Source organism: Brienomyrus brachyistius, chromosome 6 (genome assembly GCF_023856365.1).
Source record: "Brienomyrus brachyistius isolate T26 chromosome 6, BBRACH_0.4, whole genome shotgun sequence".
Taxonomy (NCBI): domain Eukaryota; kingdom Metazoa; phylum Chordata; class Actinopteri; order Osteoglossiformes; family Mormyridae; genus Brienomyrus; species Brienomyrus brachyistius.
Window position 1 is genome coordinate 10,249,700 of NC_064538.1, and position 139,547 is coordinate 10,389,246.

General features: G+C 42.7%; 13 protein-coding genes and 1 long non-coding RNA gene across 27 annotated transcripts; 6 read left to right on the plus strand and 8 right to left on the minus strand.

Moving 5' to 3' along the window:
* Positions 1-1,696: 1,696 nt before the first annotated feature.
* On the minus strand, positions 1,697-32,020 carry LOC125745464 (ankyrin repeat and BTB/POZ domain-containing protein 2-like). Its single transcript, XM_049018364.1, has 18 exons — positions 31,453-32,020; positions 25,752-26,659; positions 16,107-16,247; positions 15,546-15,741; positions 14,462-14,614; positions 12,915-13,080; positions 11,832-11,921; positions 11,140-11,241; positions 9,643-9,730; positions 9,266-9,401; positions 8,855-9,060; positions 8,051-8,229; positions 7,834-7,939; positions 6,646-6,748; positions 6,271-6,352; positions 5,975-6,043; positions 4,253-4,366; positions 1,697-3,884 (listed from the first exon to the last, which is right to left on the minus strand). Exons 2-18 carry the CDS (start codon positions 26,635-26,637, stop codon positions 3,684-3,686), a joined length of 3,018 nt encoding a protein of 1,005 aa, XP_048874321.1. The 5' UTR covers positions 26,638-26,659; positions 31,453-32,020; the 3' UTR covers positions 1,697-3,683.
* Positions 32,021-34,674: 2,654 nt separating this feature from the next.
* Positions 34,675-41,032, minus strand: si:ch211-102c2.4 (uncharacterized protein LOC568178 homolog). The gene is made up of 4 exons (XM_049018380.1): positions 40,921-41,032; positions 37,945-38,232; positions 37,411-37,505; positions 34,675-37,016 (listed from the first exon to the last, which is right to left on the minus strand). The coding sequence occupies exons 1-4, from the start codon at positions 40,958-40,960 to the stop codon at positions 36,939-36,941; spliced, it is 501 nt and encodes a 166-aa protein (XP_048874337.1). The 5' UTR covers positions 40,961-41,032; the 3' UTR covers positions 34,675-36,938.
* A 10,130-nt stretch (positions 41,033-51,162) lies between these two features.
* LOC125745467 (tyrosine-protein phosphatase non-receptor type 7-like) lies at positions 51,163-64,804 on the minus strand. Of its 3 annotated transcripts, none has more exons than XM_049018367.1 (11): positions 64,538-64,804; positions 59,770-60,216; positions 59,481-59,664; positions 59,296-59,353; positions 55,499-55,525; positions 55,342-55,421; positions 54,077-54,214; positions 53,499-53,609; positions 52,962-53,116; positions 52,235-52,348; positions 51,163-52,038 (listed from the first exon to the last, which is right to left on the minus strand). In XM_049018367.1, exons 2-11 carry the CDS (start codon positions 60,210-60,212, stop codon positions 51,867-51,869), a joined length of 1,482 nt encoding a protein of 493 aa, XP_048874324.1. In that variant the 5' UTR covers positions 60,213-60,216; positions 64,538-64,804; the 3' UTR covers positions 51,163-51,866. The 3 variants fall into 3 exon arrangements, 2 of the variants coding, with proteins under 2 accessions (XP_048874324.1, XP_048874323.1); XM_049018366.1 differs by lacking the exon at positions 64,538-64,804 and adding an exon at positions 64,186-64,507; XR_007398683.1 differs by lacking the exon at positions 64,538-64,804 and adding an exon at positions 64,186-64,509 and having other exon boundaries at positions 51,900-52,038; positions 52,235-52,343.
* A 5,811-nt stretch (positions 64,805-70,615) lies between these two features.
* Positions 70,616-74,145, plus strand: LOC125745465 (G-protein coupled receptor 37-like 1). The gene is made up of 2 exons (XM_049018365.1): positions 70,616-71,554; positions 72,028-74,145. Exons 1-2 carry the CDS (start codon positions 70,817-70,819, stop codon positions 72,892-72,894), a joined length of 1,605 nt encoding a protein of 534 aa, XP_048874322.1. The 5' UTR covers positions 70,616-70,816; the 3' UTR covers positions 72,895-74,145.
* A 6,861-nt stretch (positions 74,146-81,006) lies between these two features.
* On the minus strand, positions 81,007-89,871 carry LOC125745474 (ADP-ribosylation factor-like protein 8A). The gene is made up of 7 exons (XM_049018379.1): positions 89,469-89,871; positions 86,862-86,942; positions 86,552-86,625; positions 86,301-86,394; positions 84,796-84,863; positions 83,394-83,464; positions 81,007-82,182 (listed from the first exon to the last, which is right to left on the minus strand). The coding sequence occupies exons 1-7, from the start codon at positions 89,589-89,591 to the stop codon at positions 82,130-82,132; spliced, it is 564 nt and encodes a 187-aa protein (XP_048874336.1). The 5' UTR covers positions 89,592-89,871; the 3' UTR covers positions 81,007-82,129.
* A 314-nt stretch (positions 89,872-90,185) lies between these two features.
* On the minus strand, positions 90,186-98,578 carry guca1b (guanylate cyclase activator 1B). Of its 2 annotated transcripts, none has more exons than XM_049018378.1 (4): positions 98,138-98,578; positions 92,290-92,439; positions 91,577-91,691; positions 90,186-91,410 (listed from the first exon to the last, which is right to left on the minus strand). In XM_049018378.1, the coding sequence occupies exons 1-4, from the start codon at positions 98,234-98,236 to the stop codon at positions 91,283-91,285; spliced, it is 492 nt and encodes a 163-aa protein (XP_048874335.1). In that variant the 5' UTR covers positions 98,237-98,578; the 3' UTR covers positions 90,186-91,282. The 2 variants fall into 2 exon arrangements, with proteins under 2 accessions (XP_048874335.1, XP_048874334.1); XM_049018377.1 differs by lacking the exon at positions 98,138-98,578 and adding an exon at positions 92,901-93,487.
* A 549-nt stretch (positions 98,579-99,127) lies between these two features.
* c6h1orf74 (chromosome 6 C1orf74 homolog) lies at positions 99,128-100,542 on the plus strand. Its single transcript, XM_049018371.1, has one exon. It carries the CDS (start codon positions 99,128-99,130, stop codon positions 99,947-99,949), a length of 822 nt encoding a protein of 273 aa, XP_048874328.1. The 3' UTR covers positions 99,950-100,542.
* Positions 100,543-100,766: 224 nt separating this feature from the next.
* On the minus strand, positions 100,767-107,874 carry LOC125745468 (uncharacterized). 2 transcript variants are annotated; one of them, XM_049018368.1, is made up of 7 exons: positions 106,934-107,874; positions 105,795-105,861; positions 105,016-105,283; positions 103,940-104,501; positions 103,758-103,821; positions 103,422-103,647; positions 100,767-101,235 (listed from the first exon to the last, which is right to left on the minus strand). In XM_049018368.1, exons 2-7 carry the CDS (start codon positions 105,816-105,818, stop codon positions 101,165-101,167), a joined length of 1,215 nt encoding a protein of 404 aa, XP_048874325.1. In that variant the 5' UTR covers positions 105,819-105,861; positions 106,934-107,874; the 3' UTR covers positions 100,767-101,164. The 2 variants fall into 2 exon arrangements, with proteins under 2 accessions (XP_048874325.1, XP_048874327.1); XM_049018370.1 differs by lacking the exon at positions 106,934-107,874 and having other exon boundaries at positions 105,795-105,931.
* Positions 104,310-105,801, plus strand: LOC125745477 (uncharacterized). The gene is made up of 3 exons (XR_007398684.1): positions 104,310-104,427; positions 105,161-105,434; positions 105,491-105,801. It is a non-coding gene; the product is annotated as an uncharacterized LOC125745477 (long non-coding RNA).
* A 129-nt stretch (positions 107,875-108,003) lies between the features above and the next one.
* On the minus strand, positions 108,004-110,181 carry tomm6 (translocase of outer mitochondrial membrane 6 homolog (yeast)). The gene is made up of 4 exons (XM_049018381.1): positions 110,040-110,181; positions 109,299-109,501; positions 108,547-108,671; positions 108,004-108,106 (listed from the first exon to the last, which is right to left on the minus strand). The coding sequence occupies exons 2-3, from the start codon at positions 109,394-109,396 to the stop codon at positions 108,575-108,577; spliced, it is 195 nt and encodes a 64-aa protein (XP_048874338.1). The 5' UTR covers positions 109,397-109,501; positions 110,040-110,181; the 3' UTR covers positions 108,004-108,106; positions 108,547-108,574.
* On the plus strand, positions 109,501-117,315 carry LOC125745471 (bcl-2 homologous antagonist/killer-like). 3 transcript variants are annotated; one of them, XM_049018375.1, is made up of 6 exons: positions 109,501-109,553; positions 113,284-113,385; positions 114,259-114,391; positions 114,805-114,942; positions 115,721-115,901; positions 115,985-117,315. In XM_049018375.1, exons 2-6 carry the CDS (start codon positions 113,307-113,309, stop codon positions 116,084-116,086), a joined length of 633 nt encoding a protein of 210 aa, XP_048874332.1. In that variant the 5' UTR covers positions 109,501-109,553; positions 113,284-113,306; the 3' UTR covers positions 116,087-117,315. The 3 variants fall into 3 exon arrangements, with proteins under 3 accessions (XP_048874332.1, XP_048874333.1, XP_048874331.1); XM_049018376.1 differs by lacking the exons at positions 109,501-109,553; positions 115,721-115,901 and adding exons at positions 110,269-110,532; positions 115,276-115,292; XM_049018374.1 differs by lacking the exon at positions 109,501-109,553 and adding an exon at positions 110,269-110,532.
* A 1,180-nt stretch (positions 117,316-118,495) lies between these two features.
* tspo (translocator protein) lies at positions 118,496-122,106 on the plus strand. Its single transcript, XM_049017055.1, has 4 exons — positions 118,496-118,649; positions 120,486-120,660; positions 121,007-121,145; positions 121,380-122,106. Exons 2-4 carry the CDS (start codon positions 120,488-120,490, stop codon positions 121,551-121,553), a joined length of 486 nt encoding a protein of 161 aa, XP_048873012.1. The 5' UTR covers positions 118,496-118,649; positions 120,486-120,487; the 3' UTR covers positions 121,554-122,106.
* A 190-nt stretch (positions 122,107-122,296) lies between these two features.
* On the minus strand, positions 122,297-124,175 carry LOC125744809 (ubiquinol-cytochrome-c reductase complex assembly factor 2). Of its 2 annotated transcripts, none has more exons than XM_049017057.1 (4): positions 123,883-124,175; positions 123,046-123,120; positions 122,699-122,768; positions 122,297-122,572 (listed from the first exon to the last, which is right to left on the minus strand). In XM_049017057.1, the coding sequence occupies exons 1-4, from the start codon at positions 124,018-124,020 to the stop codon at positions 122,460-122,462; spliced, it is 396 nt and encodes a 131-aa protein (XP_048873014.1). In that variant the 5' UTR covers positions 124,021-124,175; the 3' UTR covers positions 122,297-122,459. The 2 variants fall into 2 exon arrangements, with proteins under 2 accessions (XP_048873014.1, XP_048873013.1); XM_049017056.1 differs by having other exon boundaries at positions 123,037-123,120.
* A 91-nt stretch (positions 124,176-124,266) lies between these two features.
* Positions 124,267-137,536, plus strand: LOC125744806 (transmembrane and coiled-coil domains protein 2-like). Of its 7 annotated transcripts, none has more exons than XM_049017051.1 (7): positions 125,155-125,283; positions 126,051-126,112; positions 126,778-127,314; positions 127,809-128,159; positions 134,460-135,007; positions 135,094-135,229; positions 135,352-137,536. In XM_049017051.1, exons 3-7 carry the CDS (start codon positions 126,805-126,807, stop codon positions 135,649-135,651), a joined length of 1,845 nt encoding a protein of 614 aa, XP_048873008.1. In that variant the 5' UTR covers positions 125,155-125,283; positions 126,051-126,112; positions 126,778-126,804; the 3' UTR covers positions 135,652-137,536. The 7 variants fall into 7 exon arrangements, with proteins under 7 accessions (XP_048873004.1, XP_048873005.1, XP_048873007.1 ...); XM_049017049.1 differs by having other exon boundaries at positions 125,221-125,346; XM_049017047.1 differs by lacking the exon at positions 126,051-126,112 and having other exon boundaries at positions 124,267-125,346.
* Positions 137,537-139,547: the final 2,011 nt, after the last annotated feature.

The following is a 139,547-nucleotide window of genomic DNA, read 5'->3' on the forward strand; positions in this document are numbered from 1 at the left end:
TTCATTGGTTCCATGGCTGTATATGATGCCACATGACCCTGTGATGGACGGGTACCTGCCGTGTGTCCTGGGCCCTGTGGACTGGGCTTCAGGCTCACCTTGAATCTGTACTTCATAAGAGGTTGTAAAAGATGGAAGCAGTTTTTGCAAACATTTCACTGGTCATTCGCTGTATACAACGTGCAGCACGTTCATGGCAAACACAGCTTGACAACCAATGCTGCAAAAGTTTGTCGCTGATTTCAGTGTAATTTTTGCACGTATAGTTTATATTCAAATTATTATGAGATTGGAGAATGTTAGTACTTGTTTGCAGGCCAGGATCATTTTCACGTTGTAGGTTACAGTGCAATTGTAACATTACGTTTTTCTTTTATTGAACTCATCAAAATTACTGCTATCCCACCACAATTCTATGTTATCTGCAGTGTATGGTAGACAGCAAACAGATTAAAGTGACTTTTTATCACATCATACAAGCATAAATACATAATGCTTATCATAGCAGCCAGTAGGTCTGATGCATGTGTTACATGCAGTTAAAAACTGTTTCGAAATCATGCTGCACCTTGGCTTGATTTTCAACTTCAGCAAAGCCGTAACTTTTCCGTATTACAGGTGTCGTCTGGTCAACCTGTTTCTCACCAACAAGCAAATTCAAACAAATTGAACGCAGTTGAGTCATTGAATAAATAGACCTTTCACAAAATAACTGCATTGTTTTTCAGATTATATTTATTATATTTTGTATTAGCACTGATTTCAATGCAGTATATTTATCATGCCTCATTCTAGTACCATTTAATATTCAATTCTTTACATTTTTTATACATATCAATATACTGTAAATGAATTAATATTTTATTTGCATTTATAAATTGCTAATGCTATGTTGAATTGTTTTGTAAATATTTGATGAAATGTAAAATGTACACATTATAAAATTAATCAATACTGTACAATAAATAAACATGTTGATTATATAATGAAAATAGATTGGAGCATCCTGTTCAGAACTATTCTACATCGGCAGGGTAACATGAACTGCTGGTGGTTGGCTTCTAGTTCATGTTTTATCTTATGTTAGTTGGCACTAATCTCAGCTTCTTGGCTTATGCTAGTATGTATTGGCCTGTCAACCTGTGCCAACTTTTCTTTGCTTGTCTACACTTTTTTGAAGCTTGTATTGCCTTTTGGTTTGCAGTGACCTTTATCTGCCTACATTAGACTGTACCAGGTAATGTAAGTGTGTATAAAATGTAGTCTGTGTGTGTAAAATGAGCATGTATGTCACCCTGTGTCGGCCTATTTGTGATCAGAGAGCCAGGGCATGTATTCTGCCTTTATGTTTTGTAGACGGGGGTGGTTAACCAAAGTTAAGGTGCCGCCTTAAGTAGAGGAAGAAGTGTTGCTTTTAGTTTCTAAAGAAGGTGACAGAATATTTCCATCCCAAAACCCCCTTTGAAATGCACCTTAATCACCAAAAAAGCAAGACCAGATCTGCTTGTGCAGGCCAAAATAACAGAATTTGACTAAAACTTCCCTGCCTGCCTGTCTGCTTGTTAGCTCTGAAAATAGCGGTCACACCTCACATGTTCACTTGTGCCACCATGAGTCACATACACACACATGCTTAATCAGAAAGGGAACGAACGTCAGAGACGCATTTCTGAGAATGACCGGAGGTAAACCGCAGTTTAACTAAACACACTGTTTAATTGCAATATTTTACAGAACAAAATACAAACTTTCCCTCACAGTCGTAGGCAATAAAATGTTAGAGAAGAAAAAAATACAAATATAGGAGGTAAACCAAAGCATTGCACATTATTTCAGTGTAAACGCATGTGTGGAACGGCGCACATTTATACACAAAATGCATAGCATGGCTGAAGTCAGAGCCGAACTACATCGTATGCGTTAAGCATCTGATCAAAAACATAGATATCATAAGCTACAAAGACCCTAACCTGAGGTTTCCTCTTTGATATTACATCTGTCAACGTACTGTTATCACTAGTATTATCTATTTTAAGATTCACAGAATACTAGCATTGATTGTCAGTTACGTCTGGATTTTTCTCCTTATAGCTCTCTTTATATTTATTGGACAAATACAGCATTACATCTATGGAGCCAGCTTGATGAGTGCCTACACACTGGCCGACTGTCTGGCCAGCTCTGGAGAGACAGTATAGCGGCAGGCTGGATAAGTGAGTGCTTAAATGGTGGGTGGGTGGGTGTGTAGCTGTGTGGACTAGTGCATGCATCACTCCATGTGTGTATAATCTATGTGCACTTAACACTCATAATTACTTGCCTGGCAGTCCCTGATGTGTCTAAAGGTTTGTTTCGGTCTGACTCCCACATATCCTTAAATTTGGGGAACACAATAGATAAGACAGGTTGATCGGAGCTGTGTATAAGTGACACTCTCGGGATGCCTGGGAGGCAGTGTGATAAGCCAGGGCAGTGATGGAGCAGTGCTTCACCATGACACTGCATTAAAAGCTTGCCAGGAGACTTAACTGAAGGCCCTGTACCTATACCTGTGTCATGTTTTCACCATGGACCCTCACGGTAAAACCTGTCACGTCGTGACACCACAAAAATGCCACCGTACAGTTGGTGCAGGTGGATGAAGGAAAGACAGAATACTGTCCCTGCAAGTCTGAGAGGGAAGTAAAGAAATTCTGTTTAATAAATAGTATCGGTCAAAATTCTGGACACACCAGCTTTTAATGCATTTGTTATTCACCTTGTAGCAAAAGGCCACAAGGCAAGGAAATAATATTAATAAATATCGGCATCACCAAAAGAGTGTTTAACATCTTAAAATGTTCTAAAATTTTAGACTCGTCAACATATCCGACTCTTGCTTCTACGACAGCACTGCAGACCCTCGGCACCCTTTCAACCTGCATCCAGATGTAGCCGCCTGGAGAGCTTCTCCCACAGTCTTGAAAGAGTTTCCACGAGTCGGCTACCTCGCTCTTACTCTTCGATCCAAGTCAAAACAAAGCAGCTCTATAGGGTTTAATTGGGGGGATTGTGGGGGCCAGGTGATCTGTTACAGCACTCCTTCAAAAGATAATAGTAATACTACATAACCATGCATAACAAAAGGTGTGCTGGATGCCTTGTTGAAAATCTTGTTGAAAACCAAATGATTTTCAGGTGAGTCCAGACTTTTGTCTGGCACTGTATAAAAGTGCGCCCTCTAGAGGAGGCTTCTGACAACTAATCCCTTCCCCCAAATGGAGAATGTCATTCAGCTGACATTCAGATGTTTGATTCTTTGCCACAAAGATGCGTTTTTGTGGCCAAGGTCTCTATGGAAACCAGCCAGGCACCTCCCAACGACCTGGATGGTAAGGTCAGGTACTCAGAAAGCTGGATCTATATATTTTGCTTTGCATTAAAGCTGCTTTCATATTGAGAGCAAAAACACTTTGTAAAATTGCAAATATTAGCAAAAGACCGACAATTTTTACGATCGTTGGTTGACAAATTGATACCGTTAATTGGTCCACTTTTTTTTGGTCACTGACTTAATGAAGTTTAATGATTAATAAATCCTTGGATCAAACCCTGCATGCTGAGTCATGTGCCCAGCTGGCAGAAGTAGAAAAACTTTTTATTCTACCCCATGCAATGCTATTCTAAAGGCAGCAGGTGGCGCCCTACACCATGGTCTCCTTGGTAGTTGGCTGGTTGAGAGCCTGCATGCGGGCAGTGAGCGTGTGCAGCAGGGCCTTTCCCAGGTTGTCTTTGTCCTCGCTGGCCAATAGGAGGCGGCGGAAGGAGCTGACATCCAGCAGGGCCACCATGTTCTTCAGAAAGTAGCCTTCACAGAAAGTTTTCAGTTCAGTGGCCTGGTCCACCTGCAGAAGTGGGGCACAGCTGGATCGAGGCTTTCCACTTCACTCCTTCAGGGTGATTCGATTTATATTTATACCGGCTGCACTTTCAAAATGTGACTGGCCAGAAAAGCACTCCATGGGCCATCCAACAACATCATCATACTTACGCATTAAACTCAGTGACTACGTAGAAGTTTAATGTGAAGGGCAATTCATTTACAAAAAATGAGCATGGAAATGCTGGAAAATGTATTAGAGAAGAAACAAAATGTCCAAACCAGGGTAGAGGGAGCAATATGCTTAATTTGCATAATATACTATATTACAAGAAGAAAGTGTTAGACTAGGAAAGGATCAGGCGTATAAAAACGCAGGCATGGCTTCCCCACCTTAGCCTGCCGGTAGACACTCGCTGCATCAGACGGGGAGATGTTCTTAGAGCACAGCAGCTCACAGTGCCGCTTCAGGCCATTAAGGCCAAAGATATGAGCAGCATGCAGGACCTAATGGGAACAGGCATGCGGAGATCACAAAAAAAGAATCCATTAATAAAGAACTGCAGATTTTTGGCATTCTTTCAACAAGCTTCCGGGCATAACACATTTCATATGTATCTGCAAACATCAAATTATTACTTGGTTTAAGCTCTTATAATTTGCCATGACTGGCTATGATAAGACTATTGGTAACTGTACTGTAATAATAAGGTGTTAAACTGTCATCCAATTTGCTACCATATTAGCAGCTCCACACTAGCCATTATATACTGTCCCTTAAACACCACATGGTGCTCCTATAGAATTACACATACATCAATGCCTTTAGAAATGACTGCACATCCAGCGATGCCTTTAGAAACGACTACACATACAGCAGAGCTTTAGAAACAACTACACATACAGAAACGCCTTTAAAAATGACTACACATACAGCAATGCCTTTAAAAATGACTACACGTACAGCAATGCCTTTAGAAATGACTACACATACAGAAACGCCTTTAGAAATGACTACACATACAGAAACACCTTTAAAAATGACTACACATACAGCAATGCCTTTAGAAATGACTACCTATATAACAATGCCTTTAGAAACGACTACACATCTATAATGAAATGATCTGTAACGTCAATAATGGTTATCTAGAGTAAATCAATTACTCTTTGTAAGAATAATGTCTGCAGTGACATCAGAGCAAACTGACATCTATAACATTAGTGAGAATAGCATGGTGATGTACGGTTTGGGGCAAATCCGGCCTCTGCTCTGTCAGTGTGGAGTTTATTCAGGCAGCCCCTGGGTTAAGAACGTGCAACATACGGACAATTTGCACTGTTTAACTGCCATAAAGTCCATTATCTTAAAAATTTGGGTAAAAGGTAATTTGTAATAAGAAACACACACACCACTTCGTAACGCTCGTGAAAACACTTGAGATACAGTACAGTACTGCATGTAGCTACTTTTATTATTACTGTATCCATAATTATTATTATTACAATCATGTTCGGTTTTATTATTTTTCTGACATACCTACAAATTTGACGTAATGACAGACTTAGGGAACGGAACTCATTTATAACCTGGAAACTGCCTGTACATGTTATTTGAAGAACTGGTGTTTCAACATCACACCAAAATTTAATTCTCTGTTTCTCAGTCTTGTTTTTTTTGTTTCCCCTGTAATATTTGCCTTGCACCCGAGGCCTTATAATCCCTGACATGGGAAACCCTCTTCCTAGTGAAGTGACCTTGGCCATCCCTGTCTCCACATGCTTCTCTTCAGAGTGGGAGGTATCACCTTCAGTGCCGTCTCCTGTCTTCGGCCCAGAATAGTGTAAGAGGCAGTGTCTGCAGGGGGTTGCCCTTAGCAGACGTCAATGTCTTTAGACCATGGCGATGCCTACAGTTAAGTCTTCTGCAAAATCTAAACCACATTCTTAGTCTGCAGGGATGTCTACATAAATATCTATAGCCATCACTTAAATCTATAGCTAAAACTGCATCTATGCTTGTAGCCTACAGCAAGATATTTAGCCATCAAAAATAGCTACAGCAGTATCTACAACAAAGTGTTTGTTATATAATGATATCTACAGGTTCCATACCTCCAAGGCCTCCTGCTTGCCTATATGGACGCCTTCAGCTGCCCCGCTGTATATATACTGCATCACCAGCTGTCAGGAAAAGACCCACAATGACCTGTAAATTCTGACTTAAAAGCTCTTTCACTGGAGCCCTGTTTCACCTGACATTCCGTTTGCAGTTGCAGTCAGATGCAGGTGTTTCAGGATACAAGGGAATGTTCTGCTGCATAACGCACATTGTAAATTATAGTAAAGGTGTGTAAGTTGGCTGTTACGCACACATCAGCCCCAGGTCACATGCGGAATGGCTGGATCACCTGGAAGGTCCTGTATTTGATGTCAGGAACCTCCACTGCGACAGAACAACATGCCGATGCTTCGCAGATCAGCTTCTCAAGCCTGCAGCACAAAGTCATGTTGATTCAGAACAGTCCACATTGCTTCTGCTTTGCTGATTCTGTTAGCAGTTGATGTTCGCAGCTTTAAAGAAGCTCTCCGTTTTCAGACAGACCACCAGCCATACTTCAACAAACAGTAGGAATCAAAAGTTAATTATAACAGATTGCATTAATTATCACTAAAATTTCACAAAAATGACTTTGGAGGTGAAGGATGGCCAGGGGTGCTGTCACCCCACAGCAGGGGGATTTTCTGATTTTCTCTCCAATCGGAGGGGGGGGGGGCTCTCTAACCCCGGAGATGCAGAAGACACTAGGTCCTTGTGTCCGTAGAACGGCTCGCCCTCCACCAAGAAGGTGATGTCACACATCTCCTTGTTATTCAGGAAGACAGGGTCTGAGGACAATAGAAATATGACACTGAAATATTGTGAAATATTGTGTGCAAGGAAGCAGCCCTTCATTAATGAGAAACAGAGAAGAACCAGGCTGCAGTTTGCATACACATATATAATTCACAGACGCACACCCGTGAACGGAGAAATGTCACGCCCTGCTCGTCCGATCCTCCTGTGTGTCACGCCCCCTCATTTACCTCGTGTGGAATCCCGGTGTTCCCAGCTGTGTCTAGTTGTTGTTAGTTAGTCTTGTGTATTAAGTGCTTCCAAGTCCGTCTTACTGCTTTCCGGTCATTGACGTCGGTTTGAGTGTTGTTCAGTGTTTGTGGTTATTTCCTCCTAATAAATCCCCATTTACCTGACCTCACGGCATCTGTGCTGATTCCCCGGAACGCAACTGTGTCAGTTAGTAAAACAAAAAAGAAAATGTGAAGTGGTCTCTTGTTTTTTTTCTGCGGTTGTATGTGTATGTATATATCCATCCATCCATCCATTTTCCAAACCGCTTATCCTATTGGGTCGCGGTGGGTCCGGAGCCTATCCCGGAAGCAATGGGCACGAGGCAGGGAACAACCCAGGATGGGGGGCCAGCCCATCACAGGGCACACTCACACACCATTCACTCACACATACACACCTATGGACAATTTAGCGACTCCAATTAGCCTCAGCATGTTTTTGGACTGTGGGGGGAAACCGGAGTACCCGGAGGAAACCCCACGACGACATGGGGAGAACATGCAAACTCCACACACGTGTGACCCAGGCGGAGACTTGAACCCGGGTCCCAGAGGTGTGAGGCAACAGTGCTAACCACTGCACCACCATGCCGCCCCCTATATGTATATATACTATATGTATATTTTGGGACAGGCTCCAGAGCCACTGAACCAGGTATAGAAAATGGATGGATGCATGTATGTGAAGTATGCCAATGATGTTTTTGATGCAGCTGTGGTATCTGAGATGTCCTGTTTGTCCAAGTGTTTTCTTACGATGCATTTACTGAATCTATGAAGGTTGTGGTTGGTGTCTTAGATATAAACAGTGACATCTGTCGGTTACCTGTGTGTTTTTAGCATACCTAAAGTTGTGCGAGGTTTTGCTACATCCTCGTGCACTGGGGGAACGGGGTATGGACCGTAGCAACCAGACAAGATGGCGGCCAGCTGATGCACCGTAGATTCGCTCTTGAAACAGAGAAGGCAACATCAGAAATAGCACTGCCAAAAATCAGCCAGGTAGGACGATTAAAAGACTGGCTGCTGAAGTTGTGTTTGATGTTACAGGTAAGGTCACACCTGGCAGGTTTTGAGGATTTTGAAGAGGAGCGGCAGCCCCTCATGCACCAGCTCTTTGCTGTACATATCCTGTCGAGTAGGGAAATCTCCCAGGAGACTGTGCATCACTTCCCAGCACTGCTGGGAGAAGGAGGTACTTAAGCACTGGAGCCAGGAATGTAGAGTCCAGGGCACGTTCTCTGTCAGGGGAATAACATGATCAGGGTGAAAGTCAAAATTCACACACACATGAGTAGAAGGCGAGTACAGAAGACATAAAGGTGAAGGGACAGTCAGTGACATACAAACGAGGATGAGGAGCTCAGACAATGGGGAGGAGTTCAAAGTAGAGACACTGCTCCTCCATATCGAAAGGAGCCAGTTGAGGTAATTCGGGCATCTATCTAGGATGCCTCCTGGACGGCTCCCTGAGGAGGTGTTTTGGGCATGTCTAACTAGGAGGAGGCCCTGAGGTAGACCCAGCACACGCTGAGGAGATTAAATCTCTCGGCTGGCCTGGGAACGCCTTGGTGTTCCCCTGGAGGAGCTGGAGGAGGTGGCTGGGGAGAGGGAGTTCTGGGCATCCCTGCTTAGACTGCTGCCCCTGTGACCCGACCCAAGATAAGCGGTAGAGGATGGATGGATGGATGGATGGACGGATTTAATTGTGATTCCAGTTGAAAGTTAAAACATTATTTAAATGTCTGTTAATATAAAAATAAACATACATGAAATTAAATTATATGAATCATGTTTCTCATTACCTATGAGACTTTAATGATTTAAACTTGTTCCAGAAGCGCAGAAGATGTAAGACAGCACTACCTTGTTGTCTGAGCTGCATAGCAATATCCAGGAAACCATGCTCAGCACTATGGTAAAGCGCCCCCTGTAGAGCACGCTGCCTAATGCGCTTGCTTCTTCCAGACCGGGGCCTCCTGTTGTTTTGTGACACTAAGCCTTCTTCCAGCATGTCCTCCAGGGACACTATGTCACTGTTGATGGTGGACAGCAGCGTCCACAGGACCACCCTGCAACAACATGCACAGTGATTCACTGTCTGATCATACTCACACACGCAATAGTCACCAGCACACACTAGGAGTCACTGCACACATGCATGTGCTCATGATTGTTTGGTGCTAGCAGGAGTATGTGGTTGTGGGTATGCATTCTCAGACTTTGACAGTAGTGTGTTAGTGTCTGTGGTTGTGGGCCGGTGCGTCTTGCCCTCACCGATGGCCATGTGCTGCTGCCAGGGAGAAAGCGCTAGTTGTCCCTCGTAGAGAGGCACCGCCCCCTACAGTGCAGGAGGTCCCACACAGTGGATCAGCGCCTTTTTCCAGCAGCAGAGAGACGAGTGGATAACGTCCTGAATGGGCGGGAGATATTGCAGATTCTTCAGAGGAATGCAAGAGGCGTCCCTGAGAACATCTGTAAGTCCATTAGGTTCTTAGCTGAAGGTTTCATCCAAAGCAACTTCCACTTAAAAAATTTTGATTTGTTACATATGGTGAATTATTCTGCTGCTGTAGGGGACGTGACTGGACCTCACTCAAGACTTGCAGGTTAATGAGACCCTGACCTCACAGTAGACCCAGAGCAGACCTGACCTGCTGCTGCGGCAAGATGTAGAGGCGTTTCTGCAGTTCCCTCATCTCCAATGCAGCCATTAGGATCGGCCCCACGGTCCAAAAGGAGCTGCAGGAACACAGGGCTGTCAGAACCATCTGGAACTTCAGATAACCACCACAGCAGACATGCCCTTTAACCTGCAAATACACCTACATGAAACTAGAACATGCACTTCATACTTGAACTTGCACTTTCCTTTTAAAAAAAATCACCTCCGAAATCACGTATTACATTTAAATACTAAAAGTAACATGAGGCCTAAAATCGAAACATAGTTCAATATTTGCTAAAGCGCTAAGAACTATATTAACCCTGCCGGGGATTCTCACTTGAAACCTCACTATGTTCCATTGATATATCAATACATTACCTAATAGTAATTAAGTAATTATTGTGAGTGGCAGCTGTTAATGTAAATTTTTCTATTCACTCAGGAAATTCTCAAGGTTCAGAGAAAATAAACACTAGGTGGCGTCTCCTGTTAGCATAGGACTGGGCTGGGCGATATGGACCAAAAATCATATCCTGATATTTTTAAGGTGAACGGCGATATACGATATATATCTCGATATTTTTTCTTTGACGTAACAACAAACAGACAGCTCCAAGTCAGAGCCAAATGTCCTCAATGTCACAGACACTATTATTAACGGACAGCTGTACATGTGCATGAAAAAGTGGCTCAAAAATAAACTACCCGCATATATTGTTTTACCAGCCAGCTCCTCCTTGCTAACTTTCCTCCTGTCTGTGTCTGTCTCCATGTTGGCACTGTATGCAGGAAGTGTAAGTGAAGCGGAGGGGTGGGTTGTGTTTTTTATAAGGTATTTTAGACTGTCGCAATGCCTATTTACATAACACTAGTCTGTGTTTTTTTTATTAAATACTTATTTCTATGACCATCCACTTTCAGTTTCAGCCCACAAAAATGATGGGAGCATTTTTCGGTAAGGTAGCACTGATAACTAGATATATCTGTCAAAACGCGCTACGGTAGGACAACTCAATAAGGCAGGACAAATCGACAGAACAGGGGCCCTACGAGTATAATTTTAAAGCAACGTAAAGTACATTGATAAGAACAATATTGTCTCATCCTCTATTTTGTATGAAAATATATTTATATATTTATTAGTTTAAATACCAGAACTCGTGGCCATAAGTGGAAATTAGTGGGAGAACATTTTAAAATGAATATGAGAAAGCACTTCTTTACACAGCGTGTAGTTAGAGTATGGAATAGTCTTCCTGCTAGTGTAGCGCAGGCTAAAACCCTGGGTTCCTTTAAATCAGAGCTAGATAAGATTTGAAGAATTCTGAGCTATTAGTTAAGTTCTCCCCAAACGAACTTGATGGGCCGAATGGCCTCCTCTCGTTCGTAAATTTCTTATGTTCTTATGATATATCTTAAAATCTCGATATATCGCCCAGCCCTATCGTAGGGTGTAAACGGGGTTGACTCAGGACCAGAGCACCTGGGCTACGGAGGTGTGTCCGAAGGCGACAGCAAACGTGAGGGCTGTCCAGTAGCGCGTTTCCGGGTGAGCTGAGGGCGCAGGCTGGCCTGAACCTGGAACCTGGCAAACAGTTAAAAGAACAGGATGCTTCAAAAGCCAGTACAAAGTTAAACAGTGCAAATCTATAAGGAGAAACTGATCTCTCATGGGAAGCAAATACTAAGCTAATAATAATAAGCTTTAATGCAAGTTAAATTAAACTGCAGGAATAAACCATAATATCTCACAACAGTACAAAGGGGCACTGTGATGGAAAGGTCCACATTCCGGCCCTTTAACCCTGGTTTCAGCAACTGAAATGATATATAATCCAATTATATAATCTAACTACTGATCTAACTCCTTAGACGTTTCCCACTAAGGGCACTGTGACAGATCGAGATGTGAGTACGCCTCTACCCACTTATACAGAGTGACTGATAGGGTGCTGAATCTCACTGCTCATCACTGTCAGCAGTGCAAGGCCAGTTCACTCTGAAGTGCACAAGCCACTGTGGTTTTCTCGACGCTCTATTCATTCTCCACCTGTTCTGTGCTCTCATACTTTGCTGATCATGCAGCGATTTGCCAAGAGGAGGATAAAAAGCATCATGCTGCCCTTTATCGCTGATCGGCGGCAGCAGCACCTGCTCGCACCAACACCGGCTCACCTGCAAGTCAATGGAGGCGCCAGAATCGAGCAGCACCTGGACCATGGCCTCATCTCCACAAGTGCAGGAATACATGAGTGGAGACAGACCCTGGGAACACACACACACACTGTCAACCAGGGGCAAAGGGAGTGGGTCGATGTTGTCAGGCTTTTGCAGGGGAGCGACAAGAGTCTGGGCTACTTTAGATCCGTCATGCTTCGAAATCAAGACTTGCACTGAAAAATAAACACTGCTACAAGGACACCTTAACTAGTTTATACTAACAAATCAATCAATGCTATTAGGCTGACAAATCAACACTGTTACATCTCAGGTCTTTTATCATAAAATAAACAGTGTCACATTGAAACGATTTCTTTTATAAGAGATTCACACTGGCAGTAATACTCCACCCATCCATCCTTCCATCCATCCATCCTTTAGTTTTCTGTAACCGCTTATCCTATTCAGGGTCGCCAATGGGGGGGGGGCTGTTGTCTATCCCAGAGGCTATGGGTGCAAGGCATGGAATAACCCAGGATGGGGTGCCACCCCATCGCAGGGCATTAATACTCTTTAAACAGAACATCAGTCAGCTGTCAGACCAAAACTTTACAATAAACCAGAGCTTATGAAGTCTGAAGTACTGGGGTGCATTAAATATTATGCATGCCATCATGTATAAATGTCTGGTCTTAGTGCTCAGGAAAGGTCATCAGGCTTATGCTCAAATGCTCAACAAGAGGACAACTTTCCTGCCTCTAGCTAGTTTGAATAGAACAGCGATACTTCATCGACTCCCTGGGGGAAACTGCTTTTTCATCTACCCCATCTTGCGCTCCACAAGACACACAGACCGGTGACAGCAAGTTTGGTGGGGGAGGGTGTCATAGCACAAGCTCAGCCAACATGCTCCAACCCTGCTGATGATGCACAGCTAGAAACTCTCTGAGCCAAACACCAGCCTCTAATCATACTTTCACTTAAGCCAGTGAGGTTTCTATTCATTCTAGTCTCCACCAAAGGCTTTCTGAAATGGCTTTACTGCACCTGGTTTAGCCATCAGCAGTACTTTGTTTGAAAGTCCTGACTGTCAGATACCTGCTGATCGAGGGTGTTGATACCATCGGGCCCCAACAGGGCCGCGGCTGCATCCACAAGGTCTGTCCTGCCGCAGCTCAGCATGCGGAATGCCAAGTTCCAGCACAGCGCACGCTTCACCACGGAGGCTTCCAGAAGCTTGGAGGCGTAGAGACAGCATTCCACCCTGAAGCGGTAAGCCAGGCGAGGACAGAGAGGAGAAAGGGGGAGGAGCAAGAGAGGGGACAGATGGGACAGGGGAGCGGAGAGGTGGCAGGAAGAGGTACAAGGAGAGAGAGGATGGGAGAGGAAGGGGAAAAGGGAAAAGGGAGAATACGATAATTAGCTAATGACACCCATTGCTACACATCATCAGTAAAAAACGGTAATAAATTACTGTGGTGTGCAGTAGTAACCTATGTAATAGATAGAGTGGGACCCTGTGTTACTCTTTGTGTAGGGCACAGCTCATGGTAACAAACTCAGTCATATCCACCACTGCCTGCTGATTTCACTCGTCTGAGATTGGAATGACACAGCGTCACGATAAAGGCAAACATCAGCAGCAGGACACACAATGGCTGCCCCGGGAACACGTCATTGACAAAGCATCCACTATCCATCTCGATTTCTATATAGCGCCCTTCCCGGTGTGCTTTGCATAACATCTACTCACAATATTGCCAGTAGTTATAAAATAATATGGATGGTGAGAGGAAGGAGAAGAAAACTAAGCAAAGGCCCAGCAGGGGCTGGCTGGTCACCCCCCAGTGCCGGCTAACCTTGTGCAAACTGAGCGCGACTGTGAGATGCTGCGTCTGCTAAATTATAATGCGCTGCTTGTCCGGTGGGGGCACATGTTTGAGACTGACACTGGAATATCAGCGAACTGCCTGGTCCAAATTGCCTTGAGATGAAGCATCACATAAGGAATAATCTTCAGCGTAGGATTTTAAAATTGTCACGAGGAAAATATTTCATTTGTCTATTTATATAATAAACCAGCTTCTGAGTATTAATCCTAAAGCTAAACTTTTTTCATAAACCAAATATTGCTGTTGAAATGTGAAATTGTTTTTATATAGTCAGATGTTCACAAACTAAAGACAAGACCTGTGCTGATAATTGTGATAATTATCCATCCATCCTCCAAACCACTTATACTACTGGGTCGTGGGGGGTCCAGAGCCTACGGGCATGAGGCAGGGAACAACCCAGGATGGGGGGCCAACCAGTACCCAGAGAAAATCCCACAATGACATGGGGAGAACATGTCCGCACACATGTAATCCAGGCGGAGACTCAAACCCGGGTCCCAGAAGTGTGAGGCAACAGTGCTACCCACTGCACCACCCCTTGTTTTAATTATATGTGCGAGATTTTATCAGTATAACTGCTTGCTGTCCTTTCTGTGCTGGTTCTCTATGGTCCCTTCTGAACTGCATTGTCTAAGGTCTTCTACAAAGCAGACATCTTGACTTGGGTATATGCTTTTGGGAAAATCACTCGGTGGGAATGTTTTTCACCTGAATGACTGAGGTTTCAGCCTGAGGACATGTGCCTTTTACCTCAGTGGGCGGGGCTCTACATCCACGCCTGGAAGCAGCAGCCTGGCAGCCTGCTGGACGTCCCCACTGTCCACCGTCAAGCTATGCCGGTGTTCGGCCAGGGCCACACACACCCTAAGCCACTCAGAAAGAGGCGGCAGCCATGCCTCCGGCCTGCCAGCAAATCATATCTCAGTTAACTGAGACCCCTGAAGCAGAAGGGGCCTTCGATTGGACAAAAATGCATGTAAGATCGACTACACGTTCATGATTATGGTCACACGGACACATAATTCCCTGGACACGACAAAGATCTTTTTTTAAAAAAAAAATAGGGACTTCTAGTTGGCCGGCTGTGGATGTAAGGGACTGGTAATGGTCAACTTTAGCTGGTGGGAATCAGAAAGAAAGGGAGGATAAGATTATTAAACATCCCTCTACATTAATGGATAGCAATCAGCATCTATCACATGGCTCCAGCACATTTCATATCACCCCTGTAATATATAGCAACCTATATATAAAAACATTTGCATATCTTTGCACCTTCAGAGGTTGGCCTTGGGGAACCGACTCCTGCAACCTCTGTGTGAATTTCATGTGAAGCTCGTGTCACATCTCAGCCTGTATGACACAAACCCTGCAAACTGGCCCATCTATTGTGAGCTTCTCCCTCCCTGCTAACAACAATCAAACTGAACAATGGCGCTAGATTTGAGAATAATAGTTGGTTAGTACTATTTTATGAATAATTTTATTTACTCCAGGCTTTGGAGTTTATCTATACTTATATTTTATACCTTCAATTTTCTCCTTTGGCACATATCAGGGCTTCCTGTTGGTAGTCAAATATCAGTCTTAATACAACTGACAGAAATCATTACACAATATAAACCCAGATAAAAATTGCCAGGAACCAATAGGCAATATTTCTGTTCATAATAGTGAATCATGCACTCTGTTCTATCTGTTAAATCTTACATTAAGATTTAATATTGATCTGGATTAACTAGCATTGGAAATAGGAAAATACAGCCTTATCTTCTGGTGAGCTATATTTAAAATGTAAGAGTGAAGCATGAAGGTGACTGTGCCAATCTCTCACCTTTCTCTGGTCAATTGTATCCCATGGGAGTCAGAGATGTGAGGCTGCACCCCTCTCTGGGTGTAATAGAACAGCGTGTGCAGAGCCCCCGGCTCCCAGGACAGCGTCCCCTGGTGAAAGGGAGGCTTGTCTGCTGTGCCTGAAGACAGTGCTGTGAGGCGCTGCAGATAATATGAGATGTTCATGACCAGTGCACCTGATGGAGAGTGAGAGATGGCGGTCCAGTTAGATGCAGAAGATTTGAGTAGCACGGAGGGAAATTTGTGTGGAAAGGTGCAAGGAAGATGAAGTAATGGAGGACAAGGGCGGAAAGCAGAGTTGGGGGAGGAATAAAATTAAGGAAACTCAGGAAGGTGAGAATTATGAGCCAGGGGGTGTCAGTTATTATGCATATTTAATTTCTCTGTCATCATTTAATCATTTAATTATACTTAGACGTTTTTTTACCTTCACATGCATGCAGAATTACTGCCATCATATGGCAGAGACAGAGAGAGCGACTCGCAGACGGAAAGATACACACAAGGTCAAAGGCACACAGACACCGTGAGAGGTACACACTCAGCTCAGTGATGCTGTCCACCATAGTGGCGAGGAGGCTGCTCTCCAAGGCCTGCAGCTCCGACATCCGCAGGGAGCGGCTCACGCGGGCCAGTGAGCGCCGTCCGTAAACAGTCAGGCAGGCAGGCAGGACAAGCACACCTATGCAGGCCGGGAAATGGGTGTCAAAGCAGGGGAATATTACAGCTACCATCTCCTTTTTCAGTTCCTACCCGCAATACACGGGTGATTCAGCTGTTAAACTCAAAACAGAAAACCATTATCATTATAGAATGAAGGTGACTGCTGCATGCTGACTTTTTTTCCCCATCACAGATATCAAATACAACATATGTAAATACATTTTAAAATGTAATGTACAATGTAGAAGGAAAAATCTCAAAGCCAGCACAGAAACATGTTCTACAATCCCAGCAGAAGAAGACATTCTGTAAAGCCGACACAGTGTGAGCCTGCCAACACAGCAGAAGAATTATCCGACATATCAAATGAAATCATTTTTTTTTCATCAGTAAAACATGCAGACGTTTGCTGTTGAATAAGGATGCAGATTTAATTTCTGACAGCCAAAAGTTTTCAGTGATCCTGCTGCTGTAGCCCGAGCTGCTCCTGTTAAAATCTGAAAAATGCATTAATAGATTCATGAAATTTTTTTTTGATCCTTTAACTCCAACTCTGTATTTGTTGTGGGTTCAGGATTTTTAGATTTGAATAGGACTTAATTACAGAAATTACCTGAATGAGGGCAAATATGGCACATAAAGCCTGTAACGTGATGGGTGGGGGGCCCTACGAACACACACAGGTATGCAGGAATGCAACTGTTCAAATGGGGGGCTATGAAGATACTCAGATATGCAGGATTGCAGCTGTTCAGATGGGGGGACTATGAACACACACAGGTATGCAGGAATGCAGCTGGTCATATGGGGGGGCTATGAACACATACAGATATGCAGGAATGCAGCTGTTCAGACGGGGGGCTATGAACACACAGATATGCAGGAATGCAGCTGTTCAGTCAGGGGGCTATGAACACACACAGATATTCAGGAATGCAGCTGTTCAGATGGGAGGGGCTATGAACACACACAGATATGCAGGAATGCAGTTGTTCAGTCGGGGGGCTATGAACACACACAGGTATGCAGGAATGCAGCTGGTCATATGGGGGGGCTATGAACACATACAGATATGCAGGAATGCAGCTGTTCAGACGGGGGGCTATGAACACACAGATATGCAGGAATGCAGCTGATCAGTCAGGGGGCTATGAACACACACAGATATTCAGGAATGCAGCTGTTCAGATGGGAGGGGCTATGAACACACACAGATATGCAGGAATGCAGTTGTTCAGTCGGGGGGCTATGAACACACACAGGTATGCAGGAATGCAGCTGGTCATATGGGGGGGCTATGAACACATACAGATATGCAGGAATGCAGCTGTTCAGACGGGGGGCTATGAACACACAGATATGCAGGAATGCAGCTGATCAGTCAGGGGGCTATGAACACACACAGATATGCAGGAATGCAGCTGTTCAGATGGGAGGGGCTATGAACACACACAGATATGCAGGAATGCAGCTGTTCAGACAGGGGGGCTATGAATACACACAGGTATTCAGGAATGCAGCTGTTCAGATGGGAGGGGCTATGAACACACAGATATGCAGGAATGCAGCTGTTCAGATGGGGGGGCTATGAATACACATAGGTATGCAAGAATGCAGCTGTTCAGTCGGGGGGCTATGAACACACACAGATATGCAGGAATGCAGCTGTTCAGATGGGGGGGCTATGAACACACACAGGTATGCAGGAATGCAGCTGTTCAGATGTGGGGGCTATGAACACACACAGGTATGCAGGAATGCAGCTGTTCAGTCGGGGGGCTATGGACACACACAGATATGCAGGAATGCAGCTGTTCAGATGGGGGGGCTATGAACACACACAGATATGCAGGAATGCAGCTGTTCAGATGGGGGGGGCTATGAACACACACAGACATGCAGGAATGCAGCTGTTCAGATGAGGGGCTATGAACACAGAGATATGCAGGAATGCAGCTGTTCAGACGAGGGGCTATGAACACACAGATATGCAGGAATGCAGCTGTTCAGATGGGGGGGCTATGAACACACACAGATATGCAGGAATGCAGCTGTTCAGATGTATACTGACTGAACTATGTATCCGTGTTTCCCCTGTCTACACCAGGGTTATGTCACACAAGCCTCCACAACTGCAGTGAGACTAGATCGACCATAGCTCTGACAATAATGTATCCATCCATCAATCTAGCTGCTGGTCCAGAACAGGGGTTTTCTCTGGGTACTATAGTTTCGTCCTGCAGTCCAGAAGATGTAGCTAGGTAACCTACCATCTTCAAATCACCCACAGTGTGTGGCTATGTGTGTCAGTGTGTGTGTGTGTGCCCAAAGACGGATGGGTGGCCATGCCAAGGTGTCCGCTGCACTGAGCTCTGTGCCTTCTTGGATAGACTCCAGGTTAATAATGCATCCCTGTACTGATGACCATGTAGTGAATCATAAGCACAGTCCTTCTAGGTACCATATGCTTTTACACAGTGTGTCCTCATACAACAAAGGTGTTAAATTTCTGCAAGACAGTTATCGATCATGGGCTTGTGTTCTGACGTTCTACTCACATTATGTTCTATTTACTACTGATCCATAAGGCACTTATCTAATAGAAAAACACAGCGTTATAATGCAAATGTTGTTGCATTTGTAAGCTGCATGTTTATGAGCTATGGCACAATATAGCACATGTGCTGCGCTTCTTGATCCACATCAGATCTTGAACCGCAGCTGGAGTGTGACCCACTTTGTTGTTTTCACGCAGCATGTTCATAATGGTGGACTGACTTCATGCAATAAAAGGATGAGGAGCGGCAAGAAAAAGAGGTCAGTTTGCAAAAATCATGAGCTGTAAGAATCATGCATGATTGGAATCCTAGTATTAAAAAGCACAGACTAATGAGTACAGGATCAAACAGAACCCGAACAGCTCCTGATGAATATAAAATCAGTCTCATTTCATGCATTTAACCTTTTCTCTCTTCCTCTTTTTAACTGCCCAGGCATAAACGAGGTGGACCCCCCCCCCCCCCCCCCCCATCCCCGCCCCACATTGTCAGCCCGCATGTTTTTCTGAACTAAACAGCACCACCATTGTTTAGATCAGACGCCTAGCTTAGCAGATCCGGAAAACCCTTCAAACCTAGTGGCCCATCTGGGCTGGGAAATTGCTTTGGTCAGCAACAGATTGCAGTGACTTTGTTAAGTGCTTGCATGCAGTTTGTTGGCTTAGGGCTAAGCTTTAGTATTGGGTGTTGGGCACAAGCAGGGGCACTAGGTGTGGTCGGGACCCAGGCAAAAATACATGACAATACAAGTCATTCAAGTCAACAAATCATATAAGTCAATGCACAATGACGTAGAGAGAAATGTATCCCAGGGAACTGGCTGTTATCTGTAAGTGATGTCATTCATGCTGCAGTAATAGCAGTGTAATTAATTCAGGAAAACTGCCTCAGTGCAGAAACTCTTCAGCACAGAAATTCATTTTTCATGTCCCAACATGGCCGCCAGCACAGAGCAATGCAGGCATGCACATGTGAAGTCTCTCCAGTTTTTTTGCCAAATTCTCAGCTAAATGACAACGCTGGTCGGTGAGGAGATTATGAACGAAACTGGACCCCCAGAAGCTTTGCGTGTGATGCATTATTCGAGCATCTGCTGAAGCAGCTTTGGCTGCAGGGCTCCTGCACAGTCAGAAACCGCCGACACATCAGACTCCTCTGCAGCCCTGCATCCTTCTCTCTGTACTAATATGCAGCACTGCGAACAGCATTTACTGCATACCTGTGAACAAGGCTGATAGATGAGGCTGCACAAGACACTGGCCAAACTATTTACAGCCAGGCCTCTGGCATCAATCCACCATGGTGGCGAATGTAATAAAACGACTGATATTAGCCAGTATACAGAAATACAGTGACATTAGCATTAGCTATCATGGATGGTGCCAAAAATGTTAATCACGCTAAAGGAAAACTTTATCCTGCATCCTTTCGCTGCTGAAAACACAACTGTTAAAATCTGTACTAATTATGGCTTCTAACCCCAAAAGCCGTTTTTGGCCATTTGAAGAGAGTCAAACCATGACAAAAACGCAAGCAAATAAATAATAATGCTTCATAACCAATACAAGAGTTATTCAATATCTTTCATATTTCTGCTTTATTATAATTCCTGATACAACAATTAAGCCCACAGACCGACTGCAGGCATACGTGCAAAGGGACAGAAGCTGGTAGCACACAAAATGATGCAGGTTTTTGTTTGGACAGCAGCAGGTTTTGTTTGTTAGGACAGCGGCAGGTTTTGTTTGTTAGGACACTGACATTCAGAAGCACATGTGGCTTTCTTAGTTTTTTTTTTTACCGCTGTTAAGCATCCCTACGATGTCCCACATCTGAATTTCCATACATGCGACCTCATTTCCTTTGCGATCTAGAGTAAAAAGCCAACAGCACTTTGCCTGGGGACAACTTGCTGACTTGTGTTGCATCATTATAAAACATCCTTTGGCTGACATTTTATTAAGGGATATAAGACCACCAGCTCTACAATATTCCAACAGCCAATTAATAGTATAAATGTAAGCCTTTGCCAACTATTGTCATTTGTTTTTGACAAGTCTTATCTACAGTACTTTACTACAGGGTAGTTTTAATTAAGTTTGATAATATAACCCATCTAAGGCAGGTGATAACGTGCAGATGGAGGGAGATTCTCTTCTCCAATTCCCAGCCTCCAAACCAAAAGCCTCATTTCCTTAAAGAAACTATGTAGGGCAAAATAACAAAACAAAACCTCCGCAGAAAAATAAATGCAATATTGCAATCCTGATCCCCAAGCCCAGTCTAACCTAAAACAGGATTTACTGTGACTTTCTAGAGATATTCTCTAGCTGCAAGGTATACTGTGCTGCGCATACCACCAGGAATTTCGGGTGAACTAGTTACACTATTGGAGATCATGTTTAAGCCATAGTCAGATATTCTTTCATTAGGTTAATACCTGGCCTGCCCTCAAATGGAACACTACAGCTTCTGAGGTTGCAGCAATTCTTTCAACTACATGCCCTTAAATCTGCGTTTTTCTGGCATGAACCTTTTAATGTCAACAGGCATAATTCAGCACATGTGCTTATTTGGGTAGGGATGCTATGACCCAAATAGGCCCAATACCGCAAATATTTATTTAATTCATTGGCATGTAATCTGGTACCCACAGAGATCTAGGAGTAAATTTAAGTGGTTACAGTGTGGTTATTTTAACAATTTATCTTTAACAATCCTGCCCAACTTATTTTGGGTTTTTAATATTGAATCCCCCATGAATAATTGGTGCTGCATGAAGATCCATCTTCAACCGCTTATTCCAGGAAGGGTGGACTGGAACCTACACTAGGCAATATACAGCACAAGGCACTGTACGTCCTGGATGGGATGCAAGTCAGTTGCAGCGCACCAAAATTTGGATGCCAGTTAAATCACCTGCATGTCTTTCACCTGCAGGAGTAAACAGGAGTAGCCAGAGGAAACCCGCATAATACAGAAAGAATATGAAAACATCTCATATATAGTACAGAGGCACATGCAGAGAATACATATGTAATGCAACAGTGCTGCGCACAGAGCTACTTGTACTGCATGCGATGATACATTGTCCAAACAATGACAAAAGCCTAGGAATAGTATAACACTGTAAAGTTAAAATGTTCACTACTGCTGCATCACATGCACTGCACTTTTACTACAACTTAGTAGCACCGTATTGGCAATGATTTTTACACACAGTCTTTAATCAAGTTAGATCTGCCTTTTCGAAATCCAGTCAGGATTATAATATCTATTATAAATATTATCATTTATTGTTTCCTAAGCCAGTTTCCCAGGTTCATACTGAACCAAGAAACGACAGTATAATAATCAGCTCCGGTTCACCTAAAGGTGGTTGGCTTGCTCTTCTCCGGCCTGTTACAGTTTTTACCTATTTACCCTATTTTTACTATTTTCCAGGAAATATTCAGGTTAAGTACCTGCTGAAGGGCACCACGGCGACGTCCCCCAGGGACTGGAAGCCCCAGTCTTCACATTACAAATCCGTGATGGTAAAGCTTCTTTTCGTAATTAAAAAGCCGTCACAGGTATCATGAATTCAGAACTCGTCACAATTCTACAGGAGTCTACACAAGTCTACAAGGATGGGACACAAATGCGATTTTTGGGACCACACCTCATGTCCTCTTGGACAGACTATTCAGCTTCAGCAGTCAGGCTTTGTCCTGGTTCAGGTTTTACTGATCAAGGGCTGATTAGCACACAGATATTATTAATAGGTAAGATGTTACCTGCCAATATTAGACCTATGACACACATGGAATGTTGTCAGCCATGTAAACATGAACTGGATCTTAAGGTCTTTTACAGAATAATGTGCCACAAAAGCCTAAGAACCTAGAGATCCAAAGATGCTCAAAACCAATGAAAATAAAAAGCCAGAATCACTTCATACCACATTAAATCGAATATCTTCCGCAGAGCAGTATGATGCAATGATACAAGTGTAATATAAGTACAGTGTCAGTACAATAGCTAAACAAACAGGCAAAGCGACCAGATCTGCACACAAGGAGAAACTCATTCCAAACCCACTTTCTTTTAGCCACCTGTAAATAAACAGAAATAAAAAACTGGCCTGCTTATCCAACATATCTGTGTTGGACATCAGAAGGCAATGCAGATAAAACACACACAGCGCTTTGAGAAGAATCCCTGTGGGAATCTCAGGCAGAACTGCAGGAAACCCACACTCCCAGCTTGTGAAGAACACTCCACACTTATCAGCATTTGGAATCACTAGTAGTTTGGGGTGATCAGCACCCGTGAAAGACAAGCGAGACAGAAAAACACAAGCTCTCTTACAACCCATTATGCTTGGATGTAAAAGGCACCATTTACGACAGCTACAGAATGGAACATAAGCCCAGGGCATCAGCAGCGTGTGGCTGTCAAGCAACCAAAAATGAAATAGCTTGTATTTCCCAGAACCACCTCACATTAATGTATATAAAACCAGAAAAACAGCATAAGGGAACAAAATCAAATCTAGTTCCAATACAGGAAGTCAATCAGGTTCATTTGACATCTCTTCAAAGGTGGCTAAAACATTTCACCAAAATATGACGCTTTTAACAACAATTCCTAGTTCAAATGCCAAAAAACAACTCCCATCACGTTACCCTTTACGTATATATCAGAGTAACCCAGTTAAAAAATGGCTAATGTTAAATGTGGAAAAGTTTTTGGTCAATAGCAATACAATCATCAAACTAATGCAATCAAATTGACGAGCGGTTACCTTTATGCCCGTACGACATACAACAGTAGATGCATATACATTTTATTGTAATTGCACCTTGGAAATTACAGGTACTGAAACCAAGCATTTAGCAAAACACCACACAGATATAAATATACAGCAAAATTCAGATGCGAGTTTTAGGAAAAAAAATCACAAATACCCCCCAGGAACCTGATAACAAGTGAGCCATACTGTGCAGGAATAGATTTATGAAATTTAAATCAGCCACACAGCAAGAAAGAGTATAATCAAGTGTTTGAATGACACAGTGATCCCCATGCTGATAAGACAGATTTTTAGGGGGGCTTAAGTAACTCAGGCTTACATGTTCCGACTTTATTAATCTAGTTGTCAATCTAGCTGCCAAATGCAATGTAGCCAAATTCATAATGGCTGCCTCAGCAAAATGGCGAAAAGTTCTTCAAAGCTGAATTGTTCTTCAAAGCATCTGTAGTCTTTTTTTGTAACGCTATGCTACTAAGCATTTTTCAAGGATGAGTATTCAGCAGGCACAGGTATGGAAATATAATGATCATTTTAGTCCAGTTCTCACCTTCTTGAGTTGGCTTCCTGTGAACTTCAGGGTTGAATATAGATTATTCTCACCATTAACGCTCCAGATCGACACCAAAGTTGCTCCCATATCTCCTTCATGGAACATGTGCCTACTCCCCGTGAGCCTTTACATGCTATCATCTAATACCTATACATAGTTAGCGGTAGAAGGTTCTTGACTAAAGAGTTCTTGGTGAACTAAACAATACATCATATCATCAAAATTATGCCTGTATAGTGAAATATTTCTCTGTCATGGGTCCCTCGATATTGTATAAATTTTCCTCCTTGCCATTTTCCAGGCCGCATGAACCAGCAAGCAACAATATCTGGTAAAAAAATATCTACGCAACAGCCTAATCCCACCATCTGTCTCCTGCATTGGCTGTTTGTCAGTGCCTAATGTCTAGCAACCAGCATACCTAAGATCACAAATACATTAGTCCAATGTTTCTCAATCTGGTCCTTAGAGACTGAGAAACACTGCCGTAATCAATATTAGACAAGATCAATAAACTCTCACATATAATGCACTGCATTAATTATCTGCAATTTATGCATTTATTGACCATGCTTTTCATGGAGTACTAAGCACCATCCTTAATTTTCTCCATATAACTGTGGGTTTCTGTCCATGTTTGACTTAATCTGTAAAGTGCAATGTGTCAATGTACTGGTGAATTGAGTTATACTAAACCCCAAATAATATTACTGAGCATGACTGAACTGTCACTCATCCTGCAGAGAGAGGCTTACAGGTTGTCACCTCTTCCATCCTCTGACTTGATTATGTCAGATACAGGGGTTTCTCCTGGATCATCATACAGCTTATGGAGACCACCAGACTCTATACTTTGCCTTTATCTTTCATAAATATGTCAGAAATGTAACAGGTCTGCTACTTATTGCTGACTCTATATATAACTTCTATTATACAAAGCAGAATCTCACAAGACGTGCAAATTTCAGATCATCGGGTCTCTAAAATCACATTTCCCAGCAGCTTCTTATCCAGTCAGATTTGTAGGGATGCAGATGTGAGGAAACATATAATAAGAGGTGGTTAACACAACATAATTGCATCGTATTCACACATACAGAATTCTGAGTCACATATTCACCTGGACTTGCCAACATGACAAAGTCCACACGAACAGAAGTGAGGCTTAATTCAGTCCTGCAGTCATGGAGGTGCCAACGCCTCCAGCTGAGGTATCCTGCTGTCCCAAAGCTTGTTTTTCATGCACAGAGAAAATAATAATCTCATTCAGCATGGTCCATATTCATTAGAAAACCTCCAGACCAAATCATTGCACAGTTAAGCTGCTCTTACCATTAACACATCTTCTTAAACGATCGCTTGGATTTATTATTTTTTTTTGAAGACCTGTTGAATTGCCACCTGATCAGTCACCATTATAGTTGGTTTATACTAACCAACTGCTTGGCAGGCATTCTGATATAAATATCTCAATTGATATTTGATACTTAGATGTCAGCCTGATATTTATTGTCAATTATTAATAAGAATAAAGTATTATGCCAAATATAACTTCAATCTCGGAGTGAGTAGTTCATGACACAAGACCAAAATAAGCGGAGGTGGGGGGCGGAGTCTCACCGTAGGCATTCCTGCCACAGATCAGGTGTTGGTAGGGCTGGAAAAGACCCCAGAGCTCAGCATCGCTATTCAGGAGCCTCTCGAGAGCCTGCTCCTGTTCGTCCTCCACATCAGGCTGTGGCAGAATTCCCCGGCGGTGTGAAGGTACTGGGCCCAGCCTAGCACACAGTGACTCCAGCAGGGCCTGCATGCCCGCAGTCATGTAGATAGCGGCGTGCTCGTGGATCACAGGTGCCACTCGTGCTTCCAGCATCCAGCGGTAGGTACGCCCCACTGACAGGTCGAGCATGCAAAGGGTACTTTTACTGCAGCTCCAGGGTTCCTCGGCGCTCATGTTGTACTGGGAAAGTCCCCGTGCCCCAGCACTAACAAACACTTCCGCCAGCGCCCAGGAGAGCACCAGCCGGGCTGCAGCCTGCACCTCCTGCTTCGTGCACTTGGCGCAGCGCAGGCTAAGCCGTTGAGCTTCAAGTGCCACTCGCTGCAGCGCCCTTCCCAGGTAGGATGAAATCTGGCGCACCAGCCCTGGAGACACCTCCCAAGTGGGCAAACTTTTGCGCATCACTGAGCCAACATCTTTCTCCGTCCATGGCACCCACTCCACTGGGGGCAAAGTGGCCCACGACCTACTTCTAAGCACGTGCCTTCCAGCTCGCTCCGTCACACACTGGGGACAGCCTTGAGCTCCCACTGCTTGCTGGAGGGTCCACAGTGCCCCCGGTGGAGGAGTGTCCAGGTGTGAGGGCGAGAGGGACAGCACAGAAGAGCGGCAGGATCCCGCCATATCCCCATAGCCTGAGTCAAGGGTCAGATCTTCAAAGGTCTTAGCCAGTGGTTGGAAGGTGAGCTCCAAGGAGGAGCTCGTAGTTTTACCTGGCTTGGCCATCCCTCCTGAGCTGCAGGAACCTCTGCAAGAAACAGGCAAGCTGAATCCAAAGACATTTTGCAACTAGCCATTACTTTTCACTAATATTTCTTTGAGGCATGTATGGTTTCATGTCACCTCAGTGTCATATATGTCTAACTTTTATATCCTGATATTGACCCTGAATGTATCAGTATTTGGCAAGAAAACACTCAAAAAACCAATAAATAACAGGAATTGTTTTAGCAAGCATTAGAACCAGTCAAGGAGTAACATCATAATACATTACCTACCTTCACATACTTTTCATATACACTCCAGACCTTATATCTGTCTAATGAAAATAGATACGTTTGATTTCTGTATTTGTTTAAACTTCACAGTAAGTCTAAGTTTAGCGCAATAATGATTCACAGCCTCATGTCAACCAAATTCAAACACAGAAGCAAAATGTTTCGATAATTCTAAAGTTTCTATAATCTTTATGGGGGGTATTCCAGTAATTTCCGCTTTTCAATATACATTTTTAATGTGTTTCCGCATCAGAAAAATAATGATGCAAAAGCACACACAGTATATTCACTTAGACTGATGCACACACAACTGAGATGCATGGTAGGTACAACGAACCCTTCTTAGCTGGAATTGCATTGATGTGAACTTCGCAAAAGGCTAGATGTGCTGTCATTTAGTGCTCGTTCTAAGCAAGTGAGGACTGTTCCAAAACATTTTGCTTGCAAATCTAAGTGGTCACACAACATAAGAATCCAAAGTGGGGCAAACCTAGAAAAAATAATGTCAGATCAGTTATATTTCAAGTCATGCATTGTCATTTTTCATTGATTTACAAAAATGTCCCTACTGTATAAACAACTTGAATATGAGTAATTAGTAATAATATTATAAAGCATCATAACTATTTCCCTTTGAGCATGTTTTGCCTATGCACCACTCTTTGGCAAAGCATACAACCATCCTTTACTCCTGCTTCATGTAGAATCCTGCATGATTACTTATTTAATAGCTCTGCAGTGTTAATGTACAGTGCTAATATAAACAGAAGGTAATGCAAGCATATTTCTGATAACCAACTTGCACGTCACTGTGCAAGTTATTTGAGTGAAAATCTTTATCTGCATGTTTGGCAACCATCCTCAGTTAAATCAGAATGAAATGGATGGATGGATGGATGGATGGATGGATGGATTGCTCACTTGAAAGGCAGCGACACAAATTCTGATTTGAAGGGTATTTATTAAATTTAACAGATAAAACAGGAGAGCCTCAACACGCAAACACAAACGTTACCACCTAAATAAAGGAAACACTAATGTAAAGTGTCATAATTGCATGGCTACCTTAAGCAACAAGACTAGCTTCATTGTTTCTTTGCATAGATCATACAGCTGTGAAATTCTGCAGGGAGGATGTGATGCAATACCTCCATAAGAAATACTGTTATTTCATGCTATGTTGATGGCGGTGGAATATTAACAGCTAGCTGGATGTACCTTGCACTTATCATACGCACTTAGCCCTGTGCATTATGGGATATAAATCATTCAATTAACTGAGGAACCATGAGTGAAAGCACCTTATCTGTATCCCTCAGTTAACGAAGTGTTGTCTTTGTTTCTGTAGTCGGCTGTACCTTCCCCATTAAATATTCACCCTTCACATGCCTCCTCATAAGGTAATGTTAATTGTGTTGATCATCCAATGAGGCAGCATGTTTCTGTACTATAATGCTATGTGAATCTCTGTATCTTAAAAGTACCTGTTTTATAAAATTATGCTTTTTTCTATATGCTGCAGCATCCACCCATCCACCACCACATCTAAATCCATATAAGGCTGTATATAATTATATTCCATTCCTAATATACATAAGACTTACTTTAATTCTTTTGAAAAATTATGCAAAGTAGTGTCAGTCATAAAACTAAAACCCTGTCAGCACATAGTTTATATTTGATGCAAACTAAATGCTTCAAGCCACTCAAAATATTGAGGCAATGTCTTAAAATTAACATATTTCCCAGCATGCAATGTGCACAAAGGGCACCAAGAATAACTTTCACTGTAGGGGGAAAAGCTCATCTTTGTATTATTCTGTTAAATGACCCTACACAGGAATGTCATCTAAATGGAGACATCCTCCTGTTAGATCCCAGACAAATCCAATCAGGGGGAATGAATTAGAAATTCAATGAAACATGTCACTTTCCCAAAGCGATTCTCGCCCACACTCGCTCCACTCTACACACACCAGTCAGGCACACATACAAGTAAATTTACTGATATACACCCCCCCCCCCCCCCCCCCATTTGTTTCATCCCATATTTAACCGCTTATGGACTTCATTGCCCGCAGTATTGTTCCTTAGGTCCAGTATTGACCACTTAATAATGCTTGTTGAGGAAACTGCCCAGGAAAGGTGATGTCATTGTACCGAAGCTTCATTGGAAATGGCCAAAGGAGCCAGGCTGTCTTATGGGGGGCAGTAAGATAATAGGGAGTCACAGGCAAGATGTTAACACAGTGCCAACCAAGGAAGGAGGGCTCAGGGGCAGCAGGCAGGACAGCACAACCTCAGCCCAAGGACAGCTAGCCCAAGTCTCCCTGCTTTCTCCTTGATCAAAGTAGCTAACTGGCGTCTCTCCAGCAATAAATATAGCTATAATGAAGGCAAAGAATTCAGAGGAGCTTTGCCTGAAAGAGTCTAGTACCTGATGGAAATATGAGTGTTAGCTGAGCAACCAGGTGACTCTTAGAGAACGTTCTCAGGGGTATTTACATGGGGAGCCAGGTGACTCTCAAGGAAAGCTCTATGGGGTATTTACATGGGAGCCAGGTGACTCTCAGAGAAAGCTGAATGGGGTATTTATGTGGGAGCCAGGTGACTCTCAGGGAAAGTTCTACAGGGTATTTATGTGGAAGCCAGGTGACTCTCAGAGAAAGCTGAATGGGATATTTACGTGGGAGCCAGGTGACTCAGAGAAAGCTGAATGGGGTATTTACATGGAAGCCAGTTGACTCTCTTAGCGAAAGCTCTATGGGGTATTTGTGTGGGAGCCAGGTGACTCTCAGGGAAAGCTCTACAGGATATTTATGTGGAAGCCAGGTGACTCAGGGAAAGCTCTACAGGATATTTATGTGGAAGCCAGGTGACTCAGGGAAAGCTCTACAGGATATTTACATGGGAGCCAGGTGACTCTCAGAGAAAGCTGAATGGGGTATTTACGTGGGAGCCAGGTGACTCTCAGAGAAAGCTCTACGGGGTATTTACGTGGGAGCCAGGTGACTCTCTTAGCGAAAGCTTTACGGGGTATTTACGTGGGAGCCAGGTGACTCTCTTAGCGAAAGCTTTACGGGGTATTTACATAGGAGCCAGGTGACTCTCTTAGCGAAAGCTCTACGGGGTATTTACGTGGGAGCCAGGTGACTCTCTTAGCAAAAGCTCTACGGGGTATTTACGTGGGAGCCAGGTGACTCTCTTAGCAAAAGCTCTACGGGGTATTTACGTGGGAGCCAGGTGACTCTCTTAGCGAAAGCTTTACGGGGTATTTACATAGGAGCCAGGTGACTCTCTTAGCGAAAGCTCTGCGGGGTATTTGCGTGGGAGCCAGGTGACTCTCTTAGCGAAAGCTCAACGGGGTATTTACATAGGAGCCAGGTGACTCTCTTAGCGAAAGCTCAACGGGGTATTTACATAGGAGCCAGGTGACTCTCTTAGCAAAAGCTCTACGGGGTATTTACGTGGGAGCCAGGTGACTCTCTTAGCAAAAGCTCTACGGGGTATTTACGTGGGAGCCAGGTGACTCTCTTAGCGAAAGCTCAACGGGGTATTTGCGTGGGAGCCAGGTGACTCTCTTAGCGAAAGCTCAACGGGGTATTTGCGTGGAAGCCAGGTGGAATGTTGAGGCTGCATCATGGCCCCAGTGCACAAGAGATCACTGACTTTGCCTTTTAACACTCTTAGGAAATGTGTTAAAGTACACCTTACCATCACTGTCGACCATTATGTTCAGTACACCTTCAGAAATGGGAGAAGTTTTTCATAAACTGACTGCTCAGAGCTGCATATCAGGAGGCCACATGTTGCAAATGACTAAAAGACTCATGCAGCATTAATTTAAACAAAACCTCTTGTCCAGCCCTGGGAATCATGGCTCCCTTGGTCCCAGACAAGCTGAGGGACAAGTCATATAAAAGAAGGCTTTTAAAATGCTTTAAAATATGTTGTTACATGAGAGGGGATGGCACCGTGTTGGTGGCTCTCACGTCATACTGGGTTGATTAATTCAAATTAAGCTCTGAGTAGTCTCTCCTATATGTGGGACCTTGCTCTTTTTTTTCCTCAAGAAAAACATGCTTGCCCTTAATGAGTAACCGCATGCATGCCCTGCAGTGGAGTGATGTCCCATCTCGAGCTCTCCGTACCCAGCGCACGCCGGGGAAAATATGGAGCATTGCAACTGTATACTCGACTTTCAGAAGAAATGACTGATTTTACTTTGATGAACGTATAGTCCCGACGTACTTCTCGTATTCATGAATTAACATATCAACCCTCATACAAGCCACGAAAGCGATGCTCCGGTGATTATGCTGAATGCCAACTGAAAATATACAACTTCAATCCAGCTACTGCGTATTTTGTATCCTATACGAATTTTTATTTAATTTAGTTCTATATATCAGCCCATGACATTCAAAATGTGAAAGTATGTCAAACAATATCAACTCAGGCGTGCAAGCAGCTGGTGAATTATTCAGCAAAATCGCGAATTCACTCGGGATGATGCCCCAAAGCAAAGCATCTTTCATCTTACCGCTTAACGAGCCTCTATTGTTTTGACATTTCCTGCGATGTCTGTATATCCCAGGGCTTGATTTAACTCCTCATCTCTTTCCTAAACAGTGTCCGCTGTCAGTTCACAATTTGCATTCTGTCATGAACCGTGAAAAGCGCAGCTTTAACTTTGAAAGTTTAAAATAAATCCGATATTGCAGATGAATGTAGACAAAAAACGAATGAACAATGGAAACCTTCAGAATTTCCAGCGGTTCCAGTCACTAGTGTGCTTTTTCCTTTTTGTCAGCAGCCGACACTGCAGAAACCCCCCCCCCCCCACGTCTGGTCAGGCCAGCCCCGCTGTTTAAATCATTTCTTTCTTTCTCTTTCTATCTCTCTCCCTCTCTCTATTACACACACATACACACAACACACGCACAGGATGGGTCTTGTGAGCCAATGTGCGTCACACACACATGCATTTCACTGCTGCAGTTACAGGAACTTAAATGCGTAATTGAATGCGTACTGTATCGGAACTATACAGCGGTTTGGTCTTGTCTTTTTTCTGTCACAGAATTAAGCTATTCTCCGAGTCCACATTTCCATTCGATTCCTTCGTCCCTCTATCATAGAAGCTGTGACGCCAAATAAATATAAAATGTGAAATGCCGATCATGTATTGATTAGACTTTTACTAGACTTTTTGCTTTGGTTGGATGCACATTTAAAATTAATTTATAGAGCTAAATAGTGTAAAATTAGTCATTTTAGTTGAACTGTGTGCTATGGGGCGAGAAAGACGCTTCAGCCCGACGATATGTATACGTATACGTCGGGAAATGGCATCGTGAATTAAAATGAAATATATTTTAATATACAAGTCTCCGATTTGCATGGTTTCCCGCGAATCTCACGCGTGAAACACCAGTACTCTCCCCATTAAGATCTATTACACGTGATCATTTCGGTGATTATATAGCCTACATGCTCTAAAATTACCCTGGTCACTGCATGTGCTGCTTCCACCTTGCATGCTCCTGTGATGTACAGTTCCGATCTCTTTCCGCTGTAAACAAACGGCTGGAGTAAATATTACGGCTTTCTGTAGGGGGAAGTGGGGAGATGGTAAAAATGAAATAAGCCACTCGATGTGCCGCAGTGACCGGACTGAATAATAAAATTTAAATTACCATATAACTCCATTACGATCAGACCAACCGTTTCAAATGTAATATATTTATATAAGCTGTAATGTAAATATTACGTTGGTAACATTTTGAGATATATTTCTTTTCATATAACGAAATGCATTGCAAAACTGCAGCGCTTGATGTCCTTTGACTGCGGCGCAGTGCATTGGAAACTTGCAAACAGCCAATGACCGGTGTGAAGTCAGGTGACACGTGGGAGACGCATAAGAGACTAGTGTAGGCACGCCCGTGTGCCCAGCAGCCCCTTCCCGGCGCCCCGTCACCACCAGTTACAGTTTTGGCTGCAACAGACTTACTGTAAACTATTAAACATGCTTTTACACATTATATAACATCAGATGAGACTGTGTTATAAGCCAATGTCAAGCCTGATATTGAAGATAGGCCAGCCTAGTCTTTGCATTTGGTTACGTATGTATGCGAGTTGTTTGAGTACAGTTAGGCCTACTGATATTGTATTAGGATACAATGTTCTATTATGTACTCGTCACATATCAAATCCATAGGGTATTTTAAGCATCTTTCCTCAAATCTTTGATGTTTCCTTAAAGCAAACGAAAGCAAAAATCAACAATCAAATTTATTTTTGTGTAGCGCATTATCACAACATTACATTGTCTCAAAGCGCTTTACAGCATCCTCATCCAAAGCCCCCAGTGAGTAAGCCATAGGCGACAGTGGCAAGGCAAAACTCCCAAGAAGGAAGAAACCTTGGGAGGGACCAGACTCAAAGGGGAAGCCCAAACCTCCAGGGGCCGGCAGGGAGAGTCAAATTGAAGAGATGGCTAAGCGCCAAGTCACACTGTCCAAATCATAAAATGCAATATGAAGTGCAGACCAAGCTCATCATCGGAATGACAGATCAAAACCACTACTGAAACCACCAGGAGTAACAACACATACAGCAAGGGCAAAAGCAGGTACAACGCTGAGCATTCTAAGCTCCCGGCGCTGGCTCCCTGAGTGGCTATATACCGTCGCCCACTGATGACATCATCGGGATGGAGACAGTCCACAGGTTGGTGAAGAGGTGCAGGAGTGTAGGAAGGCCTGTAGGAAGGCTTGGACTGGAGTCAGGGACCAACCTACTTGCACACCTGGGACCACACACATGTACTGCTCCTAGCAGTTTGTAACACACGTATATTAATTTTTACAGTCTGCTGATGATGTTTTTATGATGGCAATTTTCATATACTTTACAATGTTATGAAGAGTGATCATTCGCAATTAATTGCAAAGTCATGTCATGCTGATTGAGTTATAACAGCAGAATGGATGCTTTAAAAGGACGGTGGTGCTTAAAATCATTGTTCTTCCTCAGGAAACCATGGTTACCTGCAAGGAAACATGTGCAGTTATCATTGCTTTGCACAAAAAGGGCTTCACACACAAAGATATTGCTGCTAGTAAGGTTGCACCTAAATCAACCATTTATCAGATCATCAAGAACTTCAAGGAGAGAGGATCGAATGTTGAGAAGAAGAAAGCTTCAGGGCGCTCAAGAAAGGCCAGTAAGCACCAGGACCGTCTCCTAAAGTTCATTCAGCTTTGGGATTGGGGCACCTCCAGTGCACAGCTTGCTCGGGAATGGCAGCAGGCAGGTGCCAGTGCATCTGAACACACAGTGAGACGAAGGCTTTTGGAGGATGGCCTGGTGTCAAGAAGAGCAGCAAAGAAGCCACTTCTCTCCAATAAAAACATCAGAGACAGATTAATATTCTGCAAAAGGTACATAGATTGGACTGCTGAGGACTGGGGTAAATTCCTACCCCCTTGTTCTTTTCCCAGTGTGGCTCTAATGAGCCCCACCTGTTACTAATTTGTCTTACCTCTTATTTCTGCCCTCGTGTGATTCACATCGACTGCCTCTCGTTTGCTCCTCATCAGTGGTGTATAAGAGTGCCTCCCAGGCCTGTGCTCCCCAGTCTGGTCATTGATATCTCCCCAGTGTGTGCTATAGTGGTTTCCGTGACCCGACACGGTTTTGTTTACCCTGTTCTCCTTCCTTAATAACCCCCCCCCCCCCCCCCCCCCCCCCCCCCCGTTTGGTTTGCCCTCACGCCTGCTCCTGCCTCTTTCATGGGTGGAATGTGACAATTAGTCTGAATAAATTCGTACAATTTGCCATTATTTTGTCATATTATTTTATTTACAGCAGTTAGTTTCTCTCTAAATATAGCATTAAAATGTAGAATTATGTCATTAAAACTTGCTGTAGGATTAATGTTTATAGGGATGTAGCAATTATTGTATATTTACTGCCCCCTTCTGGAAAATACAAATATTAAAAACAAAATTCAGTGGTATGTGCATCGTTTCAAACACTGTTAACAAGATTGTAACTATGGAGGCATTATTCAGACTAAACATAAATAAAACAGATGTATGAATCGAAAAATATACTGTGTAATGTGGCAATACATAAATGTTAATGAGATGTGAGCATGAATATTGAGAAAATTGTATATTTCTTCCAGATTTTAATTATTTGAGCTATTTCGTGATGGTTTAATTAACTGATTGATTGATTTCAATAATGCCATATATGACATGAAATAAACCTTGAAATGCACACTGACACTTTCACCTATCAAAGGTTTGAGGGAGGGCCCTGGTGAATACCGGTTTTTTGTTCGGTGCTTCGCTTGAGGCAGCAAATTCATCCCCCACCAGGAGAGGGCTTCACACACAAGGATGTTGCTGCTAGTAAGGTTGCACCTAAATCAACCATTTATCAGATCATCAAGAACTTCAAGGAGAGAGGATCGAATGTTGAGAAGAAGAAAGCTTCAGGGCGCTCAAGAAAGGCCAGTAAGCACCAGGACCGTCTCCTAAAGTTCATTCAGCTTTGGGATTGGGGCACCACCAGTGCAGAGCTTGCTCGGGAATGGCAGCAGGCAGGTGTGAGTGCATCTGAACACACAGTGAGATGAAGGCTTTTGGAGGATGGGTCCAGTCCAGGTAGTGTATTATTATGGTCCATTGTATTATTATCATTGGGGTGCTCACACTTAGCCTAGCTGCTCACTTAGGACCAATTTGTCTTTGCCCCAGGAGATCCTAACTGGGGCAATTGCCCTGGACAACACAGCTAGTAAGATCATGGAGGCACACAAACCCTTCCACCATGATAAGGTGAGGACTCATGGAAGGGGCGAATTTATGTTATTCCATTGTGGCACGCTACTTCAATAGCGTTGCGGTAGTTTGAAAACCCTACAGACTATTTACAAGGTAATAAACTGTTAACTATAAGTAAATGCATGTGCATGTGTGAGCAGGCTTCTCTCAAACTGAAAGTCTCACGCCTGCCAGCTGACCAAAGTTGGTTAACCTGATACGGGTCCACAGATAGTTTGCCACCATCCATGGTTTCAGCTATCTGTGGCAGGTCTGGGAATGTATCCTCCAGAAGAGCTTACTAGCCTTGGAATGAAAAATACTTATTACTGCAGATGAAATGGATGCTGCCCGTCTTATAAGAGACTTCAGAGAGACGACTGAAAGGGCGTCAGTAGAAACTGCAGTGGTGGCGACTCTTTCTGCGTACAACTCTGATGAAAATGTATTTTCAAACTTTGAGAAACTTCTGCAGTGCAGCAGGCTACAAATGAGAATATCTGAATATCTCATTGCGGTGTGACTCTCCCTGGGATATGTGACTCTCCTTGGGATATGTGACTCTCCCTGGGATATGTGACTCTCCCTGGGATATGACACTCTCCCTGGGATATGTGACTCTCCCTGGGATATGTTTCCCTAAAGCATAGTTGCCAACTGAATGGGTTCAACTATATAAGTTTCTAACGAGAGTTTTTGGGAAAGGTGCCCCTAGACGGCCATCCCGTAAAGTTACTTAGTGAAGCAATACTGGACAACTTCAATTGTTGTCAAAACAATAATTTTTCCTTTCACTCATCCACCTGTGGCTCATTGTTTGGTTGCTCCAAACTGCAGCCACTAGGTGCAGGTCTTTTGGAAGCACTCAAGACCTCTATGTCTTACATGTGAAAGTTTACATTTCAAGGCTTTTTACATGTCATGTACGGCAGCATCAAAATAAATATATAAACAAATAATTGAATTAAACCAGTAAGAAATAACTCAATAATTAAATAAAATCTGAAAGCAATAAACAATTTTCTCAGTAGATTTATTTATTACATTTATTATATTTATTTAATTCTAAAAAGCATTTTGACCTGACACGCATGAGAACATTATATTAAAAATTAATGCAACATTTTAAATTGGTTCTTTCTTACTGGGCAAAATGGTAAATATTACAGCCATTCAGCTTTTGTTCTCAGGAATCCCAGTCCCTCTGTGAAGCAGCAGACCGTGATTCGAGTTTCATAGCCTCATCTCCAAATTTGTTTTTTTCCTGAAAAAGCAGGAAGCCAAAATTTAGAACAAAGATGTTTGGAATTGAATATCTTTTCTAAGTAGGATTCATCCAGGAATTAAGTTGCATGATAGGAATTAATAAATCATATAATAACACTAGAGTGCCATTAATGCCTGTTTTTTTTCCAACATTGATGAGTAACAAAAGTGAATAAATTTCAGACCTAATGCTGTTTCTTTATACATGTAAACTTGTTTTGTCCCTATGGAATTTTCTTGCTGATTTGGGAGAAACATTTTTTAGAAATGAAAATTTAATCTCAATTTAATCTGAATCTCAAATTTTAAACACACGATACGTAATAAAAAAGTCATTTTGATCACTCACACAAATTGTAATAGCGGTGAAAGTGTTAAAACGTGGTCGCTACCTTAATCCAGGAGCACAGCTGCATGGCAGGTATTATTGTCAATAATACTGCCATCAGGATCCAGCGGAGAATCCACCACACATCATTCAGAAGGTCTTAGGAAAGCAAATTATAGAGTTTGCTACAAAATCACTCACATTTACTTATCAGTTGCTTTTATGAAACACAACATACAACTGAGGAATTTTATGAAATACATACAATTGAGGAAACAGCATCACCCAGACCCTGGGGCAACTAAGTTCCAGGACCTTGCCTAATGGTGAGTCAGGGCCAATGGTGAGTCAGGGCCAGTGGTGAGTCAGGGCCAGTGGTGAAGTCAGTCTATGGACCCTGGGATTTGACCCGGTGACCTTCTAATCACAGGCACAGCATCCAAACCTCACACATCACCCCAAATTTAAATTTTCTTCTAAGAGTGGGCAGGTTTTCCAAACGGGCAGTATTTTACCAGCGTAAACCTGCAGCAGTTGAAATCAAAACATTATCTTAACCGAGTGATTTTGTATCTTAACCAAGAGCCATCAGACCTACCGTGCTGTATCTCCATCTCAGCCAGCTTGATGATGTAATTTTCAGTATTCAGCAGTCCACACCAGTAGACCCCCTCACCCTGGGAGAGCTGCAGTATTCTCAGGCTATAGGTCCCAGAATCCTGCTGCACCATGACTGCGCCGTTTTCCAGCTGGGACACGCTGCTGTTGAAGAAAATACCGGAGCAGCACTCGGCAGAGGTCCTCTTGCACCAGACGCGGGGCATGTCCTTCTGATCTGGCGTGTAGGGGCACCTCAATACCCAGGGGCCCATACACAAGCATGACTCTGTTAAAAAATGTCCCATGAGAAATATGAATTTTGATGGTTGACTGTGTAGCGGCTGGTGCTGACAAACCCTTATCCAAGTCATGCAAAGACCACCTACTTAGAGAAATCTCATGTCTCATGTTGCTTGCAAAAACCAAATGATGAGTAAAAAGAGTAACGGTGGAACTTTAGATCTGTCCTGCAATCAGAGACATCATATCTTGCATGGGACACCAGCTGACAGCGATGTCTTAAAGCGCTGTTCTCGCATGAATTTCAATGTTCTGTGTAACAAAGGGGGTCTGTTGGTATTACAGCATTATGCTAGGAATATAACGAAAACATTTCTCTTCCTATATAAAGTGGTATCTGTGAAGTCAACCATTCCCTGCTTGCAGGTCTCACACAAGTTAGTGTGCTTCAGTACCACATTGAGCTCTTAATTATCATGCTTACTATGCAAGACAGATTAAGCCAAATCTGTTTTTTTCAAACCTGCAATATACTGAGGAATACTGCGAACCTAAACTTAAGGGCTTTCTAAAATGTTTTATTTTTGCATCATTACAAACAGTGCAGTTGCCTCCATTTTCCCCGTTACTAATCGTGAACAGGATCCAAATTCACACAGATAAGTATAAAATATGGCCATTTCAAAGTGACCGTGTACGGAGCAGTTTGGAGCCGAGTGTGATGCGGCTGGTATAAATATCAGCACCTCCAAATCGGAGACCATGGTCAGGGAGGGGGTCCTTCCTCAAGTGGAGGAGTTTAAGTATCTCGGGGTCATTAATGAGCCACTGTCCCACAATAAATTAACTCTCTACACCAGTGGTTCTCAAACTCGGTCCTCAGGCTCCACTGCCCTGCAAGCTTGTTTTCCAGCTATCCCTGCCCTACACACTGCTGATTACCTGGATCAGGTGTGATCAGTCAATCAGAAGCAGAAAGACAGCTGGGACTCGTGTGTGGGGCAGGGATAGCAGGAAAACAAGCAGGACAGTGGGGCCCGAGGACCGACTTTGAGAACCTCTGCTCTACACGGAAATGACTGTTTTATGAAGTATAAATAAACAAGCTTGCAAAGGCGTATTTTAAGTAGGTCGCTACCAACTTTATTGGCCCCAGGGGTGAAATTACTTATAATGCTTTAAGTTAAAAGCAGGAAGCATCTAATGATGTATCAGTCTGGCACCTTTATTTATGATTTCAGTTACATTTTAGATCAGTGGTATTAAAATGGATTTTCATGCGTTCAAGCAGAGATTAAAAATTTATACGTGGAATTAAATGGACTGACTTTAAATCGTGACAAACATACACGGTCACTTTCAAATTATTTCCATCAGTTCCTCCCACTCATTTTCATTTGTCATTTTCAATATATCTTCACTTCCTCGTTATTTGTATTATTTTACCAGTAAACCTGGATGGGTATCTTTTAAATCGTATTTAAGAGAACAGCTGCACTACCATCTGTGAGAAAGCAAAAGAAAACCTCTTATTTGATCATGTTAAAATTCTCCCAGAAATGAACAACTCACAAAAATGGATACTGGGTTTATCAGGTCATTCTGAAACAAAACCAGGAGGTGGAATCGCAAAGTACCAGAGGTGCCTCCACCGAGCGATACCGTCTCCCCTCAGTATCATCAAGTCTGATAGAGTTTTCCCGTAACCGAGGATGAGTGGAAATCGGGATATATTATATTATTTAATCAGACATCATTGCGTGCACATTGCGAGTGGTAAGGTCAGAGCAATAGGAAATGCTGGATGGTAGAGTCGAACGTTTAACAGTCTTAGTGTTCAGGTTAATAAGCATGATCTTCCGTCTTAATTTCGCCTTGCAAATTGTAGCCACATACGAGGGGAAATAATAATCGGCGCAGCGGATGTGTTGCTGACCAGGGCTTGTTTCTGTTCCCATTTATAATTGCTGCGAGATATGATATATGATTCATGAGTTTTTGTTTATTATTATTATTATTATTATTATTATTATTACCACTACTGCTACAATACAAGGAAACAAAGAAAAAATCTGTCCTGTAACCCCCGTTACTTCTGTAAAGTTAATGGAACGTTTTACATTTAATGGTTGTCAATGGTAGCAAAGCATAATAAACTCTTTAACACTCTCTCTCTCTCTCTCTCCCTCGCATATATATATATATATATATATATATATATATATATATATATATATATATATATATATATATATATATATATATATAATTAAAAATATTTAATAAAAGCACTACATGTGTGAGCGCCTTCTTCAGCTTCGGACCTTGAAATGACAAAGCGACAGTTACCCTCTGCTCTACCATCCCCTTCGTTTGTTTTAGCTTTATTATAATAATTATATAGTAATAAAGTTATGAAGTAAGCAACTTGGCAATAGTTATATTAGTGGAATAAGGTTCTGAGAACATCAGGGAAACTGGACACTTTGAACGTTTCTATACCTTAATCGTAACGCTCGATTGATAGCTTGGTGTATAAATAGGTCTCGTCTTCAACTAATTTCTTTTCCCCACGAAATTAAACTTTTATTGATATATGTTCATCCCCCGCGTCACGTTCTACACGCAGTTAGAACCCATTCAGTAGGCCCATCAGTCACCTTAATAAAACATAACATTACGATTAACAGATTATCAAATTGGTATCAGATATTTTGACATGTCGAGATCTTACCTGCGTACAGGAGTATGAGGATGTATGGAAGCAGAGTCATACTGTAACGGTTCGCCTGGTATCGGCGCACAGCTCCTGCAATCGAGACACAAGCTGCCGATCTTAGCTCACCCGGAAGCGGCATAAACTTTCTGTAGAAATTCTGAGGTGTGGCTTTGCTGTTGACAGCTTAGTGGACACCAAGAGCTTATAGCATTAGCATCATACCAAACCGATTGCAGATCACTAGAATTTACATGAATTAGACTAGAAAATAATTGTAAAATATAGCAATACAAACCTATAACATTTCCCTGTCAAAATATGACATCAAAAAGATACCTGCATAAAATATCTGGAAAAACAGCTAATATCACCTGTTACTGTCTACTAGATATATAAACAATGACTACAATGTGATTTAAATATGCCTTATTTTAGACCAGGATGATATACGAAATTATGATGCAAACATTTCCCACTTATCAGAGGTTTATCTGTAGTCTTGGGTCAGTCCCGCTGTTTGCAGTTTGGTGGAAACCATGTGAAGGCTGACATAATAAACTGGACAGCACACAAAGAGTACTTTCTTGTAATGAAGAATGTACACATACGATTCTTCTGATTTCATTTTCTTGCAACAACAACAATAATAATAATGTACCCTATATTGGATTGGAATCGCTTTTAGTGTTGACCTGTAGCCTGGGACAGACCCCAGCCATTTACTTGCCTGCTTTGCCTTGCCATCCACTTATAGACTTGACCACTATGAACAGTTTCCACTGTAATTTATGCAAACTATTTATTAAACTCAGTTTTTGCATTAAAACTAAAATGTGACATTTTTCATAAGTTGGTTTCATTTCAAGCAATTTGTGCTTTGATTTCATCCATCCATCCATCCATCCTCTACCGCTTTTCCGGGTCGGATCGCGGGGGCAGCAGTCTCAGCAGGGAAACCCAGACTTCCCTCTCCCCGGCCACTTCGTCCAGCTCCTCTGGGGGAATCCCGAGGCGTTCCCAGGCCAGTCGAGAGACATAGTCCCTCCAGCAGGGCCTTGGGTCCTCCCCGGGGCCTCCTCCCAGTGGGACATGCCCGGAACACCTCACCAGGGAGGCGTCCAGAAGGCATCCTGACCAGATGCCTGAGCCACCTCACCTGGCTCCTCTCGATGTGGAGGAGAAGCGGCTCTACTCTGAGTCCCTCCCGAATGACCGAGCTCCTCACCCTATCTCTAAGGGAGAGCCCAGCCACCCTGCAGAGGAGCAGCGGCTGTACTCTGAGTCCCTCCTGAATGACCGAGCTCCTCACCCAATCGCTTTGATTTCAGTTATTCAAAATATTCAATAAATAACCATAAATTCATAAGTTCATCTTAGTGTTTCCTGCAATTATTTTAAAATCATGAAGATATACAGGCTTTCATTAGAAAAACATATCGCAGCTTTAATAAATGAGCCTATTTACCCTGTCAGAGAAATATGAGGACAAAAAAACAAACAAAACAAAACAATCGTTCATTAATCGTGATCACAGAAGTTCAACTAATCATGATACTGATTTGAGCCACGTTCTACAGTTTTTTATTAAATGTTTACAGATGTTTTGCAGAACACATCCAGGAGCCACTTGCTGAGGACAGAAGGGTATTCATGCCAGCAATACTGGATAACCCGTGCATTTCAGCTCCTAGCCTCAAAAATATGGGTCATTCTGAAGGCAACATTCCATAATGTAAACGGACAGTTAGATATGAGTACAGCTATCTGCAAGATTAATGTTGTGGTAATCCTCAGTGCAATGACGAAGTTTAGGCATCTTTGCTAAAAAGGGACCTGAAAACTTATACCACCCCCGCAACATACAACTACTCCATTGTATAAAAATAGCAGCGGGCACTGACTATGTTAATGTGTCTCTGGTAATACCACTAACATTAGTGTGCATCCTTTCTGGCACCAGCTACAGCCAGTTGACCACAAACCCGCAGCTACTTGCGCAAGGCAACAGACCCACACGCAACTTTAAACATCCTTCCGTGCAGTAAAGACAAAGCTAAATGGATAACGAAGTCCATTGCCTTTTTTATTTGTTTACGAAATATTATGTCGAGAATTCCAATTGTTTTTAGTTTACTTAAGACATTTAGTAAGACATTTTTCAGTTCTCAATTTCAAGTGGTCAGATCAGAATTCATCTTTAAATTCCGTTTGATCACCGTAGCATAAATACCGTATACTGTAAAGGTGGTTAATATGGTGTTCATGTGTACACATTCACAATTACAAGTGACCTGTACCTAACTATAACGTGAACGCATATGATGTGCGTCATCTGCGTCACCAACAACAGAAAACGCTCAGCGCATGCGTACAATCAAAAAAAAAATCATCTGACCGTTCTCATTCATGTCACATGACCACGAATCGGCTACATATCTGATCTAGGACCACATAAGAAAGCAATTCAAATCTGATTTGAAATGATCGGATTTGTGGGTCGAAACAGCCCTGAAAACATCAGATCTGTATCACATTAAAGGGAGGTTTTAGGGACCTCAGCTTGCCAAGGTGAACATAGCCTTTGTTGAGCGGAGCTTAATAAAGGCTCTTTAATGTATGAAGATGTTACAGATGGACATTGTGAAGGATGGACGATCCACCTTACAATTCACAAAACTTAAAAATTAAAACTTAAAAAGAATACAAGAAACAAACAGATCACGAGGGGTCAAAAACAAAGTAGGTAGATGACAAAAGTAAGGCAGGGAGCAACAAAGGAACAACCACAGCAAGCAGCAGCCAACACTGGGCAACAACAGTGATAGACTCACAATGACCAACTGAGGAACTGGGGCAAAGGCAGGTACATATGCATATATAAGGAGGGCTTCCACCAGGAACAGGTGTGGGCTATTACAGCACACTAACAAGACTTTTACTACGACTAACAAGAACCAAGTGAGCATAATCAAGAATCACTACAGACACAAACACTTGGAAAGACTAGAAACATGAGTACAGAACATAACTACAAATAGGAGATAAGTAGCGAAAACAAGGAACTAACAGAAATACACCAAGAACCTTACCAGGGGCATATAACAAAAAACAAACGTTACATTTTAAATAGCTGGCCTCTAGCCAGCCTCTAATCCCGCACGGTAGGGATGCCTCTCTCATTGCTGCACGCTCAGCCCATTGAGTCTCGTGGCAGCCTGGGAAACAAAAGAACACACTAGGACAGGGGTGGCCAATCTTATATGCAAAAGGCCACTGTTTATGCCGGCTTTTGGGAGAACCTTTAGGTCAGTTGTTCAAACCCAGGTGTGAGGACTCTTCAGCCAAACAGTCCTCTATTTAGTAATCCAATTAGGGAGTTACAGAGAAAACCTGCATGCACAGCTGCCCTTTCTGGGTGAGATCGCGCACCCCTACGCTAGGAACTAAAACTTGTGAAATATTGGGAGATGTGATCACCAGCGACACCTGCTGGCCAAATAGGGAAACGACATATGGACCAGCGTAGGGAACGATGTTGACCGTCTTTACTTATAAATCTAGACCCATAATGCTCAAGAGCAAGTGTGTTAAAAGTAACAAATATTGTTCAGCAAGATTAACTTCTTTTCAGCAAAACGTTTTAAAAAATTGCAATGTCACTTTCAAAATCGGAATATCACTTTCAAAATTGCAATACATACCAGTTTGGCAAACAAATATTGTTGTAATAGTGAAGCTGGAGGTCTCTGCCAATTCCCACCCAGTATCAGGATGGAACGTGTGCCTGAAGTGGACCCCGAACCTCTGACATAGTGGACCTTTTTTAGCCCAGACCATCCTAATGATGTAGTTGTCAGAGACTATATCACAAAGCAGTTTTGCAGTTAGACATGATGCTGAAAAATGATTTATGCTGAATTTAAATTAACTGAGGATAAATTAAACTGCATAGTGGGGAGGGTAATTTATTCTGCTACCAACATTCACGGGCAGCTTCATGGTCACATGCATGCATCAGTGTTCTCTGGTTCTAGACTGTTTTCCTGGGGGTAAGTGATATGTACCAGGCTGCCACAGTTCATAAAGCTACCAGCCTCATATTTCATATTTCTTTTAGCAAATCTCCATTTGTGCAGTGGTTCTGTTTGGAATTTCAAGAAGGGGCCTCCACAAAGACTGAGCTGAACCAAAGCCAGCTGGCATCTGTCCCACAGCGAAATGCATAAAACTGCCAGACAGCTGATTGCTGACGATCCTCTTTCACCTTAAAGTTGGACTCACTGACGCATCCAGAGTCATCAGTTCACAAATCCTTTAAAGCACCCAAAGAATAATTGATTAGCTCTCCAGCCCCACACAAGTTTGAATTGGCTTACAAAACTGAATTTGTTGACTTCAAGACATCAAGAACCTTCAAAAAGAATTTTCCCATTAGTAAATCTTTCTTATCTGTAAATCCGTGGGTGCAGCACGACACTCAGACACATCAGTCCGTCAGAACATACAGGCTTGGTTTTCACTAAACTCTTCATACTTCACATCACAATGACTGGTCCACTGTATTGTAACGAACCATAAAGTGGCTCTGAATTACAGTATTACAAACAATGCAAGCAGACTCATGCGTTAAACCAGGGGTCTCCAACTCTGGTACTGGAGAGCTACCGTCTAGTAGGTTTTCTATCATATCCAGCTTCTAATGAGCCACACTTGTTCTCAGGTAAATACCAGGATCAGGTGTGGCTCATCTGAAGCCATAATAAGCCACTCCATTTAAGCTATGCCGGTCCACTATACAAAGTAACTTGAGGTCCACAACGAATTAATCTTTGGATGATGTTCCCATTTAATAGCGATATTATAAAAGGTCACAACATATAACAACGTGAGGGTTAATACAGCTATGGTATGTTAGCGTTAAAAACCGTATGATCTCCCCACCACCTCACCTCACCCCCTGCCCTGCTGCCCACGTGGCTTTGTAAGGTTTCCTATTGCCACTGTGACCTGTAGCTTACTCAGCCCACACTGCCACCTAGTGTCAACCACCACCGCACAACAACATTACAAATGCTTCCCACAGCACCAATTTTCAGCTCCATCGGTCTTTATAGAATAGCCTGCTGTGTCTGGGTTGGTTATGTCGGTGCATGGCAAAGGGACAATCCACTGTGCAGTTCTCAGAAAAGAAAGGAATTTAGTTCAACAAACTGAACTCGAAAAGGGAACCAGAAAACAAAAGGACCACAAGGGCCCAAAACAAACAGGTGAACAACCAAGCACATATGGAAAGCTGATGTTTAGAAAGCAAGGAGCATATACAGTGGGTATAAGGCAAACAAACGCTAACATCTATGGGGAAACAGGCAGGAAGCAAAGGCGGCAACATATACACAAAGACAGACTGAAGATTAGAGTAAAGGCAGGCATTTAAATACATACATAACAAGGATCAACAAGAGACAGGTGTGGGCCGGTAATGAGCACTAGGAACACTGAAGCATGCTGTAGGTGAGGGCAATTAACAGATAAATGATCAGACACCAGGGGAGAGCAGAGAACGAGGGTAACTGAACATTACTATAAACAGGGAATAGCAGGGAGCGAAAACAAGGAATGGTAACAGATGCACAGCAAAACACAATTAACCAGTGACATACATCTATCCATCCATTTTCCTACTGGGACGCGGGGGGTCCGGAGCCTATCCCGGAAGCAATGGGCATGAGGCAGGGAACAACCCAGGACGGGGGGCCAGCCCATCGCAGGGCACATTCACACACCAGTCACTCACGCATGCACACCTACGGGCAATTTAGCAAGTCCAATTAGCCTCAGCATGTTTTTGGACTGTGGGGGGAAACTGGATGTAAAAGTTAAACGACAAACAGTTGAGTTACACACAACAAAAAGGAAAGGCCGAGAGAGCGCAGCCTCCCACTCAACCCATTAAGCCAGGTGGTAACTCAAGGAACAAGAGAAGACATTAAGAGGCCGAACAGGATGACCAAGCGATACCTACTGGCCAAACAGGACGTTGACATGCAGAACGGAGCAGGACAGGGAGGTATTTGTGTTTCACCACATCCAACGGCAAGCTTGCTATTTGTGAAACTTTCCTCATTTGCATATCTTTTGATGTATATGATGCGTATTGAGAAATGTCACTTTCACAGTTTGTCTGGGTTGCATGGATAACATGCATTCAAAAAGCTTAATGAAAGGATCATTATGACTTGTAGTGGTTTCTAGGATTCCTCAAACGGGCAGTACATTTACAGACAAAAAGTTTAAGCAGTTTTTCCCAGTCTAGGTGGGTCTTAATAATAGTGTCATTGTTTCCTTCTGTCTGTCTCATTTCTGCCCACATAAACAGGTTTCATAAACAGCCCAGCCTTGATGCATGCATCTGAGAGACTTCATACGTGACCCAGAAAGCAAGAGTATTTAAAACCATGGCCTGGAATGGTGACAGCTCAAATTGAAAGAATGTGTTGAGTTTCAAAATTGCTCTTTGCTAGTCTTGTATGATTCAAACAGCCAATCAAACAAAAAGGAGAAACTCAATGCTGAAAAGGTGAAGTTTATTTTTGTGAAGGAGTGGAGTGAGTTCAAATGCATTTTTTTCGCTTGTCTGCCTTGGACTGGGGAGCAGGACATGAGCTAATCTAGGAACCACAAGAAACAAGGTAGGCAAACACTCTGGACAGGTTACATTTTCAATGCAAGGCACACATACATACACAATTCAAATAAAATTCAGGCTAACCATTATATTTAAACAAATATGCCTTCACTCTGTTTTAATGCTCCTGTGAATGCTTGTAATGTTATTCAAAACATTTAGAAAATTGCATTGTTAAAACTAATACTCTGATAATCGACTTAGTAAACTTAAGGAATAATAAACCTTTTCAGTATTTAAAACATACTGTAATGAATACAGAAGGTACATCTTAAACAGCACGAAGACAGCACCAATACTGCAAGTTCAAAGTGATCCCATACAGTACACCTATGCATTTTTATGTCTCCTTCCATGATATAAACGTTGCTGTAACAACACAAGACAAAGAGGTTGGACCCAAGATTCCAGTGTATTCTATTAGTCTAGATCTCCAAAATCACGATCAGTGTTCAGGCAAAGGTTTGAATGGGAGTTATATAGGGGATACTATAGTTTATGTGGGCTATGAGTCAAAAGGAGAAACTACACTATATAGACAAAAGTATTGGGGTACACTTCTTAATCATTGAATTCAGGGGTTTCATTCAAACCCATTAGCACAGTTGCATATAATGAAGCACCTAGCCAAGCAGGCAGGTTTACAAACATTTATGAAAGAATGGGATGTTCTGAAGAGCTCGGTGAATTCAGGCATGGTACTGCCATAGGATGGGAACATTGATAGCAATAAGTTAGTTTGTGAAATTTCTTCCCTGCTAGATAATCCAACTGTCAACTGTTAGTGGTATTATAACAAAGCAACTGAGAACAACAGAAAGTCAGCCATGAAGCACAGACCACGTAAAGTAAGAGTGGGGTCGACGAGTGTTAAGGTGCATAGTGTTTTGACTCTTTTGACTAGATAACTGCGTTATCCGTTATCCAAACTTCCCCTGGCATTAATCCCAGCACAAAAAACTGTGTGTCATGGGCCTAGCAGCTGTATGAAAGCCTCACACCACCAAGCACAATGCCAAGTGTTGGATGGAATGGTGTAAAGCACACTGCCACTGGACACTGAAGCAGTGGAGACGTGTTCTGTGGAGCGATGAATCACGCTTCTCTGTCTGGCAGTCTGATGAATGAGTCTGGGCTTGGCAGGTGTCAGGAGAACGTTACCTGCCTGACTGCATTGTGTCAAATATAAAGTTTGGTGGAGGAGGGATAATGGTATGGGGTTGTTTTCCCATGGGTTGGGCTAGGCCGCTTAGCTCCAGTGAAGGGAACTTAATGCTTCAGCACAGAAAGACATTTTGGACAATTCTATGTTTCCAACTTTGTGGGAACAGTTCGGAGAAGGTCCTTTTCTGTTCCAGCATGACTGTGCCCTAGTGCACAAACCAAGGTTCATAAAGACATGGTTAGCAAAGTTTGGTGTGGAAGAACTTGATTGGGCTGCACAGAGCCCTGACCTCAATCCCATCAAACACCTTTGGGATTAACTAGAACAGAGTTTGCGAACCAGGCCTTCACGTCCAACATCAGTGCCAGACCTCACAAATGCTCTTCTGGACGAATGGGCAAAACTTCCCACAGACACAGTCCAAAATCACATGGAAAGCCTCCCCAGAAGAGTGGCAGCTGTTATAGTTCTAAAGGGGGATACCTACGGATTTAGAATGGGACGTTCATGCAGGTGTAATGGCCAGGTACCCCAAGGCATTTGTCTGTATAGCGTAGATAGGCACATAAAAACAGACTGCACCAGCACTGCTCAGTGCAACACACTTTGTAGATAGCAGCAAGATCTGAGGTTTAGACAGGCTTTATATAACTCAGAAATGTTTTTGTGGTTTTGTGATGTCAGGTAGCAACGAAATACAGATGGGTGATCTGAGATAATTTTGTACCTTTTATCTGAGTTTTTTTTTTTTTTGTGGTCTACAGGCTCGATTCCCAAGTCATAAACTAGAGCTTCATTTCTTTTTTCAAAAGTAAATCAAGCTGCAGCATTTCAAATAGTTTCAAATGATGTAATGAAGCCCACATTGAGCGCAGTCATGCCTCCTTCTCATTTTCTTCAGAATAATGTTTCAAAGTGCTATGCATGCATCAAATCAATCAAAGAATTTTACAACAGGATCTTCAGTCTGATATCACTGGTAACTGAACTGTTCAGGACTTTGGGCGGGATGATCAGTGAGTAGCACCGTTGTCCCCAACACCCTCCAGGTTTGGGAGTTTGAATCCTACAACCAAATGTTCTCCTTTTGCCGAGAAGGTGTTGACTGGGTACTCAAAACTCCCACTGACCAAAACCACGCAGTCTGGCTAACTCAGCATTTCTCAACATAGTCCTCAGGGACCCAAAGTCAGTCCACATTTTTGCTCCTTCCCAGGTGACAGCACACCAGAACCAAACAATCAAGAACATGGAATACCTGGTACAAGCGTAACGGGAGCTGGGAGGAAGCAAAAATATGCAGTGTCTCGGGGTCTCCAAAAACTGGGTTGAGTATCATTAGGCTGATTATTTTAATTTGCCCATATTGTATGATTGTGTGTGTGAATGGTGCCCAGTGGTGCACTGCTGTTCAGGGTGCAGGCCAGCCACTGACTGGGGCCCTGTTCCAGATAAACACTGGGAAGATAGATGAAGTCTACACATTTTATTAAGGGGCATAAAGAGAATGATTTCCAATCCCCTTAGGCCTGTTGAGTTTAGTGGTATTCCTGTTTTGCAGGTTTGAAGAAAACGTGAGTTAGACTTTAGCTTAACCTGTTCTGTGTGATTCATCAGTCTAACTTAATCACCCAAAAGCTCATACGTTTATTGTCGTTTATCATGTTATGTGCAATAATTTTCTCAAGTACAACAGTGGGCTTTCTGCAGTTTTAATTACATGTGTTTTTAAAAGCATACAATGGCCACTCAATTAAAAAACAATAATGAAACAGACCCACACTTAGATTAATTGGTATCTCTAAATTGCATGTATGTGCCTGGTGATGGACTGGAATCTTGTCCAGGGTGTTCCCTGTGTTGTCCCTAATGCTGCCATGTACAGGTTCCAGGATTCCCAGTAACCCTGACTAGGACAAGCCTTTGAAGATGGGTCAATGTTTTTCCCTATACCTTTAGTAAATATTACTCTTGAGCTGTAATTTGTTGCGACTTGTTATTCAGGAATACAGTTCATTAACCCAAGAATCACAGGGCCAAAATCTATGAAGAACCTGTTGTTTTTTAAAAGACACTGGTTTTGCAGGTACTAGAAATAAGTTCTGATTAACAGTATAGCTAACAATGGCAATCGTAGTTTCATTCAGTTTTCCAGTCCTAATGGTTGTATTAAAGACTGACCAACCAGGTGCTTCATAAAGCCTTACATGAAATGCAATTCATTTTAGGGAACGGCACGAATGCACCTGGCTATTAATGTGCTGTTTATTCTGAGTATTTTGTAAGGCAGAATGGAAGGTCTGTGCATAGAGAAAACAATCTCCTGTTCATCATGCAATATGCCTTTTAAATACCTTTTTAAATTATATATATATATATATAGACAAAGAAGGGCAGCGAATAAGTATCTCAATTAAAATTGTGGTATTATAATTTAAGATTTGTTTTGAAATGTTTTAATCCTGATACATGGCGTGTATATACGCATACAAACCTATAACACAAATAAACTTTCATCCACCATTTGTTTCACAACTGAAATGCAATAGCATACCTGTAATCATCCATTTGAGAAGCAAATCAACTCACGCATGGTTTGTATTAAAAGCGGCGTTTCACAGCAAACCTGCGACAGTGTACTTCGGATGATCCTCTTTATAAGCACGAGATTAAACAGACCTCATCAGTCAATGACGAACAATCAGAAAGCATCCTGGAAGTGAGAGCAGCCCCCAGTGGTGCTTCACCAGTGCCTCAGTGTCACTGCGGATCGCTAAAGCTGCTTTCACACATCATTAACTGAGATAAAAAATACTGCTTAGTTTGACATTTTTAGCAATTTTCAAGACAATCCACTTAAAAATAAATATGATATATATGTAAACATATATTTATATATTTATTTCAAAAGCATTTATTCATTTCCGTTTGTAAGAAAGTTTTGCCTGAGTGAACCTTGAAGCAACTTCATTTCGACCTGCACGCCTACGGACATTCAGCGTAAGACCCGCAAGGGTGATGTCCAGCCGCTACGCTGAGGAGCACAGAGAGACGCCCAGCGGGTCCTGGCTGTTTGACAGGCCTCTGCGTGTCGAATGGTCAGACCCTGCGTCACTCAGATGACTCCTGCGGTCCGGGGTCATTTTCCTGCTCCTTTTCTCTTCTCTGTGAGGAGATAGAGTCTGTGGACTGGTTGGTGTCCTTCTCTCCCAGTTTCTCACTGTGCAAGGCTAAAGCCAAGTAAAGGAACTGGTATTGCTCAGTGGTCTGGATCATCCCACCCCTGACAATAACAAAAAACAGTATTTACAGAGTCCGAGTAGCAATGGGGATGACATCACAACAGAAAGCAGTACTGTGAAATGCACTGAAATAAGAAAACTACATTCAGCCGCTTTCTTATTGTGAATCAAATTCGTTGCATGGATGACTAAGTAAATCGCATGCTGGATCAGGTGCTATCAGCGTTAATGCCACACCTGTCGAGCCGCAGCTGGCAGACGGTCCCCAGCACGTCCACCTGTCCTTCCTGCTCCAGCTGCTCACAGCACGCGCTGCAGGCGATGAAGCAGCCCGTACGCCCGATGCCTGCCCTGACGAGGAGAGTTGCACTTGCTCACAAGCACGCGAGCTGGCAGATGATGCACACACACAAGTCTAAAGAAGGCAACCCACACAAAATGACGCGGACGGACGATGACAATATACACCGACGTCTGCCAATGGTACACACACTATCAGCTAACATGCACACATCTATACAGAGTGCATGCTGCCACATAGATTACATGTCAGTTGAAATGGATAATACTGTGTGCACGCCTATTTACAAAGAGTACACACAAACATCTACATCAGCGGTTCTCTACAAAACTATGATATCTGCATCACTCATGGCATGTGGGAGCCCCTCTAGTGGTATGTGAAGGTAGTGGTGCATTTGAGCATCCGTCACAATGGCAGCATTTCGCAACCATACCATCAAGAGCTGTCAACCCCCCTAATGGTACATGGAGAGTCTGATATATTCTGAGGTGGGCATTTGGTGTAAAGAGTTTAAGATCCACTGACCTACATTACTCATGTCTGGCAAATGTGGGTCATACGTGAAAGCTGATGAGAGTCGTGCGTAGGCATGGAATCAGGGATAAAGCCTGGTTGTACAAAAGGACTGAAATTGTGTTTGAGGAAACGTGGAGGTTGAACCTGCAATGGACGACAGTGGGACCAGGGCTGCACAGGGTCTTTCTGTAGGACTGGACATCCAGAACTAGTTGCAAGAGGGGGCCTGCAGGGGGGATCTGGTGGTCCGGCCAAGTGGAGTACCAGTAGTGCCTCAACCGTCTGCTCTCTGACCCCATCTGAGGGACCGTAATGACAGAAGCAATGGCTTGGAGTTATGCACATCTGCAGAGTAACTCTAGTCCAACTGACAGCAGCAGCTCTGCCCACCACAGACATACAGTATCTGTCAGATGTCTCAACAAATACATGTTGCCAAGTTCTATGTTAATTTAGAGGAAGGATCTATCCACCTTAAAGCATAAGCAGGTACCACAGGTGTAAGTTGAGCTGTCCTTAGTTTACACCTGACCTCGATCTCTCTCTGTGACATCCAGAGCTTGCAAGATGAAATGTGAAATCCTCAAGATTGGCGTTGTTCTTATTTGAACAATGAGCTGTCATCAAATGAGCAATTCATCCCTTGGATAGTGGGATCTTAACCAGACAGTTAGTTCTAACCTGGACAGTCATCTCGCGAACTGTGTAGCCGTTGCCCGACACCACTGAGTTCACAACCACGGTGACCCGGCCATATACATCGGTCTGGTCCGGCCAGTACTGGACACATTTCTGGAACACAGACAAAAAGAGTGGGTTCATTGTGCTACGTAAACCTTAAGCATTATTCTTAGGTTTCAGAAAAATGGAAAAGGCAGAGGATTATTTTGGACTTCTTCAGTTAGACTTAGATGGATATTTGACTCTGAGGTTCCACCAGGACCTAGAGTCCGCATCGTTTGGTTAAAAATTCATATCCTTAGCCACTCAGCTTCCTTGTGTTTCATCAGCATGCTGTCAACATACACTCATATTATTTCTACAGCATCACACAGGGAAAGGAAATTACATGTTTTATCTACACTTCGGAGATAACAAAAAAGATCTGGGTAATTTACAAACATTCAGCTGCTACATTGTGTTTAACAATTGCAGAGACCTCCTGATTGGTGACATAAAAGCTGTATGGCCAGTTCCTATTTGGGCTGGCAAATGCACGCTGCTAAAGCCCCATGTCCCATTCCAGAAGACCTCCTCACCTCTGTCATCTCCTTGAGCTCTACAATCATTACAATTATCGCAGACTCCTCCTGCCAGACCATCTCCCAGAAGTCCTCCACTGTGTTAACCATGGGGGCCTGTGTGGCAATATAGCTTTTGGCAGATTCACCGTAGCCCTGAGTGAGATGTATAGGGCAGTAGGCGGTATTAGACACATTGACGTGTGGTCCCACATGCACAAACCAGCAAGAAACCAACTTCTTGCACTATTCTCACCGAAAAATGAAGAATAGAATGGTGGAGTGAGTGACCTTTACATATATTCTATACTCCACAAATCACTCCTCCCATAAAATGGTATTTTAGAAACAACCACCTTTGGATTACAGGGACTATGCAGGCTAGATATTTCGTCACCAGGTTTTAGAGAAACCCTCCTAGCACTCAAAACAAATGACAATATGGACAGCCCCTATTAGGTGAATGCTGTCAATGAGACATGGTTTATGTCATTTCTGCTGGTGTTTTACCCATAACACAGGAAACTAGAGGATATTGATATTAACTCAGTCTAACCCAGGCGTAGGGAGTGTCTGGCACTGATTACTTACACAATATATACTGACCTTTGCTTGACCATTAATGTAGTATGTATTGTATGTATGCATGCCCTTGGATATACAGATATGTACCAATAACGTAACTTGACCCCCAACAAAACTTAAAAACTGTTAGAAACTCTCAATGAAAAACACATCAGCTTATAAAACTGTGTATTTAATATCTTGATGCAAATTACTGAGCCTATTGTCTCATTGAAACTGAGGATTTCAACATACTACTCACTATATTGCATGTCACCTACTACATAGCCAACAAGTATTCGATTTCAGCCCCATCTAACCAGGATGTAGATTAAGGACCCCATCGAACCCGGGTGTAGTTTATGACCCCCATCTAACTGGGACAAGAGGGTCTAGCTGCAGACGCCTGTAGAGTGGAGCTCCACCTGAAATACGTCACCTCCACAGGAAACAGGTGATCTTTAAGGACGTAAAGTTGGAGCTCCGGTTGGGGTCTGCAGCTGGACCCTTCTCGACTGGGATGTAGTTTATGACCCCCATCTAACCTGGATGTAGTTTATTACCCCCATCTAACCTGGATGTAGTTTTTGGCCCCCATCTAACCGGGATGTAGTTTATGACCCCCATCTAATGGGGATGTACTTTATGACCCCCATCTAATGGGGATGTAGTTTATGACCCCCATCTAATGGGGATGTAGTTTATGACCCCCATCTAACCCGAATGCAGTTTGCGTTGATATAGCTGTTGTCCTCCACTTCCGTAGTGCTTCCCCCCAGCAGCACGCGGGTCTCAGGATCTGATTACAAGAAAGTGAAAAAGTTCCATCAGTCATGTATCAGACTAATAATTGAGAAACACATTTCCTTCACTCACTTGGCAGTATGGCCTTGTATCGGTCCTTTAACACTAGAACTGCCAAATCTACGCAAATTTGCGTAAATTCCCTGGGCCTAACACCTACTAGCATCCCTGCTGAGAGTTTCTTGGGCCATTGTCCTCCTGCTTTTGTTGTGCAAACACACCCATTACCTGTGAGGCCTGGCGCATTTGCATTTTTTTACTCAGAGCAGCTAAAATCCAAGGCAGGCTAAACCTCTGTGTGTGACATGGAAACCTTCACAAAAGTCTGCCATATCTATACCAAATATCCCACATGCTGACTGACCTGCAAATATGAAAGACACACATTCACAAAATATATGGAAGCACAAGTCTGTTTTATTTATAAAAAAAATTGAGTGTTTCAAACTTTGCAGTGTTTGCAGACCCAGTGACCATCATCCCTGCATTTGGCGCAAGTGAATTTGTAACACTTTGCACTGGTAAACCTGCTGCGGTTTCTGTTGCAGTTCTCCTGTACCTGACACTGAGTTGTCCATACAAGTCCTGGCACAGCAGCAGCCTTCCTCTGTCCCCATAGCCTTTTGTGGCATAAATTGGCAATGGAGTTCCTTTTCTAGATGACTCAAAAATAATCTTCTTTTGCCTTCCCACCCTGTACATGCCTTGTACAGAACGTAGGAATTTGCCACCACCAGGTCCAGCATGTTGTAAAATACAGCTACTGGCCACCTGCATGTTGCTGCTCTTACGGAATACATGCGCGCCATTTGGTCCAACACATTTACACCACACTATAACAGCAGAGAGAGAGAGAGTCATGAGTGTATTTGCTTTTTTTCTACCTTCTTTCTATATAGGCCTGTATAGTACATATCAGAAAACATTGTAGCACTGATGTAAAATTATACACACATTCACATACCTTCATGTGGTTATAGTCTGTTATCGTGTTGGGTTTCCTCTTTCTGCCTTCACAGATCGCCACATCTTGGTCCAAGGAACTCAGAACACACACAATCTTGTTTTTTTAGGTGCATAAATTGTCAAGGAGACACTGCCACTTCTAAGCACTGACGCGGAGAATTCCTCTTGCTGTGCATTGTCCTTTGAAATTGGAGGAAGTTCATACCAAACTTTATTCCCTGTGCTCAGTAGTGTTGTTTTGCGCTGAAGCAGTCTGTGTGACAGTGCCAGTGAGGTGAAGAAATTGTCCGTTGTGACATTTCTCCCGTCATCCAGAAATGGCTCCATCAGACTCATGACCATGTTCTCTGCCAGCCTCTCCCTTTTCTGGTGACTGGGGTCCTTTCCCAAGTTAGGGGACACGTTGCAGACGTATTTGGTCTCCAAATCCGTGGCCATCCAGAACTTGATCCCAAATTTGTCCGGCTTGGATGCGATATACCAAGTGACATGGAATGGATCCACATCTACTCCACGTTGTCTTTCCACCGGTGTCCCTCAGGGCTCGGTTCTTGGCCCTCTCCTATTCTCCCTCTACACTAAATCTCTTGGCGAAGTTATATCCTCACATGGCTTCTCCTACCACTGCTATGCCGATGACACTCAACTCATCCTCTCCTTCCCTCCCTCAGACACTCATGTCTCCACTAAGATCTCTACATGCTTGGCAGACATCTCATCTTGGATTACCACTCACCAGCTAAAACTCAAAACTAGTAAAACTGAGTTGCTTTACATCCCGGCTGACTCATCCCCCCTCCAGGACCTTGCGATCTCCTTTGACAACTCCCTGATCCGTCCTTCGGTTTCTGCTAGAAACCTTGGAGTTACCATAGATGATCGGTTGTCATTTTCCTCACATATCACCAGTCTTTCTCGCTCTTGTCGGTTTCTCCTCTTTAACATCAGGAGGATACGTCCATTTCTTTCCACCCAGGCTACCCAGATACTCGTCCAGTCCCTCGTCATCTCACGCCTTGACTACTGCAACTCGCTTCTAGCGGGTTTACCACTGAGCGCCATCCGTCCCCTCCAACTGATTCAGAATGCAGCTGCTCGTCTTGTTTTCATCCTTCCCAAGTTCTCCCACACCACTCCTTTGCTGCGCTCCCTCCACTGGCTTCCTGTAGCTGCACGCATCAGATTCAAAACACTGATGCTCGCATACAAAGCCAAAAATTCTCTGGCACCATCCTACCTAAAGGACCTCATCACACCCCGCTCTGCACCACGATCTCTCCGATCCTCCAGCACTGCTCGACTGGTCCCACCTCCCCTCAAGGCACAAGGAAGACACGCATCTCGGCTCTTCTCTGTCCTAGCACCTAATTGATGGAATGAACTCCCCCTAGATGTCCGAACAGCTGAATCCTTGAATGTCTTCAAGCGACGACTCAAAACTTTTCTTTTTCAGAAATACCTGACGTAGAACTTCTATATTCTTACTCGACTCTTTTTCTGGTGTGTGTTTTAAAAAAATAAAATAAAATAAAAATTCTGCACTACTCAATGGCGTTCTCAGAGATAGTATTCGTAGCTGGGGTCCTTATTGAGCTAGCATCGGAAATTCATTGCAGAGTCTCAAAGCACTTATGTAAGTCGCTCTGGCCAAGGGCGTCTGCCAAATCCTGTAAATGTAAATGTAAATATACTGCATGGACAATGAACCTTGGTCGAGAACAGCTGTACATCTATGTTCATGTGTTCTCCTGGAGTGAAACTTTCAGCACAGTTCTTGGTGAAGGCTGGCAGAGAACGTGGTCATGAGTCTGATGGAGTCATTTCTGGATGACGGGAGAAATGTCACAATGGACAATTTCTTCACCTCACTGTCACTGTCACACAGACTGCTTCACTTTACTGGGCATGGTGAATAACGTTTGCCGTGAACTTCCTCCATTGGCAAAGGACACTGCACAGGGAGAGGAATTCTCCACGTCAGTGTTTAGAATGGCGCGCATGTATTCAGTACGAGCAGCAACAAGCAAGTGGCCAGTAGCTGTGTTTTACAACATGCTGGACTTGGTGGCGGTGAATGCCTACGTTCTGTACAAAGCATCTACAGGGTGGAAAGGAAAAAGAAGATTGTTTCCGATTCTTCTAGCCAAGGAACTCCATTGCCAAATACAGGGATGATGGTCACTGGGTTTTCAAACGCTGCAAACACAGACTTTGAAAGATAGACAGACTGTGTGGGACAGTAACCACTGAGACAAAAGGCAGAAAGATGACGAAGAGATGAACCTGGAACTGAGGCACGGATACATCAATTTTTACATGAACAGCCAAACATGCAAAGCTGGAGAGATCACACAAAAACAAAATTCACTTTTGGTGTTATAATTCAGTGATGGCCAATGAAAATGAAATGACATTTTATTCTGTATGTGTATGAGCATGTCAAAAACCATGGACCATGACTTCACTCAGCTTATGACATTTATATACAAACATGCATTGGAGACTGAAGTGTTAGCATGTTTTCATTTTATTCATTTCATTCTATTAGCAACTTTTCATTCTATTTTCACTCAATTTGTTTTATAAATAACACAGACTTGTGTTTCCATATATTTTGTGAATGTGCGTCTTTCATATTTGCAGGTCAGTCAGCGTGTGGGATATTTGGTATAGATATGGCAGACTTTTGTGAAGGTTTCCATGTCACACACAGAGGTTTAGCCTGCCTTGGATTTGAGCTACTCTGAGTAAAAAATGCAAATGCGCCAGACCTCACAGGTAATGGGTGTGTTTGCACAACAAAAGCAGGAGGAGGATGGGGCTGAAGACCTGCGAAAATCACAGCAGGGGTGACAAACACCTTGGGACTCTCAGCAGAGAATAAAAACTCGGTAAATCTAGTGTTAAGGCATGTCCTGGAACATTCAGCTCGGTTGCATTTACAAAGTTTGGGGGTATTTGCTATATAGAGAAGAAAAACAAAAACAACTGAATTTGTTCTTGTCTATGTGCACTTGAGAGAATGACCTGCATATCATCAGCAATGCTATCTCCAATTGCCCAGATGATATTTCATAGTGGTGGTTACCTGATACTCCAGGTCCAATATATGCGTTTGCCTGGAGGCCACTTGTAGCTGTGAAGCATCTAGGGGGCGTTTACTGGTTCTGAGCAGCTGCAGGATGGTGTCGCGTGGAGTGGAGATAGTACACAGTGGCTCCACCATGCCCAGACTACTCACATCCAGGACCAGTGACACATTGGAGCCCCGCCTGCAAACACAGTGTGGCTCAAAGATCAACAGGCTGCAGGTGTCCACTGGATGGCATTGTGAAGACCAGCATGACTGATCTCGTGTAAACCTTCTTCATCCATACCTCTCCTGAAGGCGGGCCTGTTTACGACTGCCAACTGTGGGAAGAGGGTATTTCTGTACAGTTGAGAAATTCATAGTCTGGTCCATGTCACTGGCAGGTGAAGGATCCGTATTGCTATTCGCATCACTGGGAAAGGTGGGATTTCTGGACATTCCCATGTCACTCAGTACAGGGCAGTCGCCGGGCTGGTCCATTTCACAAGAAGAAGGGAAATCCCTGCTCTGGTCCACATTCCTAGGATACGGGTGATCACAGGGCAACTCCATCTCACTGGGAGATAGCACATCCCCGGGCTGCTTTGTGTTACTAGAAGAGGGATGACACCTGAGCTGATCGACATCACAGTGAGAGGATTCCTTGGGTTTGTTTACATCGTTGTGAGAGTGAGGCTCTTCGGGTGGATCCATGTCATTGCAAAGGGCGGGCTCTTCAGTCTGGTCCATGTTACTGTTAGGGGGAACGTATGAAAAGTAAAGAAACTGAGAGAGTAAAGAAGCTCAAGTATACCACATGGCCTCCGACTGAAGGAGGTGAATATAGGAATATAAGAGGTGGAAGATGAATTAATGATGTTAAAAGAAAGTGCCCAATGAAAAAAACTTGGCTCCCGAAGGGTGGACCGATTCGAGTCCAGTCATAATCTGATAATTAATAGTTCACCCTGATTTTGCCAGTTTTTCTATTTTCTATTTTATTTCCGCTGATAACAGTATAAAATAAATCATCTATTACATTACAAATTAAATCTATAGCTATTTGTCTTTGTCTTATAAACATTAAGGACAAAGAATGAAATTGTTGTCTTTTTTCTCTGAACTTTCAACACATGTAATCTTCCTTACTTAGATCCTTTACATAATTAAAACGGTAGTTGAATGGGAAGGCTTGCATTTTTGTGGTGGGGTGTTATTGTTACAGCCAACCTCCATCACAGCAGCTGTATGTGTATCTGAAAGATTCTGTACAGTGTAAGAGTTTAAATATTATGCATTGTTAAACAATTTGCTGCAGAGGGCCATTAAATCTAAATCTATGACCCCCATCAAATAATCTAATATTGTTTAAAATAAATCACTCTAGACTGCTGCATTAATTAACTATTCACGTTGGGCCTGCTGTAATCACAATGAGCAGCATATGAGCAGTTTTAGCATCTCGTTATGGCTTTATCTGGAAAAAGCCACAAAACATGAAGCCTTTGCAAACAGAAGTATTTTGCATGTTCTGGACAAAATATACAAGAAAACCTGTATTTCAGTTATTAGAAAATGCTTTATCCTGCTTGTAATAATGGCAAGTTCATATAAGAAGAGGTCCATCAACTACTCATTAACGGGTCCCACAGACCCGACCCAAATCCTTTCAATAAACATCCAAACACCTGATTTTTTTATATGAACTGCACTTATACATGGTTGTGGAAGCCTGAATGCTTTTGGAACTTAAAGAAAAATACTTTAAAACCGCAAGGACTGTCCATTTTTCTACCAACACGGAAATGATAATTCTATGTTAATTACTGGATTAATAACATGAATAAGTGAATTGGTTGAAATGTATGATTCTAACTAGTCAGTAGTCCATTACACTGTCTGACAGCTATCTGACCAGCTATTTGATCAACCTGTCTGCAAAGCAAATATTTAACATAATGTCACAGAAACACAAATCGAATCATATCAATATAAAGACTTGTTGGCCTCCTCTACTGACAGGAACAAGGAGTGACAGCTTACTGTCACTGCAATTACATTATTCTAGAATTTGTGTATTTGTTTGCTTGTTTTTTTTTTTGTTCAAGTTTTGCCCTGTTTAAATTTTGACTGTTTCTCTTGCATGTGCTATCAAAGAGCCGAGCAAAAGCATGCAGACAGTATCAGCTACTCTTCCTCAAGTTCGTTCTGCTTTTTCCGTCTGCCCACTCGCCTTGTGGTCACCACAATACACATGACACATAACGGCGCAGTAATGCTCTCATACTGATAAATAGTCAGGCTTGAGCTTTGGAACATGCATATAGACCACATAGTTAATCCACAAAGCAGACATATACACAATTTCTGTTCAGGATGAATGACAGCATAATTTTATGGAATGCAATTTCAGTTACAACACACTGACTAATGGAGATTAAGTCATTATAGAGTTAATTGATTATTTTTATTTTAGCCAATACTATTTTAGATTTTTCACATAGGATTTTTTCCAGCACTCGAAGCAATAATCTTCTTTTTATCTGACCTCCACCTTGGGCAGTGTATTTTGTACTTTAATGTGTGAGGTTTTATGGTGACTGTATTCCATTATTGTGGGCTCACAATCACCCTGGACACATTCTTGTTCAGTGTGGTACCACTAAGGACTTTCCTACTATACATCCTTACCCGGTAGCTGAATGTGTTTTGTGACGTTTAAGCAGTACCCTGCTCTTCGACTCCAGCAAGCATAATGGCAAACTAATCAATCACAGAAATGTTTTCCCACCCAGCACATAAACAATAATAGAAGGGAAGAGCAGCATATCCGTGTCACTTACTCCTCTGCACTGGGCGTGAAAAGAAATCCACCCTTGTGAAAGTATGTTTTGTTCTAAAATGATTTTAATATTTAAGCAGCTGTATTAAGCAACGGTGCAGTAGTGCGGTGGGCGGAGCTGCAGTCACGCCCCTACAAAATCCTTGGGCTTCAAATTTGGCCCAGGTTTCATGCATGTGTGTGGAGCGTCCAAGGTTCAGCCCACGTCCCCCTGGGTTTCTGTTAAAAATGACCAGGTTAAACGCTAACGACAAACATGACTAGCTGACTGTCCGTGATTAGCTCAGGTTCCTTGTGGCACGAAGTGTTAGTCAGAGGGTGCAGGCAAAGAAGTGATTAAATGTGTTGAATCAGTACAGGAGCAGACACACCTAGTTTACTGCGTGTGAAACAATGTTTTTATCTGTGCTTTTGTTTAACGGTTGAAACGATGACTCCATTCTTCTAGAAAAGCGCAGCCGAGGAGCTAGTTAGTGTGAAGAATATTATATGGCTGCTCTGCAGTTTTTTTTACCTCATCGAATAAGTGACTGGGGTGTGAGGCCTACAGCGTGCTGCAGATTCCCCGCCGGCTCAGCATGAGGCGGACATGGTTAAGCAAGTTGTGCACCTTTACAGCCAGGTGCCGTCGACCTCTGGCTCTTGCTGTGGGCTGTCAGCTCTGTCAGTAGTAAGTATGAAGCCCTTCAGCCAACATCACGTCTGTCAAATATATTCGATGAAGCATAAATGTGCCTTGAATGAAGCCCAAAAAACAACACAAACATTCGGCTCAATGTAAATGGTAGCTTCAATGCTTAATGAAGTATGTCATATATTGTAAGCAAATGTGTGTTCAATAGAGCCAGCCATCCATCCATCCATCCATTTTACAAACTGCTTATCCTACTGGGTCGCGGGGGTCCGGAGCCTATCCTGGAAGCAATGGGCACAAGGCAAGGAATAACCCAGGATGGGGGGCCAGCCCATCACAGGGCACACACACACACACACACACACACACACACACACACAATTTAGCAACTCCAATTAGCCTCAGCATGTTTTTGGACTGTGGGGGGAAACCGGAGTACCCGGAGGAAACCCCACGACGACATGGGGAGAACATGCAAACTCCGCACACATGTGGCCCAGGCGGTGACTCGAACCTGGGTCCCAGAGGTGTGAGGCAACAGTGCTAACCACTGCACTACCATGCCGCCCCCTTCAATAGAGCCAGTTGTTAAAATTACTTAAGTATATAGAGTAACACTGTTCAAGCTTATGGGACAGAAATAATTCATTGAACCCAAGCAGGAAATTATGGGAAAAGGAGCTGCAGGCCATGTTTAAAAGACACAATAATACAACAAAGCTGAACTATAAACATTAGTTTACCCATAAGTTATATAAGCTTCTAAAGACAACACCTAAATGCTAAAGAAGTATATATAACAATCCATATTCCATGTCCAGCTCCTGCTGAACAAACCTGCAACAAAGTAGCAATAATAATAATAATAATAATAATAGTATTTGTAGTATTATCACCTGTTACAGTGACATTTGCATGACTTTCCTGTGTTTCATAGGTTTCTTCCCACAGTTCAAAGAAATTAACGTGGCTAATTGGTATCTCTGAATTGCCCAAAAAAATACTACTCTGTGTGTGTGTGTATGTGTGTGTGTGTGTCCTGAGATGGACTGGCATCCCATCCAGGGTGTACGCTGCCTTTGGGCACTGTGCTACCTGGGAGAGGCTCCAAGTCACCTGTGTTAGACTCAGTGTGTGTGTGTGTGTGTGTGTGTGTGTGTGTGTGTGTGTGTGAGTGTGTATACACACACATATGTAATACTTTTCTGTCCTAAATAATAACTGGAAACACAAATTCTTGCGCTTACCTTGACACTGCCTTTCCGACCCGACAACCTAATGCACCACACAAACATACTCTGATAGACCGCTGAACGCGCCGTGAACCCAACAGCCCTCGCATCTGTCCATCAAGAACTCAGAAGTCCATCCAATATCGCGTCAGCGCCAAGCATGTATCTGTGAAGCGCCTTCATGGTTTCAAAATAACGCAACATTTCTTTTCTCAATTTGGACAAATACTTGGTAAATGAAAGTAAAGCAGCTGGTGAGTAGCAAAACTCCTAAAAAGGAGCGTAGAGCGGCAACAGCAGTACAGTCCGAGCGGCGGTATCAGTGGACTCACTGCACGCCGCCCCCTTCCCAGAACTGAATCCATACCTATGATCCGGGCGTGAGTTGTGCGAGCTGAGTCCGGACCCAGAAGAAAGCGTGCACTGCAGGGTGAGCTGGAGTGGGACAGGATGACAGGAATGCGGACTCTCGTAGTTAAAAGAGCGAGAGCGAAGGCGAGCAGGAACCAACACGCATCGAATACTTTTATTTTTGACGCGCCGCGTCTGCGAGGCAAGGAAGTGAGTTTGCTGTTGCCTGCCTGCTCTGCGCACATGTCTAAACGTGAGTGCGACTCATGCCTGGGGATCTTCTCCACGGAAGTGCAGCGCGGTGAGCGAGAGGCCGGAGAGGCGGCGGCACAGTGGGTGATGCCTGTCCCAGAGCCGCCTTCACCTCACGTTTGTCAGATCGCATCCATCTGGCACAGCTGCTGAAGCGCAACCGAGTGTCTCACCTGAGTGACCAGAAATAATGCAGCTTTCGACCATGTTTCGACCTCAAATTAGTTTATATGCCAGCATAAATTACGTTGCACATTGTATTTTATCCCAATCAGTCACACAGACAATAACTACACACCATGCAGAATATTTTGTTAGTTTTTTATTGGTTATTGGGTGAAAGTGAAATTCGCTTTTTATAATTAATGTTTTATATATTTTTTTGAATAGACCGTTTCTTAGTGAGCCCACTAATTTCTGTAAAAACCTTCATTTCTGACGTGTATGAACTAAAAAAAAGATACCATAACTCTCAACCTTTGAGTGTGTCTGATGTGTGTTTCTCTGCCTGTGGATAGATCCGTTGAGCATAATTCTTCTGCTTATCTGTGAGTTACAGGAAGATCCTGCTGTGGGCTATGTGCTGTCCAGAGAAAAGCAGAGCTGTTTAGAAAAGAGAAAAATTTACACATTAATATATTTAATCATTCTCACACAGATGTGGACACACACACAGACACACATACACCTATGCATACTATCCCAAGTTTCACTTACATATCTTCCATTCCATTAGGCCACACACACTCTCACTGGATTGTCATTTAAAATTAACAAGATAAACTGATTTCCAAGACCTTTAAAGTATGTGTTTTGTGAATCAGGATCCTGCTCTTACTCCTGTTTCTGCTCCTCTTTTCTTTTTTGCTCCCACTCCTGTTTCTGCTTCTTTTCTTATTTCCACTCTTGTTCCTGCTTGTCGTTATTCGTTTTCATTTTTTTGGCTCCTGTCCTCTTTTTATGCTCCCAGTCCTGTTTCTGCTCCTCTTTTCTTTTCTGCTCCTCTTTTCTCCCACTCCTCTTTCTGCTCCTGTTTTTTTGACCCCACTCTTGTTTCTGCTCATATTCTTTTTTTTTGTGCTCCCAGTCCTGTTTCTGCTCCTCTTTTCTTTTTTGCTCGCACTAATGTTTCTGCTCCTGTTTTTCTGCTCCCAGTCCTGTTTCTGCTCCTCTTTTCTCCCACTCCTCTTTCTGCTCCTGTTTTTTTGACCCCACTCTTGTTTCTGCTCATATTCTTTTTTTTTCTTTTTTTTTTGCTCACTTTCCTGCTCCTCACCTTACCTCATGTCCAGTCCAGTGTCATTTCCTGCTCCTGTTCTTGTTAAAACTCCTTGTTCTGCAGTTCCCATAACAACAACACTCAAAGAGACAGCTGGATGGGGTCATCGTGTATGAGGGGGCGAGCAGCCGGAGGTCAAAAACCACCTTCTCAGTTTACATTTGAATAATTTTATTTTGTGAGCTGCAAGAGAAGAATGTTAGCTATTTTCCCTGACATGTTTTTTACCTTCGGGCTTTTATTATAATGAGTGCAATTTAACTATACAAGTTTAATGCGACGCTACATGGCCAAACCCAATGCCACAAATCAGTATAGTTTGGCACCTTCTCATAAAATCGATCACCAGACTGTGAAGGAATGCGGCCCAGTTACTGTAGGATTATAATGCAATAGTTTTGCCATGCGCTGAGTTTTGTGCGGAGTAGGAAGGCGGGGGTCACTAATCAAATGCTGGCAGCGTCCCTTTCGGTGTCTCGCAGAATCTGAAGGGATACAGAAATGGCAAAGTTCAGTTGAGATATTAACATGACAGAGATGCACGCCCCCGGTCCGAGTCAGCTGGGCTTCCGGCCGTTACTACGTGGGAGGCATCTCCCTGGCAACAGGCCCAAAGCTGGAAGTGGGGGCTTGAGCAAACCACTTCCTGTTGTGGTGACACATAACTTCCTGTTATCAACAGACTTTGAGAAACTTCAATGAGGCCAATATTTTAATTTTGCTTTTAAGAATGAAAGAACCCACCCCTAACAAGATCACTAAATGTAGGGGTATCGGAATACACACCTTTCACAGAGATATAGACGTATATATATAGCACTTCCTGCGACTTGTGCAAAGGTCATTGTTCACATATGTGCTTCTCTTTTCAGGCTAGACTATATCTCATGAAAGGAAATGTCCTTTTCCTGCGCAACTCACCTCCACCCTTAACAACAGTCGTGACATTAATACACCAAGCATGTGCTTCTATGACTCTGTCAAAGGTGAAATGCACCTGACCACCCCACCCCATCCCCCCCCCCCCCAGCTGACCCCCTCTTTAGCAGCAGCTCACACCAGCAATCACCACTGAGCCCTCAAGTTTCCTCCTGCAACCAATTGTATTACTGGCAGTTTCAGGGATACGCTGCCTCTATTATTCACCATGAGGACACCACAGCCGTTCTGGGCTTTGCTGTCTGCATTTGGCTGTGATTCGTTCAAACTACGGATGGACATACGTTACAGGAAGACGTTTAGGCAAGCATCATTTTTTAATTATTCAGGAAACTATAGAGGTTGCTGAAAAAAGGAGAAATCCAGGAGAAAAAACATACACTACCTCTTCTGTTTTCATTGACTGTTGCACCATCTCTACCAAAAGAACGTTGTCTTTGCTAACTGAAACTACAGCAACTCCAATTATAAATCAGTACAAAATGACTTGGCAGTTTCATGCCGTAACAAGCATAGTTCAATTAATTTCTTATAATGAAACAGATGCAAACATTCAAGAACAATCACCAAATGAATGCAACAACATCATTTTTAAAACAGATTCCTAGAGCGCACACTTTATTTTAATGTTCTTTAAACTTCATAGATACTAGATTAAACATCAGTAGGAATCTCAGTTTGCACAGATGTCACATCAAAGAGTAAAGCATGGACATTAGAAACTGACCCCAAATTTGACGCTATTTCACCTCCGACAAAACATTGCACATATGACAACAGTCCTTTGTCTAATCTTAACTGTGCTAACAATATACAATACTGTGCAAAAGTCATTAACACTATTTATCTGGGTAAGTGCACATTTTCTTAGAACAAAAAAAAATAATTTATCATAAGAACATATGAAAATTATGAGTAACACAATAAAAACTAGTAAAAATGTCTTCTGTTGTCCAAAACGTTATTGATGTCTACTTGGATAGCTAGATGAACACCACTTCAGTTCCCAAACTTCTCCTCAGTGGCACCCGAACCATTCTACAGTATGTATTTATTAAATTTCACCACCATCTTGCTTAATTAATGAACTTAATTAGATAAAAAATGAGATATTGAATAGATATATGAGGTGGGCTAGTGCTCAGGTCACAAAATACACGGATGTGTTTTATGGTTGCTGGAAATAATAGGGTTATTTTAGCAGAGATTTTGAAATGGCTCAGCTGACACACTTTGCTAGTTTTTTTTGGCTGCCTTAGACTTTTGCACAATACTGTATATTGTGGCAAGTTAACTGGTCGCAGTATTGTAGGGAAGGGTAGGTTTAGGGTAAATCTGTCAATCTTCAGTGATCCTCCAGTTACGGTACTTGTCTGGGGGGTGTTGGACATTGCACAGCTCAGGGAATATAGTTGCACACACATCCGGCATATAAAAAACATCTATTATAGGCAAGGTCATGGTCTTGGCCTAAATTCTTAATTATCTGAAGACCTGAGCAGCCTTGCTTTGGTCTTTGCATGCTTTTGACCATTTTGCAAATAGTAATTCTACACTTTTACCAGGGAGCGACACCATCTGTCAGAATGAGAAATACAATCAATAGCTTTTGAAAGAAATTATGTGGGATCTCATCAACAAAGTCAGGAAATGGAACCAGCCAGTCTGCAGCGTAACACACTGTACTACAATTATGGTATGTCAGTGGTTTGCATTTAGAATTTAAGGTTTTAAAGTAAACCAAACGTTTGGTTTGACTGAGTTCTGACATGGCATCTCCCAGTTGGTTCAACAGTCTGTAGATCTATACACACTTGCAAAGGACACTGGATTAAGTTTACAGTGTCATTTCAGTATGAAATGGGGGGCTTTTCTGCTCGCTTAGGGTGTGAAAGCGCTAAACCATCATTTCAAAGATGCAGATTTAGCAATAACAGCATATCAGTTATCACAACCACAACTAAAAAGTTCTTCTGAAGGATATCTGGTAATCTTAGCAAACATTTAAATCCACAGTGACTCACTCCACTGCAAGAAACACATGTTTTTATTTGTTAGTCCAGTTAACATGACATTTTATTATTATAAAATCTAGTTAAGTGAAATGCCCACGATGCCAAAAAGGTTTACTGCAATTATATATACACTTATTTACATATATTACATTTATTCAATTTATCAGGTGCTTTTGTCCCAAGTGATACACAAGTGAGGCAAATAGCACCTTACAAACATACATGCTGCCTAGGAGTCAACTACGCGCTTAGGGCAGCTAAGCTGAGCTTCCAGTGAATGGCCAGATACAAGGGTAAGCAGAACTGAGGCAAGAGCTGCAAAGCATCTTCAAAACAAAGCAAGAACCTAATACTCTTCAATCAACAAAATGTGCAATATAAAGAGCATTCGGGGAACTTGGAGTGGTGTCAGGCTAGAGGAGGTAGTCATGGAACAGATCGGTCTTGATGCATTTCTTGAAGATGAGGAGAGAATCTAATGACTGGATGTGGTTCAGCAGCTAATTCCACCATCAGGGAACCAAACATGAGAGACATCTGGAGTGACACTTCTTGCATGGTGAGGGATCTCCAAGTGCTGTTGGTTTGCTAACCAAAGAGGCAAAATGGGACACAGTTTAACTATATAGAGATGGGTGCCTGTCCATTAATGGCTCTTAACGCCAGAACAAGGGAGCATTGATGCTCACTAAATACCGGACATGCTGTCCGTGCATTCTGAATCATTTGCAGCTTCTGTTGCAAAACAATATGCAAAAGTAAAGTCAATGATACTTGTCAGTGTGGTGTAGAGATGCAGGAGTAAAACCCGTAAGTTTTAAACACTTTGTTTAATCTTGCTACACTGGATGGAGGTATCTGTAAATAATTGGTAGCGTATTAGTATCATCTCTCTACTCAAAACACCGTATCAGTCTTTTAATCCGAGCTAGGCTGTCAACAGGTTAAGTCATTAATCGCAAATCCCACAAAGAAACGTGGGCAGAGCGAGGCGCATTCGTACCTCCGCGCGTAGCCAGCGGGCGTAAGGTGGTGCTGTGCGGAGACACGCGGCCGTACAGGTGGCTCCATCTGCTGGCCATCCAGCGCTCCACCTCCTCAAAACAAGCATATCGCATGTACACGCAACTGAAAATGCCAGACAGACTTTTTAAAACAATATGGGACACGGATAAAACTACAAAACTGAATATTTGTGTATTAATTGCAAAATGTATAAAACAGCGCCCTTTGAGATGCTTGCTTCCATCCTGCCCTATCCAATTCGGCATGCTGGTCCCGTACTGTATAATCAGATGAACATGTATAAGGGGTAGAAAATGAATTTTAGGCAAATTATTTTTCTATGTGCTGATGCTTGGAACCGTCTCTAAATATTATTTAGCTAGTAGGTTATATTTTAATATTAAGGAAGTAGTATTTCTTTTTTATACTAAACGGTTTGGCCTGCTCAGACTTGGTTGAAATTTAACCACCAGCAGATGGCATGAATGTAATAGCGTCTTCGGATAAATGGGGAAATCACATTCGTCCCTGCTCCTCGGGGAGGGGGGGCGGTCACCCGTGCCGTGACCAAACGGATGAAAAAGAAGCGCAGTTTTTCGTGCGGCGGTGTCTATTGAATAGGGGCGTTGGACGCGGAGATCGAGAAGGGAAAACTCCTGAAGCGCTCATGTTTTCTTCCATCGTAGTCGCTCTTTAAATCAGCAGATGCCCTTGTTCTGTATTAAAATATAACTGTTTAAAACATCGTTCAGGTTGAACAGTCTATTGTTCAGAGGTTTAGCAACTTTTACTAAACCAGCGCAAGATGACCTCCTATATTCTTCTGCTGATTTTGGCAGTAGGTGGTTTGGAGGCTAGAAAAGTGCTTCCCCGAGATGTGCAACAACCTGCTTTGGAAACTGCGCTGGACAAGGCTGCAGGTGTCCTGTCAACTGGAGAAGAGGGTGTTAGTCGTAGGGTTCATTTAATCCGAAACCAAGGTTTGGAGAAAAGCGATCCCTCGGCTTTAAGATCGGATACTGACCACAAGAGAGTCCCACGGGGCGCAAGAGATGGGGGCGGAAAAAAGCGGGACCAGCAGCCCTCTTTCAGCGTCAGGTATCCCCGGCCGTATGATCCAAACGATTATTTCACCACCCCGAGATCTGTGCATCTATCCAACGCCACGATGCACCTCGGAGGCGACAGCGGGATTACTAGGAACTCGCCCTGGGAGGAAGGTGCAGGTAACAGCTCCGTGCAGAAAGGCACAACTCGCATCCACAACCCCTTGTATCCGGTGACCGACAGCTCGTACAGCGCCTATGCGGTGATGTTCCTGTCGCTCGTCGTCTTCGCCGTGGGCATCGTGGGCAACCTGGCCGTGATGTGCATCGTGTGGCACAACTACTACATGAAAAGCGCGTGGAACTGCATTCTTGCGAGTGTGGCCTTCTGGGACTTCATGGTGCTTTTCTTCTGCTTGCCCGTCGTCATTTTTAACGAGTTGACGAAGAAACGGCTGCTCGGAGACTTTTCATGTAGGATCGTTCCGTACATGGAGGTGAGTTTTACTTCTAGTGCTCTAGTAATATATACACACACTTTATTGATGCCGACGAGAATATTTGAATGCTCATACATACATATAGAATTATATTTTTGTATATAACCGTTTACTTTATTTATTATGGCTTCTGCTATTTGACTTTGAAATCTATTTAAATCTGTTTTCGAGCTGTATGTGTTTGTCCTGTTTGTCTTGTTTGTAGCAGTCCGTCCCCATAATCATACTGAATAATCACTCTCTGATTGACATCTCTTAGAGGGAGCCAGACTGAACTCTGAAAGGGTCTTTATGCTGTTATTGTCTGGCTGTGGCTCTATTCTCGTTAGCTGTATGAGCTGCTTATCCTACTGTTTGGAAGGATGTGATGAGCGGGACATGATGACTTTGACTCGCTGGTGATGGCCACTGCATTTCTCAAAGCGCTGCTATCACAGCATGGGTTTGACGAGTCTTTCCACGTCCCTCAGGTGACCTCTCTGGGCGTGACCACCTTCAGCCTGTGTGCCCTGGGCATCGACCGCTTCCACGCAGCCACGAGCACACAGCCGAAGGTGCGGCAGGTGGAGCAGTGCCAGTCTATCCTGGCCAAGTTGGCCGTGGTGTGGGTGGGGTCTATGGTTTTGGCCCTGCCTGAGCTGCTGTTGTGGCAGATAAGCCGGGACGTGTCCTCGGTGACCGGCGACCTGGTGGACTCTTGTACCATGAAGCCATCGCTGAGCCTCCCCGAGTCCATCTACTCTCTGGTGCTCACCTACCATGACGCCCGCATGTGGTGGTACTTTGGCTGTTACTTCTGCTTGCCCGTGCTCTTCACCATTGCCTGCCAGCTGGTGACCCGGCGCATCGCCGGCAGTGCCAGCCGCAAGCTGGACGAGCTCCCGCCCAGCGCCACGTCTTCCGGGCCACAGAAGCAGCAGCTCCACAGCCAGAGGGAACGGCAGCTCAACTGCACCGTCATGGCGCTGGCGGTCGTCTACAGCATCTGCACGCTGCCCGAGAACGTATGCAACCTGGCCGTGGCCTACTCCTCGGCGCAGGTGTCGGCCTCCACCCGAGCCCTCCTCAGCCTCATCAACCAGTTCTTCCTCTTCTTCCGCTCTTCGGTGACTCCTGTGCTCTTGCTGTGCCTGTGCCGCTCTCTGGGCCAGGCCTTCATGGACTGCTGCTGCTGCTGCTGCGAGGACTGCCTGCCAGACGGCACCCCCACCCCCAGCTCCTCCGGCCCCAGCAGCCCCGCTGGGGATTCCAAGCTCAAGGTCGACGTAGCCCCCTCCATCTTCTACGACAAGGCCAAGGACAGCTCCTCCATCCTGGCCATTGGGACGACTTGCTGAAGCAGCCCTCCTTGAACCTTCCCATTTGCTCTGACCCACAATGCCCCCCCACCAGCCCCCAGGCCAGAGTCCAGACAGCCCGGAAATATCAGTTTATCAGAACGTATAAAGGCTCATGCAGAATATGGAAAGTCTCCGTCCTGCCCTCTAATTCATAATGTAATTATGTTATAATATTGCAGTGCTAAAGCAGCCTCTTCTTAACATAGCTGTTATATGACAATGACCACTAACACTGTTATAACAATCAGCATGGAAAAAGCCAAGACTTTCCTCTTCGATCCCTGACTGTCCATCTACCTGTGCAGCTCCCAGCCCAAACATGGGCTGAACGTGCATTGGATGTGCATTGGATGTGCATCGGATGTGCAGTATACATTAGTGTTTCAGGTCTATACAAGCTCCCAGGATGGACTGACTACTACAACAGGCGCACCATTTTCTGTGTGTTGTTTTCTGTGTTTTGACTGTGTGTTTCAGGTTGTGACAAGGCGCTAGCCTTGCGCCCCGTTCTGTACATAGTGTCCCCTAACACCTGACCCAGCTGTGAAATCAGGTGGAGTCTGAAGGTCTCGTCACCAGCTACAAACCTCAGTGTTGTCTTTTGCACACATTGCCTTCACGACACTGCAAAGGGTTGTGTGCATTTGTTAATAGAAACTATCATGGCTATTATAAAAAGCACTCACAGCAACAGCCATGCATTAACTTCCTTTCTACACTAGCATCTATAAACATTATATATTAAAGAATATATTTGCATTTATATACTATTGCTGGAACCTCTTGGGAAAATAATAGGGCCAGGTGACATGGGACACTACTGTATGTGCCACACTTCCAGTCCTTTGATGGGGGGCGTGCTGTGTAACCTGACGTTGCTGCACTGAAATTGCCTTTAATAGTACATCGAATGTGCGAGTTGGAAGCCGTCCCTTTAGCTAAACGCTCTGTCATTAGGGGCACGTGTTAGAGTAGCCATAGGTAGGTCCTAACAGGTCCAAATGCAGAAACACAAAATGAAGACCGTTGGTGACTTTTGTAAAGTCCCGCTACAGAACAAAAAAATCTGAAAATTGTATATATATTTTACAGATTTAACATGCTGTAGACATATGGTAGAGGTATGTCCTGAAAGTGTTCAAGCTGTGTTGTGACGTGAAACTTCACAGTGACAAACACGGCCACTGTAATTACAGTTTTACTTTATTACCCCTCATTTTTCCAAATAAAATATTTAGTTATTGTTAATGCTTATGAGGTCTGGTTTCTTTGTGGACATATCGGTGTATATACTGGAGTTTAGGTTCTACTCATGCAGGACTCATTAAATAAAGAGGTTTTGGAGAATGGTGTCATTTACATTCAACTCAGAGACCGCGGACTGAACGAGTTCTGTGGGGTTGTTATGTCCGGTTGGTTCATGGAGACAGAGCATGCCCTGGTCTAGGATCAGTGCTTACACCAATCATGGCCCCATAATGAGGGAGGGATGTTTTATAAGGATGCCATTGTTCCCCAATCCCCAGTCGGAATCCCTTTCTGAATATCAATGCCATGTGACAGCCACAGTTGCCCAGCTACAGTCCTAGAATCCAAGTTTAATTCAGAACGGCCAAGTGAGAGCTTAACAACCGACACTTTCTTCCTGACTTGTCTCCATGACGACAAGGCTTTTGTTCTTCAGACTTGGACGCACCTGTTGTGTTTAAGGTCTGAAGAGCAAACATGTGGAGAGAGAAAAAAGAATCGAACAAATAGAGCCGGAGTGCTGAAAGGAATAGCGCGCTCCCCCCACACTCCCTCAGACGTGGTCTCCTGCACTACAGTGTCTGACACCTCCCCCCAGCTGAGCCATGGGCTGTAGCAGGGAAGACACATCCATAAAAACAGAATTGCGTGATCCAGGGATGACTTGAGTCATGACACGCACACTTTGTGCTACGTATGCTGCTACCTCACTGCTGAAACACTTACGGTCTGCTAAATGGTATATAGCGCTTTCCTACGAGTACTTAAAGCGCTTTACATTTCATGTCTCATATTCACCCATCCACACACTCATACACACACCGGTGGCGGAGGCTGTCACGCAAGGCGCCAACCTGCTCACCGGGAGCAATTTGGGGTTCAGTGTCTTGCTCAAGGACACTTTGATGGGGTCAGGAGGAACCAGGGCTCGGACCTGCAACCCTCAAGTTGCCGAACGATAGCACCACCTCCTGCGCCACCATCTTCCCCAACAACTGTAAGTAGTTGTACCATTTAAGGTACAGAAATAGCCTATGAGGAACATTTTTACACCATTGGGGCTACAATAATGTTGTTTGTACCATAGGGATGTTCCTCAAAGTGCACTTCTGTACCTTAAATTAGCCTAAAAGCTACATTTACCTACAGCTAGGGTACAATCGCCAGACCCTTCAGGGTACTGCCCCAGTGACAAGCAAAGGTACAAACTGGTACTCTTATTGTCTGCCAGTGTGCTCGGGTGACTTTAGGAGAGGTTTCGAAATGGCTAAGCTAACACGCTTTGATTGGTATAATATCATAGTTTTACACCAACATGAAGATCATTTAAACATCTTTTTCTTTGACTGCCTAAGACATTTGTACGGTACTGTAGACTATAACCAGTCAAGAGGTACAAAAGTAACCCTCATGTTAATCCCAGTATTAAACTGCATTATTTCTTAAATAATTTACTAATTACAATAAGCACGGTTACATGAAAATGTGACATGGTAGCTATCCTCACAGCGTTCAAATCCAAGCTCCACTCTCTGTGTGCAGTTTGCAGAGTCTCCCCATACTGCAGGTTTCTTCCTGCAATCCAAAGGCATCAGACATTATTTAACCACATTTTAAGTTGATAATAGGTTCTCAACCCCTATTCTGTGTACCGTTACTGGTCTGTTGCCAGTATTCCAGTGGGTCGTGGAACACTGGAGTTTTGTGGAGGGGCTGGTAAATTTCCGAAAATAAATTATATATCTGACATTTTTTATGACCCCTCATGTTTGCACATTCTGTTCAGAAATAAAAAAATGCAAGCAGTTAAACTTATGGAATCACTGCCCCCCCCCCCCCCCCAATTAGTTTTACCATGAATATTTTTAATGATGTATATCAGTCCACAAACATGAAAACTTTGGGAACCCCTATTCTAAGACATTAATACTCTGTTAAGGTCATTTACCTAAAGATGTGATCTGCAGGCAGTGAATAGAAGTGATGATTCCGTTTTTATTCAAGACTCCAGGAGCTGAATAGAGTGTTAAATTTGTTGGGCAATAGGAACACATGACCCCAAACACATTAATTATTTAAGCAATGGTGGGATACTGTAAGTAGTTGGATTCACTGTTGCGTTGCCATAGACGCTGGAAAAATATGGCTTTCTTTAACCAGGTTATTCAAGTTTTAAGATGTGCTAAAGGTGTCTATCAGTCTCAACTGGGGTGCAAGACGAGACTCCCTCCCTCCAGAGTCAGGAGACAAAGAGAAGCTCTGTTTTGGGTTGTGCTGGCTGCTTATGTGAAATGACAATGAAGGAGACCATCTCAGACTTTCAATCCTGGATCCGAAGCATGGCGCCTCTCTTATTGAAAGTGTGGCTGGCTACATCAGTAACAATAACAGTGTGTGTAGCAGCGTGCGGTCCTTGAGAACATGTCTATGTGTGTTAAGTATGAGTCTGACCGTACATGTGTGTGTGTCTCCCACATTAGCAGGCACTGCTCACACAGCTCGACTGCCCCACTTAGCTCTTGTAATGAACAGAGCTTCCTCTCAAGTCTGGGCAGTGGGACAGCGTTTGTTTGTTTGGTGGGAACACAGGAGAGCAGCCTGGGGGGCAGCGAGACATCAGAGAAAATCTCCCAGTTGTCATGGTGAGATTCCGACTGCCAGCTCTGGCACTGGAGAGCAAGTGAATCGGTTGACAAGGAGGCTGGGCTCAACTGGGGTCCTGGGCGTTAAGCCGAGAGGGGCTCGGTCCATTAGCACTGGGAAATGCCACAGCAGAGCGCAGGAGCTCAGGGCTGTAATTAGGGCAGTGTTTCTAATTCCGGTCGTCGGGGACCCCCAGACAGTCCACATTTTTGCTCCCTCCTAGGGAGCAGAAACCGTCGGCCATCTGGGGGTTGGCAAGGATCAGGTTCAGAAACACTTCAGCCTGTGTCACTCAATGACAAACAAATTAAAATCTTCAAATCTTAATAAAAAAAATTACAACTGCCATTCAAATTTTGGCAAAAAAAAATCATTTTCAATTTACTGTAATTGAGGTTCCTTTTAAACTTTAACCTTTTGAGAGTTATTCTTAAAAATATGTTAGATTAACAGGGAATGCTCCCACAAATGTCTGAAAAGCTGAGCATTCAAACAATATAAGTTAAATGCTGGCTTTATTTAATACATACCAATTATAATACACTATTATTTAACATCCTATGAAACAGGTTTCCTCAAGACCTGTCTGGGCAAGATGACTCAAACTCACAGGATAAAGTGTCAAATTGTCAAATACACAGAATATGTCTGTCATGAAGAGACTGCAAGACAGATTTCATATGATTATAATGAGCAGGAAATGGCCCATATTCAGTTACAGGTGACCCAGTGGCTCAGTGGTGAGCATGAATTCTGCCCCTGATCTACATATGTGCAGCTTGCAGCTCGTCCCCATGTTGTGGGGCTTTCAACCAGATATTCTGGATAACTTCCACAGTCCAGTAGTTAGTAAACTGGCGTCTCAGAATTGTCCATAGTGTTTCACTGTGTGTGTATGTGCCCTGTGATGGACAGGCATCCCATCGAGGGTGTTTCAGTGCTTTCTCCTTCCTGAAATGGGCGCCAGGCCCTGCATGACCCTTGGATGGATATTGGATAAGCTGTAGGATGAAGGGATAGATCTATGCAATGAATTAACCACATAAAAATGTGCATCAGGCAGAATATCAGAAGAAAGTCACAGATAAGTTCTCATACGGTACGGAGTTAGTGATCACGGCCCTGGAAGCGAAAAAGGATTGCGATTCATATCACATGGCTACACACCACTGCACAACACTGCACATGGTTACACACCACTGCACATGGAAATACCCTGCTGCACATGATTACACAGGGCAGCGCAAAGACGGCAGAGCCCTGCAGAATGCCAGAATAACACAAAAACAGAAAACTCGACGTGTGAACTCAATTTAATGTCGAAGGAAAAGATTTTAAAAAAATCTAATGTTATGTGAACCTAATATCCGAGTTCACCCTGCTAATAAGGATGATTTTGAATCTGATTTTGATGTGTTTTTTTTTTTTTTGGGGGGGGGGAGGGGGGGTAGCTGTCACAGTTCTTTCAGATTCATGGACACAGGACAATGAGCCCAGGGGATCCAGGCTGGCTTCTTCCTCTGGGCCCAGCCTGTCACCCATTCAGTGCTCAGAGTCCCGTGCCCCTCAGCCTCCTCCTTTGGACCTGGAGCCAAGAAGCTGGGACATCCTCCAAACACCCAGCACCGACTGAAATTCCCACTATCCCCTCCAGATGAAAGGAGATCTCTGGAGAGCCTGTTAACAAACATCACTTCAATGCCCGGTGTGAGAAGGGGGACCTTCTGTGTTAATGGGGTGTATGTGGATGTACTACTCAAGTTTCACACGGGGGTCCTAATGGCCGGGTAATTTCCTGCCTCTCTCCTCCCTCCCTTTGGTGCTGATCCACGTGCCTGAGGGATCCGCTTCCGCAGGATGCGACGCCGTGAGCGTCTGTGTGGGCCACTGCTCTGCTGGATGCCAGCGGAAACTGCCAGATGGGCTCACTGGACAGGTGGGTGTGATCAGCCCCCACCACCCCTTCAGAAGATTGTTCTCCTGTTGGCTTACTTTTTGAAACAGAAATAAACAAACAAACAAATCCATGCATGTCAAATGACATGGAAATGGGCAAGATAAAAGAACAACTGCACGAGTGCAACATTGCTGAGTGTCAAAAGACTCACTATCAAAACAATAATACACCCCACATAAGCAGGAACACAAAATACAAAGTTAAAATAAGCATACAATGTACTTTCTCAGTAACCTTATGACATGACTCAGGGGTGTGAGTTGGCCAGAACTGGCTCAGGGTCAGGACTTACTGCTAAGTGACAAAGGGCTGCCGTCACTGGATAATTTCAGATGAAGCGAGACAGCCAGGCTTTTTTCTGCCTGATGGTTTCTTCTAAAGCAACTTGTGGTGGTGCCGTTATATATATATATGTTTAGAATCAAGCTGCTGCATGGTCTCTCTCTCTCTCACACACACACAGGTTTGTAATTATATCTTTGCAGAGACTATCCATTCATTTGTTTGGGGAAACTCTAATCACAGCATGATGACCTTAACCCCTACCCAGCCTGAACCTTAACTGTAAGTAACCAAACAAAATACAAACAAAAAAGGAGACTTTTGTCATTTTATACTTTTTTGATTACAATCACAGATCTTTGTGGGGACCTGAGAAATTGTCCCCACAACGTCAAAAAAAATAAAACAAAAAAACAGACATTATTAATAACACATTCAAATTTAATTAAGAATGCACTTTGACGGCAAAATAAATTTTTTAAATTTTTTTTTTCGCTTTTAAAAAAATTTAACCACAGTGGCCTCATATCTCGCTGGTCCTGAATGGGAGTGCTCCGCAGATGAAGACGTATCCATTCAAGACAAATTCTCACGGACAAGACAGCACATATATTAGATGGGGACTGTAACCCAAGATGGTTGAGCTGTAATCCATTTGAGTGTGAGAGACCTACGAACAAGCAGGCGGACGGTCATGATCTTCATATATTCATGTTCATTTATAAAAGCCCCGCTTGCTGAATATGCCTTCCCAGCAACCCCTGCGCCCTCTAAAGCTATCCAATAGCGTTATTATCCTCACTAAAACATACTTTTTTATTACTTATTTATATGATTTATTTGTTAATTTTTATTTTCCTTGCTTATCTTGCATGATGCCCCAAAGTAAGTTTCTCGTATGTGGAACTACTTGGTGATAAATAAATGATTCTGATTCTGCTAAAGGTTTTCTTGTTCATCTGTCCATACTTGAACAATCGAGGACCCCTAGTGTCCGAAAGAAAAAAGTGCAATATAAAAAACAGGAATCCTAGACTTCGAGGTACGCCGCAATTTCACGTAGGTGTATAACACTGCAAAAACGTGCCAAAAAAAAAGACATTAACACACTATCTATGTGTCTCTTAATAATAAACAAAAAACACTGATTCACAGACTGTACTAATAAAATAAACCCGATTTTACATGCTTTTCCTGTATTTGTAATTATAAAAATCTTTCTTTGGAGCTGTAACTCTCCCCCAATGTGACTTGTGTGTGATAAATGCAATAGCTTCTGGTCTCTCTTTTGACTCTTTAACAGTGTCTTAGGTAATGGCATGAATGATGAAGCGTTGAAGGAAAGTCTGAAAACTTTAGAAATAAGCACATATTACCATTTTTAGTAACTCTACCAAAGATCCGCGAATCCTATTCATTCTGGAACGTAACCACGCCAATGTCCGAGGTCTTACTGTACATCTTTTATGAGGGTATATAACATTTATTTAAATCAGTTAAAGACAAAGACTACATTAGATTGTCTTTAAAATACTTAAAAAATTTATATATATATATATATATATATATACACACACACACATACACACACACATACACGTTTATGTAAATTATCTGTCAATGGTGCTCAGGGTGCCCTGTGATGGGCTGGCCCCCCCATCCTGGGTTGTTCCCTGCCTCGTGCCCATTGCTTCCAGGATAAGCTCTGGACCCCCCGCGACCCAGTAGGATAAGCAGTTTGCAAAATGGATGGATGGATGGTGCTCAGGGTTTTTATATGTGCATGCTAGGCAGAGACGCTGTGCCAGGGTTTGAAGGTATAACGTTCCCATGAGACTGACAGCTTTCCATGTGTATTTTTCCATTTCTGTGACACCCAATAACCTTCATTCCCTCCACCACCCCTCAGCTGTAGCTCCGTTCACTGTAAGTCAAGGACTCAAACTTTGCACATTAAAAACAAAGCATACCTCCGTATCTGTCAGACTTTATGTATATTTTTTATTTAATCAACATACATACATATGAGTTTGCTGGGTCTAGTTATGACCGGTTTTGCCACACCACATAAATGAAAACACTAAAACACGTTGGCTGAAAGATTAAAATACATTATGCAAAAAAACAAAGGTAACTCGACAGCTGTAAATACAATACTTATGTACAGCGTGTTCTGTGCTGAATCACTTATAAAAAATGTGGAACATTTAAGATGTCGTGTGAATTGTTACACGCATGCAGGGCTCCTGGGGGCTGAGGTTGCAGAAGGGCAGTCGGTCTCTGAGCCCAGACCTGCGCTGAGCCTTCAGTGCATGAAGAATCCTGACACACACACAGACCCCAGCCTCATTCTACCCCCAACTAACGTGACCAGAAATCCAGCTAACGTACCACTTTATTTTTTTTGGTGGGGGGGGGGGGGGGGGGTCTCTGCTTAGCACTGTTTGTGCAAACTTGTCTTGAGTCATACGGGGACTGAGCCAAGATTATTTGAATCTCTCCTTCAATTGCTTGACAATTACCTCACACACTTTGAGGCGGTTCTCGCCCCTGATGTCACATCTCAGCACAATTACAGTATGAAAAGTGAAGCTCAATGCAGTGGATCGGGACAACAACCGACTTTCCATTAGAAGTCCAATATATTGGAAGTGAACAGCTGTATTTAAACACCCACGTCTTCACTTTCAGCACATTAGAATAGCAGTAACTGGATTAGCAAATAACTGATACTTTAGCTACCAATCAGGATCTGACCAAGTTAACCCAGGCCAGTTACTTCTACCAGTGTGCCAAAAAACGGCAGAACCGAAGAGCTACAAAAAAAATTAACAGAAAAGGTAATGTGTGAATGTCAAGTATCAGTTTATCCAGTTGAAATTATACCTTACAACAATCGTATATAACAAAAATATCAAAAACAGTGCAAATAATGGTTTTCACATCCTCTTTACAAGAATCAAAAGGGATCTCTTACGTGGGGAGTTTGGATGGGTTGTTTTTTTTTTTTTGTTTTTTTTTTTTAAGTAGGAAGGGTAGGGAGGAGGGTGGCAGCGTGACCTTGGGGGGTTGGTCTCAGGTTGGTTTCACCAGGTCTGGTTTTCAGGAACTTCGCCTGGTTCTGGAGTGTTGGATCAGCCACTGCAGTGTGATATCTGGCAGGAAGGACAGACATGACTGAATAAACAACGGAGGTTGCCATGGAGTCACCATGGCAACCATATGCATCAGACCCATGTGGGAGAACAGAATCTGCTCTAAAAGTGTACGGCCCTCTCAATGTTGTTGGGAAACCAGATATAAAATAAACCTCAAATCCTTTGACGTTGATAAAACCTACTGACATTTACAACTGCAAATAACTGAATGGGAGCCAGAAAATGCAGGAAAAATGAAGCCTTTTTAATAATAAACTTTCTGCTCTCCATCACAGTGCTAAAAGCACTTTGCAAAACGACTGGGATAAAGCTGTCCTTTCCAAGACACTCCCACCCGCCTTGGGCCAGAGACCTTGACGTCCTTCAGTATCTGGGGAGCAGTTTTCACAGGACGCAGTGACTTCATCCTTACATCATGCACAGTAAGAACAAGTTACAGAAGCATCAAATGGAAGCCAGGCATTTGTTTCCCCCTGAGAGCTACAGGCTGTATCACTGCTCATTTATATACACAGTAGTGCTCCATTACCAGTTAGATAATGTCAATAATAAATACAGAACCAAGCAAACACAGATTCTCAGGGCTTTACTATAGTCATGTCAGGAGGAATGAGAATGAGATGGGGCAACATTAATATTCTGTTTGATAAGTAAATATTAGCAATTCAAACACCTTATTTGGGATTCAAACCCTGTTTGTGACAGTGCATGTCTGTGTTTTCATATTAGTAAAAACTCCTTCCCAGGGAAAGAGGTCTTTCAACTTTATTTACTGCCAGTGACCTGTGATGTTCCCTTATGTGACACCCTAAGCCCCCCCCCTTGAAAGGCTTGATCAAATGCCAATGTGTGAAACAATTGCTTCCCATTTCAGATAGTAACCAAAGCATGGATAAGCAGGGTATCATAAGAACAAAACCAGCTGTCAGAGATTTACTCAAAGTGTTTGTAAATTCCAAGTATCATTCAATAAAGTATTCACCTCCCCCTATGCCAGCTTACCTTTTATCATAGTTTAAATGAGGCAATAAACCCTGACAGGCAGGGAACTGAAAGGTCATCCTGTGTGTTTCTGCACAAACATCTAAAACACGCAGATGCTTAAACACAGCTGCTGACTGCATGACCAGGGTGGCCGTTAAGTAGGAGAAGCAGAAAGGTACCTATCTATTAGGTAAGAGGAAGGGAGACAGAGCCCAGAATCATACCAATGTTGTCCTTTTCCTTGCAGGAGATTGAGTAACAGCAGATCTCTCTGTCCTGAATGGCAGACAGATTCCTGAGAGGAAAGCAGCAAAAAACATGGAGTGTGTTCAAGAGTGTGGATCCCGTTCTCAATACCCACCCCCCATCACACACACACACGTCGTCAGCATCCAGCTTCCCCCACATAATGCTCCTGTCAGCATTCGCTACTATCAGTTACCAGAAAAACACAAAAAACAGAATCAAAGGCCAGAAAATACAGGATGATGCATCCTACTGCAAGAAAGGGGGAGATCTGTGCAGATCTAACAAGCCCATTCACCGGCTTCGCCTGTGCCCAATTAGCGAGCACAGCGGATTCGCTTCCCCGCACCTAGAACACCCACCTGCACCCACATCCCATTAGAGTCCATTCACCAGCTTCGCCTGTGCCCAATTAGCGAGCACAGCGGATTCGATTGCCAGCACCTAGAACACCCACCAACACCCACATCTCATTAGAGCCCATTCACCAGCTTCACCTGTGCCCAATTAGCGAGCACAGCGGATTCGCTTCCCCGCACCTAGAACACCCACCGACACCCACATCCCAATAGAGCCCATTCACTGGCTTCGCCTGTGCCCAATTAGCGAGCACAGCGGATTCGCTTCCCCGCACCTAGAACACCCACATCCCAATAGAGCCCATTCACCGGCTTCGCCTGTGCCCAATTAGCGAGCACAGCAGATTCGCTTCTCAGCTTCCCTGCTGCTAAAAGCTGTGTCTCTTCATTCACACTATTGCCAGAGCAGCTCTTCTGCTTTCATTCTTTACCGTTTTGTAAAATTCACCTCCTTTCCATCTCATTCCTGTACAAAATCCCATCCACATGTAACTGCACTAAGTCTTCACACATTCTATTTTAATGCTTCGGTGTGACAGGATTCCTTCATTAACCTTTTACGTAAATCCCACCTCTGATCTGTGCATACTTTTCATGCCCTCTTTGTTGCACAGGTTTTCAGTGGGTATTTCAGTTACGTCTCACAGTGCAAAGACAGGCAGTTAAGCTAATACTGTAGGTGCTTCTATATTTGCTCATAGGACAGTGAGCGTGTGAGTGTATGTGCCCAGTGATGGACTGGCATCCTGTCCAGGGTGCATCCCAGCCCTGTGCTGTATGCTGTTTGCGGTAGCTGCCTGCTCCAACCATGACCTTGACCAGGGTAAACAATGAGAATATGGATGGAATATACATTAAATTCAAGTCAATAATTTTTTTTTTTAATTTATTCTGTGGAAATCGAAAGACAATTATAAACATGACCCTCTTCCTCCACTATGCACCCACCCCACAGAGCCTGAAATGGGTCTTACAAACCCAACACACTACAATAACCCCATCAGGCGGCACCACCACCTACATTCTCTCAATCAGCTCCTTCTCATCCAGGGCCCCTGAAAGATCCCTCTTGTTCCCTAAAACCAGGACCTGCAGAGGGAGTCACAGAAAATGAGCCTCAGGCTTCAAATCCAAACACAAGGCAGCACCATACAGTACATGTGAAAACACACAGCAGAGCAGCATGAGTATTCCTTAAACTGCAAAGATCTACAAGAAGAAGCTTCCACCTTATTGAACTGACTATTGCAGCCCTTTTCTAACCCTTTGCAGTATGAGTTCCAACAACTATTCCTCCAAGGTCCCTATCGACACCTAGGCTATTCCTCTGATATCTTTCATTCCGGCCACAGTCTGTCTTGAACAGAATTCTGTAGCAAAGAGCAGTTAACAAAAACTGTGTTGGGTCAAAACCATGCCAGAGTTCAGTGGATCACCTGACTCCAACGTGCATTTTTTTTATCACTGGCTAGTTAATCAATTTGTTCAGTAAATATGCAGCAATGTACATGTTCTGTGTTGTTCATTACGAGGCCACCAAGAGCACACTTTAGGAACCATTCTTGGAGAAATTTCCTTACACCAGTATTTTTATAGGAAAGAAAAAGTTTAACCTTCTCCTGCAGTCATTCGCAGTGATCTTAAGGAATCGGTCCCTTGGGGTACTCCCTTATTTCCTGTAAGCTAATGGAATCTCTTTTACTCTCAGAGCTGGAAGTCACCCCACAGCCCATCTTCAGCAAGAGCCAGACACTTGTGTGTAATCAATAGTTCACTCTCCATTAGGAGCCACTGGCATTAAAAGCCTATTGATACAGGGCCTATCTTTCAGGACCAGAGTACAAGAATGAGAGACCATCCTCCCCCCCCCCCCCCCCCCAAGCTTTACAAATCAACCCCAAAGATTCACCCCACCCCCCACCCTACAAAATATACGCCCCCCACAACCTTCCCAGTACTTAATTCAGAGCAACATAAATTATTCACGTCTGCTCACTGGGTCAAATCCACCAGAGCAGGCAGACGAAGGACACTTGTATGTTAAGCCTTCACTTACATCTACTGATTTTGCAGATGCTTTTCTGCAAAGCAACATACAAGTGAAACGAACCTGGGAGCAGAGAGCGAGGTCACACAGTTAAGGGTCTTGCTCAAGGGCCCATTAGTGATACTGATATGATTACTCTGCTGCGCATGGGATTCGAACCCATGACCCTCCAGACAAAGGCACAAATCCCTGACCCAGGGAACCATACACCACACTCCGCTCCATGTTTATACCTGTAATAAATACCTGGTTCTGTGACTCCTGTCTTGGTTGGGAAAAGTAGTACAGTGTAATTGTAATGCAGTTTTTAAACAAAATTAGTGCTGCAACATGATTTGTCTGAGCCGCTGGGAATAAGTACAACAGCAGAACGCATCCCACACTAGACTGGATATTAGTGGCATTATTACGGTGCATCTCAGATAAATCACTGCAATTAAAGCTTAAGCCCCATGCACGTTTCACAGGAGAGAACTCACAGGAATGCCCTGCAGCTGAGGCTTGTCCAGCAAGTTGTGGAGCTCATTCTTGGAGGCCTCAATCTTCTCTGGGTCTGCAGCGTCAACCATGTACCTGAGGACAGCAGGAATATCAGGGCATGGCTTCCACTGCCCAGCTCCTCAGACGGCACCAGGAGCCTTTCCTGACTCACCCAGTAGCTCCTAGGTTTACTATAGGTTTACTATAGGGTTACTATGAGAGAAACTGAAGGCCCTTTTTTGGTACTCACACGATGGCGCTCACTCCTCGACAGTACCGCTCCCACATGCTCCTGAAGCGAGGCTGGCCCCCAATGTCCCATAACTGCAGAGGAGACAGCTTTATAGTTAGGGTTAGCATCCCGAGAGAACAGACCGGACCCCCGTTATGGCCTTTGGCTGCTGAGAAACTGTAAAACTGTCTTTTTTTACTCTGCTCTTTTATTGTTTAATCTTCTTATACCGCACACTGGTAGAGAATCGACCCACAACTGTGTCCAGCATTGCTGTACTGGGCACAGTCCAACCAAGAGCTGTCCCCGGTCTCCTTGACAACCTGACCTTGATGGTGACGTTTCCCTTGGTGATCTTCCTCATGTTGAATCCCACCGTGGGGATCATGTCTTCACTGAACTGGCCAGACTACAGGACACAGTGACAGAAAGGGAGGGGGAGCGAGGCGGTGAGCACTCAACTTATCAAGGGTAAAACAGCGAGGGCTTTACAAATATTCACGTGTGTGGCTTGATGTGTGCAAATACTTTGCGTTAAAACACTCATTGGTCATTTCTGCCCAGAAATAAAGCTTACACCCCCCCCCAGAGAATCTGTTTAGCCTGGAAAGCAAATCATAGCCTCCACTGTGCATACAGGAGACGGAGAATGAAAAACACAACAGACATTAACACCCTAACTGGGTCTCAACTCATGCCAGCAATGTCCCCAAAACCTGGACATGAATCATTCTGGCAATATGAAGAGAAAAGTGAAAACTATGAGATGTGATTATTGCATTTTTGATCAGCCTCTTCATAATACACATAAAAATGCATTTTTCTGTGGCTCCATGTCATAAATAGCAATGGGAAAATAAACGCAAGTGATGAGTGGAAATCCAGCCTGAGCATCTGATGCTGATACACATCTCAGTATATTTAACCTGCTACGTTTTGAAAGTACCTCGGCTGCTTGAAGCTCTCCAAAAACATCAGACCCCAGACAGCAACAGTCGTCTTTTATTCAAAGACACAACACAGGTTCCCAACACCAAGACGCCAAATTAAGTTTCACCCTGTCCAACCTGGGTCCTCATATGACACAATAAGTCTCCTTAGTTACCATGGTGACTTGAAGTGGACAATACAGAAGAAGCATGAAGGATGAACTCCTAAACAACACAGAAAAATGTAGGTGTGAATTTCAAGAGAACCATCGTCCTTAAGTCACTAGACTTTAATTGCATCATAAAACATAAACTGGTACAAATGGTAGTGGAACTCAGCTGTTAAGAACAAGCACATTTCTCAGGCAGTTAAAAATGTAACCTGTATCACACGTCTGGGTTGATACCTTTGGAGAACTGACTGTCAATGAGACTAAGGTGCTTTTATTCACACAAATGCCAACCTGACTCCTCAGTAACCATGTAAGCTCCAGCTCCAGTCTCATGGGCCTTAACCAAAAAGAGCAACACCTCTGGCACAGGGTCACAGAGGGAAACTAAAACCTAGTCCTGAAACAACCTTGTAACACACTCATAACGTGCAATGAAAAATATACTTAATTTCATCCACTAGGTGGCACCATCTTTTCTCTCCCATTCTTCAAAAGACTGGATACCTAAACGACAACGACAGGCTAAATCTCTCATTATACTTTTTTGCTTTAATGACTAAAGATAAATATTCACTCTGAACACCAAGTGGCTGGATGCCAGAAGGTGTGCGATCAACTGATGGTGATGTCCTGGGTCATGGCATGGTGATGTTTCACTTACACTCCTTACACACACACACCAGAGTAATAATCCAGGGGATCCCTTACAAGGATTACAGGACCCTGTGTTTCAGCAGGTCTTAACCACTGAGCTAAAATGATGTGCTCAAATTCATCCTAGCACTGCCACACTGTGTCACAGATGCAGCCGTTAAATGCCCCCCCCCAATCCCCACCTACGCCCCCAGCTGCTCAATACAGGCAAGGCCGCATCCTGCTGCTCCTTGAATGCAGGAGATAAACGGCCACTGGATGAGACTGGAATAGGGTGATGGACGCAAATGTGCCACGTCTAAGTAGCCAAAGGTTTATTTATAAACCACTTAAACAGTGCATATCTGTATTTGAAATTCAGCACTTTTCATCGGCACCAGGAGACTGACAAGGAGACAGCTGGGTGACATTTCTTCTTCTCTGAATCCATCCTCCACATCTGACTACAGAGTCATCATTCCCAATAGTCATTCAATTCCAGTGTTAACGAATTATCAGTAAGAGGAACAATCGTTCTTATCATAGTTACCAAGCAGTCTACACGTGTACAATACTATATTCTTTTCCAAGGCGAATCCCATACATCTACAAAAGTCAAGTCAAATGGGTACCATCTCAACACACGTTTTACGTTTTTTCGTTTGAATCTTAAATATATGCGCGGTGGATTTTTGGCACATGATCTGCCACCGTGTATTTAAAATTAAAGGCTACCGTAAAGCACTCACATGAACATCGTCCACATTAGTACCATTTTTATGGATTTAGATTAAAGTGTGAAAACACAGCGGGCCTCTAATATTGAGCTAGAGAGGTGAGAGAGAGAGAGGCTGAAAGCCGAGCATCCCTTTACGGAAAATGCGGTCCCCGCTAACCAGTGTTCCGCTCGGGATGCGGCCAGCCCCAGCACTACCGGGTGACTCTCCATCCCGAAGCAGTGGGCACAACTCTGCCTCAGGGGCTCATCGGGGGGAAGAAAGAAAAATACTAGTAGTAGCCAAGCACAAGTTGACAAGCCGGCGTGAGTGTGGACTGGCTGCTCCCGAGTACCAGCGGGCCACTACGCGGCCATGACCGCGCATCTCAGCGTCACTCGGGCAATTTACGGGTCACGGCGCCGCTCACGGACACCACCTGAAAGGCGACGGGGCAAAAATGAACAAACAGTGGATGGATTACCGCAATCACGTTGACGAAGGTGGTCTTCCCCGAGTACTGCAATCCCACCAGCGTCAGCTCCATCTCCTCCTTCCAAAAGAGCGCTTTGAACCAGTCCAGGAGCTTGTTAAACAACGCGATCATCTCGGAAAAGCGGCTCGATGTAATCTGCCTTAAATGTCAACGGGCAGTTAACAGCTACCTTCGCGTTTCTGAATTAACAGAGGATGCAGGTACAGCTAATATGGTGCCTGATTTATCAATAAAAAAATCGTTGCACGTTATGTGCAAACGTAATGTATTTTCCTCTCAACTGTTAAATCACTCCCCGGTTTATCACAGCTCCCAGTATCTTCACCGTCAGTCTCTTTCCCTGTAACTTGCCCTTCCTCATTGGGTGGGGTTTCAGATCCATGCACAGCTGATCCAGGACAATGTGCGGAGACGGGCGCCTGTGTAAAGAAGGCATTCCGCCGCCAGCCTTTCGGGCCTGAAAGGAGACCGCCGCCTACCGGAGGTTCTGCTGGACACGACTAGGCGCAAAATCTTAAAAATCTGTCCTCCCATGTAGCATTATTAATACTTCGAGATCCTTAGAGCATCACTACAAATTATTTAGGTCTCTTCTTCATGCAGGAAAAAAATATTGAAGAATCCTTAGGCAATGCCGCTAAAGTAGTTTACAAGGACTTTGCCTGTCACTTAACATTACCCTCAGGAAGCTTTGACTTGCAAGCATACACATTTAAAGAAAAAACAATGCAGAGTCTTATTTATTAAAAATGCATATGCATTTTACAGATATAACAACAAGCAATACAAACATGTTAAGGGCGGGATAATTTCTACACTTTCTGACATTCCCGCAACTACAACCCATAAACTACAGAAAAATTCTAAGATGTAGTACAGGAAGGTCATCTCAGCTGGTTTGTACTTAATCTTTATTAAAAACATCAGATCATATCTGATAATCAGATTAAATTATTTGGACCAGAATAAGGAACACAACTTAAAGCACAGATGCACATATTATGTGCCATAGTTCCCCTCTTATTATCGATTAACATCCCTCTGATATTTACAGACAGGAACCCGGGACCGATACCAGGCAAGTGTCTGTTAGTATGAATGCAGGCTTAATGACCAGCCAGTCTGGCTACAGCAGCATTCATCAGTACAGTATCTGCTTATTGGCCTGCCGCACACTTTGAGCACAGTGGGTGAATTTTACATCCAGACAACACAAATAAATTAATATTTTAATAAATTAATAACAAAAGAATTTTATATCAATTATATTAGGGGTTGTGCGATGGCTCAGTGAGTAGCTCTGCCTGGGTGTGGGTGTTCGAATCCTACCGCTGCTGTCTGTATGATATTTGAATGTCGGTGTTGGCTGAATTAGTATTCCTAAATTTCCCTTAATGCATGTTCCCTACAAGAACTGGCATCCCATCCCCGGTGTCTCCTACCATTACTTGATGCTTCTTGGAATAAACTCTAGCTTCTCCGCAACCCTGAACTGGATAAGCAGGTGGAAGACAGTCATTGCAATTAATTAATTACTTAATTACTCAAAGGTGAGTTGAATAATAATATAGTAAGATCTATCTGTCTGACTTCCAACGGCTGACCCGGGATAGTCATTGGTATATAAGATGATCATCTTGCTGTCTTAAAAGGAAGCCGTTAAATATGTACAGTCACTGGTGGGATTGCTGTTTGTGATGCATTTAGCTAGTGCACCTAAGAAATATTTTTTAAAGGGACATAACATATTTGACATAACTTTGACATCTTTGAAGGGATGGTGGGAGGGGTGAAGTGAGGGTTCAGTAGTTGACACTCCGATGCCTGTGCTCACTGATCCAGTCCCCAGGGTTCACGTCCATCTGCAGCATCTTCATCACCCACTTGTCCCGCCGTGCACCATCAATGAACTCATCCAGAGATAGTTCACCTGAAGAGGGACAGCACACACTTCCAGAGGGACAGGATCTTTCCAGTTTTATACTGTCTCCTCTACAGAATGGGTTTATGCCCCATGATAGCAATATGCTGGTATACATAAATTAGAGACAATGCCTATCTCTGTATCCTACGAAAAGCATGCAGGTCTCCCTCACCATCTCCATTCTCATCCACAAGTTCGAATATCCTGTCCACCACCTGGTCCGGTGTGAGCAGGTTGCATTCCTCGTCAAGCTCCCCATGACATGCTTTTTTCAGCCGGTAGATGGACTGAATGACAACAGATAGTCAGCAAAAACAACCAGAACAACAAGGATAGAGTCAGCGCTGCTAGGATGACAGAGGGATAACATGTAGAAACAGGACACAAAAACACAGCACAGTCAGAACACCAAGAAACAGCTTAATGGAGAGATTGCCCAGCTCCCTGGGTGCCACGAGGTGGCTGTCCCTTTGCTGTGACCCCCAAGCTTGCTCTCACCTGTATGGGGAGCAAGATGGGGCAAAGAGAATTTCCCCCTAGAAATTAATAAAGTACCTGTATTCTATGAGGATAATGTATTTTGTATAACTGAACGTTGTAACTAAACAAAAAAATATATATTTTAAAACTCACTTGCACATTGAACAGTAAAGATACTGCTATCTGGTCAGCATTTGCATTTCGAGAACTGTACTCGCAAATATGCATGCATGGTAAAAGTAATAAAATAGGTATAAATTCAGACATACAGACGGACAGACACCTGCGTTTTCAAAAGAGACCAAGAACATCGGTATTGAAGCAATTTTTGATGAAAATGGACTCGGAAACACAAGACGTTGAGCGAACTGATAGGTACGACAAATGTCTTCGCGCAGATTTTACCTCCACGATCTCTAGCAGCTCCGTCTTGTCGATGCAGCCGCTCCCGTCCTTGTCGTACATTTTGAAGGTCCACTTGAGCTTGTGCTCCAGCTTCCCTCTCAGAACCAGGTTCAGCGCGGCCACGTACTCCAGAAAATCAATGGTGTTGTCCTGCAAAGGAAATAGAAGGAAACCGTCACTTATCATTTGATACAAGTACAAGAAAATGGTAGTGTAAGATTATTAACAGCCTTTGGTTTAGTCTTTCGTGTAAATATTTGTACGGTAATATTAGATACATAGTTAAGTGCTATAGGCATAATTCAGTTGCCAGAACAAAAACAAAGAATCTTCTAATTGCGACATTTTCAAATGTTGAAGGTAGTACAAAAGTAGTTTTTAAATATGACATCACGAACTGCTTGAGAAATTTAACCGAACCTCGTAAGCCTATCCGTAGTTGATGTATCATAAAATTAAATTCATTTACTTTTATTATATTGATTTGTTTAGAGTGGTTCAGAAGATGGGGAAATTGAAGAACGCTTTTTTGCATACTTTGAAAAGATTTGCATATTTCCCATATTACTTTCTAAAACGTAATTACGTGGTGGAGGACAGCGCCAACTTACCCCATTCTTATCAAACGCACGGAACATGTTTTCAATATAACTGGCCGCTTCCTGATTGTCTGAGACACCGAAGAAACCCTTGAACTCATGCATGAACAATGTGCCGCTGGGACACTCCACTACAAATTTCTTGTACCACTCTTGCAGCTCGGCCACATCGATCTCCTTGTCCGCGTTCGAGTCCTCGCTCACCCGCTGACCCATTGCAAGCTTCTTCTACGGTATTTTATTTGATTATCGTTCCATACCGAAACAGCGAAGTATCGTGACTGTTAAAGTCGCATTCAGCCTAATCTACATTTGCGAAGGCTACTGCTCAAAATTTTGATATGCACTTTTTCTCCTCAGTTTGCGACTCTCCAGATTCCTTCAGAGAATCCTTTTGTTTAACTTTTTGTTTTGCTGTGAAGTTAAAAAAAGGACCAAACAAAACCTACAGTTCATCGCATGTCTTGTCCCGTTTCTTGAATTCTTCCACTGGCACCCAGAACCCTGCATATGGTTTTAGCTCATCCCAGATTACAAATCTGAGCTCTTGTCAGAACCCATTAGCCTCCAGAGAGATAATAACAGGAGTTATGGTGATTCATCAGCAAGCTGCGTGCAACAGCCCTTGACACTAACGCAGCCTGTTTCCATAGCCACATCACTGGCGATTCCCATCTGAATTGTTTACTGTTAACGTCACCTGAGGCTGTGCCGTAATCTATTCCCTATATCAGCTGTAGTTCAGAGATTCTGAAGTTTTGGGTCACAGTCTCGCAAGGTACTGCAGTCATATCGGCCATCAAACCAAAATTCCATCAAAATATTTGGTCCACCTGTCAACATCCAGTAGGTAGAATTCTCTTATAATTCTCACGTGCCTCAGCCCACATGTTCCTCAATGTGTAGATATTAACTTGTGAACTCACTGAAGGTTTCTTTCAGGAGAAAAGATGCTACTTCTCCAGGAAAAGGTGTGTTTAACCCTTAAACACTAGAAATTGGAGGTGACAGCATGGCCCTGGAAAGTGAGTAACAGCGATCTTTGCATTGTACCAAATGACAGGGGTCACCAGCCCAAAGAACCACGAGTCACCTGCACACGAGTCGTCAAACTGGCAGCCCTTCGCATGGCTCGGTACCCGTGAAGTAGCTCTCAGTTTCAAAAAGGTTGGTGACCCCCTGACCCAGGAGCTCAGATATCTAAAGCACTGGGTGGTTCATTAGTGCTGTAAATACCTCAGCTGAAGTACAACGGCCAAAAAAATGCATGATGGTGCAGTGGTTAGCACTGTTGCCTCACACCTCTGGGACCCGGGTTCGAGTCTCCGCCTGGGTCACATGTGTGTGTGGAGTTTGCATGTTCTCCCATGTCCTCGTGGGGTTACTCTGGTTTCCCCCCACAGTCCAAAAACATGCTGAGGCTAATTGGAGTTGCTAAATTGCCCGTAGGTGTGCATGTGTGAGTGAATGGTGTGTGAATGTGCCCTGCGATGGGCTGGCCCCCCATCCTGCATTGCTCTTTACCTGAAGCCCATTGCTTCCAGGATAGGCTCCGGACCCCTCGCGACCCAGTAGGTTAAGCGGTTTGGAAAATGGATGGATGGATTGAGAGAGTATTTTATACAGCACATTTATTTCTGCCTTCAAGGTGCATCAAGTTCTCGAGACAAAGAAGGATTATAGTCTTAGATTATCAGGTTATCATCTGTAGTAAACTGTCCTCTTGTGTACTATTGCCAAAACAATTTATTTTCTGGGTAGGTTTAATTCCAAATTCTGTGAACATAATTTTATTTTTTAGTTGTCTTTGTTGTTTTTAATTAAATACAATATACACTTATGTTACCTGTCAAGTATATATGACAATAACGTTTCTTCTAATTCATATTTTATCATAGTTCAGGATAAAGACAACTTGAGAGATTTAAATAGGGACAAGATATTCAGGGACTTACGCATGTCCTTTCATGCACAACATTTGCTAAATCCAATGAATCAGCCTTATATAACCCTACTCACCTTCTAAGCTTGAAATGCCCTTCTATGAATAGTCAGCGTCCACATTCGGCAACCATTCTGAATATATGTCTGCATGGGGTATTTAGCAACAGACCCAATCATCCATTAAACAAAAACCTTTTAAGAGATATTCAGCATGGAACCCTGAACTTCCTCAAATTTTGGGATTTCTTCTTTACTTTTTAGCTATTCAGCGAAGGCTGCTAAGAGTACGATAGCAAATGAAAGTTGATTAATTATGATCTCCAAAATGATTATCAGGCAGTTCTGTTCCCCAGTAAAGCTGGTTTTCATACAGTGATCATCAACCAGACATTCAAAATCTTGGATGTCAATACAGATTCAAGAACCAAAATACAGGAGAACAAGCTAAAAAAACACTCCCAAGTTTCCCTGTTATGACTCGTCGGGCACGAACCGCGGAAGCAGGAGATGAAAACTGGGGTAAAAAGGGTTTTAAGTGGGACACGAAGAGGCCAGACAGAATTACCACAACAATTCAATGACAGGACCAGGGAAACTTACGTGGACTTAAATACACAAGACTAATGAAAAACAACTCGAAACAGCTGATGACATGGGGATTTCACACGAGGTTAACGAGGGGGCGTGGCATACAGAAGGAGCAGATGATCGAGAGCCCAGACCAGTTTGAAAAAGGCATAGATCCAGTTAGACCCTCTGCTGTTCACTGCAAGTTCTACCTACTCAATTTTCTAAAAGGACAATAATCCTGTTTCAGGGATGCCCGTGTGTGTAATGTGGAAATTTTGTATCATATAGGTCAGAATAAAGGTTCGCAAGATGAGTAATTCCAAACTCTTTTACAAACTTGTTTTAAAAGCATGCATCAAATTTGCATTTGTGTTAGTTATTATATTTTGCAGCAAAATACTGGTTAGGCCAGTTGAAACAAACTAGTTACACCACTCAGCCATGGTGTTTCTACAGTCAAAGGTCATTATTTGTTGAAGAAAATGAAACTGAAAATCAAACATGACAGTCAACAAGGTTTTATTCTTCAATGTAGAACAAACGTCTAACAACAAGAACTGTGAATTCATGTCTTATAATTCATCCATGATTTCATCCATCCATCCATCCATCTACTTTCTGACACTTATCTGGGGTTGAGTCATGGGGGCAGTGGTCAAAGCAGGGGTGCCCAGACCTCCCTCTCACCAGCTACTACCTCCCCAAGGGCCTCCCCCCATTGGACATGCCCAAAATACCTCCCTGGAGAGCTGCCCATCCTAGACAGATGCGAACCATCTTAATGGTTCCTTCCGATGCAGAGAAGCAGCAGCCCTACTTTGAGCACCTCCCAAATGTACAGCCACCACATTACTGCTGACACTGCAGTGATCCACCTGTCCATCTCTCGCTCCCTTCTTCAGTCACGAGATACTTAAATTCCTAACTCATCACCAACCACCCTTTTCCAGATGAGAATCATGACTTCAGTCTTGACTTCATGACTTCAGCAACAATGAATCAGGGTAAAAACACATCTGTTTATTTGTCTGTTTGTTTCTGTCTGTGTCTTTGCGTTTGTGTGAATGTCTGTCTGTCTGTCCATATGTCTGTAACTGAGTGTGTGTAAACTACCTTTCACGCCTTTTGGCAAGATAATTGCAACAGGATCAGTGTTCACTTGTGTTCTGTGATGAGCCACTTTTTCTTGGTTAAAAGTGGCACCTATTAAGGGAAAACTGGTTCTATTACAGTTAATTGCAAAATAGCAGACATTTAAAAAATTGCATTTTACATATGCAAATTTGAATCTTTGAGTAACATTTCTCCTATCATTAAATTATCAGAATTTTAGGTCTTCCAAGGCTGTTGATCTTGTTCAGCAGCCACTGTTCACCCATAGAACGTTGAACACTTGAAAATCGTTCCACATAGTATGTTAGTTTATATTACATCCTTAATCAGCTCCAAAAACTACTGATATATGAGAAATTGGCCACTAACAAAAAGGCTGGTAATATAAGTCTAATGATGAAACCGCTTACATTTGACATTTTAATTTGAAATCAAATTCGATAAGCATTATCATGGACCTAATATAAAAATGAGTATTTACTTTCAAAATTATGTTTGAAACGCTCACACCAAGGCCATGTTTCAAACATAATTTTGAAAGTAAATATTCATTATTATCATGATGATGAATTGAAAAACTTTTCCTGGAGTCATAACATTTGACACGTAATTCTAAGCATACCTGACTATCCCCAAAAATATCTAATTTATCTGATGTCTTAAAGACAACCTTGGCATGCAGCAGTTATGGTCATCAGGGATTCCTCTCTGTGACATTATTTCCTGTCACAGGGTCTTCTTGCACAATATGAACAAAATGGCTCCTTGAATGGTGGTTATACCACCATGACATTTCAGGCAGCATGTTTTCCATCCATCCATTTTCCAAACCGCGTATCCTACTGGGTCACGGGGGGTCCGGAGCCTATCCCGGAAGCAATGGGCACAAGGCAGGGAACAACCCAGGATGGGGGGCCAGTCCATCGCAGGGCACCGACAGATATATTGACAGATAATTTACATAAACATGTGTGTGTGTGTATATATATATATATATATATATATATATATAATTTTTTTTTAAGTATTTTAAAGAGAATCTAATGTAGTCTTTGTTTTTAACTAGGCAGGGAACAACCCAGGATTGCAGGGCACACTCACACACCATTCACTCTCACTTTAGCAACTCAGCATGTTTTTGGACTGTGTGGGGAAACCGGAGTACCCGGAGGAAACCCCACAATGACATGGGGAGAACATGCAAACTCCACACACGTGACCCAGGCAGAGACTCAAACCCGGGTCTCAGAGGTGTGAGGCAACAGTGCTAACCACTGCACCACCATGCCGCCCCTCCCTCCTAGCATGTTTTCCCAAATTAATTATAATATTCAAAACAATTTTATTTCCTATTAAATCGTTACAATGCAAGACTATCCCAGAGTAGTTGAAAGGGTGTTTGAGAATTTCACCACTTTAAAACAACTTTAAATATTTGGTACAAAGTTTTAATGGTTACATCACTTTGATATTTTTGCCATCATCCCCCAAAGTTTCTCTCACTATTGATTAAAATCTGAATTTTTAGAATAGGTCTTCAAAAAAAAGTATGCATGCTAGTAATTTATCAGTTTATCTTCAGTTAATGCTTTTACATTTAACAAAAGAAATGCGTCACTCACCTGGTCACGCAGACGCTTTGTCCTGGGCACGCAGACGCCTTCACCTCGGTACGCAGACGCTTTCACCTGGCACTCAAATAAATGCGTATAAGAACACATAATATGAAAGTTACATGATGTGCATTGTCCCCCAAAGTTTAATGCTTAAAGCACACTTAACTGGATATGTCTGTATCGTTTACATTTATACTTATTATTCGATAACAAGCCCAAAAAATGGCATCCTTTGTATTTCAAACAGACACAGCACAGTTATTAATGTTTCGCGAGATCTCGCAAATGTTTATCTTTTTTTTTAAAAAAAAGTCTCTGTAGATCCTGATTAACTTTATAAAGGACAAAAAAACACAGGCGAAGGTCCACTTCGGTTTTTGTTGCAGTTCACCCCCGATACAGCAGGGGGAAGCATTGCAACTTCTCCTATATAAACCGTCAAAGAAGAATGTACTTTATTGCCAGCGTATTGACAAATCAATGAGAGTTTAACATTCCTGTTCTGGTATAATTAAACAAGTAATTTGCAAGTTTCCAAGACGATTACAGCGAAGTTAGGAGATGTATTTTTATTATGACGTTGGCTATGGTTTATTAAAATCAGTCCGTATTGTTGCACCCTAATTGATAGGTTATTGAAACAATTTTATTCTTCAGTTGTAATTGACGAGATTTTGCTGTTTTCAGTGCAAAGTCACATTTAAGTGAACAGAAATAACACGGTAAGAAGCCCAGATGTCATGGGAAACATTTTATTCATTCACTATGGTTTTTATAGTCTCAAGGTAACGTGCGAAGATGTACGGAAATAGCGAAGGAAATGAAGTTTACATCGGCTGCAATGATGCGGACATGACAAGAGTAACACAACTTTCAGCTTTAGTACTGTTATTCGTCTAACTACACTGCGTATCCCGTGAACTGAATACACGTGCATTGCAACCGCGCGCGGAAGCCTAGTTGAACGCTTCTTTTATAACATTTAGACTCTTTCTGATGAAGAAACGGTCGCCAATGTCACAGCCAGCGGTACCGGACTTCTTCGTGTCCACGGCGCGGCAGTGTTTGGCTTCGGGAAAAAAGAGAAAATGCCTGTCGATGTCCGAGTGTCGGAGCCTTGCCGCCCAGATACAGGCCGTGGACCTTGGTCTGAAACCTGCGCTGCTGTACGACCTGAACTCCGCCGAGCCCAGTCAGATACAGCACTACTTACGGTGCCTCCAGGCGGCTGGCCGTGTGAGCAAAGCGCTGCACCTTCTGGTGATGGACGGTAACGTTATTATTATTAACCTGGATGTGTGCATGCTGAACCTGGAGGAGCTGCTGCGACAAAACGCTGTTGTCTTAATGGACGTGTCTTGGGGAAATGGTAAGCCAGCAACAGCCGATTTCAGGTTGAGCGGGATGGAGGCAGCTGTGAGGGGTGTGTTGGACAGGCTCAGGACATTGATGTCAGACGGCCCTCTGGTCTGCTTAGTTGATACACAAACCTGCCCCAGCTGGAACCTCTGCTCCCTGTTTGGGATTCTTCTTGGTTATCCTGCCGTGTACTGGTTTGACCTGATCCACAATGCTGAAAACTGCTTGGGCATGGTGCCTCTACAAGTGATTCGTGTGACTGCATGCTGGGAGGCTGTTGCCGGGGGCAGCCGTTGCTGCCTGTATTCCTTCAGCATCCCAGAGGAGCTGGTGTCAGAGACTCAAAGTGCCCTGGACACCTGGTGCAATAGACTGCGGGCCCAGTTTAGCCAGCAATCAGCCTTTAATGAGTTGGTGATTTCCTCCGACAGGGTCTGCTTGCCTCATGTGGCCCTCTGAAGCTAGGAAGCCCTATGTGGGTCTGGAAAATGACACAGAAGTGCGTTTGGTCCCAGCTGATCGTTCCTGCTGACAGTGTGAAAATGATTATTAACAGAATAATTGGGAGTTTGGAAATGAGTTGGACACACAGCAGACATTCTGTGATTGGTGCAGTAGATATTGACAGAAGTATGCTGTTTTGTATTAGCTGACCTCTGTCTTCCCTCCAGAGCAGAGCCTGTATTCCTCTTTATTCTTAGTGCACAATATAAAAGGCAGACTGTTCTTTAGCATAGACAAATATTTATATGATCCAATTTCTCTTTTTTTGGGGTGCTTTTATGGGTCACGACTCTGTGTCCATGATCAGAAGGTTACCTGTTTAAAACCTACGGCCGGCAGAGTGATTTCAGCGCTGGGCACTTGAGCAAAGCCCTTAATTATAAATTGCACTGTCTGACCTGCTATCACAATATGTAGCTTTGGACAAAATCATCCGCTAAATAAATAAAATTGCTGAAGTTTTGCTTAAATCAAAACTGATTGTTGTATTGTAACAATATTGTATAATGATGTTGTGAACAATAAAATCCATCCAGTTGTTTCGCTAATTGCTGAACCAGGGGTACGCAGTTATTTTTCACAAGGTCCAAATTACATCAGCAAAACAAAGCCAAGGGCCACTGCTAGCCCCGTAATAGATTAGGGTTGGTCTGGATTAAATGGAGTTTCATTGTGGGCTTGGAGCTTGTCTCTGGAAATCCAAGGTACTGGAAATGCTGGATGCAGCGTCAGTCTGTGGGGGAATAGACACTGAGACACAATCATAAACCCAACTTATTAACGGATTTTATTATGAGCAGTAATCACGCATCTCCTCCTTTGCACTATAGACATAACATAATGATACAAAGAGTGGCATGCTCTTTTAAATAGAATCTAGACAATAAAGATTTCAGATTAACAAGCGAATGGCACATAGATAACTGACAAACAAGCAGCTGCTTAGCGTGTCAGACTTGGGACTGGTGTGTAACTGTCCATTTTCTGTTTTTCTTACTTTAATAATATAAAATTGATTTATTTACATTCACATTTTATCATTTACATTTAGTATTTTGTGAAAAAGAAATTGCCTTTCAATAACTTTATAGTATTTGATACTTTTATTTATTAAAAAAATTCAGACGCTTTCTTCATAGTTTCAAGATGAACCCCTTCTGATGTTCTTCCTTAAAAGATACGTCTGAATTCTCTCTTCAGCTTAAACAGAAGCTCGTCTTGGAATTTTTGGAGAGCAGCCTCTGTAACAAAAAAATGTAAAGAATTGCCTAACAATGTACTGTAGAAGACCAGTCAAAATATCAAATATTAGATCAAATATTCCTCATGTAACGTAATACAACATACCACAAAGAGAATGCAGTGTCCAATCATCCTTGGCCCAGGCTAATTTAGGGCATCAATACAAATTATGCTGTTTTATTTGCCTGTAGTCTGTGTTCTGAAAATGTGTAATTGAATACTATCAGCTTTTTTCCACGTGGTATTTAATTAGTTTGGTGATAACATTTTATAAAATTTGATAAGCCAACTACCAGGCTAATGTTTATATTGCTATTCTTAATTTATGACAGGCCATGATGCCGTGTTTAAATCTAGAATGCTGCATATATTGGTAAATTAACATAATACTGTTGTAAGCTTTCCCTCAGTGTTCCATGGGTATTTTCAAATATTTACAGTCCCGCTGTGCTTAACGACGCCGATACATTCTGAGAAATGTGTCTTTCGGTGTTTTCACTATTGTGCAGGCATCATGGTGTGGAGTCTACCACATAGTACACTTTTTTTTTAGTAGAAAGTACGCTCTAAAATAATGATCAAAAGTACAGTAACACATTAACCACAAACACGTGACTAATGCATTTTGCTACAACATCACTAGGTGACTGCAATTTTTCTGTATAATCTTATGGGACCACCATTGTCTACGAGGTCCAACATTAATCAAAATGTTATGTGGCACATGACTGTACAAATCCCATTTCCATTAAAGTTGGGATGCGATTCATGAGAACAAAATTACAAAGAAAAGATTGTCAGTATCTTTATTGACAAACTGAATAGTATTTTGTAAATATAAAAGTTAGAATTTGATGCCTACAACACACACAACAAAAGTTGGGACAGAGGCCTGTTTACCATTGTGTTATCACCTTTCCTTTCAATTACACTTTTCAGTCATTTGGGAATTGAGGATACGGATCGCTGCAGTTTTGCTATTGGAATTTTTGCCCATTCTTGCTTGATAAAAGGCTTCAGTTGTTCAACAGTCTGTGGTCTTCAGGATGCACCAGACATTTTCAATAGGAGACAGATCTGCGTCGAGCATACGGACTCTGTGTCTACGAGTCACGTGGTTGTAGCCGATACAGAATAAGGCCTGGCAACATGGTAACGTATGTCTCTCTAAAATCCCAATATATGCCTCCGCATCAATGGTACCTTCACATACATGTAGTACACCCATGCTGTGGGCACCGATCACCCCCATACATCACAGACTCCGGCTTTTGTACCTTTCACTGATAAGTTCTCGCCATCTAATTTTCCTGAAAACCAGCTGAGACGTGGACTACAGCATGCGGTTCAACTGTCTTTTGGTCTATCCGAGAAAGGCCTTGGACCCAGAGAACTCGATGGCATTTCTGAAGTTGATATATGACTTCCTCCTTGCATAATGCAGTTTCAGGTTGCATTTCTGAATGCAGCCTCGGACTGTATTAAGCAACAACGGTTTTCCGAAGTGCTTCCAAGCCCACGTGGCAATACATCACAGCATGACGGCTTCTTGGGGGCTTAAAGGTCATGAACATTCAACAGTGGTTTCAGACCTTTCCTTCTATGCACTGAGAAATCTCATAAATTCCTTAATCTTTTTCAAAGGCCGACGTCAATAATCACAGTATTATGTACTGTATATTTTGAAAGACCTAAATTCTGTACAATCTTGTGTTCCTTTTGAGCTGACTAACAATTCTCTCATGACTTTTGGCACAAGGAGGCCGTTGGTGGGTGGTGTTACTTTTAGGCCCAATCTTGATACCTAATCCTGCCACCAATTAGCCTACTCATTTGCTACTTCCTACTTCTTGTGGAATCTTCCTAACTGGTATTACTTGAATATTCTGAAAACTTATTTTAAACCTTATTTTAACTCCATCCCAAATTTTGTTTTGAGTGTATTGCAGGTATCAAAATCTAACTTTGCATGTTTACAAAGTCAGTCGAAATATTTGCAATCTTTTCTTTGTGCTTTTGTCAGTGAAAAAAAAATTCACATGAATTAATAAATCACAGTTTTTTTTTTGTTTTTGCATTTTGGAAAATATCCCAACTTTACAGGGAATTTTGAACACTCCCTTAGCTTCAAATGGATTTTAGACACACTTTTGTATTATATAAATGACTTAGCTTGAATACTCACCCTTCTCAAGGGAATTGGCAAGCTCTTCCTGGCCGATGGCCCTCAAGTTCTGAAGGACGATATTGAGAGCCTCATGCTTGTTGGTACCCTGCATTAATGCCTTAACAACATCTTGTACATTTTGGTCCTGCTGCTGCTCAAAGAGTTCTGGGTAATTGCGAAACATGCGCTTCTTGAAGCGTTCCAGCTCCTTGTACACCAGCTTCTGCAGAGTTTGATTCACCATCTGGAATGGAAAAGGGGAGGTTTGCTTTGTCTGCCAAAGAGAACAGGGGACACAAAAGAATACGCTTGCTTATGGAGGAGTTACTCAGAGAAACTGAAATGCGGCTTCACCTTGAATGTGAGATCCACGGCCAGCAGCTCTAAAGCTGTGCTCGGCTTCCTTGATCTGTGGGCACTGAAAAGCCAGGCACAGATGCTTTAATGTGAGCGGCTCAGCTCTAGGGGTCCTCATACTCCAGGTTGTCTGACAAGTACACAAGGTCCACCAGTAACCTGGATGCATGTCCTCTTACCTCTCATTCTGAAGAATGACGACCCCACCCGCCTCAGAGGGATCATGCTGTGCAGGTCCAGCACCCCCCAATCCTTCTGATGATGCACCACAGCTTGCACTGTGGGAGGCAGAGGTAGCACCTCCTTCCTCTGGTTTCCCACACTCCCCTGTGACTGGTATGAGAGCCTCCTTCTGCACCGCAGAGTGACTTGTGATCAAGGTAGGTCTCTCTTCCTCCCGCTGTTGGAGAAGATCCTCTTGTGTCCCACATTCACTTGTGACAATAAGAAGCCTCTTTGCTTCTTTCTCAGCAGTAGCACCTTCCTCCCGCACCTCAGAGATACTGGTCTGGGAAGCAGCACACCCATCCTCATGTTTTGGACAGACATCCTCCTCCTGCTCCCCAGAGAGACTCGTGGCAGTGACAGGACCCTGCTCCTCCCTCTCCTCAGAAACACCTTGCCCCCACGCAACTTCCGAAACAGCGTTTCCTTCCTCTGCATCCAGGTAGACACTGTCCTCCGAGTCACTACTACAATCCCCCGACTCCATGCTCTGGTCTGGGCAACGCTGGCAGAGGACTGGAGGGAGATACATGTGCTAATGAGTGAAAGGAAAAAGCAGGGCTGGTGTTGGCTGGCTGGCAAAGGGAGCAGACATGTGACTGCATTTTGTGGATAGAAATGCACAAAGTGTCAAATTCAAAGCAGGTGACCAGAGTCGAGACAAGAATTTACTTTTCAGCAACATTTGTTTTGTTTTATATATGTGACCCACGAAACCGTACGAAAGTCGCATGGAGATGTACAGATTTTCCCGAGCGATTCTAACGTGCCCGCGTACACAGGATTACGTTGAATAGTTATCGAAAGAAATATAATTAGGTTCGTTATATGGAGAATGACTAAACACGGCGGAAAAGAGCATCTGCATTAGTTTGGAGTTTCTCTGGCAGTCGATAGGTGGCGACTTCCGGATGGTTTTGTGCTGGAGGGTCACATATGTATTGTCATGTATGTGTTTGTGTCTAGGCAAAGGGATATTTAGTGCAACTTTTGCTGTGATGTTTATGTTTATACAGGAAAACATAGTTACGTAGTGATGATTCCCTCTGAAGCCTGCGACCCAGCTCATTCTGCTGCATGTTCTTTAAGATGTGTAGCACCACCTTCAGAGCCCCCTCCGGGCAGTAAGTCATCAACATCCCATCAACCAGGTCCAACATGTCCATCTTTTCCAGGCGACTCCTGGAAATGGGAGCGAAGTCGTCCAGCTTGAGTTGGACGAGATGCCACTTGAAGCGCTTCAGCTCCGCCTCGGTACATTCTTCCAAGCAGTGAAGCAGGAGCTGGGGGAGGGAGCACTGGGGGAAGAAAGACAGGTGAGCAGGTACTGGAATGTGTGCATGAAGGCACGCGGGAGCAAGTATGCTCATGTGCACATGCACCCATGAGGGAGGTCTCACTCGCATGCACCCGTGAGGGAGGTCTCACTCGCATGCACCCGTGAGGGAGGTCTCACTCACATGCACCCGTGAGGGAGGTCTCACTCACATGCACCCGTGAGGGAGGTCTCACTCATATGCACTCCTCTAAGGACTAGTTAGTAAGAAGAGGATACACTGCTATTACGATAAGGAGGTGGCACAGATGATAGCGTCTGTTTTAAATAGATACATTTATGTCTGTGAGGCAACAAAATAAGACAGTTCTGGATTTGTATTCTAAAGAAATCCATGCCATGATTACAAAGCATTAGCAAGACCTCACTTATAAAACAGCACAGCTTAACTCATCCAAATTCTAAGGAAACAGACTAATAAGCAGTCAAGGGGTAATATTATTACAATGTAAGAAAAATGCTTCTTTAAATACCTTTTCACCTTTGATACATTCCATGGGGAGTCAAAGTCCGACGTCTAACGCAGTTTGGACCACAGGCCTGGGAACATACAGAAGAGAGCCTGAGATCAGATGGATTAAGACTAGCCCATGTGGAAGAAAGACACGCATACACACTAGTACTCATGAACACTAGCTTTGGTCCAATTTCACGTTTATAAATGGCAAATTGAATTCTAAATGTATAAATGCAAAATATTTTATTGTGAGGGCAGGACTGCTGACATAAGCTACTGTGACTATATGGGATGCAAAAATATCAGCTGGCGATTAGTAAAAAGAGAGAAGCTTTTCAATAGATGCCATTTCGGGGGGGGGGGGGGGGTATGGTGTATCAGTATGATGTGTCCCATTACAGCCCCATCTTCACCTGGTGTGACCTTTTTGGATATATTCTCACTTCATTCCCAAAAACACAGGAGTTGATCACTAAAAATTACAGGTTGAATGAGGGTCACTTGCCTTCCCATATTTGCTCTTTGTATTTGTATATTTGACCCAAGTATAACCATTATATGACTCACACTACAAGAAACTTAGAGACACCGATTCACCTAAATAGCATGTCTTTGGACTTCGGGAAGGAAGAACATGCAAATTCCGCAAGCAGAGCAGGAGGTGGGAATTGAAATTAATTAAAAGTAAATGTAATAGAATTGTAAACAGTACTTTGTTAAACATGCATTGAGCGAACTGAACAAATCATATTAGTGAACAATTCAGGTTTATCGCTTATAATGTGTGTTACACTTTAACACGGATAATGAAAGGTTTTGAGAAGAGTCATGATTTCCCTCTGTAACTGGTGTTGTGGTTCAAATGGACAAAACGTAACTTTAGTAAATCCTAGTAATGCTTATCATAGATTACATTACCTTAAGAAAACTCTTCTAAGATAAACATAACCTCATCCCAACTTCAAACAAATATAGCCAAGTATTTTTCTTCAGGTCTAATGAAGTTTCCGTTTTCTCGCTTAACGGTAGTCAAATCGAGTGTGCTGTGTCTTACTAGCGGTTTCTATAATTCATATTAAAATGCGTAATGCGATCGCATTTAAAACAATTAAGCAATCCCATACATCGTTGAAAAAAAAAAGTACAATTACTCACCGATTTTGCCAGCAACCTGGAGTTTCCAAAGTCCTACTTCCTGGACTCCTTAGTTTCGGTTTGAAATACTTTATTTAGAAATTCTCTGTATTAACTCGTAATTAATGCCGCATTTACGGACATATTTTCGAGTTCTAGTTTTTGGCCAATACATGAAGTGCAGTAAATATAAGATAAAACTACAACTTCGCACTGGATCCCTTAAAATATTGCCTTTTCAGTTTAACCAATAATGAGCCCACTTCCTTTTAAACGGGTAGTGTAAATATATAGGGGGCAGCAAAATAATAAAAATTTCAACCAGTGACCTGAGATGAAGACTGGACCCCACTGGCACTGTCTCCAGAGAATGCTTGGATACCGCTGGTTTGACTTTGTGTCGGATGAGTGCTTGCTGGAGGAATCCCGGAGGAGGTTCGTTTCCCATATTATGAGGGAGCGTCAGTAATGGCCCTATGACCATGTGGCACGTTTAACGGTAGGTGATTTGGCTCACAGGATCCTCATTGCTGAGTACCCAAACGGCTGGAAAAGGCCAAGGGGATGTCCACATAAGACCTGGCTGCAGCAAATGGATGGCCATTACTGGAGGGTGGGACTGGACCACGTCGGACTGGGGGGGAGGTTGCCAACCAGGATCCTAAGGTGTTTCATCATGTGCTGGGCATGACAATGTGTTGTAGCAGTACATTTTCCCTTACCTGAAACTTACCGAGCAGCAGGATAATTCATTGCCTAGAGAGAAGACTGCATAAAGAAAAGACTGCATTTTTTCTGAGATTGGGCACACTGGTGATGTTTCAAATCAGCTGTAATTTCTAAAGCTGTAACTTCTGTGAAACTAACAAATATCTTACTCCTGTCAGTAAGCTTTGTGACCAATGTATATCATAGCCGATTCATGTTTTATAACTGACACATTCTGTGCTGTCAAATGGCATTCAACCAAAAGACTCACCTTTATACCTCTGTCCAAGTACATTCTCGTGTAATGCTTGGAGTGTGTAGTACATTGCAATGTGATTCAGATTAATCAAACGAGTCAAACAATATTCATGGGAGAGAACAGATAAGTTTCCACAAATGTCATTTATTGCAGATGGACTCTCTCAGCATGTCAGAGCCTCCAAGGAGATCCAAGCCAGGAATCTACAGCGTTTTGGTCACGGACACCTGGAGATGCGACATTTGATGGAGGAGCGTCACTCTTTTCTAAATAGCCAGACATGTCAGTTCACACAGTCAGGGTAGTATCAGGATGTTTGGGTATTTGCTTATACAGCAATAAATGACAGGAGTCATATTCTATTGCAGTAATCGTTCAGTGGTACTTATTTCTAATCAGGAAGACGCTTACAAAGACTATATTATAGGAGAGCTGGAATATTTGATTCTTAAGATTTTACTAAATGCTCGATTACAACCTTGTTACCAGTTACATGAATACTGTTACAAATGTTTGCTTAAAAGTATAAAGGACAAAGAATGACTACATAATAAAGGAATAATAGGAAGACTGAGGATAATCTTCACCACCATCATATACTCCTACTATTGTGAGATTTTACTTGAGTGAATTTCCAAAAGTGAAAGATCTTCGCATGGCACTATACCTCATGAGGATTATGGAAGATGCTTTTTTTAGGAGACAGACTGGGGGGACATTAAATCAAAGTCTGATAAGTTCCTAGCAACCCAGACACCTGCAGCAAAGAGGCCCAGATTCACGAGGAGGTTCCTGTAAGGCAAACAAACATTTTATACTGTTATTTGATGAACATTTCTGTATGGTCCACAAGGATACAACTTAAATTTAAAAAAAAAAAAAGTAGTGGCAAAAATTCCAAAATGCAAAAGACAGACAAATTCACAGACAATGGCTGCTAGAGTAACATCACACAAACACCTAATGAACATCTCAAAAACAGGGTAGTAGACAGTCCAGCAGTTGAAATTGAAATTTTAAGCAGGCAGTTGTCTGTTGACATCCTAGCAGAACAATACAAAAGCAGGTCTGTAAAACTTCCACAATTCAAAATGTCACCTTGTACCCCCTGCTAATTTAATTTCACGGGCCTCCAGAATCTGCCAAGGTATCCAGGCCCATACTGCACCCGTCTGTATTACTACATTACTGACCTAAAACGTGACCTAGTCTCCTAAAGGTAGACAAGAGAATCAGATTTAACAAGTTCGGAAAATGTAACAAAACCTGATGAACTGTTAATGTGGCCGCAAACTCTGTTTTCTCAAATAATAAGGTTGATTAAAAACCTAGAGATGGTGTAATACTGTTGATGTTGTAATATCCTAAGATAAACAGACATTGCGCTCTTCGGCGAAGCAAACTGTATTTTAAATTTACCTTCTAAAATCATTCCTGTCCATGGCGAACCGATACGTTGAAGTAACCCACTCCATGATACCAGACGATCCCGCTGCCTTCTTGGCTGCTCCACTCATCTTTATCGCGTACACGACGAGAGCGACCCCTGCACACGCTTCTTTACCTTCTTCGACGTTGATATTCTCGTTAATAGCGTACTTGACATGCGATGCTGCCACCTACTGCACCGGATGAATACCGTAACATTCTGCATATTATCCTTGCACGCTACAGGTCAGATATTGCTCAAACTTTTGTGACGCGGCAGTTTTATTTTATATGGCTTATTTGTACACATTAACCAACAGAAATAGGTAACTAACGAAATCAGTAGGCCTAATATTCAATAAATATTTTTTCGGCAGTTATAAACTAGCGATTAAATAGGCTAATTGAAAATTATATCTATATATGGCTAAATAACGTAGGCCTATATATAACATACTTTTATGTAAAATTCCAGAAATAATAGCTGTCTTCGGGTACATGCGAGTTGCTAAGCTCTGAAAAAGTACGCTATCACTACATGGTTTTACGTCATTATGATCAGGGTCACTTCTTGGGTGAGGCTGATAAATACAAACGAGAAACAACTTTAATGCTCAAACTTGGGCCGGGGGTCAGTAAGGATCGGGTTTTTAGCACTCTACAATGTTTGGAGTACGCGAGATCTCAGAGAAAGTTCTCTAGGAGAGTGGGAAAAGCAATTTAAACACTTACTATAAATTAGATCGCACCCCACCTCCAGGTATCACTGGATTGCCGTTGGTTTCACCGACTACTTTAGTCTCGCAAGCGTCTTATATTAAACTCCAGCTAACGTAATTAAAGGGCGATTTAAGAGTTGCTGCATTAAACTATATTAGATATTACTTTATTGTTACGTAGTACAATTGTAGTTTTGGAAACCATTTGACCTTTAGCAAGATTGGTCTATTTTTACTTGCATTTCTGACCCCCGATTGGGTGCGCATCATGCACATCATTGGCGTTTAGTTTTATCGGGGCGGGACGCGGAAGTGGAAGGAAAGCGGGAGGCGACTGGATCAGAGGCTGGTAGTGTACGGGTGTAAAGGAAGAGTCTTCGTTGATACTTTTTATTTTGTAGTTCAAAATAAAGCTGTAAAATAATTGTTTTATGGTTTTATTTTATAATTGGTATTTCTTTTAAACTATACCATAAAGTCTGTTTGGAACTGATAGCACAGAGTGGGTAAGTGTGTTTGCTTTCAGTTGTTACTTGTTGCTAAAGTTGTATCCGATTGAAAGCGGGCAGGACAGTGGAATTTCTCCCGGGAAGCCTTTGCTTGTAGCCGCTCGCGTTGAACGAGGAAACGGCCGCCCCCCGGCCGCAAACTTCCCGACGCTCTCGCCTTTCTTATTAACTATTAAGTGTTTTATAGCAATTTAGATTTTTTTTCCATTGTGGTCGTACGGAACTAGATAGGAGCTTAAACCTAGTCATTGATTTGTGGCTAGTGTTTTCCAGTCATTCAGTTAGTTGGTTAGACAACTGTAGGAAAAGTATGTAGCCCCCTAATTAGTTACTTTTGATTGCTTTTACATTTTTTTCTATGTGAAAAATGAAACGGGTTCTCGTTTCCCCGAGAATCAACAAATTAGGCCTCGTGTGGTGTATGTTCAAGACGAAGACGAGTCTGATTGCTCTGACAACGATAAATCGTAAATGTTCAAGCCATATTAAAACAAAAATGTCTGTGTTTTTTCAGGTGGAGTCAATATGGCTTGTTTCACGTCGATCATTCAAATATCCGGTACTATGGCGTTATGGGTCCCACGAAGTACCGGCGTGTGTCTATTCCGTTTGCCCAACTAGACATTGTGTATCTTAATAACACGTTTAATGTCCAATTTTGTATCCGATCGCGTTTCATGGATTTCAGCCTCAGAGGGTCAGTCGTCTACGTAGCGTCTTTTCCTTTTACTTTTGGAGGTCTTAATGAATTTTATCCCCAAGTTTGATGTTAGTCTTTGCATGTTTACAGAAATTTGGGAAGTTGGTTGAGAACAATTTCCACATCTGCTAGACGTCAAGTATAGCCGAGTTTGTCTTGACGATTCCTTTATGATGGGAATGTTAAGTGGAGGTACCCGTATGACACCACCGGAGTCCCGCCACGATGCCTCCACATACACCTTCTCTGAAGTCGGCGTCTTTTTTGATATTTGCAGTATGGAGTGGGTGCTGGTAACGGAGCCGTGTACGTGGTACGGCATGCCGAAAAACGGCACCCGGCGGAGGCCGATTGTTTAGCTGGCAGCCAGTGGCAATGGTTGTCAAGTGAGGGGTGTGTCGGAGGGATGAGACGGTTGAAGTTAGGCCTGTTAAATGAATGTCAAACCTGTGGTAAAGTTCTAGCTTTAGAAAATTACAAAGCTGGACTATGTAAAGTATGCTTTGTGGCCATTGCAGCTGCCCCTGTGGATGGTCGCCAATATTTCTGTGCCAGTCAGGGGCGTTTCTAGCTATATATATATATATATATATATATATATATATATATATATATATATATATATATATATATAAAATCAGAGGCCGAATCAAGTTGAGCTTGAGGTTTTTTTTTTTTTGAAGGAAAATTGGCATTGGGGATAAAATACTTTGATCTGACCTAACGACGCCCATGGTGCCAGGGTCGGTCATGTTATTCGGATGCTTGATTAGCCACAGAAATTGTTTTATTGAGTTAATATATCATAAACTCTGTGGTAGCCCTCACTGAATAACACATCCCTTGTAGAGTGTCTGATATAATGTCGCCATCATGTCGTTATGAATGAGGAAAACCCTTCTGCTGAATATTGGGCTTGTGATGATGTAACATTTAGCGTCGCTGCAATGGTCGCTATGGCGAAGTAGGCTTATGGGATTTTTAAAAATGCTTTTAAATCTTAAATCCTAGAACAGTTTTGTACTGTCGATAGATACTATGTTAATCCCAAAACAAAGTGCATGTTAACAGTAGCACAGTATACATATTTATCTGATATAGACATTTAGACATGAATGAACAGTATTGACAACATTAAACGGTAATATTGTAAAGAATGCCGGCGAAAGTGTTGCATGGAATTATGTAGTAATGTCTGTGAAATATATAGTATGTCACTGTGGGCTGTACTGTGAACAAATGAATGTTCCGTGAATTTGACTAAGTGGCTCTGGTCTGTTAAGCAAATTGTTTCTCGTACCTTAAGTTTGTAAAGAGAAATTCTCCAATCTCTATTGATTACTGTATTATATAAATATCTGTCATATTTAAAGGCTTAAACACAAATCTAAAAATTATTCATTGGGTAACTAGTATTATGGTTATATGTGTGTCAAAACCATACATTCATGAACACACGCTCTTTATAAGGGATAGGAAAGCTTTAGAAATGGTGTTTGTTCACCCACTCACCTTCCAGTGGCATATCACTGGCAGGTGTCCGAAGCCTTCCCCAAGAAGCATAGGCCGCATGACCGGGCAGCATCCACATGTTATGCAGATCTACATGTATTTGAACAACACAGTGAGAATCAAACCCAGAACTCACTGGAGTGAGGTGCCAGTGCTACCCTGTCATACCTCCATGCTGTCCAGGGTTACTTGTGTGCTTGCGAACATACATTGTACCGAAATAAAGTGTTCAGTGTGAGGCTCAGGGGACTAAGCCTCTGTCTATTACCGGGAGGTCACCGGTTTGAGCCTGACCTGGGTAGAATAGTCACATATCTATGGAGTCTTGAGCATGGCCCTTAACCCCCAGTTCCCTGAGTGTTACAAGGTGACTGTTGTTTCGCTGTGACCCTTAAGCTTGTCATTTGTAATGAGAACAAAATGGGGCAAAGTGAAGAGAATTTCTCCATGGCTATTAGCAAAGTATCACTATTCTAAAATTCCGTAAATATTTAGACCCATGTCTTCTTATTTGATTATTAATCTGTGCTTTACAGGGGACACCTGATTTGGTGGCGTCATGGCAACAGGGGGTAGAGAAGACCCCTTGAAGCCCAATCGGAAACATCCCAGTCAAGATGAGTTGCACACAGATCCAGGTAAGAGCTTTGCCCTGATGTCAGAGTCTTTTCTCTGCCCTAAATGAAGGACGGCAGGAGACTGTGCTATTAGCATGCTGCTGGAGCTAGCTGAGAAATCGCATGTGAAACTAACATTGACTGTATGGTGTGCTTTGTGATTTTACTTAATTCAGAATATTTACAGAGTCCCTAATCAAATAGGTGGCAGGTATAATGGGGGTGTGCAGGGTTGGATTTACCGTTGTTGCTACTTGTTGAGCTTGTACCCTATTTGCACTGGTTTTGCTCCAAGCAGGTGTAATTTTAAATCCCTCTAGAACTTATTTTAGCTTTTGAGTTCTGGTGCAGTTCTGGTAATATTTCTGGTTTCCAATTAATTCCTGATGGTTACCTGACCATCGCAGGTCACATATATATGCACATACACACTAGTGTGTAGCTTTAAATTCTGGGCCCTTGGCAGAATGTAATCTAGGGCTTTCCCATCCAATTTTTGCAAATATTTTTTGGCTTCTATGAAGTGTTGGGCCCCGTGATTCTGCCGGGGTATCTGTGCTCCTACTGCAGCCCTGCACTTAGTCATGCACCATGGATAATTTATAGATGCCAGTTAGTTTATCTAAAAATATTTGGATTGCATGGAGGAAAGTCATATGACATGGAAAGTGTACAGTTTCTGCATACACACAAAAGTCCACTGCCAGGGACAACTGCGACCCTCTCAGCCACACACATTTATATTGTATGCATAAAATTTTCAGATTAGCTACAGTAGCATTTCTTTGCTATGCGTTGCCCAAGATGGATTTGATGGATTCTGGGTGTGTTGAGGTGTAGGGCTGAAGTCTGACCTTGTATCATTTGAAATTGTGTATTTTTGATTTTTCCCAGAGGAAGAGGTGGTGCAGGAATCGGAGGCGGTGTTTTGCAGCTACGTGCGGTACCGTTACCACCAGGAGATGGAGCAGGGCGAGCAGTCTACACTCAACCCAGAGATCATAGCATTGCAGCCAGATGAGAGCAGGTAGTTAAGGTGTTCAGTGTGGCTCCCCTTAACTAATAAGAAAAATGCTTATACCGCTTGAATGACTATTCCAGTGATGTGTGACAATGGCAAAAGACTGACAAGCTTGTGATATGACTAAAGCAGCCATTGCTTATCCATTTGTGGTTCCATATGTAATTACTGCGCAGTCCATAACCCCAGTAACATTGCTCTCTGATCTTCACTTGTATGTCTCCTTTGTTTCTTATTTAACAGATGTTGTCACATTCTAGATTATATTATATTATATCTCATAGTAAACTGTTGGAGCCAATTGGAATCCTTTCTGTTGGAAAGCGAATTGACTCTACACAGGGGTCAATGACCTCTGGTATAGTGTTAATGTAGCCAGAATCAATGTCAATTAACAAATGACATGTCTTTCCCTGCAGTCCCATGTGCCGTGTGGGCCAGCAGCTGGCCATCATTGGTGACGACATCAACAGGCGGTATGACTTCTCGGGCATGCTGTCCCAGCTTTCCCTGACGCCTGAAAATGCCTACGACTACTTCTGCAAGATTGCCAACAGGTACTGCGAAAAGTTCTTGGTGTACTGGTGATACTCATGTCTGATATGAACAGGGGCCATGTTGTGAGCCATTTCACCATTGAGTGCAATATGAATTTGCCTAGAACTGATCTTAGGATATGAAACCTGCAAAAATCCCCCTTAACCATATGCTAGGTCTGTCCCCTTTATTGCAGAAATCCCTTGCAACTCTCTGTAATCACACTGTCATTCACTCAGTCTTTATGGCTACACTCCTTTTACAGTTCTCTAATCTCACTTTTGTCCTTCCATTTAATGCAACCTCTGTTCTGACCATCTTCTGTCTCCTTTCTTATGCTTCCCCTGCTCTAGTTGGGATGAAGGTGCAGGTAAATGTTCGGGTGAAAAGGAGGAGGCAGCATGAGTGGCTCCGCTTTGAAAAAACTTTAACGTCGAGCAATTCACTGTATATGTGACACCGTTAGACCAGTTTGGCATTTTTATGTGCTCTGAGTGATAGTGCTGTCAGTTTTGTAGACGCTGGTGTAACTTGAACCTAACTCATTCTCTGTTGGTATACAGTGAGTTTAACAATCCCACAAGGCTACCTTGGCAGATTTTGCTTATTGATTAATTAAGCATTTATTTGTGCATTACTGCTGAGCAACTTGGAGGGGGAAAATTATTAGTAATTGCAGTAAATTTGTTGTTAAATGACACAGAATTGAATTATCACGTTTCATACCAAGCAACAGTACTATAATCCCCCTCCCCTCCCCCCTGTGGTCTGCCTGAATGTCTCTCACTGTCTCCCCAGCCTGTTTGATTCTGGGATAAACTGGGGCCGTGTGATCGCACTGCTCAGCTTCGGCTACCGCATGGCGCTGCACGTCTTCCAGCAGGGCATCACTGGCTTCCTGTCCAGCATCTCGCGCTTTATTGGCGACTACCTCCTGAGGAACCGCATCGCCCAGTGGATCGCTCAGCAGGGGGGCTGGGTAATGGCACCACCAAAGTTAGCGGCTGGCACACATCGGTGCTCCAAGATGGCTTTTTAGTAATCTGTTCTCCTCTGTCCTAGGTTGCTGCTCTCGATCTGGACAATGTCTACGTGAACTACATGATGGCCCTGCTGGCCGTGGTGCTCATAGGCCAGTTTGTCTACCGCAGGTTCTTCAGCTGAGGGCTGGAACCCCTGGCAGGAAGCCTCACCTCTCACTGTGACCACTCAGCTCAGGAATCACCTTCCAGGGAATGTGGGATGGACAGACAGGGTAGCGGGTTGCCGCTGGTGCCCCTTCGTCCTGCCACTGCTCCTCTGCAGAATGAGACAATCGGAGCTTGATTAGTTTGCTTATCTGAAATCTGCTGAAATCTAAAATCTACATATCTGCACTTGTCCTTGATTTTTTTGAGGACCTACCCACCTGTCATCCACACATTCTAAGTACACTCCCTTACCTTAGTTTTTTAAATATTCCCTGTCCTACCCAGCCCCTTAATGTGCATGCATTTTCCCCATCCACCCTTCATTTTGCATGTATTTGGTAGACATCCTGTCCCCTTTACACTCCAGCGCAGTGCCAAACTCCGCTTACTATTAAGGAATCTTTGCACGCCAGGCACTGCAGGTCTGAATATCATCGGCAGCTGTGTCATCCCCCAGAAGACTGGACACCTGCCTCAGACCTTCTTTTGGGAGGGATAGGGTTAGCGCAGGGGTTTCTGGTGTGCTTGCATGAGGGGAATCACAATGGCCGTTATCGTGTGGGTGTTTGTTATAGTTTCAGTGGGAATATCCTGGGCCATCGTGTCTGTGGAAGTGCTGTATGAATATTCGCGAATTGCTTCTTATTTACAGCGCGAAGAACCATGTTGAACACTAATTCAAATGCCACATATGAAAGATTCAATGCCTCTGACCTGTATTTGCCATGTAGTATATTTGTTTTTTTTAGGCTTTTTTTCTCTTTTTTTTTAATCCTTGCGTTTTACCCCTAGCCCCCCCATTTCAAATTGATGAGAAACCAGAATGTCTCCACTACCTCAGTTGTATGATACAGGGTAGTCCATATTTCATAAAATTTGATCCATAAACGTTTGTGTGTTTATACAGTATATAAAATTACAAAAAGGGACTCTATAAATTTTTTTTCTGCCACACTGTGCAAATAAAGGAACTTTATTTGTATTCCCAGTTTAAAGACCTGGCACCTGTAAGTAAAAAGTGACATGAAATGAAAGGGAAACGCTTGCATAGTCCTCAGATGTCTTTTGGAAAACATCACTCTTTTTTTTTTTTTTAAGTATGACTATGATGATGTGAAACATTTTATCGGTTTAAGATTATTGCAAAACAGTGCAGTCTCTGTGGCTTTACACACAAAATAAAATAAAGGTTCTTGTATCTGTTGTGGGCCAGAAGTGGTTTCTAGAGAGTCTGTCTGTTTGTGGATTATATTGATATTATGTGGTCGGGACCAAAAAAACCTGTTTTGACGTTGGGGGTGACATCTTCAGGTCCCCACTAGGGGGGAGGTCGTCATGTTGGGATTAGGGTTTTCCCCCATAGAAATGAATGGAGGGTCACTACAAAGATATAACTGCGAGCCTTTGTGTGTGTGTGTGTTTTTTAATAGGACAGCTTTGGGTGTCACGTCACTGTTCTTTATATGTAACTGATAAGGTTCAGCTACAAGGCTGCACCAAAAAACCATCTTTCCAAAAAACTCTTTCGATCCTAATGAAAGACTATTAATGCTGCACTGGAAATCATATCTTTTAATTTCTGCAAAAATGACACTTGTTAGTGTTTTTCTTAGGATGCCTTTTTGGATAATAGCAGTTAAATATTGTAGTTTAAACCTGACATCAGTCCTACTTAATTTAGTAAAGGTTAAGAATATTCCTGGTTAAAGAATCAAGGCGAGGTACTTCGGATGTAATTCTATAGGGTATTGTGGTCATGCCTGGCATCAAATATCTGAAAGAGACCTTCCAGTGAGTCTGTTGAAAGGAAAAAAAAATATGTATTGGTATCGACACCTCCCTTCCCAATATACATTATACAAACGAAAACTGCATATTGCAATTTCAGGTAATTTTCATTCCTAGGCTAATTATTTTCTTTTATTCCTAGGGTAATGCTTTACAGAATGCTATGCTGCATCCCCTTATCGATGCCAGGTCACACGGAACTCGGTTAACGCCGGCTCCGGTTTTCATTAAGATTACATGACTTCTTTAAAGTTCAAACATAAAAACTTTTCATTTTAAAGTAAAGGATTCCGATAAAAAAAATTCGCAACTGCTGCTTCGTTACATCCCATTTTGGGTGGTGAACTCGGTGGGATTTTATATCCATAAACCTTTATGATTCCGATTTCCAAATAGCCTATCGTCTATTCATATGCATAAACTTGTAACAAATCCTTAAAATACGCAAGAAGTTTTAAGCAGTTCTAAGGAACACGTGATTGCTTTTTTGTGAATTATACTTTAAAATACTGAATCTTGCTGTTTTATAACCTATGTTATAACGTCGTATTTGTATGTCTAGTACCGGGAGTTGGAATACACGTGATTTTGCACGGCGTATCCAATTGTGATATAACCGAACCAACTTTAATAGTTACACAACGTTGGCCTAAGGGGGGCGGGCATTCAATCACCCGCACGTAGTCTTGTGTAACTCACCTCTAGTTATATATCATATTTACGGACTGAACAACTATAAGGTTCTGGAGGTAAGATTTGGATATCCGTAGATACTTTATACCATTCTCCTTTTTATGATTACGCCAGCTTGATATTAATGCTAGGATACTTTACTCTTATCCGGGAATTGTCCATCTGTCCTTACACGCACAGAAGTCTTATTCAAAAAGTTTTGGATGAGGAAAAAACGACGTATAGGCTACATTTTTAAATACATTGTTGGGGATTTTGATGACGATGTCGGTCAGAATTTGCCATGGCGTTGCGCCCTGCATATATATTTGTCTTCGGTGGTAAATAGGGTTGCCACCCGTCCCTTATAAAAGGGGATCGTCCCACACTGGAAAATAAACTGCTGTACGGGACGATCCCCTATTATAAGGGACGGATGGCATCCCTAGTGGTAAATGACGGTCGCAAAAATTCTTGTGAACGTGAATCCCAGTGATCGTAAGTCAAACCAAAGCTGTAATCAGTGTGACCAGTTTTTCGTTAGTTGTACCAAATGCGCGTTGCTTTATAATTAAAAAAAATAATAACGAATTCACTTTTTTTTCTTTTTTTTTTAAAAAAACAGCAACATACCATTGGGCTTTAACTAGAGAAAATGAAGTGAGCTTCATACTTTATTTTAAATTATATTAAGGTACAATGCTGTGAAATGCTGTGTTTTTAGTGGTAGGGAGTGCTGAATTCCCCGTAGTCTGTATTATCTTGAACAAGGTGCAACAGCGGCGCAAGATAGTGCCAACTTAATAGTTGTGGCGAGCAGTAAGCCTAGCTATTTTGCAGTGCTCGAACAGTTTCATGTTAATATTTTCTTTCTTTATTTTTACTTCTTCGTACAATATTGTCTTTCATTTCCTACGCTTTTTAAATCTATTTTTGATGGCGCAATACGTATGCAAATTAGCGTATTACGCCATTCGATGACTCTGCCCACTTTCCATTAAAAGCAATAGGCAACACCGGGAAAAAAATTCTCATACATCTGTTTGAACGGATATCTGTCTGAATGACAGCTTTGAACATTTTATTCACGACTTATTACATTTGTTCATGATTTTTTTTTTTTTTACATATTCGCCATTTAACGTCACACATTTAACCTGTTGCCAACAATGAAAAGTGAAGGATGTTGTTTCCTTTTTGCTGAAACGGGTGTCTGCTGATTCATCAGTTCCTGCCTCTCCCTCCTAGTCTGCACAGTACTGATATACTTGAGCCTTACTGCGATGCGAGTCTATTTGTTGTAGTCTTACGACAGAGGCCTAACAGTCCCTTTGTGATTAAAAGCTCACCAGTGCATTTTTAGGTGCAAACAGTTACTTTTGTAAGCCTAAAATTTGTTTTATGTCTGGTTGATTTGTTTCTCAAACTCGTAATGGCTTCCTTGACTTTCATTGGCACAATTCTGGTCCTCATGTTGACAAATGGCAATAGCAGACTCAAAAGGTTATCAAAAGCCTAAAATAAGTACTAGGCCTAGATGCTAGATGCTCATATGTGCGCTAATTAAGTACCCAAACACCTGTTATGTGCCCCAAATATTATGGTGCCTCAAAATGAGAGGACTATTTATGAAAGTGATGTAGTTTCTGCATAATGAAACCAAATGTTAATACCCTTTAATAAAATCTAAGAATGAATTTCAATACAAATCTAACGTGATACAGCACAGAAGCATATGCTGGTTTTATTCTAACGAAGCTTTAAATGACAATGTAGTGCCTTGAGCATAGTGTTCAGAGGACCAGGATTGGGAAAGTTAACCTGCCATCACTGAAGGGAGACTGACGGAGCAAGTGTCTTCACCAATAAGACTGATGTCGCGGCAAAGGAAATGGTGATGTTTGTCTTTGCAGCAATGTGGGCACAAATGCTTGGATTCACGGCTTTACCTCACCTGGGTGGACTCAGTGGAAGCATCATCACACGGAGGGAGGTGAAGACCTGGTATCCCAGCCTCATCAAGCCAGCATGGCGTCCACCCAATTCTGCTTTCCCAGTGGTGTGGATGGGGCTTTATACTGGCATGGGGTGAGTGATACTATAGTGTCTCCATGAAGATCATGCTCGTGTGGTTGAAATCCCAGCTATAACTAGTGTGACTGGGAGGGTCCTGGGAGGGGTTGGATGGTGACTTGAGGGTGATCTTCATTTTGAAAATACTACCACTAGTTTATTTCACAAGCACGAAGCAAGTGAATTTATACAGAACACAAGCATGCAAGAATGTTAGGTGATTGTCACTTAAATCATTCTTATTCCCAGTTTTATAATCGCCAGGTAGCTATCATTTTGCAACATGTTTTAGTTATGCTGGACTGTGGATGTTTTTCTGTGTTAACATTGCAATGCTATGTTAATATTGTGTGCAATGCAGTTATGGCTCCTACCTAGTGTGGAAGGAACTTGGAGGCTTTACCCAGGATGCAGTGGTGCCACTGGGCCTCTACGGGCTACAGTTGGCTCTTAACTGGGCTTGGACACCCATCTTCTTTGGAGCTCACAGGATCAAACTTGTGAGTATGATTGATGCATCCTCAATCTTTAAAGACTGAAGGTGCAAATGGTTATATCCTGGGACCATTCAGACAATCAGCTGAATTTCATCGTACAATCTTTACAGAAACTGCACATGTATTTATAGAATACTGAATATTAAGATAGATTAAGAGGAAGACAGAAAAAGGTGTTTATCTTCAGTTGTGCTGTTTTTATAGTGTTGCTGAAATGTGGATCCCCCCCCCTTCCAGGCATTGATAGAGATTGTGATTCTGACTGGTACTGTGGGGGCCACCATGGCGTCCTGGTACCCAATCAGCCGTCCAGCTACCCTGCTCATGGGGCCCTACCTGGCATGGCTGTGCCTTGCCACCTGTCTCAACTACTGCATCTGGAGAGATAACCCTGAGCCCAAGTGCGATTAAACCCCCTTCAAGCTCCATAAGCCCCATTGCCTCACTAGGTGGGACGGAAACAATCCCTGTCCTGTGAAAAGGTTCACAGCTGCATCATTTTCCTTTTTCCATTCGTTTTGTAAAACAATTAAACAGAAACTGACAACTGTCTTTAGCTTTTCATAATGTGTGGGTATCAGACAAGTACACTTTAGTGCTACATGCTGGGGCTCTGTGATTTACTGGGTGTGCACCCTCTATATTGCTAAGGATTTCCTGTGAATCGTAGAATACCATTTGTGTTACATATTTCATGCCCATTCCTTCAGTGTCCTTGTGAAGCACAGACTATACACATATACCCTCCGCCTGGCAATTCCTGATATTTTATATGTGTTTTGGTCTAGCAGCAAGCAAGGTCTAGCAAAAAATCTCTCTTGTAAATTACATTCAACTTCTCTAGCTTTCCTGACATCCTCTACTGTTTGGGGGAACAACCTCACCACATGCATTTGAGACAGGAGTTGCATTTCATTCTTATATCCAATTCAAGTTTGGCAAGTAAAGTTGAACATTTAAACAATTCAGGCCAAGTGTCTTATTCAAGGATACACCACATTCCAACCATTCATCAGCCCTACAGAATCACATTGAAATTGAGTGAGAGGTTAGGTCCTGAGAAACCTTGAAAAGGGCTTATTTTGGGGCTTTTGTTCGAGTATCTACATATAGACCTGACCAGTAGTTAAAAAGTATACAAAATGAGGCAAAAACTCGATCAAACCGGTATATTTCTAAAAATTGTAACCATATTTACACATTGGACAATTTTTGGCTTAAGTACAACATAGGTATGACAATGAAAAAAAAAGTGTAATTTGAAAATATACTAAATTAGAACGATATTTACAGAATAGTGATCTATGGTGAGCAGCATTACTTTTCAGTGTGCTTTTCAGCACCTTCTTCTGGTTGCTTGGAGGAAAAGCGTTCCATTAGTGTCTTCCACAAACCTTTCTTCTTCTCCTCATCCATCTGCTGCATGCTTCCTGAAAAAATATGACGTGCAGGAGCATAGATTGCTTTGTAGGACCAAGCAATAAACAGGCCTATGACCATTTACTACAACAGTTAAGGTAATTCCCATTCATTCCTGACAAGATTCATGTACTGACCTGTAGATAACAATAGTCTACATTCCTCAACTGTCACACCAGTGAAGCTAGTGTCCTTTACTCGAGGGAACTGCAAAACAAAAAGTGATATATATATCATGCACAAAATACAATCTTTTGGTTTATTTCTGCTGCCTAAAAGTGTATGTATTAAGAAATGGTTTTACAATAAACACTGGGTGTGCTCTTGGCAGACTAAATGCCAGTAGAATAGGTACATTGATGATATGTGTGGATGATTAGCTCTAGCAGAAGCAGGAGTAGTTAAATGGCAAAGTCTTGATACCAGAAAAATCTGCAGACAGTTTAAAGCAGCCAATTCAACTCTACAAGCACACCGGACATGCCTTCTCTTTGTAGTAGTTGTTGTTGATGCGGACTAAGCTGTCATACATCTGATCACACTTCTCTGGGTCCGAAATCTGCAGGTAAATGAGGGTAAAAACATGGTCAAGATTTCCACAAGGCACAAATTGGTTCAGGTCTCAACACAATGTTCTGGGTCCCACTAAATTTAGGTGGACTGAACAACATACACAAGTAACAAAGCACCATCCAAATGCAGGCAGAAAAACATCACAAAAGAACAAATGAATTTACAACCAAGCAAAACTATGCTAGAAAAGTCTGAATTGAAACAGTTAATGTCCCGTTTCCCAAAATTAAAGATTCTAATGTGTAATGTGACAAATTAATCTTTGTCCCTTCACACTGTTGCAGGGTATGACATTGGAAAAAAGACATCACACTACGGTAACTGTAACAGACACATAAATATCTGTATGTTCATACAACAGTAATATTTTAAGAGGCATTACTCTGATTATAAAAACAGGTCTTTCTCATTGTGGAGATTTTAAAATGTATAATAAAGACATTAAACCCACTTGTGCTAAATTACCAAAATCTTGACTATAGTCAGCATTTCTTTGACAACATCCTGGTCAAGGGCATGCAACATGCCATGGTGTTGGCAACATAACTATTTATATAAATGCAGTTCACTAAAATCGGAGAATACGGAGAATAAACCGAATGGTCGATTCATTAACTACTTACACACAAATACAGTTCACATGACGCGGCCAACAGCAATTGAACAAGGTTGCCAGTACGTAGAGGATGCGGTCATTGCTAGCCACTTTTTGATATGGTTCGTCTACAGTTCTCACTGGGAAGATTACCTGTGTGTTTTCACCTTCTCGAAAAGCCAGGGCTACCCTCTGTCTTAAAAATGTCCCCAAATCACGTCCTTTCTTCGACTCATCCCTCGGCCATTCCTCGCACAGCTTTAGAAACCGACGGTAACGGGTAGCAGCCATTTTCACCACCCCGTACCAGAAGCGGAAGTAGGAAGGCGGAACTTGAAGGGTTACAGTTCAACTTCAGAGCGTGAACGAAGGAAAATCGGTATTTTTACACAACGCACTCGCTGCTTATTGGTTGGAATCTGTGGCGTCAACGCTGGTTTCCAGACTGTCAGCTGTAAATAGCGGTCCCTGACACTGCCCACACTCTCCTCAAGTCGCGTTGTGTACTAGCATCGTATGTGTATTACGTGTTATTAAATGTTTTCCGACTGTAGTAGTCTTTTTTATTTATGGGAACTTCTAAAATCGACAATTTTCAAAAATTAGACCAAGAGACTGTTACATTTATTTGTGTCAGTTTTTTTCCCTTCATTTCTGAACGGGAGTCTCTGAGCCCCCGGATGTCCGAGAGACCTGTATTACCGCAGCCGCAAAACCGTTATCCGCTGCTCGTACGAGTGACGCGAGTGGTCAGCCCGTGGCACGCCTCGCGTGACTGAGACTTCGGTTATAGTCGAACATTTGGAGCGAAATAAAGTTTGTGTTCAGAGGAAATGAGTCGGCCGGCGCTAACGGAGTAGGACTGTAATTCCCGGAGAAGAAGGCGGACGGGGTTCGTATGTGGGTGTACCATCCTGCGATAGCCGCCACCGATCTTTTTAGTGTATTTTATTATTTATTTATGCATCCACTTACCTATTTATGAGTTGACAGCGACCTACGTTTAATTAGTCTGCTGGGCGAACTCCCAGTTTTGTTTATTGCTGGTAACAGCATACATTTTTTTCGTTGAAATATTTTGAGTGTTATAGAGAAATGTTCGATGTGCTATTGACTGCTAGTCAGGAAACAGTTGGGACTGCCGATGTTGCCATATAACGATAACTGGACGCTTGTCATGTCTGTTGCTTACTAACTTAAAGGCTTGAGCGCCCAATATTTAACGATCATCATTAACTAGCGAGCTAACTCTAGTTTACAGGATGACGATGAACGATAAGGTCACCGATTTCTTTTGCCAGGTGACTGGCGTCGTTCAGATTATATGACTAGGGAGGATGCCTCTTTTAGTTGATCTTAGCCAACTAGATAACCACGTAAATATTTATGCATATAAACTCAACATTATAATTGAAAATGAAACGTTGTAAATCGGATGACTTTACTTCGACTGAGGAGGGCGGCAGCCCGACTTTGTGCGGTGCGAAGGAGGATACACCCAGTGTTTTCATTGTGGAGGTGAAACACAGCGACCCTCCTGGGGGTCATTCCGAGGTAAATCCCACCAGCCAGACCCCGCAATCTGCCGTAACCAGGACCAAACCACCAGATCTAAAGGTACTTAGTTATGATCTAGCATTCAAGCATGGCGTGAATGGTTGGTTGAAAAGGCGTGGTCGACATCCCAGCCTGTGTGCGGTTTTTGTTTGTTTTGCATTTTAGCTGGAGTGGCTTTGGGTACATGCAATTTTTTTTTTTTTTTTACATAAAATTACTGGGCATAGCAGGCTTTTGCCCGGAGCTGTGAGAAGTTTGATCATATTCTTGATCTGCTTGGAAATGCACACTTCATTTGTATGCGTGCTGCTGTGTGGAGTGTTGGGCACGTTTATTGGAGACAGTTTATTTTATAACATGTGAAAACAGAACAAATATATGGATTGTTAAGTACTGTTGTGAAATTAATGAGATGTAGATTCCCTTGAAATTCTATTTTAATTATGTGTATAGTACTTTAATGAGTTAACATTGTCTGTAGCAAGATAATAAAATAAATAAATAATAGGCATATGCTTCAATCACAATACTCTTATTCAACCATGATTTTCAGTTTCCCGGTAATATCAATTTTCCCCCCTTGAAAATCATCTATAACGAAATACTGCTTGTGAAAATGAACAAGGCTAAATAAAGTTTGATTGATTTCACAGGCTTGGAATTACAGTCAGGGTCAAAGTCAGGATCATATGAAACCAAGATTGTTGACTATTTTTTTTTTTTTACTGGCCATTCTAACTTCCCTTTACCGTTATTATCTGCAGTTTGTAGGAAATTCATTGGCAGATATGATCATATTTTCTAATCCCCAGGATTGAAATCATAGGTTAGTAATTTTAGAAATCATGGTACCTAAATGTTTAGCAGTTATTTTAAAAATAATATGCTACTCATCAGAATATTCTGCATGAACCTTTGTGCTAACACACTATTCTTTACTTCTTTTGTAAACTCTTTGGCTCAAGCGATTAATGTTCTATGCAGTAACTCTTTTGGTGACACTTCATTAATACGTTGTATGTTTGTGTGATTTACAAAAATAGTCCTGTGTCTATTAAAACATTTTAATCCTCCAATAGCATTGCTGTACACTTATAACCACACTGATATAACTGATATTATATTATTTCTTCAAATATGAAGCTCATATTTCTGAGTTATATATAGCTTTGCATATATATATATATATATATATATAGCTTTGCATATATATATATATATATATATATATATATATATATATATATATATATATATATATTTATTTATTTATTTTTTTTTTTTTCTGGAAGTTCAATTTCTTTTGCCCTTTTATGGAAGGAAATTCAACATTGCAATGTTTTTCTAACCGCAACTGACATTTAATTGAAGTGATTTTAAAGGGTTTTAGAGGTTGCATGTTATAATTACTTAATGAAAGTCTATAATTGTCAACGGTTCATCTGTAGGCCAAACATTTCTCACTGTGCATCCTCCCCTCCTCCCATGCAGAAGATTCAGCAGTTGTCAGAGGGTTCCATGTTTGGCCATGGACTGAAGCATTTATTCCACAGCCGCAGGCGCTCGCGTGAGCGAGAAGTTCCGAGTCCCCAAGAGCCAGGGGCAGGTTTGGCCGCGGGACCAGCAGCTGCAGCAGCAGCGGCAGCGTCCCACTCAGACCATGAATCTGCAGATGAGAAGGAGCGTTCACCTGAGATGCACCGGGTGTCATATGCCGTATCGCTGCATGACCTGCCAGCCCGACCCACGGCATTCAACCGCGTACTGCAGCAGATCCGTGCTCGCCCGCCCATCAGGCGCGGCGCCAGCCTGCACGCCAGCGGCCGGCGCACCAAGAGCAACCCTGCGGCCGAGGCACCCAGAGGAGGCAGTCCGCACTTGGCCCGGCGGACACCCCAAGATGGGCCTCCAGGGCTGGCTCCACACCACAGTCGGCCCCGCTCTTCTTCCACCACCGATGCAGCTCTGCTGACCAGTGAGGTGCCATTGCATCTGGGCCCTGAGGAGGCTGAGAGGTCAGCTGACAGGGTAAGCACCTATGAATGCTCTGGGGCCTCGTTTAGCTTCATTTGTAGGTTATTTGGGGGACTGGGGTTTGTGGCGCCCAGGTTGTTCCAAAAACCCTTTTAATGAGGTTTTCACTCTAAACTGAAGGGTTAGTGTAGCTGGAATTCAGTGGGTTTATTCTGAGAATGTGTACAAGTAGGTATTTTTACTTGTGTGTACCATTTTCTGATTAGTACCTGGACGATCAATAAAAGCCACATCGTGAATTTATTTATAAATAGCCTACAGATAAATGTCTTTGACGGCATTATTTTTAACTTGTCAGCATGAAGTTTTCATAATTTAAGGTATTGTACACTCCAGTTTGAGGTATGGCTATTCAGAAGATTTATTACTTGGCATTTGGTGTTTGTTTAAATGGCTGTTGTGGATAATTTATTTCATCATGTAGGTTTCAGTGTCTGAAGTCATCTTGCTTCTTTATCACAAAGGCAATATGCATTTCTCCTTTACAGCTGGACCGAGGCGAGTGGAGCTTGGGCCTGCCTGTCCCGGCCAGCCATGGTGGCTCCGATGGTAGCCTAGGCATAGACGTCCCTGAAACAGCCGATCCTCAGCGCTTGCGAGCCGCCGTGCAACACTTACAGCAGAAGGTGCTGAAAGTGACGGAGCAGATTCGTGTGGAGCAGGAGGCACGCGACGGTCACGTGGCTGAGTACCTGAAGCTGGCTCACAATGCCGACAAGCAGCAAGCTGCTCGTATCAAACAGGTGTTTGAGAAGAAGAACCAGAAGTCAGCACAGACACTTGCTCACCTGCACAAGAAGTTGGAGCACTATCACAAGAAGCTGAAGGAGATTGAGCAGGTGAGCTGGAACTGGTTGTGTTATTGGACATCTCCTAAAATCACATTAAAGTTTAATATCTTCAAGCTTTTTAACCTTTGCAGCCTTTACTACTAGTGAAATTTATTTGATCAAGTAGAAGTAGTAATCTTAAGAGTAATGTAGTTGTGATAGCAGTCCTGATGATCTATGAAAAGATTGTGTTGAAGCATACTACATAAAATATTTGAATTGCAAATTTGTGTGGTTTGCAAGTGTTTTGCAAGAAAGGTCCTGTCAAACTGTTTGAAAATGCAAATAAGCCCAGTGTTTGCAGACAACAAAATGGGTTCTTCAGAGAAAAAGACACACTACCTAAGTCGGATATAGTGCAGGCTGTTGTGAAGTTGATTTGTTGTCTGACACTGGAAGCTTTGAATGTGAGCCTGGCATCATTTTGTATCCCAGTATTCAACCCACTGTTTTGAAACGTTGTCTTCATCTGAGGTGTTGCATCCTCCAGCAGGATAGTGATTCATCCTACTTTGTGTATCCATTTAGGTGAAAATAAATGATTAATAAATTTGACCTCAACTGTACATCACCTTACCCTGTTTACCATCAATGTCATTTGTCAGATTATTGCATCACCGATTCCCATTTCCATTTGTCTTTCTTGTCCAAGAAGTTCTGCCCTGTCCATGTATTTGCTATACTCTCTGGCACTATATCAAAGAGCTTTAGCTGCTTTTCAGCTTTGCACATTTTCTTGGCAGAGGTTGTTGGACATCATCTGCTTCCTTGACGGTACCTACCGTGTCACCCTCGACAGCCTCTTCCCTCTGCGTTATTTCATTATCCCTGTCGTTAAAATCTATGTCAACCCCTATTGGAACTTCTTCTGTACAAATATCCACTCACTTTTTTGCTCATTAACTTCGATTGAATCTTGAGTGATTCAATTGAATCAAATTCACTTGGATGCAAGTGCCTGCATGTATCTTCTCATCAGTTTTGTTCAGTGACAAGTATGGGACCTTAGCGATTTGCAGAATCAGCTTATTTAAAATAGACTCTGTCTGATATATCCCCTTTTCCTTTGGAAGACACAATCATTCTTTCTGCATTTTTTGAGGTTTGTAAATTCTTTTTGTATTTTGTGTAATGTAGAGATATTCTAACTTGAGCATTTGTCGTTTTGCCTTCAAGAGGTCTGAATTTTTGTCCTGGCACCAGCTGACAGCTACATTTAGTTGTTTTTTGCCTTGAGTACCAATTCTAGATTTATTTTGCATTACCATCAACAGTAGGACCCTATTGCTCAATGAAGTACAGGCAGTCCCCAGGCTAAAAATGACTGACTTAAGGACAACTTTAACTTACGAACCGACAGCCATAAAGCCTATTATATCAAATATTTAGGTTAAATATAATTGTCTGTAATAACAAACACATGCATCACTTTGGGACACGAAAATGTTTCACGGCTTCAGCAGTTTGACAGCTTATTCGTAGGGAACGGATCTCATCCGTAAGCTGGGAACTGCCTCTATATGAAGCCATTGTCTCTTGATACAGTGTAGAAGTGTCCAGCCACATCGGAAACCCTCATTATTAAATTTCCCTCCATTGAGTTGGTACAGGTGACACATTAACCCTCATGTATGAATCAGATGTCGCGCAATTACAGAAGTTTCTTTATTATTATTATTCTTGAAAAAGATTATATGATGTTGTTATCTTTAAACTTCAAATATAACAAATCTAGATAAAAAATTTTTTTTTGGTTAACTGGATAAGTCTTAAGTGATGCCCTTGTTTGATGATCCCAGTATTGCATTGTATTGCATTTTTTGATCTGGGAAGAAAGAAGTGTCATGCCTTGCTGGAAATGTGTTTTCGATATGATACAGACAAAGATCCGCTATAGCAGGTGTTTCATTACAGACTTCAGAAAAAAAACAGCCAGTCAGGTTTCGTTTAGTGAAGTGTATTTCTTTCAAGCAAGCTTTCACAGAAGGCTTTGCAGCTATTCACAGTCATTTTTCCAGAGTTGTTTTCAAAGAAATTTGATTGAGTAGCACTCTGGTAAAACTTCAGCTGTACAGAATCCATAATAAATATATATAATGAAATATAAATGGCTCGATTGTGGATGACAGGGGTGGGTGATTGTGGTCAGGTGATCAAGCTGATGGTAGCAGTGGCCTGGGAAGGGGCTAATACAGGCAACTGTCAGTACCCAGGATGAAGCAGGTTCATCTACTGGATGGAGGTCAGAGATCTCTTAGCATCAAGAAGGATGCAGGATGGTATAGAAGCAAAGATAATTAACTGCTGTACGGAGTAGCTCTGGTGACCAAGGCAGAGAATGTACACTTTAGATTTGCATTTTTAGGAATGTCTTAGTGGTTGATCTAACACCATGTGATGGTTCCCTGTTTCGAGGATGAGGCTGAACAGAGTGAAGGGCCTTATATACACACACCAAAGAACAATCAACAGCTGGAACAAATTACAGTTCTGGTTATGTGCCCCCTTGTATTAATATGGTCAGATTCAAGAGCATTCAATTAATTTTATTTGAATTAGGGGTGTAAATCAATTGGCACAGGTAGTGTTAATTTTGGCAAGAATTTTTAATCTACTTTTAGTCTTAGTCATTTACTGAAAATTGTAGTGGGAATAAAGTCACATTTTAGTCTTTCCTTTTTGTTTTGTTTTAGTTAAGATTTAGTCAGTGGAACTCCGGTTTAAATTTAGTATAATTTTGGTAAATTTTTTAGTTATAATTTTCTCAGACAGGTTCAGGATATTGGAATAGAATTTTCTGAAGGATTTTACTCCTGCCTGTAATAATTCCTTTGAGAAGTAAGCACATCCTGTGATACTAAGTTATGTAGGCTGGGAATGTGTTACTGACTTACCATACTTCTTTCATATATAAAAATGAATGCCTAAAGTTTGTTAGAAAAATTGCAATACCATCAGTTACTTCACGGATCGTATTTATTTTCTGTATACATCAACAAGACATACTTGTACTTTTCCCTGTTTTCATTTTTGTTTAAGTATTAAAACACCCATTGCCTATTTTGTACTGTAATATTTTTGTTATTATCAAATGTCCATTGAACTGTGTGCAAAACCTTCTTCACAATTTACAATAACCCTTCTTCAAAAACAGAAAGTAAATAATACAGTAAAATTGCTGAAATGACAAAAACAGGACATTAGCGTGGCATTTAAGACTAAGTATTTAGCTTGTGTGTTTTTCCTTCTGTTTATCAGATAGAGGTTACTTATCTCGGTTTAGTTTCAAAAAGGCACTTTTCTCCTAGATGACCCTTGTATATATATGTGTGTTTGTCTGTGTCTGTGTGAACCAAATAGCAGACATGCCAGTCGGCGCTGTGATCTGGGCTCCAGCCAGGATGGTTTGGCTTACCTGTACTGTATCTCTGGCTTTCTCATAGGACTATGGATTATGTTTATATTACACTGTGTAAATGCTATCAAAAAACTGAAAATTCCAAAAGTTTCATATTATGTTTGCTTACTTATGGTTAAGGTTAGGGCTGGGTATGGGTTAAGGTCGTCATGTTGGGATTATGGTTTTCTCCAGAGAAATGAATGGAGAGTCCCCACAAAGATATAATTACAAACCTCTGTGTGTGTGTGTGTGTGTGTATCCCTGAACATTCTCGTCTCACCCCGTGTCTTGCGCTCTCATTCACTGTGGCTTGTCACTGCGCTCATTGGCAGTCAAGCGCCTTCCACACCTACGGGATTCGGAGTTGCCGACAGGTCCAGATATTTAGCCTTCTAGATATTTGATGGGCGTCTTCATGTTGTGAACAGTTCACACATCATGATCAAGGCGATTTGCCAGGGCCAATCGCACACCCATTTGCATCAGCTCTGGGGGTTTTGTTGGCAATTTCCAAAACTGACGGCAAGCAGAAAATCAGGGTGTAAAGTTAGCATTAGTTATACTGGAAACTGGCGTTTGTGCAGACATGCATCAAGCGGGAAAATCAAATCACCCAATGAGAAAGATTCATGGAGACAGTGAGAATTGGTACCTGCCCTTGCACATTTATGCGTTTGTTAAAGATTGGTTAAAAAGTATAATAGCTAATGCTTTGAGATGGCTGCTGTGATCTAGGTTGTCTGCTCAAACAGAGCCAGCAATTTCACCTCGTCTTTACTCGTCAGAGCGTAACGAATAGAGATTTTGTTGTAATTTTTGTGGTCAACATTTTCATTTACATTATCGTTACAATTTAGTCATGAAATAAAAGATCCTCAACCAATAGCTTGTCGTCAAAATTTTCATTGGCAAAATTAACACCATTCGATTCTGTTACAGTTAAGTGAATGAATTGATGAATCGGAAACCTTCAATTTCTATCATGATTCATTAGTCATTTATAAGTTCACTGAAAATATTTCACACATCACAATGGGATCCTAATTTCCAATATTGTGAAAGTTACTGAAAATTAGTAATTACTAATTAATGAATTATAAACATGTTGCAGGCCAGTACTTTAAGATGTTCTCTAAGTGATGAATGAGCACACAAAATCCCTTGTTCTTCACTGTGGAAGATGGCTGATCAGCCAATGCAATATCTGGTGCTGTTATATTGATAAAGTTTAAACATCGGCCTGCAATAATGGCCAAGATTCATCAGACCAATGCTCAGACTGATATCTTGATTTTTAACGAATATCAGCCAATACTGATATGTTAACCAATGTATCATATTACCGCTACCATTACTTTTTATTTACCTAGTTTGTTAGCTACTTCAGATTCTTGACCATTGCTACTATTGATAGCGAAAGGGATTTTTTTTGTACTACAAAAAGAGAGGCATTTCCCAAAAGTGTCCTAGCACAAAGATCATCATCATGGAATAATGATCTTCAGGCAGTGCATCTTTTAAGAATGAACTTCCCCGCCATCCTGTGTTTTGGTAATTTGTCTGTTGACATTACTACATTGTGAGTACACAGCGCGTGAACGACTGATTCTGTCATTACAGATCGATGCAGTTGAATTGGCACTTTAATAACCAATTCATTACGATGCATTGCCTTATTTTTTCACCCCTAATATGAATATCTCATCCAGCTTTTATTGCATCATTCATAAAATTTTTATGAGTTCTGAGATATATTTTTCTGTGAATGAAAGAAAAAAACAGTAACACTTTACTTGACGGGGCAAAAATAATATAGTATTGTGCTATTATTTATGTATTACTGTAAGTAACCGTACACTAAGTCTTAGTTATTATGTTAATGCTTCATTAATGAATACTGATGCATGTTTTTTCTCAAACAGTTACTATATTTGTTATCATATCTGCTAATTCTGTAAACCTTTGTGAACTACTGAAGGGACTACTGAGGAACTACTGAAGGAACAAGTAATGGATGACACAAGTGAAATACTGATCTCATGTTTGTTCATCAACAAAGCAACATTATGCATCTTTTATCTGAAGTACCGACTATATTTCTTCTTCATGATTTGTACTCCAGTAGTAACAAGATTATTATTAAGTATTTGTGGCCAGTCAAGTAACATATTGCTGAAAAAACCAGTAGGTATGATTTTAACAGCAATGTAATATTGGCTGTACGGATGAGGTTTATAAATCAGTAGTTCATTTTAGCCTGAGTACCTGCTGGAGACAAATATATGCAAAAGTTCCAAACTATTTTATTTATTTACATGTGTTTTGCAAACATTTCTATCCAACGCAACGCTGAGTCGAGAAAGCAGTGTCAGTCAGTCCCTTTGACAGCTGGGGTTAATAGTCTTGCTCAAGGACCCAGTGTTGAGATCACTCCATGGGATTTAGACCAGTGAGCTTTCAATCGCAAGCACAGAGTCTTAGCCCACAGAGCTACATACTGTCCCATTTATATAAGTACATGTATAAGACACGTACAATAAGAGTACAATAATTAGTAACCTGAACTGGGTAAACTAGCACCTCAAAATCAGAGGTTGCGCTTCTCTCTCAGGAAACAATTAACTAGTCTTTATTGGAGAAAGGATCCGGCTGTCATTGATGGGAAGTTTAAGTACCTCATAGGCGTTTTGTCAGTAATGAAAAGAAGGACCATTAGCTTAGCTCCAGTGGATAAATAGTCTACAGAATAGATATATGTGGATCCGTATGTCTGACCTTTTGGTACCAGCTTGTAAGAGTTTGTTTGACAGTGTAACAGACAGTTGAGAATGCATGAAGATCTGCTCTGTAAAAGCTTGTGGGGATAACCCCCCCTCTAATCTCATGTACCTGTGTGTCTTTTTCCCCAGAACGGCCCAACTCGCCAGCCAAAGGACGTGCTGCGGGACATGCAGCAGGGTCTGAAAGATGTGGGTGCCAATGTGCGGGCTGGCATCAGCGGTTTTGGGGGAGGGGTGGTGGAGGGGGTGAAAGGGGGGGTATCTGCTCTTTCTCACACGGCCGTGGTGTCCAAGCCACGGGAATTTGCTAGCCTGATCCGCAACAAGTTTGGCAGTGCGGACAACATAGCGCAGCTGAAGGATACGCTGGAGGACCCGCGGGCCGAGGACACGCCCCGCACGCTCAGCGGCAGTGCCACGTTGGTCTCCAGCCCCAAGTACGGCAGCGAGGACGACTGCTCCAGTGCCACGTCTGGTTCGGCGGGCAGCCCTGCGGGACCAGCTGCAGGAAGCCCGAGGGCCCACACTATCAACGGCTCTTGGGACGCCCTGCTGGAGGAGCTGCGGGACATCAAAAACGGACAGGAGCATCTGGAAGACTCCATGGAGGACCTGAAGACCCAGTTGCGGAGGGACTATGACTACATGACTCAGTGGCTACAGGAGGAGCGCTACAGGTCAGCCAGTAAAGCTGTAAGGGCAGCTGTGTCTGTGTGCGTGTAGCTTTAGGAGTCTCTGTCTGTATCGGTGTCTGTGCCTACAGATACGAGCGTCTGGAGGAGCAGCTGAATGACCTGACAGAGTTGCACCAGAACGAGATGAGTAACCTGAAACAGGAGCTCGCCAGCATGGAGGAAAAGGTGGCCTATCAGTCCTATGAGAGAGCCCGAGATGTACAGGTAAGCCAAACCATCCTGGCTGGAGCCCAGATCACAGCGCCGACTGGCATCACTGCTATTTGGTTCGCACAAAAACACACCACTTTGCCTGACTGACTGTGTACGCGCTTGCGTTTCTCCAGGAGGCAGTGGAATCCTGTCTGACGCGCATCACCAAGCTGGAGCTACAGCAGCAGCAGCAGCAGGTGGTACAGCTGGAAGGTGTTGAGGGGGGTGCCGCCCGCGCCCTGCTGGGGAAGCTCATCAACGTGGTGTTGGCCCTCATGGCCGTGCTGCTGGTGTTCGTGTCCACGCTGGCCAGCTTCATCACGCCACTGATGAAGAGCCGCGAGCGTGTGGCTGCCAGCCTGCTGCTGGCATTGCTGCTCATCTCGCTTTGGAAACACTGGGACCTGCTGCAGTCGTGGCTGGGGGCCAGCTGAGGTCCCGGCCCCTTGCAGGGGGGGAGTTTGGCTCCCTGCGCCCCACCCATATCTGAAGAATCGACATCTCCACCCTGTGCTTGCAACCTGTATTCACTTGCATTTGCAGAAGAACCTGGGGGGCGTATGTTAGCGTACACTGCAATAACATGTGCAATGCTTTGTTCATATGACCAACAGCCACTTTTTATTTTAAGGAAAGCCTGGTAGCCTGATTGAATTATTTCTTCCCTAGTGGGGGATGGGATGAGGGAAGTGCTAGGCTATGGTGGCATGCGTGGCATTTAAATCGATTCTCATGTAGGAGAGGTGCTAAGATGTGCATCTTCCCGACGTGCCCCAAGTCTTTTCAGTTTTATAAATACTCTTTTACAATGTGAAACAACAAACTTACTACTGACACTCGCTCTTCACTGCCCAACTAATGTATTTATTCCTTTTTTCTAAGTTTTTGGTATTTTTTATCAAATACAGTTTTTTTTAATAATATGACATTATTTTGATGGACATTCTGGAAGAATTCCCTTATTCCAAGTGAGCCCAAACTGCTTTTTTTGCTGACTGTATCAGAGCAGCAGCTAAGAGCGGAGAAGGTAGTGTTTTTTTGATGGTCAACTCTTAGTAAGAGGGACCACAGGGGATGTCCAGTACTGGCTAGTACTTACAATTTTATGCCTGGTTAAATGAAGCCACTGTAGGTCATCTGCAAAGGAACATCTCACACAGACCCTGAACCTGTACAAGGTGTGGACTGACATGGAATTTAGCAGGTGAAAGGAGAAGGGGAATGGATTGTGTATAGAAGTCATTGCATTTCAATTCCAAGGTAGGTGAAGTAAGCCAAAGATGAAGGATGTTATGTGAAGTTATCCTACACAGTCACAAGAATGCATCAGTATTAATGCTGATGTGAACTGTGCAGGAATGTTCATGCACCACTGGATGAGTTGGAGAGTAGAGAAACCTATTAGTGACTGTGAAGGGGTGTTCTTAAATCTGCACTGAGGACAAATACTGCTACATTTTGATGACTGTTAACTTTATGACTGAAAAGGTGGGAACTACTGATTCAAAGGCTAGTCAGGGTTTTTAGATTTTAATGGGACTTCAGCCGTGAAGATCTTGTCACAAGGAGAGCAGGGTAAAGAAAAACAAGTAATATGGATGGAAAAGTTACAAGTGGTGGTAGAAAAAGCCTGGTGTGAGGAAGAAAAGCATCTGCCTTCTGCATGAACAGCGGAGATGAACCAACATATTGCCTGAATTAGCTGTACCATCACCAAAGCCAGTCACACCTTCCTGCATCACTAACATTGACTGTGTGTGCTTTACTCCAGGGTCTGCGATATTGACTGTGCATGTTGTTCTGTGATTGTGCTTGTTGCTATGCCAGCAGATCTCTTCACCTGTCCGTGCTGCTGTGTTGCAGATCTTGCAGTAGCTTTGATGTGGGGTGTGTGATGTGCATCCCTCCCTCCCAAAGAACAGCTGAAGTCTCATCGCATAAGTTGGTACTTAAACGTGTCTCACAATTATGCATTACATTGTCAGTAAAAGCAAGACAGGAAGTTACAGAACTTACAGCTTGGAGTAGGAGGTAGCTTTTTTAACACCTGCTACGAGCAGGAACCAGACCAGTTTCTATTGGTAGTTCTCAACTTATTTTTAAAATCTGTTTTCCTCAGTTTTCTCATAAATACTGTGATAGTACATGAAATATCCCACCATGACCTTGCCTGTCACATTGATGTACGACTACAGACAAACACAAGTGAGTTTTACATTTTCTCCAGTAATTATGTTTGGGCTCTACACTCCAGAATTTCCTGCTTGGGATCAATAAAGTCTGTCTGTCAGTGTATGTCATTAAATGTTTAAACAAAAATCCTAAAATGTCCTTAATTTCGGGAAATTCTGTACAGATGTGTTACTGTGTGGATTTTCATTACAAGTAAGTTAATACTGAGCATTCATTATTCCTCAAAAAAAAATATGGTGACGTAGTGGTTAGCATTTTTGGCCGCACACCCTCTGAGACCAGCGTTCGTGTGTGAATGTGCACGTTCTCCCTCTGTTGTTGTGGGGTTTCCTCTGGGTTTCCCCCCCACAGTCCAAAAACATGCCGAGATGAATTGAAGTTGCCAGATTATGAGTGACTGGTGTGTGATGGGTTGGTGCCCCATCCTGGATTGTTCCCTGTCCTGCAACCCTGAATAGGAGAAGTGGTTTCAGAAAAAGTACAAATTCGAATAATTCATTTTTCAGAATTTCATACATCCTGAATACCAGCTGCGGTCTCATATTCTGATGGAGTTCAGGTGGAACTGTCAAATTCATGATCTGCCGTCTGTCCTTTGCAGAGGTTTAAAGACACAGTTTGTTTCTTTTTTCCATAAAGCTGGTGAGGTGAGCCATATATCTGTAACTACATATGGATACTTATTTTTGAATGCTCCACCATAAAAACAAATCAGTGAAACCATTAATGACGAATATCTGCTCCTTAATTCTACCATATAGTAAACTAGGAGTGAATACACGCAGTAAATTACACTGTCCAGTAAAGCGAATCCAGCACTCTCTGTGGTAACTCCTTACATAACAGCATCCTTTTATTCAAACCCTATTTATTTTCCCCACACGCGTTTTATACTGGGTGGCATGGTGGCACCGTGGTTAGTACTGTTCCCCTACCCCTCTGGGACCAATGATCAACTCTCTGACCCAGCTATATGTGTTTATATGGTCTCCCTGTTCCATTGTGGGGTGTTCTCTGTGTTCTCCAGTTTCCCCTACAGTGCTAAAACATGTTATTGTTTGTGAGACCTATGTAAGTTGGTACCCCATCCTGGGTTATTCCCTGTGTTGTGATTATAGCTTCTGGGATAGGAGGGATAAGATCTGCCCCCCCATGCCCCAAGACCCTGCATAGGATAAGCGGTTGGATGGATGTACTCTCTGCACTCAGTCCTCTTACCCTCACCACATATTAAACAGTCCGTCTCTTCAGTGCTCCCATACCAAGGACTTTCATTTGTCTGAGTTCTGACCCATCAGAATGTGCCCCTGTTACCTGATGTGTGATGCTGCAATGGCATTAGCGAGAATGGAGCAATTTTAGCAAGAAACAAAAATTCAGGTATGAATGATGCACACATCTGTACCCACACCCTTCTTCCTCACACAACAGTAGCGGCTTCACTCTGCTCACTTGTCCACTGTTAATTAACAGCTCGTTAATTAGAAGAGAAAACAAGAAAAGCAATTGCCCTCAACTCAATGTATTTACTTGACATCATTCAATGTTATGTTGTTATGATGATATGGCACGAGTTTGTTTAAAATACTTCTCTCGTCGGTCATTTTTACCGTTTCCATTTTAAGGAAGAATTTGGACAATACAACTGGGATGCTAGTAGGTGGGTATAAATGGGGGAAACAAACTGGACCGGTCCTCGCCTACTACCCGACGATAAACACGATGACAGCGGTGCACATTGAATCTTTGTGCGCAGATGCAAAGGTGAGAAGGCGAACTAAAGGTAATACAATAATATATGCAAACATACGGCAGACGATCACCAAACCAACGCAAAAAGCAAAAGAAACTCATCTCTCTCACACACACACACACGCAGAGACTCGCACGCACAGTCCATCTGGTGGTAACCCGGTAATTGTTCACTGTAAGTCTTAACGGTGAGGGGCAGTGTTTGAATGCAGAAGGGTAGGAAACGTATAGTTTCTTTTAGTGTGACAAACAGATGGCACGATGAGAGGGAATGATGATACTGGTACAAACATAAACTAAACGCCTATGGAGAGGACGTGTAATAAACAAGACTTCTGTGATGTTAAGCTCGAAACTGCTTCCATTAATTCTAAGCATAGTATTT

Bases quoted from the DNA above. Each gene is read 5' to 3' on its own strand.
- LOC125745465 (XM_049018365.1), top strand. From the start codon at position 70,817: ATGACCTCCTATATTCTTCTGCTGATTTTGGCAGTAGGTGGTTTGGAG. The intron at 71,555-72,027 runs GTGAGTTTTACT...CACGTCCCTCAG, and splicing joins GGATCGTTCCGTACATGGAG to GTGACCTCTCTGGGCGTGAC.
- si:ch211-102c2.4 (XM_049018380.1), bottom strand. From the start codon at position 40,960: ATGACTCTGCTTCCATACATCCTCATACTCCTGTACGCAG. The intron at 37,506-37,944 runs GTAGGTCTGATG...TGCTTTCCTAAG, and splicing joins TGAGATGGAGATACAGCACG to ACCTTCTGAATGATGTGTGG. The intron at 37,017-37,410 runs GTAGCGACCACG...CTGCTTTTTCAG, and splicing joins AGCTGTGCTCCTGGATTAAG to GAAAAAAACAAATTTGGAGA.
- LOC125745471 (XM_049018375.1), top strand. From the start codon at position 113,307: ATGGCAACAGGGGGTAGAGAAGACCCCTTGAAGCCCAATCGGAAACAT. The intron at 114,392-114,804 runs GTAGTTAAGGTG...CTTTCCCTGCAG, and splicing joins TTGCAGCCAGATGAGAGCAG to TCCCATGTGCCGTGTGGGCC. The intron at 115,902-115,984 runs GTAATGGCACCA...CCTCTGTCCTAG, and splicing joins TCGCTCAGCAGGGGGGCTGG to GTTGCTGCTCTCGATCTGGA.
- tspo (XM_049017055.1), top strand. From the start codon at position 120,488: ATGTGGGCACAAATGCTTGGATTCACGGCTTTACCTCACCTGGGTGGA. The intron at 120,661-121,006 runs GTGAGTGATACT...TGTGCAATGCAG, and splicing joins GGGCTTTATACTGGCATGGG to TTATGGCTCCTACCTAGTGT. The intron at 121,146-121,379 runs GTGAGTATGATT...CCCCCCTTCCAG, and splicing joins GAGCTCACAGGATCAAACTT to GCATTGATAGAGATTGTGAT.
- LOC125745468 (XM_049018368.1), bottom strand. From the start codon at position 105,818: ATGGAATGTATCAAAGGTGAAAAG. The intron at 105,284-105,794 runs GTATTTAAAGAA...TTCTTCCCCCAG, and splicing joins AATGTATCAAAGGTGAAAAG to TGCTCCCTCCCCCAGCTCCT. The intron at 103,648-103,757 runs GTGAAGCCGCAT...TTTCCATTCCAG, and splicing joins CCGTGGATCTCACATTCAAG to ATGGTGAATCAAACTCTGCA.
- LOC125745474 (XM_049018379.1), bottom strand. From the start codon at position 89,591: ATGATCGCGTTGTTTAACAAGCTCCTGGACTGGTTCAAAGCGCTCTTT. The intron at 84,864-86,300 runs GTGAGTTCTCTC...CTCCCTCTGCAG, and splicing joins CTCAGCTGCAGGGCATTCCT to GTCCTGGTTTTAGGGAACAA. The intron at 83,465-84,795 runs GTAGGTGGTGGT...CTTTCCTCTCAG, and splicing joins AAGGAGCTGATTGAGAGAAT to GAATCTGTCTGCCATTCAGG.
- tomm6 (XM_049018381.1), bottom strand. From the start codon at position 109,396: ATGAGTGGAGCAGCCAAGAAGGCAGCGGGATCGTCTGGTATCATGGAG. The intron at 108,672-109,298 runs GTAAATTTAAAA...TTTGCCTTACAG, and splicing joins GACAGGAATGATTTTAGAAG to GAACCTCCTCGTGAATCTGG.
- LOC125745464 (XM_049018364.1), bottom strand. From the start codon at position 26,637: ATGGCCAAGCCAGGTAAAACTACGAGCTCCTCCTTGGAGCTCACCTTC. The intron at 15,742-16,106 runs GTGTGTACCTCT...ACTCTCCATCAG, and splicing joins GGACAGCATCACTGAGCTGA to GTGCACTGGTCATGAACATC. The intron at 14,615-15,545 runs GTGAGAGATTGG...ATTTGCTGGCAG, and splicing joins ATACAATTGACCAGAGAAAG to GCCGGAGGCATGGCTGCCGC.
- LOC125744806 (XM_049017047.1), top strand. From the start codon at position 125,146: ATGAAACGTTGTAAATCGGATGACTTTACTTCGACTGAGGAGGGCGGC. The intron at 125,347-126,777 runs GTACTTAGTTAT...CCTCCCATGCAG, and splicing joins CCAAACCACCAGATCTAAAG to AAGATTCAGCAGTTGTCAGA. The intron at 135,230-135,351 runs GTAAGCCAAACC...GCGTTTCTCCAG, and splicing joins AGAGAGCCCGAGATGTACAG to GAGGCAGTGGAATCCTGTCT.
- LOC125745467 (XM_049018366.1), bottom strand. From the start codon at position 64,280: ATGCGAGGGCTGTTGGGTTCACGGCGCGTTCAGCGGTCTATCAGAGTA. The intron at 59,354-59,480 runs GTAACCACCACT...TTCTCTATATAG, and splicing joins TATTGGACCTGGAGTATCAG to CAAATACCCCCAAACTTTGT. The intron at 52,039-52,234 runs GTGTGGCATTAA...TGTTATTGTCAG, and splicing joins TGCCAGCTGCGGCTCGACAG to GGGTGGGATGATCCAGACCA.
- guca1b (XM_049018377.1), bottom strand. From the start codon at position 93,104: ATGGGTCAGCGGGTGAGCGAGGACTCGAACGCGGACAAGGAGATCGAT. The intron at 92,440-92,900 runs GTAAGTTGGCGC...TTTCCTTTGCAG, and splicing joins GTGCGTTTGATAAGAATGGG to GACAACACCATTGATTTTCT. The intron at 91,411-91,576 runs GTGAGGGAGACC...GTCCCTCTTCAG, and splicing joins TGTGGATGAGAATGGAGATG to GTGAACTATCTCTGGATGAG.
- c6h1orf74 (XM_049018371.1), top strand. From the start codon at position 99,128: ATGAAGAAACGGTCGCCAATGTCACAGCCAGCGGTACCGGACTTCTTC.
- LOC125744809 (XM_049017056.1), bottom strand. From the start codon at position 124,020: ATGGCTGCTACCCGTTACCGTCGGTTTCTAAAGCTGTGCGAGGAATGG. The intron at 122,769-123,036 runs GTGTGCTTGTAG...TTTGTTTTGCAG, and splicing joins ACAAAGAGAAGGCATGTCCG to TTCCCTCGAGTAAAGGACAC. The intron at 122,573-122,698 runs GTCAGTACATGA...ATATTTTTTCAG, and splicing joins TAGACTATTGTTATCTACAG to GAAGCATGCAGCAGATGGAT.